Source organism: Gymnogyps californianus, chromosome 1 (genome assembly GCF_018139145.2).
Source record: "Gymnogyps californianus isolate 813 chromosome 1, ASM1813914v2, whole genome shotgun sequence".
Classification (NCBI taxonomy): domain Eukaryota; kingdom Metazoa; phylum Chordata; class Aves; order Accipitriformes; family Cathartidae; genus Gymnogyps; species Gymnogyps californianus.
In genome coordinates this window covers 97,878,846-98,005,026 of record NC_059471.1, presented here as the reverse complement: position 1 = coordinate 98,005,026, position 126,181 = coordinate 97,878,846, and the positions used below count along the sequence as shown (strand labels likewise).

The window sequence follows — 126,181 nt, the reverse complement described above, 5'->3', positions numbered from 1 at the left end:
CGGGGACAAGCCGTCAGAGGCACTCCCCCTAATGATCACTGACTGCTCTTGCTCTATGTATTGTTTCAGAGTCCTGAAGGAGGAAAAGGTCTGAAGGAGGAACAGTTCACTTTTCGTGGGAAACAGCCAAGAACTCTTTCTTTACAAAATTTAAACTGCTCTGAACCTAGAAGTGGCAGATAGCACAAATGTCTGTATGTCGGGATCACGTAGTTTGACCTAAATGAGGGAGGCATCATTTAAAGTTTTCTATACCTAGAAACTATCTTGTGAGGACAACTACAGCTTATACGGATGCATATAATTAATGACAAGAAGGATATATTTTGTAGTTTCTGGTCTTCCAGTTGCATTTGGGTGCGTTTCAATGTCAGATTAAAGTTAAGCTTTAAGCATGTTACTATTGAAAGAAGGGTTGCTATCATCCTTTTTTTCTTGTTCTTTTTCCTTTTCCGTCAAAGGACCAACACAATACCATAAATATTCTTAAGGTCCTGCTGATCTTGTATATAAATTTGATTTGGCAAAAGGCCAGAGAGGGTTAGTGGATGTGCTGATTATCTGCTGTGCTCTTACTGTTGGCTCAGCTGGCAGCTGCCGGCACTGACTGCCAGTCACCCTGGCAGGAGAGGGCAGCAGCTGCCATAGCTGCGAGCTGCCCTGGAGAAGCTCCCGGTTTGCAGTTTGAGCAGAAGCCCCATAGGGAGAGAGCGCTCCAGAGAAACCCGAAGCCGTTGCTGCCAGAGGTGCTTACAAACAGGGAAAAACAGTGACATAGTGAAGCAAAAGGCTGCTAGGCACAGGACCCCGTAAGGTGCCTCCTGCAGGAGAGGACAACCCTGGATGTCCTTTTATCCTGCTCTGCAGGTCCTCACTTTGAATTTAGTCAGAGAGCTCCTCTGTACGGAGGAACGGCCAAAAGGCACTTTTCAGGCCCACTACGCTCGTGGCTCTCTTTGGACTTTACCCTGTGTTAGGAGGAGGGAGACTTTTGGCAGTGCAGAGGTTTTGCAGGGAAAATGCTGCTGTGCCAGGCCTGGCCTCGGAAGCTTCTCCAGCACCGACTGAGCTTTGAAAACACACGTTGCACAATGAAGACTAGAAACGACAGTACTATTTGTTCACCTCCACATTGCAATCAGTGTCTTGCTTCAAAGGGGAGATAAAAACACAGCAGTGTGCACACATTACCTCTGATGTGGTACAGGTGGCGTGCTTCTTAATTCACGCTAGGTGCACTTTGGCGTTCCTGCCCTCTAGGAGCTCTATGCCCCTGTCCTACCATGCATCCTTCTTCCAGGGGCAATGCCTCTGTGAACCAGCTTGTCTCTACCCGGCCAGCGATATGGCTCTAGGTAGCTGCCTTTTCAAATTCTGCCATCGAAATGAATAGGAAGAGTGGAGGTAATTTGCCTGACTCGCAGGTTGGTTTCCTCACTTCACATACTGTTCAGTCACTACTGACAGACCTGGTTACTTTGTGAGGGCCAGTCCTTGGGCACTCAAGTCAGTTTGAGTTTTGCTCTGGGCTAAATTAGAGATGCAAATGACCATTTATTGCTTTTCGTAGAGCAGACCTGGGCAAGATTATGTCTTTTGACAGGAATTTAAAGAACAGAAATCTGTAGGGAAATATTTTGTTATCTCTTAGAAGATAGTAATTTACACCTTTCTCCTTATAAAAGCTAAACCCACAGTCTAGTGTACTGCATGGTCAGTATCAGATACTAGCAAAGTGTAAACTGGAGTGGTCAGGAAAAACTTACTGAAATCAGCTCTCTTCCTCCTGAAACCTAAATACAAACCAGGCTGATTACATCAGCCTTTTGGAGGAAAACTGTGGGATTAGGGAATTAAAATAGTATCTAAAGGGGAGTTCTTGTTTGGGAATATACATTTCAGGTCTTTTTATTATTCTGCAACATACACTATCAGACACACTTAAAGAATTCAAAATATTTTCTTAGATTATGGGAGTAAACAGTGGACAAAGTGGAATTTACTGTCACTAACTTCCATATATCTTTTTTTTTTCCTCCAATTCAGAATGAAGCCGGATTCTGTAATGTCAAAATGCTTTGCAAAATGGGAACTTCTCTCTGCACAGCTCTTTTTAAGCCCTTTACAGGCAAAATGCAAGCTGCTTAGTATGTTTGTATGCCACATAAAGACAGTCTCTTTTTGTGCTCATAACCAAGCCAGAAAAACAAGTAAATTACCTTTCTAGCCACTCGGTTTACAACTGCCTCCTCCAAGTACAATTAACACTGGGATATCCTGAAGGCGGGATGATTAGAAAAGAAAAGTTTATATGAAAGCCATTCTTGAAATACCAGTAATACTTTTTGCATCTAGGCTAAATATAACCTTTCAGTTCCCTCCTGCAAAATATCCAAGGGAAAGTGTTCTGCTGTATATATACGCTGCCTCCCATTTCTCTGACCTTACTGCTCATTTTGAAGTACAGAGTATATTCCTTTCTTCAGACATATGGGAAAATTGTCAAGTTTTTCTTTTACCTATGGGGTCTCCCTTTCCACTAAAGTGCAATAGGGACATACACAGGTCACTTCTGTTCCGTTTAGGAAATTGTTGCTAATGTCTTTTCTCAAGACTTTTACGACAGCGCTACTACTGCTACCAAGAAAGCAGTTGGCATTCATGAGATGATAAAAAAATATCTTATGGTCAGTATAAGAATAAAGCAGTGCTAGTATTACATTTTTCTCTACTTTTCTCTGAAAGTGGGTTTTGTTTCATTAAATAAACAAAACCCCAAACCTAAGCTTCCTTATTTAGGAGTAGCTTGTAATGACATAAAGCTAAAGCAGCCCGATCCTTTTGTCCATACCATCTGAAGTCCTAACCTGGTAACTCAGAATGAATTCAATAGAGAAGAATGAAATGATTGAGGTAGATGGGACTAACTTGCTGCCTCCTCTTTCCTGTCAGCTTGGATACCTTCATACTTCATCCTCTTACACATGACTTGCAAGGCAATTGCTTTAGTGTAAGTTCTCTGTTCTGGTCTGCTTTCTATTTTACCATGGTATTTGTAACTGTTCTGGTATTTGATTTCTATTAAAAAATGCCTCAGTCCTCCCTTCTCATACAACTACCCTCCAGTGATCAAGTCTGCAAGCATGGAGAAATGAAATCTCTCAGTAGTCTACCTGCCTATTTCAATCTGCTTACTCCTCACCAATTGTCTCCATAGCCATTTCTGGCACTTCCACTCAGCTCTCCAGGAAATTTAGGAAGAGTGGAAATAAGGGCAAAGTAACAAGAGAAACTCTCCCATTTCCTGCTGGAAGCAGAATTAAATTCTTCAAGATAAGTTCCTCAAAAGAGATGTTCTTCTTTTGTAATGAAAGATGGCCTATATATTGTTTTACAGATTCCATTTATAGTAATACAGCTTGGTTGTGGTTGGTTTTTTTTTTAATTCTGTGTTCTCAGTACATTCTTGTTCATTTTTCTACGAGCAGGTGGCTGAAGGTATGAGAGCTGATCTGGGTCTCTAACCAGGAAACCTCCATCCTAGCTACAGGGGCCACTGATCCCTGTAGCAACAGGTCACGTGGAGCAGCTCTGCCCAGGACTCCCTCCAGCAGATCCTACCCCAATAGACACCACCGTTGCTATAACCGCTTTTTTTACAGATCTTTCCTTAGACGGCACGAGGTGATTTAGCAGTCCCACTCTCCAACCCTCTGGAAAGCCTTTGGGAGAGTCAGAGTAGCATACTGTCAGCACCACTGACCTCATTTTTCTGAATGGAACCAGAGACCGAAAGGCAACTCACAGGGTTCAAATAAATGCCATTATTCCTAAATGTCTCCTGCAGCCATAGCAATATCTATCTTTATGTAGGAGGCCTGGAGGCAGTTTTACTGCCCCTCCCTCTCCATGTTCCATGTGCTATAGGTCATTTTCTTCGTAAGTAGCCTTTAGTATTCAGGTATCGTCCTGCTCTGGCTGGGGAAAAGGCTGTGCTGGCACAGCGGTCTTGTCCCCTGGTCTCTTTTCCTAAAGCTACTGACTAGTGATTCTCACTAGCTTTCTGGCAAGCTAAATGCGATGAAAGTACCGGTCTGGAAACTACTATGTAGTCATATTAGTGTGGCGCTGTGCTGGCATGAAAATTTCTCATCAACAGGCAGGACATACTGTGCTAATTCAGCTAGATAGCTTCCGGACCACAGCTGGCTTACCTCCAGCCCTTTCTGAGTACGGACACAGCAGGGCTGTACCTGTCTACTCCCATACATACAGGCATAGCCTTCCCAGCCTCTTTCTTTTTTGGCTTTTTTGGTTGGGGTTTTGTGTTTTTTTTTTTGATCTGCCAAAGCTCGATGGCAGGTTATACTTGGATTGCACTCAGTGTTGATGTGAATTGCTTATACAATATCCCAGCTGCTCTGGTGGGAAAACAAAGCCTGTAAAACTAATACAGGCAATTAAAAGCCGTGATTATATCAGTCCTGAGAATCCTGCTACTTGTGTGGAATAAAGTCTAAGAAAATATCGATTTTTATATAGTAAAATACTATTTAACAACCCATTATTATGTAAAGAAGTTATGAACTTTTTGGATCCCCTAAGATGAAGAGATCACTCAGTGGCTAAACAGATTAGCCTTTTCCATCTGTACAATTATGAATCATAAGATACACTTGTGCAATTTACTGGAAAGAAAATAAATACATTAATCAGCTAAAGGATGCAATAGTCTGCACTCAGACCTCTGTTCAGCCAGCATCACCTATTCAGCAAAGGAAAGACTGTGCTGACATCCACTGCCTTCAAAGTGTTTTGCTGCAACAGGACTTGAGGAGTTAAGAGCATTGCTCTTGTTCAGTGGAAGTGAAATTTAACTGTCAACCAGGAAATTAGATTATCTTTTCTGAGAGAAGCGCCAGCAGAAGCATACATAAGCATCTGTCAACTCGTACATCTTTACGTCTGTTTGGTTTTGCAGACAAGAACACGCCTTTTTCTATTTCCTCTAGTATGAACATTGCCAGAGGCTTAGAAAGCCAAGCTGCTGCCGCACTTGCTACCCAATACAACTATTTACTGGACCGTATCCTTCATTTGTATTTCCTTCTAGAAAGGAACCGGCAAAACGTCCTTTCTAATTTTTTCTGTGATGCTCTAGATTACGTATGTTATTTTAAAAAAATTTTTTTCTGTGTTCTGTCTTTTAACCATTTCCTCCTGGCTGTAGACCTCCTTTTATCTCCGATGGACCTCTGGCCCTCCTTTGATACTCGACACCAGCAGGCTGTTGTGCAACCAGCAGCACACGCTTGCGCTGCTCCTTCTCTCTGCGTTCTTACTTATTTGATGGCTTCTGGCAACTGTAGCTGCTGGTGACCGGCACTGGCACAGCAGAGAGAGCAGCTGTGCCAAGTATGGCAGCCAGCAGGTTTCAGTCATGTTAGAGGAATGGATTACGAGGGACCTTTATTTTAATGGGAGACACAGTTTCTACTTTAAGTAGGAAAAATACCAGGGGTTTCCGTGGCTGTTTGGCTCGTGCTTTTTGCAAGTTGCTTGTAACTGAGGATAGAAAGATACTCAAGCAAGGTTAAATTCTTTAAGGAACTGTAAAAAAGGCCAAGCCAACGTCAAGGATCCCACATGATGATGATAGTTGTTGTGATAATTTGGGATGGCTAATCATGTATATGAACAAATGCACTGTGATGGGTCTGACCTTTTCTGCTGTAAAGAGACAAATCTTCACTCTCACGTGTGTGTGTGCCAGTCAGAATAGACGGTGCCTGGGTGCTTTCCCATGCTGGTGCAAAAGTGCAGCCATATGATTCATGCAAATCACTGTTCTTGGAGGAGCATTTCCTGACTAGTTTTGTCTCTGCTAAATGGTTGTCACAGCAGAAACGACAAACATCAACACAAGATAGATGCTCTGTTCTGGTATCTGATGTTAGCATGGGCTTTTCCACCCCAGAGAACAAATGCCCTCTCCGTAAGACAATATGCCTGCTCAGAAGAATAAAGAGGCTTGAAGTATTTCCTTCTCCAGTTCATGCACCATCATACAGGGGACAGTAAACGTGGAGAGCTAAAGCAGCTCTGGGACATGCCTGGTTATGCTCCACCTCCAAGCGTTAAGAGCCTGCTAAACTTAGTCCTACTGCCCAGGGCATCAGCCATTTCAGCTGAGCTGGTGAGGGTTTGGGGCAGATAATTTTTCTTTTGGACGAAAGAGGGACATGGGACCATATTGTCAAAAAGCAACTACGCACTGTCCTTTCCCCGAGACACTGGGTGAAACCGTGGTTTGTCTTATACTGCAGGATGGTTCTGTGAAAACTGTGCTCATGCGCAGCCTTTTGATGCTGAGCAGCGGCTTTTGCTTTTATCTGTGAACCAAAATCATCTCCTTAGAAGGTAAGGTTGATAATCAAGAGCAGTGCATTAGCTTTTCGAGCAGGAACTTTGTAGCAGTCGGGGCGATGATGTGAAGACTTTTTTTTTTAACCTCTGATTCACTACTTATCAATCTCAGCTAGAAGGATGCGAGCCTGAGCAGGAATCAACATCTGCCAGTGACAAGCTTAAAAGCAGCAGACTGTGCAACACCCATCTGCATTTGCAATGGTCCGGGGGCAACTCTGAGACCCTGGTTCTGCAAACATTACTGTACAGGAGAAGGGCTTGTTTATTGACTGGGAGAAAGCGAAGGGAAGACACCACCGGGATCATGGAGCAAAGCTGAGCACGTGTCTTAAGTGTTTGAAATGTGGGGCCTAAGTAATATCAGACTGGGAGTCAAAGTGTTTCTTTTACTGGTATTACCAGCATAGGCAGCGCAAGATGAGAGGGAAGAAACAAATAAAACTGAGCATTTTAGCGAGTGCCTGAAGTGGGTTGCTTGTGCCAGGCAGGTGATACTCTACAAGGGACAAACGGTTATGCAGATAAATTAAAACCTGCACAAGGTAACTGTTAGCAGCTATTCAGTTTCGGATGATGTAAACATCATAGGGTTATCTGCACTGGTGAGGTGGTCATGATAAAGAAATACACCTGCAGCTGGAAGTATGCATTTATATAAATAACTGAGCTTTGAAATATATATGGTTGCTGAAAATGAAAACGCATGGCAGGATCAGGAAACCAGAAGGCAAATAAATATATTATGTCTTTTTTAAAGAAGCACCAGCGAATTTTTCCGTCAGTTTTCTGATGACCTGCTGCGTGATTTCTTAACTTTTGCGGTTTGGCACCGGAAATACCTGCGTGTCTTTCAGGTAGGCAACCGACAGCGCTGCAGTGAAGCACCCGTGCACACCCACCCGGGCCGGGGCCGGCGGCCTGCCTGGGGATGGCACTGGCGATGCCGGGCAACGCAGAGGGCGTCGGGCCGCCTGCGGGCCGCCACTCTGGAGCGCCTGGAGTGGGAGAGGCCACCGGGGCGACAGGTGGGTCGGCGGGGACGGCAGGCAGCACCGCCTCAAGGAGCGGCTTTTCTCTCCCCGGCGGGCTGAGGCCCCGCCGAGGAGCCGCCGCCGCCGCCTCCTCAGCCCCGCGGCGGCGAGGGCCGGGGACCCGCGGCCGGCGCGGGAGGCCGGGCCGGGGGCAGCGGTTCTCCTCGCAGGCTTCGCCGACCGCTACAGAGGCGGCCCGGAGCCTCCGCCGGGCGCGCTGCCGGCACGGACCGGCCCACGGCGCGACTCCTACCAGCCGCCGCGGCCCGGCCCGCCCCGGCGGGGGCGGCCGGCTGCCCGCCGAGCCCAGCCGTGCCGTGGGGAGTCCAGCCGTGGCGCGGCCCGCCCCGCCACCGCGGGGCGCCCTCCTCCGCCGCGGCACAGCACGGCGCGGCGGGGAGGGGCCCAGGCAGAGCGGTCCCGCCGCGCAGCTCCCGCGGCCGGCCGGCGATCCGCAGCCGCGCCTGGCCGCTCGGCTCGGCGCAGGCCAGGCAGGAAGAAGGAAGCTACCGGCGGCGGGTAGGCTTGGCGGGCGGGGGGCAGCCGTGCACCTGCCGTGCCCGCGGCGGGGGCGGAGTGGGGGCGTCGCCGCCGCTTCCCGCCTGTGCGGCGGCGGCGGCCCCTTCCCCCGCGGGGCTGCTCGGGAGCGGTGGCGGCGGTGGCCGGGCGGGGGGTGCCCCGGGCGCGGCGCCTCCGGCTCTCCGCCGGTAGGCGTTGGGAAGGCGGCTGCAGTGCTGCCGGGGCTCAGGCGTTCACCTTCCCGACCACCACCGCCCCCGGCTCTCCGTTTTCTTTCCTTCACCTTTTGTCTTGCTTTCCGCCTTCGATTTCTTCACGGGTTCGGGTTGCTCTGAGACCCCCCCCCTTCCTCCGCCCCACCCGGTGGGGTCAGGCCCCGCACCCGGGGGGGGATTGTTTTGGGGGGGGGGCGCCCCTAGGTTTTGTTGGTAGCGGCGGGAGTAGCCGTAGGCTTGTGCCCCTCAGGGTGCGCGGCTGCAGGCGGGAGCCCGCTGAGCAGTTGTAACCCAGAGGCAGAGACCGGCCCTCGGCTGGCATTGAGCTGCCTGAAACCTCGCCGTGGGGTGCGAGCGGGGGCGCCTGGAGGCCGCAGCACCTCGTACCGCTGGGGAAGGCCCGCCAAGGGAGAGGCATGTGCTTGCCACCTTCCCCTCGCCCGGCTCCCGGCCTGGCCCCGCAGGACCGCAGGGTGAAGGTGTGCTGTCCTTGGCCTGGGCTCGGCGTTTAGGGAGGCTGGGTCATCTCGTGTTGCGGTAGCTCCCAGGGCGGTGCAGTTGGTAATGCAGCGTCCCGGGACGCGGGCGTGGATTCGCCGTATATTCGCAAGGACTCTGGTTCCCTGTTGTTAAGCCAGGATTAACTGTTTTCCGCTTTCTGTATTAAATGGAAGGAATATGGCCATTTAGGGTCCAAAGCTGATGGATTTGGCAGTTTATGGCCCACGTGCAGAGCTGCTGGGTATTAAGCACAATATGCATTTGATCTGCACGTGTCTAAAGGCCTTTTGAGTCCTTAAGGACACCTTGATGAAGACTTGCATTACCCACTGTCTCTGCGTACACAGAATGTCTGTGCATACACAGTCCGCACTCCAGGGGAGCTGTGCATAACAGGGCAGGGGCTGGGCAGGAGCTTCACTCTTGTCTCTCCAGCGCGCAGCACAGCTGAGCCAAGGTTTGCAGTATCTACAGTGGTAGAGGCCAGTCGCGAATGACTGTATTTTCCTGAAACAGGGAGGGAGCTATGTTTCAGCCAGTGCAGCGGGAAGCCTGAAGAAGCAATACAAAATTTGGAAGGTAAATATGGATTCAAAGTAAGTACCAGAATATTGCTTTATACGTTGCAGTACAACAAGGAGGAAGCAAAAGTATTTGTTTTCACTGTCAGGTAAAATAGTTGCTGAAAATGAAAAAACATAAAACTGGTTCAAGTGGTTGAATTGGAGTTTGTCGTTGGGCTTCATTAGTAAAACGGAAATATAAAGGACGTATTGGTAAACTTCCATTTATGTGTTGTAGCTTGTTAATGTCATTTCTGAAGAATAGCTTGGTTTTAAAATCTGGTTTAATCTACAGCAGGATGTGATCTTTATAACCTGTTATCACAAGTTTTATTGCCACAAGTTTCTTTGCTTTTGTAGAGGAAGTTTTATTTGTTTGTTAAAAGAACATGAATGTCAGAGGAACTTACGGATATATGGGGAGAGAGATAAGTTGTCGACGAGTAAATGAGAACTCAGGTCTCTCTGCCTGCAGCAGATAAAATGAAATCAGCGCTGTCAAACAGAGTTAGGGTGCAGTTCTCTAAACGCTGCTGATAGTCCAGTTGTCTTTGCTAGGGCCTTGTGACTCTGGATTCATGGCAAGGATACACTGTTAGGAGGTGGTGTGAGTATGTGTCCTGGTTTCGGTTGGGACAGAGTTAACTCTCTTAGTAGCTGGTACAGTGCTGTGTTTTGGATTTAGTGTGAGAATAATGTTGATAACACGCTGATGTTTTAGTTGTTGCTAAGTAGCGCTTATCTTAAGTTAAGGACTTTTCAGTTTCCCGTGCTCTGCCAGCAAGCAGGTGTGCAAGAAGCTGGGAGGGAGCAGAGCCGGGGCAGCTGACCTGAACTAGCCAAAGGCATATTCCATACCATAGGACGTCATGCCCAGTATATAAACAGGGGGGAGTTGGCCGGGAGGCGCGGATCGCTGCTTGGGCATCAGTCAGTGGGTGGTGAGCAATTGCATTGTGCATCACTGTTTCCCCCCCCCTCCTTTTTTTGTTATATTCCTTTTCATTACTATTATTATTGTATTTCATTATTACCATTGTTAGTATTATATTTTACTTTAGCTGTTAAACTGTTCTTATCTCAATCCACGAGTTTTACTTTTTTTTCCTTTCTTTTCCTCCTCCTCACCCCACTGGGAGGGGGGAGCGGCTGCGTGGTGCTTAGTTGCTGACTGGGGTTAAACCATGACAGTATGATCTTTGCAGCAGGTGCACAGATGTGAAACCTTGTGTGACCACTTAGCATTGAAACTTTTTGTAAGATGCGTGAAGTCTTTCTGCTTATGCTAAAGCTGTTAAATAGTAACCTGTTAAACAATTATTTTTCTATGACGACAATTGCCTTGTCCCATTATATTTTAAGGGTTTTATATTTTAAAGAGGTTTACGACCTCAGATTTTTGTTCTTTGCTGGCCTCTTCAGTTTTTTCCCAGTAGATATTTCTGTCACCTCACTTAGTGTGGTCAGTTAAATAATAGTTTCGGTGTTTGGGATAACTGAGAGAGAGGAGAAATGGGGTTTGGGATCACCCTGAAATAGATCTGTTACTGCTGGGAGAAAAATTCACTCCTACTCTGGGCTGCTTGTGCCCGCCTCTTTTTCTTCTTACCTTTCTTCTCCCACTGGAGCTGTCCACAGCTCATTGCAACCAAACACGAAATTACTGACAAGCAGTTGGTTTGAAATTAGAGTTCAGCTGACCTAACTAGCTAGCTGTGGCTGTAAGGGGCAGTCCCACCTTTAGTCCCTGCCTTTATGCTGCTTCGGATTCATACTGCATAGCAGTTCTGTGGCCACAGAATGAGTTAATATTCTCTATTGGATCAGCTGTTTTTCAGGGCAGGTTTTCTAATGGAGCAGCCACCTGAACCATTGCTGTATGACTACACAGCGGGAGGCAGGGACCTGTAGCTGGGGGTGGGAGAGGGGAGGAGGGTGTAGGGTTGCACTTTCCCTAACCTCTGCAACCTCGGAGAGGAAGTAGGTAACTCATGTTGGGTGGGAATGATTATGGGGTTTGCTGATTAATTGCACAACCAGTTATCTGATTCGGGGCTGGGGGAAGGAGGTGGAACATGCCAAGCAAGATTAGCAAGTCAGTTCCCTTTGTGGGGGAGGGAGGTGTCAAGCTGAACCAGGACACTGTGGAAAAAATAAAGGTGTGACAAGAATGTGTTAGCATAAAGGAGCAGACCCTTGATCTTTTGGTGGGATACTCTGTTATGTGAAGAGGTGGCAGTTTTCCTCCGTTCCTGGGGAAAAAGCCTATATGGATAGTGAAGCTTTCAAGTTGCCAGTTTTGACACAGCAGATACTGTTTGGTGTTGTCATTCAGCTGGCTGAGGAGGAGTAGTTTTGACTTCTGTAGTAAGATGGGGCAATAAAGATGAGAGGAGAGAGGCTCACACCTTTGCCTGCCCTGTGGCAGCCTCTAAAATTCCTGGGTTAAGACAAACCCTTGGTCTTGGCAGGTGTGTTTTCTTCAAAGGAGATTTTGCTTTAGCTCGCCTCCTGTTGTTTACCAGGAGAGCTAGTCCTGTAGCCTACCAGCTTCCCGTCAGGAGCACGGCAGTGGCTGGTGCTGGCGTTAAGCCCATTAGCTGGGTTACCGGGAGGGTAGGGGCTATGTTGTGGACCCTGGTGTGTTATTTGGCATCCTGCTGGGGTGGCTCGATGTTAGCACACAGGGAGGCTCAGTTTGCATGCATGAGTTGCAGTCACACCTTTTGCCTACAGTGCCTTTTGTCACCTTACTCAACAGCTGGCTCAGACTTGCTGTGAAATAACAGTGCAGGTAGTTCCTGTTGCAGTAGCTGTAATAAAGGGTGCTGTGCATCTTCTTCTGTTGACTGGCTTCGGCCCAAATTTGAACAAACAGGAGGGACTCTACAAGATTTTAAACCAAACTGAATTGATGCTGCCACAGTCTCACTCTTCCCTGCATGTCACGTACGCACGTGAGCCTTTCTCCCTTGTGCTGGGTGAGCTGGTGTAGGGAGCTCAAGTGGTGAAAGAACTTTTTTTTTTTCCCCTCCCCTTTTCCAAGTTTTCTGATGATGTGGTGCTTTGTGCAGCACTGATACTGGGACAGGGAAATCAGGCTCGAAGAGGGAGTGCTGGTCAGGTCTTGCTGGCAGCATTGTTCAGAAGCACCCACTCTCAAGCTCTAGGAGTCTCTACTTTGGGCTGAAAACACTACAGTCATTTTTGAACATATTTCAACCTCATGAATGTTTCTGATGTGTTAAAATAGATCTTTGTAAGGTGGGGAATTGCCTATTTGTGGTCTTTCTGGGACAAAAACAGAGTGTTTTGATGTCAGCTGGCTTTGGATGATGTTCTAAGTGCATCTTTCCCTTGTGTCCCCACTGCTTTATACTATGCTGACTTCTTAAAATACATGATAAAATTCAGAAAAGGCTGCAATTTATATTGGCTTAAAATTCTCCATTACATTTTTGATGTCTAGAAGGTTAGTTATGGTAATTACTTGTCTCTGAAATAGATAATTGCTGATTCAAATGTTATGATTAGAAAATATTACAATAACTTGATAAGAATATTTACTTATCAGCTTCTCTTATTTGAAGATCAGCAATTAACAAAGGCAGAGTGAAGAATTTGCCACATCGTGACTGAAGGTACAAGAGAAAAAACCTACAGGGAGATCAACTCAGCAGCGTATCTTCCACGTTTGTTAACAGCCTACCATCGCACGGCTTTGAGAGAATCTTTGTTACGCATTCTGAAGAACAGATAACGTTGTCACAAGTACATAATCGTGTTGCCTAGAATTTGATACCAGCTGTAGAGTAGATGGCTCAGCTTCCTCCTGGAATTCGCTTCATCACTTCATTTTCACGAGATCAGTGGTAAGTCTTGAAGTATCGTGGTGATCTTTGTTTTGAACAATGTGAGTTTGTATCTGGGGAAGATGATACTGTTGCCTTGCTCTACTTTTCCTTTTTCATTGCTTAATGTATACAGCAAGAAAATAGTCAGTTGTATAATAAATAAATATTGCTGATATTTTAAAAGTGAGATACTTTGTTGGGGGAACCCAGAGAGACCCTTACTAGTCAAGTGTGCTAGAGAATAAATCCTTTTGTCCTTTTCTTTGCAAGGTATGTATTTGAAGGGATAAATTTCAGATTTTTATTTTCAAACTCTTAGGTGGGAGGGGTGCTCAAAGTTAGCTTTCTTTTCTTAACCAGAAGTGTATTTTCTCCCCCATAATTTGACATGTAATACAGCCTTGTAGAATTACATTTTTAGTTCTTGCTACTGTAATATTAAAAAACAACAACAACAACAACAAACCCTAAAACAAAACAAAAAAATCTTTGCTTTAGGAAAACTAATCCTGGAAGTTGGATGGCATCAGTTCTTGTGCTTTCTGAGATAGAATAATGAGTCAATTGTGTGTGAATAACAAAAAAATAACAAATGAAAGACTAAGGACTTCCCATTTGAGCAATTTTATCACATGCTTTCTCTAGTAGAGCAGCAAGGACAAAGTAATTTCGGTTTTATCACTTGTGAGGATGTTTTCAGTTATGGGGGTGAATAACTCAACTTGTGGGATAACTCACACTTTTTTCTAATGTCTCTGTGAATATGCCAGAACTATAAAACAAGACCCTTGTTATGTAAAAGTTTGAGGCAGAAAATGATTGAAAAAGGTTAATTAAAAATTAGGAACCATAGTAGGCTGTGTGATATCGGATCTTTGTATGTATATATGTACTTTTATTTACAGATGTTAATTTTAAGATCAAGGCTAGAAGGAGCCAGTAGGTACACTCTAATCTCTGTGTATTGTTAAAAGCACAAATCCACGAAACGCTCTTCTCCTTAAACAACTGAAACATGCTGCAGGTAGAGAATAGAATAGATGAGATTGTTATCTTTGTTTAAGGCTTGCAGTGACGGGGAGTTTGAGATGCCCTTTTAGTTCAGATGAACTGCAGAGAAAAACCCAAGGATGCCAGTGAGGTGCAAGGGAAAATTCCTTCCCAATCCCAAAGCTGGTTAATTATGTTCATGTGCTCTAGCTGACAGTACACACAGTCAGTGTCAGCCCCCTGTCCATCTCTAGAAATGGCTGATGTCTGTTGTTACAGAGGAAGGCAACAGTAAAGCAAAATCCTAAAAGCTGTAAGGAAAGAAAGAAGTAATAACCCACAGTAGCCAAACTGACAATTCACAGAGCCATCATTCATGTCCTAATCGTACCAGAAAACCGGATGAGACAGTGAAATGTGAAATCTGATTATCAGTATGTCTAATGTTGAACTGCCTTTTAATAGCCCCCAAAGGACGGTTATAAACAAGGCGGATCAGCTCTGTGGACTCCAGAGCACTGCCATGTTGTCCTGCCCATACTTGTGTGCTACCAAGCTCCCTCCCAAAGCCAGATCAGAGCAGATGTTGTAAAGCAGCGTAACTGCTAGGGTGGTTCTTCAGGCTGTTAGAGAACATGAAAAAAGTTGTCTTCCAGTATTCCAAGATTACCAATGACTTGTGTAATTTTTTTATGTAACTTTGTGCTAAAAGTAAATGGGAATAAAATAATTTTCAAATACTTTTTTTTTTTATATTGTAGGTATAGAGCCTTCATTTTCTCTCTCACTTTCTTGTTGTATGCCAGCTTCCATTTATCACGGAAACCTATTAGTATAGTTAAGGTAAGTAAGGTTGTGTCCTTGTTTAAACATCCTTCTACTCCTGTCAAACACGGAAGTAGTCGTCTTTTTCAGTATTTCCTTTTGTGAAAGGCAGTGTTAAAGTTTAACTTGGAACGGTTTAAAAGATGAAAAGCTGATAAAGCTAGCACAGAGTGACATGTACTTGATAAACTTTAGTGAGACCACACCTAGAGTATTGCGTATACATCCAATCTTTGAGCTTAAGACTTGAAACAGCTATACCTACGCTTAATTCATGTGAATGAATCTAATTATAGGTAAATACTATTTATTATTTTACATATATTATTAATATGTTATTTTTATTAATTATATTTCTATTAATTATTATAATAAATTATTATATATTATTATTTTACATATATATATAATATAACTATAGCATATGGTTTCTAACCACATAATTACTCCTTCATGTAATGGTGGCTTCACCCAGCAAAATACCAAGCAATTAATACTGGCTAACAATTTTACTGATTTTAGTGGGTTTGACACAGGTTTATCTAGAGCTACTTTTGTTAAATTTGTTGCTGTATGGGGTTTAACAGTCACAAGTGAATTTTCCATTTTCAAATTTCCTTTCTGTATCAGGGAGAGCTGCATAAGCATTGCGCTGCTTCTCATGAAGTTGAACTCAACTCCTACAAAGAATATGCTGCCCAGATTCAGCCTGTCAAAAAGCCATCTAATGTATCTCAGTGCGGTTGGGAGCCATTTGGTAAGGGTTGTCTTTTTGGGTTTGTTTTTTTCTTTCATGATAATGAGCTGATATTCATAAATAGATTATTTGCTTCTTGCTATCTCTTCTTCATGTGTGGAGGGATTCAGGAGATGTGTATGGGAGGGGTGTTTTGTTTTCCATGTTCTCATTGATTTTTCCAAAGAAAGTTAAGTTGTGACTTACCTTATGAAGTCTTTCCTATTTAAAGTCACTTGAACAACTGATGTTATTTTACCTGTTATAGCTATGAGATGATTTCAGTAGATCAGTTTTCAGTCAGAAAATGGGATTTGTCTTTAGAATGTCTATTAAGGAAAAAAAGGGTGAAGAATAAAATAAATCATTATAATTTTCTGCTGTTTTAATTCAAGGTCCAGCAATCATTTAAATGAAATTACTTGGTGTTTATCTAAATTGGAACTTTTCAGAGTCCTTGTCTGCCAGAAAGAATGTTTTTCTCCCCATTTTAATGGAGAAAAATGGGAGACTTTATTGCAGAATAGAGTTGACAACTTACTGAATAGCTTATGAACCTGGCCTTTCACTTAAATAGAAAAAATATTTGCCTACTTACAATTAAATTCAAATTTAATTGTATTTGAATTTAATAGAGATTTTGAATCATTCCTTGACACTTTTATCACTACCAAGAACATCAGTGAAGTAGAATAGTCCATTCTGTCAATGTGCCAGTCCACTCCAGTCTATCTAGCCATCCATTCTAATTATTCTTTAATTAGCAATTAAAAAAAAAAAAAGTCCTGCTCTGTTCAAAGATAATTAAAGATCTGAGCTCTGGGTTTTCTGTGGACAAAATTCTGTGTATTAACTGCCTGCTGCAAGGTAATCGGTCTACTGAAATTATTTAGTCCCACAGGTTTCCAAATGCATTGGGATGCAGTCAAACTTGGTTGCTGTTTCTTCTCCCTGGACCAAGGGGAGACTGAGTTTGCTTGTCTAAAACACTAGTTATATTTCTTAATGGAGACTTCTGAGGTCCAGTGTCCTCCTTTTTCCACAAACACACAGGTTACTGCAAAGCTACCCCTTTGAGATGGCACTCTGGACTTGTTCTTTCAGTTCTGTTCTTCAGGCAATGTAGCTGGCAAGCTGGGAGTAACACTGAAAGAAGGAATACTTTAGTAACTGTGACTTTATTCTCAAAGTCAATGGGAATTGTGGCTCCTTACAAATACACAAACTGTCTTTCTTGGTATGAGCTTAGGTCTCTTGAGACTAGACTTGGTGTTTCTATCTGGGTGGAGTCCCTCCTGCTCCCTCCATCCTGCCTGCAGGTCCCATTTAGTTGTGATTACGGTCATTTGCTGTACAGAGCAGAACCTGTTTTTTTTTTTTAAACACGACTTCTATCTCTGTGCCTTATGAGTAGTTGGAAAATGAAATGCAAAAGGCTTTAACCATTTAAAAAATATATATTAAGCTGATTCCTGAAAAGCCTATATGATGATGGATTTTTTTTTTTTTTAGCCATTTTGACTGTTACGACCTCACACATTTGCAACACATCTTCCACTTTTAACTTTATTAAAAGTTCGTTAAAGTCTGGGTTTTCTTTTGTCTAAGGACCTATAAGAAAAGGGCACCTTGTTAATAACTGATGTTTTTTCTCTTCCATAATGCTGTCTTTAATAAGGTGGAATTAAGAATGGGCCTGCCAATATTTTCCTAATATATTACAGGCAAAAGGGTCAGTTGTAGAGGGGGGTTTTTTGGTTAAATAAAATGTTCTGCAAAATGCGTGGTTAAGTCTAAAAGTGCCTATTGAAAATTAAATGTCAGTGCATGTTCACTAACATTTTTCTTGTAATATGTAAAAATGGTGGGGAATTTATTGATAAGTTTAAACTGATAATTTGCTTTGAAAATTATTCTTAGATAAGAACAACTACAAACAGTTACTGGGAGCACTGGATTACTCGTTTCTGTGTGCATATGCAATTGGAATGTATTTAAGGTAAACCTCACTCTTGGAAACCTGCTTTATCGCTTACTGTTAATTTATGAGGCTGTACTACTTCTGAGATATTGTCCTTTCCTACTGTAAAGTTTCTGGTGAAGAGAGCGAGAACTTGGTTGCTGAGGAAAAAAAACCCACATCATCCTGAGTCCCCAGTGGTATCATACCTGTTGGTATATAGAAAGTTTCTTACCTGCACCCATCCTGACCTGCATTGTGCAGGAATGCTTTCCAGCTTGCAATCTAGCCTGTTGTTCCTTCATATGGAATATGAAGGAATATATGCTGGAATATATGTCCTCAAACTTCATCAGTGTCCAACTTGCACATGTAGACTAAACTGATTGTCCTGACTTTCTCTATACTTAAAGAACCGAAGCAGACACCTCCTAAAAAATAATACCGAACCCATCTTAAAATGTGCAATATTAGCTGCTGTTTGGAGATGCTTCTTTTTATTGACTAGAACTAGAACCTTCATAACTAGAATCATTAGCGAGGGAGACAAGTCTCACTTTAAATGGCTGGAGACATGTCCCACCTTACGGGTCATTTGGAAAATGTAGGTAAATGACTTCCAGTGTGCTCCAGGTGAGTATCTCCCTGAAAGATGGTTGTGCAGATGTCAGCACTTGGCAGTTAGTGAACACGAAATGTTTGTTGGTTTTTTCTGTCAAGTGCTAAAAATTGCCCATTTGCTGCTGTGAAGGAGAACAGTGGTTACCAGTAAAGTTTCTCCTCAACCAGAATTAAACAACACAAAATATTCTTTATTTGTGAAGGCTTGGGGTATGATCTCATTTTTAATTATTGCCTTTCTTTTTATTTCCTTCTACATTCCAAGTGGAATAATAGGAGAACGGCTACCTATCCGGTACTATCTGACGGTCGGGATGCTTGCCAGCGGACTCTTCACTGCAATGTTTGGATTGGGTTATTTCTATAATATACATAATCTGTGGTTTTACATAATGGCCCAGGTAGGCACGATATTATTTAGATACTCTGAGTTTCCACGGTGCTGTTTAATGTTGTATTGGGTTTTTTTCAGTTGGAAACAGTGATTAGTGGTTGGATGGGAGGCTGTAAATGCCGGCATACGTTGTCGTTGATGACAGGCAGAAATGATAGAGTGGATAGCCCCAGGTTTTATTTTTGAAAAAATGGGGTTTTTTTTAGTGGAAGAAATCTTTGAAAACAAATGAAGTGTTTCAGTCTGTGTCAAATCAGTGATCAAATATTTGCAAGCTTAAATGTGGGCGAGTTTTAAAACAAATGTATTTACTTTTGTCAGTCTGCCAAGACCTGAGTGACGCATCCTGGCTTTCTCTGCAGGAAAATTACATTTATACTGCTAATGATGAACAGTCTCCCACATTGGTGTGGCTGAGAACAGACAGCTTCTGTAACGAGATTCATTGTATGGGATTTTTCAGGGCACTTGTAGATCTAATCAGGTGTCACAAGAATATTTACCATTGACCTAAAATGGAATTTAGGTCAGGACGAGGATATGGTTAGCACTTCTGAGTCATTTTGGACGGGTCTGCACCTTGCACTGCTGCTTTCTTTGTGTTATTGCAGTAGCACTTTCACCGCTGGCACGTTTGCATGGCATTGCGCAACATGGCATGCAGCGAGACTAACTTGGGTACTGCAAGCTTTTATAACCATTTCACCAAGTCATCCGTTTAACCATGTCACTGCCCCAGCGCTCGTGGCTTATGTGGTTTCCAAGAGAGGAGCTGGCTCCTTTAGGGTTCAGCTAACTGTCTCTACCAATGCTGCACTGCGTGATGTGGTCCGTGAATCCTGTAATACCAAGGGTGGTCTTGCAGCACCAGCCTAATTGGTTTTTGTCGGGTAGAGAGAGGTTGTTTCGTTGCATGTTCAAATGCTTATTGCGTAAGTGAATTATTGTATTGTGATCTTTGTGTTAATGTGTAATTCTAGATAAGGAGCTTTTTAGGAGTTGAGATAAGTTAGGGTTATGATCTGTGCAATATGGAGGCCGAAATAGCTTTTACTTCAGCCTGAATATTGTAAGTTAAGTTTCTCCTCTCAGTTTATTTACAGGTATCTGTTAAGCATTTTAAACTTAATGTTCGAAGTTATCCAGTCTCCCCTAAAGTTTCCTTTTTTTCCGCTTTGTTTGATTGCAAACATGCTTTGCCGTATATTCAAATTGAGATAAGTATTATGTCGCTGTTTGAGTGTGGGGAATTCGTTTCTCTGTTCAGTTCAGTGCAATGCGATTTTTCGTAAGCATGTAATTGAATTACAGTATTTTGTGTTTCAAATCATAAAATAATTGGAGAGATGTAGGTAGAGGGAAGAATCTCCGCAAAACATTGTAACTTGTTTATTCTTGGAAAAGAATGGTTTCAAACCCCCCCCCCCCCCCCGCCCAAATTTCTAAATTCAAAGCATTTGTGTAGGCTTCCTTTTCCCAATGCAGCACTCGGCAGGAATTGTGTAGGAACCTGACTTATTATAGGGTATATTTATTTATTATTATTTTTATATACTTTCAGATAGCTAATGGGTTGGTGCAAACTACTGGCTGGCCGAGTGTCGTTACATGTATTGGCAACTGGTTTGGAAAAGGAAGGTAAATAATACGTAATCTGAAGTTTTGGAAGTACAAATCAATACATTCTGGGCTATAATATTATAGTCAATTTAAATATCTTTCTTTTGCTTCAGTGTTTTTTTGGGATGAACCAAGCAGTTAGGTAGATCTTTGAGAGGAGTTTCCTTTGTTACGCTGATTCATTTGTATATCGGTTTGAAATATTCTCTCTCGTGTCAAAACAGTGTTCTGTGGTAGCTCTTTAGTCTGATGTTTAATTTCTCAGATGAAATATTTCAGAATTGAATTAAGAAGAATTCTTGCAAATATTAACAGTATAAAACCACTTTTAAAAAAGGCTATTGTTATGCCATTTTAATGTGGAATTTCCCGTGTTTTCATTTGTGTTTCAAAGCAGTTGTCAGGGTGTAACTCTAAAAGTATCTTTTTGTCTGTTTGTCTTTTTTTCTAACACACTTACAGAAACTTGAAAATTTAATTAAAAAAAGAAAATACATATGGCAACTGATTTAACCCTTCTTTTTGTCACTTTCTTCAAATCATATTTTTTTTTCCCCTTAATCCTGCATAGAGATCACTCATAATGTTTATTTTGTCATACCATACAGGAGTTTTCCATAACTTTTGCAAGAGCTGCATGCTAAATCCATTGGCTTTGATAATGATTGATGCATGTAGCATATAGTAATGCTACTGTAGTGCCATCCATTGTAGATACATACCGTTGAATGAACATTATTGTCAATCGGTTCAAGAAAAGGACATATGAAAATTAAGTATATGCTTTCTATATAAAATCACGGGATAGTTAAGAAGATGTAGGCTCAAACTAGTTTTCCATAGTCCCTGCAGCCTTTTTGGTGAATGTAACAAAATGCAGAGAATGATAACCAATCATTCATACCAGTCATACAATACTGGACAAAATTGGTGAGTCTATGCAAAACAAATATGTTTATTCAGATTTTGCTTTGTGCAAAAGCAACAGCCTTTACTTTTAGGAGGCTGCATAGTGGACTGGTGGATAGGGCTCTGGTTTGAATGCCAGTGATCTGGTTCTTGTTTTCATTTTGCTACAAATTCTGTGAAACATGAGCAGACCTCTTAGATCTTGTCTTCAGCCAAAGGAAAAGATTTGGTTTAGTTCAAATTAGGTTGTTCCAGGTAAACTCCTGCTGAGGGCAAGGCAGTTTTCCCATGACTTACAAGGGAAAAAAACCCAAACTGCTAACTGTCATGACTTCAGTAGGATTTTTGTGGTTTACATTAGCTAATCTGGAGCTATCCTACAGCAGCTCTAATCTGGGATTTCCAGGCAGACAGCAGTTTGACGTGTCTGTTAGCCAACCTTGCGCAGGTGTTATCTTCTACTAGTGCCTAGCAAGTCCGGAATGTGATCAGAAAATACTGAATTTGCTCTACCTATCCTGTACAGATTGTTTTCTTCTGCATGATAAGTCTAACATATCCTGAAAGCATCAGATTGTCAGTGCAATGTGTTTGCAGGAGGACTTTCATTCCCAGAAGCATCAGACTTAGCGTGCACATGCTACACAACATCTGCATGCTTGTTTTTATCAAAGAAACTCTATCCAGAAATATGCAAGCCCTAGTGGTGCCTTTAAATGCCATTAAATGCAGGATGAGTTCTGTCATGCACAGAGAAGTATTTAGAACACTTCTATTAATATTTAGGTGCCTTGAAATTGACAGATGAAAGACTGTAGCATAAAGAAGTGGTCAGTTAAAGAACAGTAAGATTGCAAATATTTCACTAACACCACAGATGAACAGACTTTTTTGATACACTTTTCTCAAGATAGTAATGCTTATTATTGGAATAATAAGAAACGTTTGTGGGTTTTTTTTAAATGCAGGAGAGGTTTGATCATGGGAATCTGGAATTCACACACTTCAGTGGGAAATATCTTGGGATCCTTAATTGCTGCTTATTGGGTGTCTACGTGCTGGGGTCTCTCCTTCGTGATGCCTGGTGTTATCATTGCTGTGATGGGGATTGTTTGTTTCCTATTTCTGATTGAACGTAAGTGCTTTAATGGGATAGAACCATGGAGGGCTCATGATGGGTGAAGAACACCAGCTGTTTAAGCTAAATGACCCAGTGCAAAGTGTATTCCTAGAACACTAGATGGAGAAGAACCTGTGTATGTCTATAGAGTTTATACACTCAGACTCTGGCATACCTGAGAGAGTAACACTTCAGAATTCAGTCCACTGCCCTGTCATTAGTTCCCTGTCTTTATAAGTCATTCAAGTGCATCTTAGCAGAATGTCCCACCTGGCTGCAATGTATATTCTGTGCTACTGTTCAACCCATGCCATCCATATTCTGTGCTATGAAATACAGAAGTCAGCTGATAGAGCAAGTTTTGTCACTTTAAATTAGAAATTAAAAAGGAATGCCCTGTCTTGTCCCTATGTAGACTCAGAGATATTAGTGTGAATGCTTATTTTACTGTAACTGTCCTGTCTCAGGAAGTAAAAAGTTCTGCGGCTATAACTAGAATAGTGTAATGAGCTGGACTGCCAGAATAGCACTTAATGTGGTCATAGGATGGGAACGGTACCATGGAGCACCCTTTTCTTTTTCTCTAAAGCTACAGTTACACATTTCTACCAGGACTACTTCTGTGTTACCTGTACTGTTGGTTTATTGTCGGTAAATTACACTACTGGTAAATGTTTTAAGAGATATTCATTATGCTTGTTTTCACTATTAACTATGCATGGTATTGTATTTCAGATCCTAAAGATATAAGTTGCTCCTGCACACCATCCAGTGTAAGTGAATGCTTTTTCTATTTTGATTTTTGCCTCCTAATACCATGTTTATTATGATAGCTCTGGAAATCAGATAATCTGCCTGACCCTTTTGTGCTAGGCTGTTGTAACTGACTCTGTACTTGAGGGAGTGATTGGTCTTCTGTGCTTCACTGTAAACCAGTAGCTTACTTTCTATCAAAGCAACATGAATCAAGAGGTGGATGAGTTTGTTTTAACTAAAGTTTTGGAATAGATGGTCTTACTACAGTAAACCAAGAAAAAACTGTTCATCTTTTTTTTGAGTTTTTTTACTTTCCTCCAGTCTTCCTGGGCATCTTCAAAACATTTTGACCTACCTCCTACTGTTGCCTTCCTTGCTTAGGTATGGCATAATGAGATAGCTGCCAACCATATCCTGTGAAGGGTCTCACTGTTTGAGAAACCTGTATTAGGCATTGCAGAAAGAGCAAACAGCGCTTTTGCTGACATAGCATCAATGAACCATGCATCTATGGGCTTGGGGATGGAAGGTGCGATGTTCCCTTGGATAGAGGGAAGGACAATAGGAGCACATGGCTAGGGAAAAGAGGAAGCAAGGGATGGATATGAAGCTGAGGTGAAGAGCTTAGAGCAAACAGTCAGTCTGTGACAGTGAGTTTAGTCATGATATAGTAATGGCCTTTATTTAACCAAAACTGACGTTAATGAAGAGCTGTGAAAAGGAGAGAGAAATAATCTGTGCTTAGTGGTATGGGTCACATGACAAATCAATGCTTTAGTTTTTGTGGCATCACAGAATAATTTAGGTTGGAAGGGATGGGACCTCTGGACACTGTGTGGTCCTACCCTCTGCTCGTAGTAGGTCTAAATTTGACATAGGATCAAACTGCTTAGGGCTTGCCTGTTGAATTTTGAAATCCTCAAGAATGGAGATGCTGTTTATACATAGATGATTTTTTTTTTTTTTTTTAAATACACTGTGAGTTTTTAGAATGCATTGATCCCCTTTTACTGGCATCAAGGCGGTGGATCTTGCTTTTTGTATGAGAGTTTATACTTCAAGGGCTTAAATTTTGGCAAGGTAGTGAACTTCACTAAGCTGTAAATACACTATCACACACAAACTGTGGGACGCATACTGCCTGGTTCACAAGGGAAAATGCAACTCTCTTGACACAAGAGTCTGAAAATCCAGCATCAGAGATTGACAGCTGAAGGCATTGTTGAAGCAGGATTGAAGTGTGTGTGTGTGCAAATGTCTAAGCTTTCTTTGAGTTGCTGAACATTGCATGTATACTTCCTTGTGCCATTGTAGCAGCAAAACTCATACATTTTTTAATTGTTTCTAAAAGGAAAGCTTTCTTTTTAAGTATTAGTATAAGGTTGTTCAAACACTGTTTTAAAAGTAGGTTGGGAGTGGTTAAGCTCTGGTACCAAGTTGTTTGCGCAATGCTTTTGAAACAAAAGTTCATAAGACATTTTATGTACTCAAGTAATGTAGAAAGCCACGTCAATGGCTAAAAGATATGCCTTAGAAAGCTTTAGCTACTATGTGAGAAGTTGATTCCTTTCTTGCCTCATGCAGCTGTGACCCAAGAGGAGGGAGGCAATCTAAATAGAACGAGAGAAAAATAAAAAGCAAGGCAAGGGAACAAAAAAGAGAGCATTAGGAAGACCAGCTGTGTATAACTTCTTGTAACAGAATGTCATTTGTAGCCCAGTTTTGTTTAGGAGTGTGTTTGCAGGTTCATCTCTGTTTCATGTTCCATAGGACTCTGGTATGTGTTTATCTCTACTGTACCAAAACCTAAAGCAGCGTGTTGTTCCAGGCTCTTTCTCCTTTGGCTCCCAGGGACCTGTGGGCAATCAGGTCTCTGCTGCATTTTCAGCTAGTTCTTTGGAAGAATCGTATGGGGAGATTGACAAAGAAGGTTTTAAGGTTTCCCATGTGTGAAGGCAAATCAGGGCTGTTGGGGAAAGTGTTGGAGGGAGGGTCCCAAGGGAATCCCACGTACGTTTTCCAGTGCTAGGGGATTATACATGGAGATTGTGTGCACGTGTAAGTATATGTGAACTATACCTTTTAGTTGCAAGTCTTGCAGGTAGTTTTGTACAGGGATGATTGCTGGTTTTTTTACCACCCCCCCAATAGTTTCAGATAGATGGCTTTTTGCATTTTAAATGCTCTCTTCTTGAATAGTAACTGAAGGCAACTCTTCTAGTCTGTATTATCTCTTCTTTACCAGTTAATGGGTTTTTTCTCCTCGTATGAAGTACTCCTGATAAAGCTTCTGAATACTTTTAATGGTCTGTGGAACTCCTATTCTTAGTTTGTTACTGTGAGATAAGGTGTGCTCACAATGCACTCTGTATTTTTCATTTAATTCTCTTTCATTTCTTAAAGGTAACTTCTGTCAAGTATGAGAATATTTTAAGTGACTCTTAGAGACTCCTAACAAAAGGCGTTTTTTTCCTTAGGTTTTATGTAGTTCAGAAATGCTCCCATGAACATTTCAGCTGCTGTTTATAATATCTAGAGCATAATGTTTACAGAATTTGCTGTTAAGCTTTAAGGAAGTAAATGTTTGTTATTTGTTTCAAATACACTTTTACTGGAAAGTATAACTAAAGAGTTCTGCACAGGATGTTGCAAGGAGCTGGTATGGAAAAAATTGACATTCAGTATCTACTTGCTGTGATATTTTTAACAAAAATTTAGTACTTCAGGAGCTTTTTCCCCCTTCCATTCACCATCCTTTCCCCCAGTCCCAGAAAAGGGCTAGTGTTTGACCTAATCTTCTCTAGGGCACCAGCAAGGTCACTGCTCTAGGCACAGTCTCATTGTGTAGGGATGCATTTGACTTTCTGTTTCCCTGGAAACCTTGCTCTCCAGAGCAAAAGGCATCACTTCTTCCTTCCCTATTCCATATATTCACATCTGCAAATCTTGTAGGAAGTTTATAAAAGTGCTTCCCCACCTGCCTTGGACCCTTTTCAGATTAAGATTCGCCATTGTCTTGGGAAGCTGTATGCCATTTGAATTGCTCAAATACCTCTCTTCAGACCTGTGTGGTCTGCAAAGTACAATGGATTCTAAATCCTTAGTGAATAGGGCTCACAGCTTCTGTTTGCTGCGGGGAGGGTGGTTTTAGAAGTTAAGGAAATTAATAGGGTAAGAATAGAAGTTCAAGAAGATCTCCTACAAATGCAGATGTAGTAATGACAATGTCTGACTGTAAAGAAAACTGATTGCTAATTGAAGGAAGGATAATGTAGTAAAATAGACTGTGTTATCACTGGGAACAAAAAATTTCAGCTATGTTGTACAAGGGGTAGAATTTGCTAGCAGGCATAAAATGCTTTTTTGCTCAGTCATTTCAGTGACAACCTGAATAAGCTGTGTGCTTTTGCAAATAGTTAGAAATGTTTTTTCTAAGACATGAAACAAACATACACACTTGCTTTGCTCATAAGGCTGTAGGAGGTCACTTTGGACAGATGTCTTGGTTAGGTGCAGGCAGCTCTGCCGGCTCGTGCCAAAAGCCGAACCTCATTGTGGAAGAATGAGGCCGGTTAAATTTAAGTACAACTAAAATACACGCTCAACATGAGGGAAGGACTTAGGGTAGATTTATATTAGGATTTATAGATCAGATTCATCTCTGTGTGATATCACTATCTCGGATGAATTTGGCCTATTGTTTATTTGCAGCATGATCGTGAGTCCAATATTTCTACAGAGTTTGTAGTGGTGAGTAATCTGATTTCATTGAGCTGTCCAGAAGCACAGACGGAGAGGCAGGCATAGAGCCTTGAATGCGCGGTTCTTATTATTTATTCACTGATTTCTTGAGCTGTGCTTCACTTGCTTGTATTCAACTTGGCTCTGATTTATGAATCTGAAATTTGTTTCAAAACAAATATTTGCGTACAATGAAGTGCTTTTAAATGCTAGCATTGGAGGCTTAATCTATGACTTTCCGAAAGGCTATACATGTGACAAATGCAAGCGAGAAGTCAGTGTGCTTTATTAAGCATTGGTGCGCTTTCATAATGAAGGTTAAAGAGTAGATTTAATGGCATTTGTGAAATGTGATGATTTAGAACTGGTTTTATTGCTTCTCATCTTCTCTTCCTCTACCCCCCCCTCCATAGGTAAACATGTTAGTTGCAGCATGTTCATACAGACCTGTCTTTATGTTCTAGGAACTTTTTTGAACCTGACTTTGCATTTTCAGGAAACTCAGCTCTCAAACTGCTGTGGCAAAGTGCTTGTGCATTTAAAAGATACTAGGCTGCAATTTTTGTCTTCTGAAAAGGAGAAAGAAGTCTAAGTATTAAATGTGCAGCCTCTCAGTCTAGTCCTTTTCCCCAGACATTTCCTCCTTACCACAGTAAATCTTATTTTTGACAGTCAAATGAAAAAGTCTTTCATTTTTTCTCTGCTGAGCTGCTGAATTAAGATGTAGATGACTTGTCTCTAAATAATGGATTTTCTTCCCCACAGATTATTGTAAATTACTTTTTTGACAAGAGGCTAATTTTTTGTAAGATAAAATTTAAAAATCTGTTTTATCAGACCCTGGAGGTTTGAGTGTCACTTGTTTATTTTAGGGAATGCATGCCCAAGACTGCTTACACCTCAGCTCTGCATTGAGCAGCAGAAATACTTTAGTTTATCCTCAAAAGTTTTTCACCTTCTTAGAAGGATTTGGTTGATGAATGGCAGTTTGTCTAAAGAATACTGCAATACATATCCCTGTATTTTTGTTGGGGAAGAATTACCTAGTGATTCATTTTGAATTAAAATGTTCAGTGAGGATGGGCATTCTTTTTTTATTTATGGTGGTGGGTTTTGGGGGTTTTATTTCGGGCAGGGTTTGGGTTTTTTGTTTTATTTTGTTTTTTTAATGTGGCATCCAGAGTGTGATTAGACATTTAAACAAATATCTCATCCCTGGGGAATGCACAGTGCTTCTTGTGGTCTTAGCAATAGGTTGTCCCTACCTGACTGCAAACCTACTTTGAAGCTGTATATTTAATTTGGCGGACAAACCTTAATGTCCCTGGTAAATCTTTTTAGACCAAGAATCTCAGAATGATGTTTTCCAATGAATGCGATTTTGACGCTAACTGATACACTAATGCACTTGTTAATAAGTAAGTATAAAAAGCAGGTCCATCTGGGGCCTAAAATATAGTTTGTTGTCTCGATTTCTGTACTGAGCATGCTGGAGGTGCTCAGACTCTTCATTAACCCTCCTGCCCACAAAAGCACAGTCCATTTCTGGCTTAGAAGAATATAGTGAGCATAAGCTAAAGGGATAAACTTTTATCTTAAAGGGACAGGGAAATGAAGAAGCAAAGTTTTCCTGAAACAAATCAACTTCTGTAGTTGCTACTAGAATCATCTGCTTATGAGAAAAAACTAAGTTTGCAACATCAATGAAAGTTCAGTAGAGGAAAAAGCAGCTGAAGATGTTAAGAATGGCATGACTATGCTCTGAATTCAGTATGCTACTTCTAAATAAAACTGGTATGAAGTTAGCTTTTAAATAAATTTGTGATTGCATTTTACGTACCTTGCCATAGGTCTGCTAAGAACTTTAAAAACCCCCAATACACAGTCATTAAATTAAAGATGCTCCATTTGGGATTATGTTTATGTTACAATACACAAAGGCTTTTGTTGCAGAGAAATGATTAACAGTAATGTAATCCTTTAAAAAAACAAGCAACAGAAGTATGGGGTTGTTTTGTTTTGTTTTTTTCAGAGTTCTAAAACTTCCCTGAATGGTGCATCTCGATTCAGAGTCCAGATGCCAACCTTAAATGCTAAGGAAACCAGCAAAGCTCAGGTAAAATATAACATACTGTTGTAAAATAGTATAGAAGCTCACATGGAATACTTACAGTAGATTTACTGTAGGTAAAGATTGCTCTTCCTTTTATGATGCTGAAATCTACTTCCATCTTCATGCACAAATATAACTTCAAACGAGGGAACTAGGCATTATCTAACATAAATACTGCAAATTGAGCTGAGTAAGATAGCATGCTTACTCAGTTGGTCTTATCTTGTGATCTTCATGCAATTCCAGCAAAAGTAGTGCACTGCAAAATATTTTAAAGATAGCCCATTTGAAATCTTTTCTACTTATTGTGTTTGTCCCATTCTTGCAGTCTCACTTCACTCCCTCTTTAATGTAATAGATGTATGTACTTACACGATTATACATGTAGATGGAGAGTTCTAAATATGAGCAGAAATTTTGCATAAAACTTGTAACTGTAAGTACTGGTAATTCTCACTAGAAACTGAATTCTGGATTTGCCCATTTGTGAGCAAAAAGACATTTTATCTTGTGATGGACATTAACTGAAAATTTCCATTTGAAATTTTGTATTTGTATTCAGTACACTTGGCACTTCATATCCTGAGAGGATAACTTTTTTAACTTCTTTCAGACTTTTACAGGAAAATAGAAACTTCCTGTTCTTTTCATCCTTTGCCCATAGAGTAATAATCAGCATTCACAGGATGTAATAATCAGTGTTGATGAAAAGGTTTTGAAATTTTTGCTAAGGAAACACTTTACTCATAATTTTGATCAGTCCAGCTTAAACCCCCTCTGTACTGAGTTTATTCATGTTCATTTTGAGCTGCCCAAGAACAGTCTCCAGCCCAGAAACCATTTGGCAGTATTATTTCACAACCAGCTGGAAGATAAGGGGAGAATATGTAAGAATATTAGCTGGTGTCTTTAGACAAGTCACGAAGACAGAGCTAAAACATAGTCAGCAAATTAGTAGACAAAGATTTCTCTTCTAACTCTGCTAGTACCTGTACTGTCAGCCCGTGCAAAGAGTCTGCATAGCAAGTGAGCAAGGAAAACGTACCCCCTCTCACACTGACTGGCGCTCCCTTGTGAGCAGGACAGAGAGACAATACAGACAACAAAGCATGAGGACACTTGCTGGCAATCCTGTCAGTGTTCTTCCCGCACCCTCCACCCCCTGCCAGCTGGGTTATATGTTCGTAATATGGAGTCCTAACAAGGTTTAAAAAGAAATTAATAAAAAATTAAAAATCCTTGTTTGTCACTGTTTGGGACCTCCTGGTTTTCTGCCGGTGACAGAAGATAATATTTTTCCTGTCAAAGCAGAGTTGAACATCTTGCCTTTTTACAGTGGTTGTGTTACAGTTATGCTGAGCTGATGATCGCAGTCAGCTTTTGTGCCTGTACAAACAACAGATGTTTTGCATTTATGAGCTGGTCTCCTCCAAGCACAGTGGAATGGCAGCTTTTACTGATTTTTCATTGACCTCTTCAATTATTGTAAAAAGAAAGCAAATATTCAGGATATGCAGTGATTGAAAGCAGAATGTGTTTTGGCTGGGTGACCTGAATACCTCTGTGTGTTCATTACTGCTTATGTCAGGCTGGCCTCTTAAAAATTACACAAAATTGAGTGATAATGAATCCTTCCCCCGAGATCAAGAGTGTGCCATATGCCTAATCACACTCTGTGACAAGCTGGCAAGGCTGAACAATGTTATCTGTGCCAAGCACAAACTGCTGTTTTCATTTATCATTTAACTACTTGCAGCATAAAAATCCCATACTGTTGATAAAAGTTTCCAGCATGAGTTGCTAAATAAGTTATTTGGACTTTGGTCATTTCCGCTTCAATATTTAACCCACTCTTCTTAAATAGGCTTAGAGCTACCTGTCTGGGAAATGAGCAGCATTACCTCAGACGATCCTGGTTAAGACAATCCTGTGCAAATTGTGCAAGAGATACTCACTTAAAACACTATCTAGAAGTGTCTTCCATTGAATCCAGTGGAGAGCTTCACTGCTTAAGTCCTTCTTTTCTTTTTTTTCTTTCTTGTGCACGCTGTCTTTTTTCCTTTTTTTGTAAGTGTTAATAGCTGATGGTTTGAATTGCTACTGTTAAAATAGTTGAAGTTTTGAAGTTGCTCCAGTAATTCAGAAGATAAATACTTATGATGATGATGGAGTGACTCATATGCCATAACATAGGTTTACAGTGCCATGTCAGAGGTCCCTAGATGTTTTTCCTGTCTTCTAGTTAATGCTTCATCAGGGTGCAGGGTCTCCTGTAAATCCTACATCCTGTCTACCAATCCTGTACAAACATTTTGGATGCTGCATGGTAGCTTCTAAATTATGCCAAGTGTCTGGGCTCAGGTGCCCAGATAGTTCCCTAGTGTCTTCTCCTAAATCAAGTTCTTTAAAAACAGAGTTTATTAGAATCACTGAGTGTAAAATAGCAGAATTGAATTTTTCCAGCACTTGATTATTTTTTTTCTTTCTTCCTCCATCAGCTTACCAAATATTAATAAGAAAGTTTTCATCTTTGTAGTAACTACTGGAAATGGAATGGCCTGCCGTTTTATCCTTACTAACCTACAGCCAAATATATATTTGAGGCTTAATTCTTCACGAAGGCCTTATTCAAATGCACAAGAATTAGGAGAAAGAAGACAGTATGTAGGATATGTCCATAGCTAGTAAAAGTACACAGCTAGGTAAGCTTTTCAGCGAGCAGCTGAAAGCGAGGATAGCTACATCCCATCCTTTTTCTGAGTTGGAAAAGAAGTACTGAGGACTATTTATACCTGAAATTTCTTTTTCTATGTACAGCTGTAAGATGTAAAGTTCCAGCTCTATTCTGAGAGTTCACTTCAATGTGGTGGATGGATAAAAATAACAAGATACCCTCATGGCTAGACTGGGATGGCTTGTTCTTGTTGAGTGATAACTTGCTCCACAAGTATTCTTAGCAGCCAGTATTAGAAGAAAATCCTTCCTAGTGCTAGAAAAGAACTCGGAATTCACAACTTGGGTAATATTGGTAAACTCCAGGCTTTTATAATTTGTGGATTGCAATGCTAAAATGAAACAGATATGAAAAAATAAGTGATTGCTTAATATAAAGGACTTAGTGTCCGTAATTCAATTGGAAAGATGGCCTGTATTTAAATCGGTGAATAAGATGATGTTAGAGTCTGACAAATGGGCTTAATATTTGTACAGAAGGAAGATAATACATGCTTTTCTACAGAAATGTGTTGTAGTACTCAGTAGATATTGTCAGTTTTAATTAGACCACATTTATGTAGTGGGATAAAGAAAGACTGGAAATTGTTTTGTTCCATTAAACTGTACTCTAATACGTGTTTTTTGCAACTTGAAATTGTGCCACAATAGAACAGAAACTTGATTCCATAATGGAGTGTATGCACTCAGACATAAACAACCAGGCTTGTTTCAACTGATACTCTGTATATACTCTATACTCTCTATGTATACGCTGTATATCCAAATCAAGAGATTTTTAAAAGCTGTAACTTTCTGTGATAAAATAGATAAAATTTTTTTAAAAATATTTTGGAATTATTTGATTCCTTGCTATGTGTTTTGATGCACTGTTCCTTTGTTTTTCATATGGTGTTGCTGGGGAAAATTGCAGGATCCAGAGACACAGCATTTGCTTATTGACAGTGAAAATTGCAGTGTGTCCCTAAACTCCAGCACTGTGGTCACTGGGGAAGGTAGACATGGGACATCAGCTATCAGCTTCCTTGGGGCCTTGCGAATACCTGTGAGTACATGTGCTATTCTTGCCTGTTCCTCTAAGAATTAAGTTTTGCCTCAGAATTCATATTTCCATGAAGGTCTAGATGGAGTGGTAGATGACATTAACTTTGCATCATAAACTTTGATTGGCAACTCTGGTGTATATAGGCTAAAGCAGATTCTGGTACACAAGCCAAGGTGTGCCCCTCTCAGAGGAGGAATGAAAATCGGTACAAGAGTACTCTCTTCCCTAGTAAGCAGGTAGCATAAGCTCATTGTTTGCATCTTAGAAACTACAAGCATCTAGGCTCCAGTACCTGTATAAACTGGTTTGGGGTTTTTTTTCACCTCATTGTAACTATTACTAGAGCAGCCTATAATGTAAAAGTTTACTGGTCTTAGTTAATGACGCATGGGTATTAAGGATGGAATAGCAGGCTGAGTTTGTAAGCACTTCTCTGCATCAGAACTTCCTTCCATGGCTTCCCTTTTACACTCCTTAACATTGTTTTTAAAAGCTTTAATTTTAAAATCTCTTGTATGGTTTATATTGAGAAGTTTCAGACAGCCCGAACATTCGGACTGCTGGTAAAGGAAGTTTCCTTTAGGTCAGGGACTATCATCCTTGATTGTCCTCTCACTTTAAAGCCTAGCAGCTTCAGTAGGTTGCACAAGTAGAATTACATGCAAATTGATTTGGACCAGGTGTAAAGGTAGGGGAGGAAATCTCCAGCACCACATCACTGTATTCCTGCATCTTCTCATCATCTCCGGTCTGGTCCTCTGTCTCAACTGTTTTTCCTGTGGCAAAGTGGAAGTAATGAGTAGAAAAATTGCTGTTGCTGCCACCTGGAATCTCTGTAACTCTGTGATGTTTTTCCTGCCTGTTGTTGGGAAGGGTCACAGCGGTATGTGAAGTAGAGCGAGCTGTGTATGTGTGTTGTCCATGCTGATAACTCCCATACTCCATACCAGGGATTTAAGAAATCCAGTTTCAAACAAAAATATATCAGATGGTGAGGGGAATGAAGATAGGTTAATTTGGCAGTTTGGTTGCAGCTCTGTGCAGTAAGTATACTTTTCATATACCCAGCAGGAAAAAGGATGGAACAAATTAGTATTTTAAATAGGCATATGCCCTGTCTGTAGTGTGCTCTTACCATATACTGATTTGAACTGTATCATACTGGTTAACTGGCTTTTTGTAAAGAGTTAAACAATAAGGGAGAAATCTTAGACCCATCTGAAGGAAGGATCTAAAAAACACAAAAATATGCCAGTTTCTCTGGAATACAGTCCAAATCTGCTATAATGCTATCTAAAAACTCTTTATGTGAGGAAAATAAATGATGCTGATGTCCCAAACAGTATCAAATCCTTCCTCTTCATTTTTGTGTTCTCTCTTTGGTCAATTCAGTACAATTAAGAGAAGAGAAAACATGTAAGTAAAATACCACAGTCTGCTCTGATTGTAAGCTTTGTGCTCTCAGGGGAAGAATGCTTCTTGGGAATTCTTGAGAGAAAAAGAAAAGCCTAAATGCTTCTTAGAAACCATTTTCATAATGGTCTTTGAAAGTAAATAGCAGCATCTGTCAAGATACTAACTTCCTATTTTCTTTATTCTCTCAGGGAGTCATAGAGTTCTCCCTTTGTCTTCTGTTTGCAAAGCTGGTGAGCTATACTTTCCTCTTCTGGCTTCCCCTCTATATCACAAATGTAGGTAAGTATCACAGTAAGGGGATACAGAATTATGACTGCAAAGTGTCTGGAAATAAGAGCTTGAAATAAATAAGAAAATAAACATTACTGCTTCTGAAATAAGCTATCTTTGCTCAGTAGCAGGAGAGTTTTAAGTCACCAACTAACCTATTTCTCAGTTTTATGAATTCAGTATTATGAGAGGGCATTTTCAAAACAAACAAAAAAAGAATTTGGCTTATCTTCAACAATTCCAAGCATCAATGCTGTGTCTTTGGCTCTTGCAAACCAATGAAAAAGGTTTACTTTCTAATAATGTTTTTACATGATTGAAGTGCCTTATTAAAACGTATACAAAAAATCTAAATGAGCTTCTTTATCTGTTCAGTACTGCTTTTTTGTTTTGTGCTGTAGAGTGCAGAGAAAGGAGTTCTCCCTAGCCAGAGAAATTCGTGTTCTTGTGAGCCATGATGTGACCTTTAAACCCCCAGCTAACAAAAAAGCTGTGCTGGACAAGTATGGCAGTAACAACCAGCAGAGAGAGACAGGTTGAACACCCTATGAAAACACATTAGAGCTGCAAATCCTATAGCTAAAGTCTGTTGTGTGTGGACTCCAAATAACCAGTGCTCCTGCAGGACTGGGTACCTTGAAAGCAGCGGGCTTTTAATAGAAAGGTTAATGATATTTACCACAGTACTGCCATCTGTGCTGTGGCAGATGTTGGTGAGGTTATGGTAGTGCCACTGACCCCACTGTTTTAGCACTTACTACTCTTTCAAATGTATTTCAGAGACTTTTAAAAAAAATACCAGAAGGGTTTAGAAATTCAGCTCCTTGTGAAACTTCACACTTAAGACAATAGGACTGGGTTGCCCAGCTTCCTGATGTACTTTTGGAAATCTGACCACGTAACATATCGGTAACTATATTAGACTAAATTAAGTACGCGCAAACAGTGAAGTTAAGGAAATCACTGTCTCTTCATAGTCCCTATAAACTGCACAGTGCATGTTGTGCCAAGCAGGGTTGCCAGATGTAATTGTAATGAATGTTACTGGTCATGTGATGGAGGCCTCTGGGATGAGGCTCTATAAGTGATCCAAATGTACACTAATCATGCTTTTAGAGCAAAGAGCCTCACGAGAATTTGTTAACTATTTATGAATCTGTCACTATTCACAAATGGGAATATTGTTAGTCCAGACTTTAACAATCAACAGCTCTATTGCTTGGACTGTATCTATAGTTAAAGTGGTAAAATGTCATGCCATGAGTGTAATTGCATTCAAAAGACTGTATCCCTGAATACCCAGTTATGCTACATTCTTACTTGTCATATACAATGACAGCTTATGGTATTCCTGTGAACAAACAATACTGCTGTAAGATGCCTTTATCCTAGCGTGACAAGACTGTGTTGAGATTTTTACGTTTTGTAGTCTGGAAATGAGACAAATGTTTTTCTTCTGTCACTAGAGCATCTTGATGCCAAAAGAGCTGGGGACCTTTCTACACTGTTTGATGTGGGTGGAATCTTCGGTAGGTTTTATATATTAATATTTCATCCTTAATCAGACCAGTTTAGGAAAAGCTGTGGTACACACAGCTTACATATATTATTAATCCTTGTGCGTTATGTCCACTGAAGAAGAGTGGCAGTAAAGGTGCTAAGTTGAGAGCTGGGTTGGTTGTTGAAAACCTAGCAAAATATCTTTAAATTGAACAACTCGCAGACCCAGTGATATTGTCCAGTACAGATTGTAAGAGCCAAATATTATGAAATCTTTTAGCTTCCTCAGCTCTGGCTCATGAGTCTTGGTCACTCCACCTATCAAAATATCTTCCTTCTGTCACTCTAACATAACAGAACTATCCCAGCTTGTACAGTTGTGTATTTTTTGTGGGCACAGAGGTGAATGGCCACAGGTCTTTTGTTTGGTTTTTTTTTTCTTCTTGATGCCTCATATAACTGTGTGTGATAAAATTGGGAGATTGTAATAATAATAAGGATGAGACTATTCGTTTGTAACTTGTGAGGTGACTACTGAATAATTAAATTTTTATGCCAGTGCAGACAGTATAGCTCACAATAAAACAAGCATCATCATCTTGATGCCTGGCTGATTTATGACGCGCACACCCATCCCCTTTCCACCTCCCCCGGTTCCCTTATGGAAGTAAGCCCTGTATCAGTCTATTGGAAAATGATGCTTATGATGGAGAAGTTTCACTGGATCAGAGCTATGTAGACCCTGGTAGTTCAAGAGGCAGGTGTCAAGGTGTGTTGCAGTTACTGTTCTAGTCTTGTGCTGGATGTGATTTTTGCCATTTCTCACTGTTTATTTCATCCCAGATAGCTAGAAGCCAGAGTCAGTAGTACCTTAGAGATGTGGGGGACTTCTTTCAGCAGCATCTTATTCCACTGTGAATACAAGCTTAACAATGTGCCAGTGCTGCTTGGACCTTTGGTATTTACATTTAAATTCAAGTGGGATGTGAGCACTTTGGAGATGGGCAGCTGGGAAGGGAGAGGCAGGCCCAGCAATATTTAGGAATCTGGAGAATCCAGAGAACTTCCTTTCCTTCTCCCTGTACCAAGTTCCCTTTATGTCATTTTGGCAGCTCCTTCCCTCAGGCCTTCCAGCCCCCTCCTGCCACACGCTCCAGTTAGTACTTCTGTGTACAGTCATTGGCAAACACAAGAAGTAGGGAAAACTAAAGAGCCTGGAGTGACTACTCAGAGAGAAAAGCAAATATTTCATTTGCCCCAAGATCTAGAGTAGCTCATTTCCCCTGGTTGCAGTGCGACATGGACAGAGCACTCAAGAGCCAAGTTTGCTGTTGCATGTGAGGAATTAAGAGACCAGTGAGTAGCTGGGCACAGCTGGATTCCAGAATGCCAGCAGTGGGACCGTGTGGCACCTGGCGAAAAGGCTTTTTGCATTCAAAAGCAGCAGAACAATGATTTCTAAATATTTCTTCCATCTCTATTCTGTCCCCACCCCTGTCATCTTGGATATTTGGTTGGAATAAACAATGAGGAGGAACAGCTGTCTGCTGCTGTTATCTTCCAAGTCAAAACTGGTTGGGTTAATAAGAATATTGCTAAGTGCAAATTATGTTGTCAGTCTCATGCTCTGTGCTGCTCTGTGTAACTGTACATTAAAAGTCGTATCGTATTGTTTTAATCTGGGTTGGGTTTCATTAAGTATAACTGATGTCTTTTGTGTAAAACATGCACAGTGTTTTCCTCACACACCTGTGTTTTCTTTCAGGTGGAATTTTGGCGGGCCTGATTTCAGACAGGCTTGAGAAGAGGGCATCAACCTGCGGAATGATGTTATTGCTTGCAGCACCCACAGTAAGTTTGCCCCTCTCTTACAGCTGTGGCTGAGACTTTGACAGCATTCGTCAGGAAATTCTGCAGACAGCATCTTCTAACTTGGATATAAAGAGTTCAGGCCAGGTTAAAAGCTGGCATGAAAAGTTGAGCATGTGAGCGAGTATAGACATTGGGGCTGCCTTTACTAAACAAGCAAACAAGTCTAATGTATTGCTTGTTACAGGATTATACGGAACGTTTCACTCTCTTGAAAAATTTGATGTTCAGTTCTTAGCCAGAATTTTAGCTGCTCAAAGGCTAAAATTTCTGTGCTATAACTGTTGGAAAACTGGCAGTTGGACATATGAGATGCATTTTTCTTTGATTCTTTTGTGAACTGTATTCTGTGCTGTGTTGAAGCTGGCAATTTGAGAGTTTAAAATTTGAGTGGTCTCATAACACAACCCTTTCTTCTGAAAGGACGTACTGGGGAATAGGAGCATACCCCTTATCTTCCTCCTGTGTCCAATCAAACAATCATTCTGCTGTGGTCTAAAAGGGGTTTAGTAAAACCTAGAACTAGCTTTCACATAAGACCAACTAAGATATTTTGTAGTTAACATGGGGAAAATGGAGAACCTACGATTAGTCCATATGTCGGTATTCGACATGCTTATTTTTTGTCTTTACAGTTGTACATGTTCTCTGCAGTCAGTAAAATGGGCCTTGAGGCTACTGTAGGTGAGTATTTTTAAATTATTTTCTGCCTGGCTTCCTGTGAACTTTTCATTTATCATCCTTCGATGCTCTTTCCTTTTTTTGTTTTGTTTTTTTTTTTTGGGGGGGGGGGGGGGTGTGTTTGGTTTTTTTAATCTTATATTTTCCCGGAGAGGAGGAAGTATGGAATCAAATTCCCTAGACTTTGTCTTGCATGCTTTTTACAGGGTAAGGAAGGGCGGGCTAGGAAATGAGTACAGGGTGGCATGAGGACAGTGATTTAGTTAATATCGTTAGTTGTCTTTGTGGAGCTTGTTGTGTCAGCACAGGCTTTATGATATTCCCTATGCCAAATGTCAGAGGTGTTTAAAGACTGCTTGTAGTACTTTGACAGCAATGTTTACTTGTATAGGCTGAATTCACTTGTGGCTATCTGTTACCTCAAAACAGAAGCTGAAACATAAGTGCTGACAGTAGTGTCTCACCTACCTAAAGGCCTTCTTAATTTTTAGGGCCCTCTGGTGCTTGGTGCTGTACAAGCAGAGAAGGGGCTTATGGGTGGATCCTGTGAGCATCCCCTGCTCTTAGGGTCAGTTTGGTCAGATTTTCCCCTTTCTCTGACCTACCAGGATCAATAAAGGCCCTGGGAAGTGCATTTTGACTCAGTCCCATCTCCTGTTATATTTGAGAATTCACGTCATGGAGTAAGCATTGAAGGGAGATAGGAATGTGTGTTGCTTTTCCTCCTTTCCCAATTCTGTACTGGGGTCAGGGGAGCCAAGGAAGGATTACACCATTTGAGAACCATAGGCTACGATGTCTTCTGTTGTTATGGTTAATGGTCTTTCAGGCAACTTACATATTCCATTTTTGTCAACTTGCGACAGTGATGCTGCTTATCAGTGGTGCCCTGGTGAATGGCCCTTATGCGCTCATCACCACTGCTGTCTCTGCCGACTTGGTGAGTTTGGCTTCCCCTCTGCTTCCAGTGTAGCAGCTTTGGCCTCCAGAGAGAGCCCTTTGACTTCTGCAGGGTCGTCAGTGAAGCAGCTGCATTGTCCCAAAGCAAAGGGATAAGGAGCTGGATAGGCAGTGCTGAACTCAGCCATTGAGATTGTTTTAGAATTCATGTATTAGTATGAATGAGTGTCATGCTTGTGAGATGCTTCTAAATTATTCTTGCCTACTAACAAGATAGACCAAATCTTGTAGATGACAGACCAATCATGTAGATGACATGAATGTGAAGGTTGCGTGCAAAGCTAGGTCTCTACAGGTGCCTTCTCCCCTTTTATACTTTGCATCTTTAAATGAGGGGAGGAGCTGTATCTGTGTGAGAGATGAGCTGGAGACTTAATTCCCATCAGTGCGGAAAGCTATACCTGGCAGATACCTTTACTTTTGTCCATGCTACCCTCTGCCCTTTCTTGTACAGTTACTCTGATTGCCAGCACTTCCAGCTGGATGAGGTCAGTCAAGTTGCAAATGCCATGTGAAAACATTGACCTTGGTACCTTTCGTTAGGTAGGCTTTGGAAGGTTGCTTTCAAAGATGTTGGTTCCTTAAGGCACCAAGCAAGAGGCAAAAGTCCTCTAACAACAAATGCTCTAAATGTAGGAAAAGGAGCAGGACAGAAATCTCCAAACTTCCTCTGGAGCCCTATCCTTGGCCTGGAGATCTTGGCAAGATGAAGGCGGCCACCATGCATTGCCTATTTTATCCTTAGCCTTGTTGAAGGGACTGCTTGCTAGAAAGTGGGGCCTGACATCGCAAGATCCCTACCTGGCCCTTGGAAAGAGGGTTGAAACTGCCAACCAATTCCTCAGATATCAACAATCAAACATCTGACACGAGCAAATGTAAATTGCTGATTACCTGACTGGATTCTCCTCAGTGTACTGGAGATAAAGGACTGTCTCTTATTAGCAGTTCTCTGAACTATTCAGTTTCTCTGTCTTTCTACTAAGTCACTTCCTATATCAGTTGTTTTGTTCTGAAGACCTGGCTTCTAAAATTGGGACTGAACAGCTTCTTTTGGCTCAAGAATTCTCTGAATTAGCATTTCAGTATATATGCATAATTCTGGTACTCTAGTATTCCTGTCACAGCAGTGATATTTTTGTGGTGGGTTTTTGGGGGGTGGGGGTGGGTGGGTGGTGTTTGGGTTTTTTTTGTTGTTGTTCTGCAGAGCTTTGCTGTATTAGCAGGGGAAAAGATGGCCATGGAAACAGCCTTGCAGCATAATGCAAAGCTGAAGTGCCATCCTTTATGCTTGAATCCACAGTGTGCAGAACGGAAAGCCACTGGGCTCCTGTCGTTTAAATAACGTGATTTAGTAAAGGAGAACACTGTAGGCAATAGGTTGATGGGGTAGAAGGCTTCTTTAAGCAGTGATAAAAGGTTCTGAGCTGGGATATTTGAGGCATCTTCACAATGTACATCTAATGCGGAGGGGTGTCAGCTAGATGATGTTGTAAGGACTTTTTTGGAGTTCAGCTCAGGATGAGTCTAAGCAGTCTTTGTCACTTTAGGGTACCCATAAAAGCCTGAAAGGGAATGCAAGAGCCTTGTCCACAGTGACAGCGATCATTGACGGAACAGGATCTGTAGGTAAGCCAGAGCGGTAAGGTAGCCTGCCTTAGCTGTGGTAGGTTAAAACAAAGGATCTTTGAGAAACTAGGCTCTCTCCAGTTCACATTTTGCCAGGACTCAGTACAGCTTTGGAAATGGGGAGTAGAGCAAACTTAGCCTTAAACCTCTCTAGTGGTCCCACACCTGAGGGAGGGAGGGAGGAAGGGAGAGGGTGGTAGACTGACATTGGGCACAGACAGCAAAAGTAGATGCCATTGGGCTGTTTCTGAGGTCAGGGATATTTTATTCATGCCCTCCGCACTGGTATGTGGAAGGGAAAATTGAGCAGGATTCAGCTTAATACTTGATGGGCATTTTGTTGAGCCAAAGGCAGACATTTCTCAAACTTCTAGTCTTCCAGCTTCCCCTGTGTTAGGTTTCCCATTGGCTTGCAGCTGCATCAGTAATGTTTTGCGCTTTCTGGGACCTTTTAATGCATAAGGTGTTACTGAGTTAACTAGGTAGAGAAATCGATATTCTAACTGAGAATAACTGTCTTTCAGCATGGTAAATCTTATGTTGCATCATTCTGACAATATCAATATTATATTTTAGGTGCGGCTTTGGGGCCTCTCTTAGCTGGTCTTATTTCCCCATCTGGTTGGAACAACGTGTTTTACATGCTCATGGTGGCAGATGCGTGTGCCTTGCTAGTAAGTCTAAAAATACTATTTAGTTGCCATGTATTTCCTTTGTGCTAAATTATCTTAAAATGCCAATTTTGCTTTTGCAATTTCAATACTCCGTCTTATAAGAAACTTCCAATTGTGTAGGAAATTTTCAATTAAAGAGCAAATTTGCTCATTTTGAAATTCTCATCTAATTTTAATCAAAAGTGCAGGTTAGTTCTGATACACTTCAATTCCTGAGCAAATACACATCTGTTAATTGCTGGCTGAGCAGATTACATCATGCATAATCGTAAGTAAACCTTCATATATAGACCTAGAAGATGCCTCAGATTCCACTCACAGAAGAATTACTTCTGTTTTCTTTAAAACCGGTTTAGCGAAGCAGTAACAAATGTTTTGCTACATTGCTATATCACCAAAATCACCACGATAATGAAGCTGCTGCAAGTTAATACATCACATTCTCCACAGTAACTGCTGTACTAGGTTAGGTGAAAAACTGGCATCCTAACTTTCGACAGGAACCAGGAGCAGATGTTTAGGGAAAAGGAGTGCAACACACACCTGGTGGCTTGGTACAAAGTGCATCCATTTTCTTTTTTTCTCCTGTCTGAGATCCTGTATGATTGATAGGAAGATCTGAAAAGGTTTTTTTCTTTTTCACTTCTGACTTGCTCTGCTTTGCTTTTAAAGACTGAAGAAGACACGAGATGAGGCAAGGTGGGTCGTGCTGTACCTTTTGAAGTCAGTCTTGCTGCACCCAGCTGCAGGTTAGCCTGTAGGTTACGTTTTTGTGTTTGCCACAGATTTCCCTGGCAGGCACCTGTACCAGCTTTGTTCTCCAGCAGAGCAGAATGCTGCTATGACTGCCTCAGAGATGTCCTGAAGTGTCACCTGCTTATCCTCTCCTTTTGAAGTCCTGGGTGGAAGTGCTCATGAAAGGGCAGGGTGACTGAAACATTGCAGAAATACGCCTTCCTCTGTACTGGCTGTGCCCAGACAAAGCCCCGTGCCTGCACCGTATTGCACTGAGCTCTGTGCTCTTGCAGAGGAGCTAATGCTGAGTGTGTCAGACCACTCCTTCCTGACACAAGAAAAGCAGAAAGTCTTGCTTTGAGTTACAATTGAGGCTTTTTTCTAGATTCAAGTTAAACCCAAAGTTTTAAAGTAAATTTTTCCACATTTAAGGTGTGAAATCTCTAGAAATTAAGTAAATAATTTAGGTAAGTTAATAGTTGAAGTATGTTGCCGCTGGTAGTCAGCAGCTCTGTAAATCCTGATTTGTGCTGTTTTCAGTATTAGGTATTCCATGCTGCAGAGTGAGGTTTGGGAGATTGTCGTAGTTTTCCGAAGTAGACTTAAAGCTCTACTTTTTGTCTTTTGTAGTTATTTATTAAAACCAAATGAAAAAATCCCACATTTGTTTGCAGCATCAGTTAAAATGCCTTTGTAAAGCTCTGTTTTTGAGAGGGTTGACTCTGTGCTGTGTTGTAATAAATCCTGTTTTTTGTAACTCTTGTTCTGCTTTTCCTGTTCTTTGCAGTACAGCATATAGATGCATGTGTTCAAATGTTATTTCTTCAAAGATATCTGGAGGGGCTTTAGCCTCTTACATGGTATTCAGTTCTGTCATTCTCGGCCACTCCCATACCTCTGAAATGTTAGGTTTAACTTCTTAAAACACCAATACTTATAATAGTGAAGAAACTTCCATTTGTAACAGTGAGACTCTGAGGATAAGGAAACCTGTAACAGTGAGGAACCCTGGAAGTTCTAGTTCTGTCTTTAATGTACATGGGAATCATCAAATTTTATTTGTAAAATCACTTTCCTGTGTACCATCTTAGTATACCTTTTAAAGTGCACTTGAAAGTCCTGGTCCTGTACAGGCAAGTAAACATGACTGACTTTACTTGTCTTGACTAATTATGTGATTAAAGCTTTTCACACACACAGAAATTTTGGAGCATAAAAGTATTTTAGTCGTTTTTCAGAATAGCAGCTATCTGCCATGTTTTCTTGAAGTCTTGGGTTCCCTCTGCTGGTTTTTTTACATGTCTACTGGTAAAGCAACTTCGGAAAGCCATTCTGGTTTTTACAAAGAAATTGATCTCTCGCTTGTGAAAACTAAATTACTTTCCTCTTGCCTAGTCATTGTGAAAACTCCTCTTCCAAACGTTGACTAAGCATCTGTAAATCTTTTAATTTTTTTTTTTTAACTGAGTGCAGCATCACAGGGTAACGTTTCAAATGAGGAACTCTTCGAATAACAGTGAACATTTTATCCTGAAACTTAGCTTATTTGTATATCTGTATAGATATTAACAGATACTGTTGACTGTTTTTACAGTTCTTACTCCGTCTTATTCAGAAGGAACTTCCATGTAATGCAGATCATACCCTGTAAGTGTTATGCATGGCTGTTGCTCCTTAATAAGTTTAAAAACTTGTTACTAAGCCTTTGCCCCATTACACCTAGATGTAGATTGAACGTGTTAAGGTTTCTGTATGTCCGTTTCTGTCTGTTTTAATTTTGCTTCAGAAGAGTAATCTCTGTTTGATGTTTTCAATTCATGAACGTTTTTCTTTAGAATATCTTATTTTGAAAAGTATCTGAAAATACATCTCTGTCACGGTCTCTTGGTTATGATTTGTTATTTTCCAAATATGTAATCTTCCTGAGTTTCATCATGCGGCATGCAGGTGGGGAATAAGAAGCTACTCGATTGCTTCTCTGTGTTCATTAATAGTTTCAAATGTAACTTTTTCCAAAAGGTCTCCTTAAAGGAAGGGGTGACTCTGAATTTACAGTGTTTTGAATTGAGGAAAAAAAAAAAAATATCCACTGAATCAATGGGGTTACACTTGCATACGCAAAATCTAAATTGAGCCCCGTGGATGTTGGTTTGGAGAAGTAAAATGGACAGAGAATAGAAAAACGCATGGCAAGGGATGGATCCTGCATTTTGAAGTTAGTGGCTGTTACGCCTCTGTCCTGGTTTCAGCTGGGACAGAGTTAATTTTCTTCTTAGTAGCTGGTACAGTGCTGTGTTTTGGATTTAGTGGGAGAATGATGCTGATAACACGCTGATGTTTTAGTTGTTGCTAAGTAGCGCTTATCTTAAGCCAAGGATTTTTCAGTCTCCCATGCTCTGCCAGCAAGCAGGTGTGCAAGAAGCTGGGAGGGAGCATAGCCAGGGCAGCTGACCTGAACTAGCCAAAGGGGTATTCCATACCATGGAACATCATGCCCAGTATATAAACAGGGGGGAGTTGGCCGGGAGGGGTGGCTCGCTGCTCAGGCATCGGTCAGTGGGTGGTGAGCAATTGCATTGTGCATCACTTGTCTTTTTTCTTAGGTTTTATTTCTCCTTTTTTTTATGTTCCTTTTCATTACTATTATTATATTATTGTTCTTAGTTAGTAGTATATTTTATTTTACTTTAGTTATTAAACTGTTCTTATCTCAACCCAAGAGTTTTACCTTCTTTCCCGATCCTCCTCCCCATCCCACTAGGAGCGGGGTGGGGGGGGAGTGAGGGAGCAGCTGCGTGGTGCTTGGCTGCTGGCTGGGGTTAAACCACAGCAGCCTTGCGCCTCAACGTTTCCTACCTGGTTGCTGTTCTTTCCCAGGTTTAAAGAACACTGAACTACGAGACCAGATTTGGAATAAGGACTGTGTCAGTAATCAGAGCTCTTCCCTGAAAAACAAACTTCATGGAATGCATTATTCTATATTTAAGAGATTCTATTTGGTGGAGAACTTTGCACGTTTACTGGAAGCAATGTGAGAAATGCAACTGGTAAATCCCTGAAGCTCTTGTTTTTGCACATGAATAAGTACCTCAGGATGGCAACTATTCATCAGATGAAGAGACAGGAACTGTGGAAAGGTTTTAGCAGCACGCCTCAACTGAGCCAAAGAGAAATACCAAGTGCCTTTTTATTTCTTTTGATAGAATGTTTTTAATTAAAATGCCGAACTGTGTATTTTCCAAAACCAAGTCAAAACTAGAGCAGAAGGAAGTTGAAATCATAACAGCCTAGCAGTGAAATGTCCCAGTGTCAGCGAGCAAAGTATGTATCCCTTATGTCATCTTGCGCACATCGAGGGCGTCACTTTATAGAGGACAATACCAGCTGGTTATTAAGATGCACTGCTATTAGTATCTTGAAGCTGCTCAGACAATAATAACCTCACCATATTATTAGTTTTTAACTACAGTACTATTTCTAATCCCAAGGACAACATCCAGCCTTTTGGTAGGTAATGAAATGGAATTTACTGTTGCGGTGTACTGCAGTTAGCAGTTTTCACAGACTCTCCGGATGGATGTTAGTCCTCAGTTAGGATTGTGCAAAAAGGAGTCCTAAGCAACAAAAAGTAGATTATGAGTCAGAATTTCCAGGGGAGGGGCTCTAATGATTTTCAGGGCATTATAAACTGGTTGTGCGAATGTCACTTAATTGTTATGCTGCTCCACTAGGCTGGGTTGAAATGAGAGGTTGTTCCTGCGGGGTGGCAGAGAACTGTGAGTTCTCTGTCGTACTTTAGCACTACAGGATTGAACAGATGAGCTGCTTTAGTGCTCACCAACAGAGTGATCTCTGTGGGGTACTCCCTGGTTTCAGTGCTGGTGTGTGCACGTGGACGTCTTTGTCAGATCAGAGCCTTAATAACCAGAAATCTCTTTCAAGTGGCTTGAATTTGGAGCCAAAATACCAGAAAAGAAAAATGACCTAGGTGGTAGGTTGTAAGAGAACATTTCAGTAACTAGTGTTACCCAGCAAGTAGACGGTTTAATGTCTTCAAAACATATCATTTCTTTGTACAGCTATCTCCTTTGCAAAACAGATGTTTCTGTGATTTTTTTTTTTAAAGATGTACAAAGTAAAAAAGAATTTTTTTTGTATGAGGTGTTTATACTTAGATCATGAAGGCTAGGTAATTTAAACTGTGTATTATTCTTAACTGTATTTATTAAAGCTCTAGGCATATGTCTTGTTCTGAACTATGCTCTACTGCATTGTTTCACAAATCTTAGTCTTTACACTTGATTAACAAAACAGCACGCTCTAAAATAGTCCTGCAAAACATGGAGAAATGTCTCATCAGCTGCTGGTGTTGTGTTCCATGTGCTGGTACAACACTTAATTGCCAGGGCTGTTTTGTAATTGTTCAGTCTTTGACAAGTTATTTTGCTGGTTTGATTCAGCACGTGCTTTATGCTTGACTTGAACAGTATAAGAATGTGTTCATTTTTAAATGTTTTGCTGAACAGAGATCCAGGGAAGACCTCAATCCCACAGAGACTTAAGGGAAGGTACCAAGTCCTTGCAAGGGAATGCTCTATGTGGGCCCTGACCCTGCAGTTACCTAGATGGATGGTTAACCTCACACATTTTGAGTAAACCTGTTGAGACCAGTGGGGATGCTCAACATGTGAATTCATAAATCCGTGCTGCATTTGAGCTTCAGGCTATAGTTAAATGCGACAGAATTCTGCAGCAATATTACTTGAAAGGACTTCCATCCCGGTGGCATGGCGCACCGCCCCTTGCTCGGCCAGGCTGACTGTGGGGGACTGCTAGCCAGAGCAGGGGACTGATCTAGTCTCTGATGGGGGGAAAAATTACATTGCAACCCCAAAACAGCTGTACTGGCACAACTTTAATGGCTGTGTGAGGAGGGAGGGAGGGAGGGAGGACTTCTTTAGCTGAAGATGCCAATCCCTTCCCCCAAAAAACGTGTGTAGAGCTAGATTCTAGTTTATCGAAACAATTTAAAGTCTGCTGTGCTCAGATTTTGAGGCTGTTCCCTGTGGGCTGAAGTCTTAGGTTAAAATGCTTTCAGTTGTATTTAACAGTTACAGGTTTTAAAGATATTTAACTGTGGTTTGGGTTTTACATGTTTTACTTGTTGGGGCTGCTGCTGTTATTTATTTATTTATTTGAATAGCTTTTGCACTGCAGTGACTCGGGTATGGGATGACGACAACGTTGGAGGTGCTGGGCTGAGTACTTCCTTCCATCGATTGCAGGCGGGCATTAGGACTCTTAGTGTGCCGATGTCTCCTTCCTTGCTAACGTGCAGCGTTTCAGTTCCTCCCAGCTACGAATTTGTTGGACAAAAAGATAAAGATTTGCTTTTCTTTCTTAACAACCCTAAAGGTCCCCCAAGTTGTGAATAAACTGTGTGTTTGGTTAGTATCGGGTGTCAATATCCATTAATCTGGAAATGAGCAAGACTGACAAAATTTTTTATGTAGAAATGTGAGTGACCAGTAGGTAGAGCCAAATTTAAATATAACTGCAGGGTTGGTTTGTTGTTTTTTCATGCTGGCTATTGTGAATTTTATCCATTTACCATCCTGTGTTGAATAAAAACAGATTCTACTTTAAAATGAGAAATGTTGATTCCTTCATCTTTTACATCTCCATGAAGAAGTGCTCCATCTATTGGATGGAAGGATAGGAGTGCTGTCCCAGCAGGGATGTCTGTTTCTTGTGAGAGTAATGAAAATGGTTCATTAGAAGAACAAATTAGAACCTTTTGTTTTGAAAACAGTGCCCTTCTGAACTCGAACATGTAATTTTTTTCATTTCGTGGGATTGTGGGTTGTACAACATCAGTATTTCCAATCAGCTGCATCAGACGGGTATATGCTGCTTACTTACTTTGGTCTAATAGGGAAGGAGGACACTCACCTGAGTCAGGGACGGAGTCCAGCTCCTACAGCATAGTTTTAAGGTGACTTTTTTTGTTGTCTGCTTTGCTTGCTCTTAAATTTATATGGAATTGAAATCGAAAAGCTTCATCTTTTCTCTCTAGCTCTAATGGTCTTGAACATTTATTGTCTTGATTCTGTTATGTTTGATGGGGTTTGTGTGCCTCTACCAGAGATACAATGTCCAAACGACAGATGCGCTGGGGAAAAACTGCTTGGAAAGGAAAACAATTTCTGGTTAGAAAAAGGTGTCTGAGGGCCTTGGACAGAATTTCTGGTCAAAATGTGCCCAAGGTGCCTCCCAGGAATAGGCAAATAATAGCTGGGGCATCTTATAAAAGAAGGGAGGCTCAGGTCCAAGTTTCTGTTCTGCCTGATTCGGAGCAGGAGCCTCCAGCGGAGTACTTGTACCCTCACGAGCACCCTGGCTGTTGCCGGACACGCTGCAGTGGAGGTTTGTCTCCGTTGTGTGTAGGAAGGGTTTATAGGGTGGGGAAAAGGTGAATAGGTAGCAGGGAAGGTGCTGTCTTGTTCACAGGTCGCTTTGAGACTTCTTTTGCCTGTAAGTTAAACTGCTAAGCTACTCCATGCACTGAGATACGCCTACTCCTATATGTCTTGCTAGTTAGGAAATTCCAGAAGGGATTCTGCCATCCGCTTCGGCAGGTTATTGCATGTGTTTCTGGCATAATATCCTCAGAATAACAATGGGAGTCCTCCATGGGTGTTTGTGCCAATGTGACACTGCCTCAGACTTTGGCTGACCTCATGTTTATGCTTGGGGATCTGGTTGGTTGCTGCTGGTAGGTTTCTCCAGTGACTGGTGTGTGAGGTTGTTGATATGAGAAGTGCTGCTCAAAATTAGGTAGGTGTAAGATGGTATAAATGAAATTAGAGGATGTTTAGAGCTGTTGGAGGCTACTAGTCCTCATATGGAATTAATTTGAGGAAGATTGTTTACAATCCCATCAAATAAGGCCCAGAATTGATAACGGTAGTGGTCTCTGGTCTGAATGAAATTTTATGGCCTGCATATTGCATAGGAGGTTAGATTAGATTATTTCATGATTTGTCCCAACCTCAGAGTTTATCTGATACGAAGTTCTGATTGCTGACCTTTCACCTTACAGCAAGTCTGTTTTGGTTTTGTTTTGCTCTCTGCTAAACTAGCCATGCAATGGTACAGACTCTTCCTCCTGCCCTCCCCTGTGGAGGGACTGTAGACAGTTTGCTGGGAGGTTTGCATCTGCGTGCTCTGGGGCTTTGGTAACCTTGAACTACATTTTCTGCCATGCTGAGTTAAAAATCTGACTGTCATCCTTAAAGCTGGGGAGGGGGAAGGGAGAGGATTTGACTGCTGGTATGCTTCAGCCTCGTGTCCAGTGACCTTAACATTGCGTTATGTGTCTCGCTGCCTCAGAGTTTAATAAATTTGATTGCTATAAAATGTTGGTTGTTCCCTTCTTTGTCTCCCTTCTTTTGGTTAGTTTCCAGTTTGAAATAAGGAGAGAATTAGTTAACATCACCAGCTGATGCTTGGGGTTTATTTTTATTTTTTCCTCTCTATTTCTCTCTTGGTGAAACTTTCGCAGCTCTGTAAACTGTGAATACAAGAGCCAAACTTTCTTGAGGCATATTTCAGGGAACCTGCTCATCTCCTGCATCAGGAGATTAGCTGTCAAAAATGTGTTGAAAGTCTCTTTTGATGCTGTACTTACCTAGAGGATTTTAAGGATGTTTTCTTCACCTTGTGATGATACTGGGGGTAGGGTTTCTCTCCCTCCTTCTCTTCTAAAAGCAGATGACAAATACTTAGCCACATTTCCACAATACTCCCTTTGGTCCAGTTCTTTGTTTAAGACAGAGGAGGACACTAAACTGACTTCACATGTACTGCCACATAAGAATAAACGTTGGAGCACTGTTAAAAGGCTGATGCACCAGGTAATGTGTCTCACTTAGATGGGATTGCAAAAACGTTTCCTTCCTGATGGTTGATTACAGTCTTCACTCCAGGCTTTTCCAGCCATTCAGAAATGGAAGACAATTAAGAACTCTTTTCATGAATGTTTTATGCTGTGACTTCACATCGTAAGGGACTGTCTGTCTGGTTGAGAGTTGATGTATGTATTCTGTGCCATACAATAAAGGTCTGTATACACATCCGTAAAATATCCTTGCTTGTGGCTGTTAAATAACTATCCAGATGTAAATAAATACAAGCTAGTCTTTTTTTTTTTTTTTTTTCCTTCCCCCCGAGGTATATCTGCATGTCAGTGAGGTTTAAAAAAAAAAAAAGGCAAAGGGAAGTAAAGCACCCGTTAGCATAAGTCAGCAGAAGGCTGCATTCAAGAGCTTGAACAGATTTAATCTAAAAAAGAGCAAGGGCCTTTGTGTATGAAAAATTGGCCACAGATTAAAAAAAGGAAATGCAAAGACAGAAAGATGGTTCAATTTTTGAAATGAAAGAGGAGGACGTCAAGTGATGATGCATAATGAAAATGCAGGGTGTAATTGGAGTGCTACAGAAATGTGAATGTGGGATGGGGTAATGGTAAAAATGCAAAGCAGGCAAAGCGCAAAAGACTGAGTTGACTGGAAAACTATGAGGAGAGGTGACAATCTTGTGTTGGGATTAAAAAATAAAAGGGAGGGGAAGAGCCACCTCACCCCAGAGGTACTGTGTGCTGAGCAACGTTTGCAGGCGGGAACGAGGGGGCTGCTCTCCCTGTCTGCCTCTGGGGGCCACGGGGCTTGGCCTTGGCAGAGCCTGGGACCCCCAAGGGACGTATCCCAAGGGGAGAGGGCTGCCGTGGCTGGATGTGGAGCTGGTCAGCTGCTGGGTCACTTCCCACATATTATTTAGGCATACGTAACCTGTAAGATACCTAGATGCTTTGGCCCAAACAACCTTCTGATTTTTCAACTGCCAGTAGGTTCGTTTGAAGTTTGGCATTTTTGCGCTCATATCTGTAATTCTTATTTATTTTTTTTCTCTCCAGGAACTAGTTGCTTGCTGTGCTGGTAAGAAATGCCTGTGAGGGTTGGGGTGATGTCGTGTGTCAGTGCTGCAGCAACCGAGGGCTTCTGCAGGTCCCTGTGGAGCTGTCGCAGGACTTGCATCCAGTAGCGTTCAGTGGATTTTTTTCACTTCTTGGCATCAGCGTGCTCCTTTGCTCGTGTGATGGCAGGTTGGACGCAGGGCTGGATGAGCAGCTAGTAGAAAACCTGAGTGGGGCTGAAATTTTGGATGTCCTTTGCAGGCAAGGTGCAGGCCTGTCTGTGTGGAGGCCACTTTGAATTACTTCCATCATCTTCAGGTTACCACAGTTACTTGAATCTGGGCTTGGGGCTAGAGGTAGTGCTTCAAAAATAAACGTCTTAGAACCTGAATTACTCTGATACTTGCATTTATTTACCATCATACTAATCGATTCTCCTGCTCTAATCACATTTACAGTAAGTTTTTAAAAGTACTACAGAAAAACTTGAAATAAAACTCATTTCTCATTTTTCCTCACCCCTAGAGGTCACTTTCTTGTATAAACCTGGCCCCGAGCTTATAAGGTTTCTCCCAATATCACAGGATGCGGATTTCATATTTGTTAGGAAATTGGCTTTTTGTGGCCTGCCATCTATGACTGAGTTAATTTTTTCTGTTTGTTTCACATCAAGATTCACAGAAGGCAGAACCTTGGTGAGGTGGTATTGGATAGATGAACTGTGGCAGAGCGGGGTGAGGTCAGTTGCTTAACCTTTCCCAACCGTGAGTGGTTTTGCAATTGTACTCACAGGCTGCAGTGAAGATGTAATCCCTTCAAGCCTTTACTCCTAGGAACTGATTGCCCTTTCGTTTGTGTAGCCCAGGAGCCGGCATTTGGATAATCCAAAAACTTTATTTGAGTCCTTGCCGTCTCGGGGACTGCAGTTTTTTTAGTTTATCTGATACCCAAATCCTTAACAGGTGGCCTGAATTTCTTAGGTTATTCAGAAACCAGCAGCAGCTTCTCACATTGAGGCCAGAACTCAAAGCAGCAGGCTGAGTTCATACGCTAAATCAAGAGGGATACAGATGCGTGTGTGTGTGCATATATATATACACACACACAGGAGTTGCAGCACGAATTGGGAACAAGCTGAAAGGGCTGGATTTCACTGCCCAATAGGCACGGGGAGTCTAGCTCAAAAGAGAAGCGACAAAATGATTGATAACTCCTGAATTCTCACCTCATTTTTATGATACAAAGGGTAGTCAGTATAGGCAGCCCATCATAGCTGAGTGACGTACAGGCAAAAGTTGTGGAAGGAGTGGGTTTCTTCTGAACCTTCTGCCAAACGTAGTGATGTTATTTGTGCTGCAGAGGATGGAGTAGTGTATTTGAGTCTGAGTCATCCAGTTTCACCGCAGGCCACGTGGGACTTCAGCTTAATAAGTACAGCCGGTTCTGAATCTATTCTTAAATTGCTCTGGTCATCTGGTAGGAAACAGCTGAACGTTGCGTCGTTCTGTGGCAGAGTCTGTAGGTTTGGTTTTGTACTGATAGGTGTAACTGCGGGATTCGATATAGCCATCCCTGTTAGAAGTCTTTATAAAGTTTCCTCCCCCTTTTCCTTTGGCTGCAACTTTCCAGTTACATGAAAGGAAGAAAGCACAGTAATAAAAGACTAGAAGAGATCACAAATGTATCAAAAGCACATTCTCGCTCCCAAATAGAAGAAAGAGCTGAAATGGCGTGCAGGGTCACCTGTGCTGGGGTGACCATCACCCCACCGAAGCGTGCATGTGTTCAGCTCGGTGCCAGCTCTTCACTTTCCTCTTGGTTGGGTTAGGGGTTTGGAAGTAAGAAAGTTTGCTCGCTTGCTTGGCACTGAGGGGAATCCGCTACCACAGCTGGTCTGTGTGTCTGCTTGCAAAACGGTGCGGTTGCTGAAACCGGAGAGAAATAACGAGAAACCTTCTGGTTTCCTTGCTCTGATTTTTACAGTGACAGTTCTCAAAATAGGGGTCACTAGCCCAGAAAGGCAGAACTGGGCTGACTAACAAATCCAGGGTGCAGGCAGGGAAGCCTGAGAATGTGCGTTTTAGGACTGATATCTGTATTAGAGCTACATTAGACAGATGAACTTCCCATATGCTTTGCTGTCAGGCAAATCATGAGACTGAACTTACCCCGGATTTCAGTAAATAATTTTTTGAGGAGGATGAAATCCCTCTCCAGCAAAGCACCTAGAAATGGTGAATGGATGAAATGCCCTGAACATCTGAAATAGAACTAACACATCTAGTTCTCAGAACAATTTTCACTGTCATTTGAAATGAGACCTCTTAGTAGAAAGGTTACAGATGATGTAAGTCATACGCTAACAGGGAAAACAAAGCTCCTGTATTTGCCTGCTTGAAATCCTCTAATAAAATAATGCATCTGTCGAAGCAGCATCTAATGTTATTTCTGTGTGTCATCAGAAAGGAAATGTTATTCCTAAGCGCGGACTGGTTCCTATACAGTTTTTTCATCCTTCTCAGACCCATAAAAGCAGTCAAAATGGATGATTAGCAGCTCTGGTACTTTCACCTCATGCATCCCTGTAAACATCAGGAACTGCATTCTGCATTGTTTTTGCTGTCTCTGTTTTTCAAGCACAGTTGAAATCGTTCATGTAAATGGGTTCTGCTGAGAACAACAACAACAAACAACCCTGTGATAAACTGTCTTGCTGGTCTTATATTTTAGGCAAAAAAATGGATCTAGTAAGCACTCGGGTGCTGCGTGACTTTCCAGCCAGTTTAGTATTTTGTGGCATAAGTCTATTTTCAAGCAAGTTTGTCCAAGAAATTACGTTGTGAATTACAGTTCGATTCACCCAGAATCAAATCCTGGATCGTTTTGGAGCATGCAGCCTTGCTGGGCTCTGCCCGTACAGGTATGCGGGCTGTCTGCGGCAGCTAATGCTCTATGGGGGGATGTGCTGGCTGGTCGAGGCTGGGCTGGGATGCCAAGGGCAGGATGCTTTCACAAAGTGATCCGCGGTGATGGAGTTTGTGTCTTGGGAGGACTCGGCCGAGCTTAAACCTCCTCACCTTTAGAATATGAAGCAGAGCCGGTTGTTGAAGCTGGCAGGCTCTCAAGTGATTGCGTCAAAAGAAACACGGAGCAGATGCACCCAGAGAGCAGCAGAGGCAGCACTGGGGAGAAATGGGACTCCAAAGGCGCGAGAAGAGCGTGCAGCTCCTCTCAGGTAGTGGTGGGATGTCTTAATCTTGTAGGAGGTTTGGATATCCTTGTGGAGGACTCCGTGGAAATTCCTACAAATAATATTCAGCAATGCAGAAACAGCTAGTAATGGTGATGTTTTGCATATTGAAATATGATGCTATACCACGCTAGCAATATTTAATTCATGGTAGCCACCACACATCTCAGGGGTGGGTGGGTGTTTGGGGGAGGGGGCATGTTTATAATGCATGCCATACCTTAAAGATTTATAGGGACTCACACAGACGTGTGTGCACACAGACATGCACACACGAACCAGGCACGCCTCTGAACAGCAGCTCTTCAGCAACAGGCGCAGTTCTTCAAATAAAACGCCAGTCTCGGTCGCTCACTCTGGGAACATGGTGTGATTGGGTTGGAGGAGGGGAGAGGGATCTGTAGAAGACAAATAGACCAAAAACACCATTTTATTAAGAGAAACAAAGCAATGTGTTGCCTTTGACCTCTCTAGCAAGCGCGAGGGTCAAGCACTCATACGGTCCAAAGCAAGAAGAGCTCGGCATCTCTGCAGGAATCCTGTTTTGTTGGTAAGCGATTCTGGCTCTGTGGCTCTTCTGCTGCTCATGGACACCGTTTTCTTGGGCAGAGGGACGGCGTGGAGCTGGTTGCACTGCGGGCAGGAGAGCCGGATGGCAAACGGCGGGGAGACTGCGCCCCTTGGACGAAATGGGGCAGGGGGAAGAGTGTGGAGCCCCTCCAGCCATGGCAGGTGAAGACACCAGGGCAGATAGTGGGGAGCAGAGCACTGGTCAGAGGAGATGATGATGGAAGAGCAGCAAGAGAAGCAAAAAAAAAAAAGAATAAAAGTGCAGGGAAAAGGTGTGGGGGTGGAGAGAAGAGCTGGGCACAACGTTGTGCCCTTTTTAGTGGAGGGCTGCTGGGTTTTTACTTTATTTCTGTGTGTTTACTTTATTTCTGTGTTCTTGATCTTCTGAGTTTCTTGTCCAAAAACTTGTTTGCTCCCTACAGGAAGGTTTTAGACAATGGCTAAGAGCCAACAGTGCATTTTCATCAAACACTTGGGCAGAGGGAGAGATCCAAGAAGGGGAAAACCTTCACATCCAGTGTCCAGGCTGTGTGGAAGAAGCTGAAGGTGGGAGGATAAGGGTTTTTAAAAAATATCCAGGTGAATCCCGTGAAATCCATTCAAAGAAGAAGGAAAAAGAAGGAAGAAAGAAGGAAGAGGAGGATGAAAGACTAGGAAGGAGACGTGGCTTCAGCTGTGTTGGAGTGTGACGGGAGAGGAAAGCCCCTCTGGCAGAAGCTTCCCACGAAAAGCCAGGAGCTGTCACGCCGGGAGCCCTGGTGATGGTTCCTGAGCTGCTCTCCTCAATTTTTAGGCTAAATACATGCTGTAGAGCTAGCCTGAATGTGGTGACATTGGGTCCTTCCCTGTGCAGGAGCTAGGAAGGGAAGCACTGGCTTGAGCTTGTTTTCTTTACTTCTTGCAATATCTTGGACTTGAATGTTCGAATCTCAAACCCAGTGTTACTGGTCTCAGGGTTCACTTGGGGCCACCTCTCAGAAAGGGAGGGTGCAGGAGGGGAGGGGAGGTACGGCCTGAGACCCAGCACGGTGGTGAAAACTTGGGCTGTGCAGGGCAAAATCCAACGGGGGATGGAGAAAGGGTAGTGAAAAATATTTACCAAAAAAAAAAAAATTCAGTTTTTGCATGAGGCACTCCCTCTCCCCATAAGCTACTTCCATTTCATTTTCTGTAATACTTCAGTGCTGCCCTTTCTCCTGACCGTGCCATTAATTTGTGGTATTTACTGTTTTCCTCGGGAAATGGAGTCTTATTATTGCATGAAAATCTCAGCTGAATTTTGTTCCTTTGTGAAAGTTTCTGGCTTTCAAAGTTGTAGAGGAAAGCTCACGTACGTGACCTGGATGAACAGTCAGGTTCAGAAGATAGGAGACAAGTAAAAAGAAAAAGCACAAATGTGTTATTTGAAAGCAGATGCTAACGATTTCTCATCCAATCTTTTGAGTTTCTTTGGTCGTGACCTATGGTTTTTAGAAATGGTGACAATGCTAATAGAGACGTGTGATGGGTGATTGTCTAGGTAACGCTCCCGGGGAAAAGCGTCACTGAACTCAACATAATTTTGAAAACTGCAAGAATAGTTAGAAGTTTCCCTGTTTCATGCAGCCTTCAGTATTCTGGTGGAGCAGATCAGGCACTTTCAGTGCTACCTGAGGCTTTTGTCATCCTTTTCACACAGTATCTGTGGCTCTGTTCTGGTCTCCCACCCTAAAAGATGAGACTCTTTAATCTCTTTGTTGAGGAAATGTGCTTCTGCCCATTAATGGAAACAGGACTGAATGATCTGTGCAAACAGAACAAATATGAGAAAATATGTACATTATAGAAAAATGTTATATATTTGAGATATTATCTAGCTATCTCTGAAGGTCTGTATTTTTAAAATCATGTTAAAATAGATGGTCTAATTTTTTATGTACTGCGAAGAAGTATGCAAAGTCCCTTTATGCTGACCCCCCAGGCATTCACGTGGCCAGCTCTGATTTTTATGGGACGCAGGTGTGATGCAGTTGAGGTACGATCTCCCACCCAGGGTCCGAACTTCGCCAATGCACCTAGCTTGCTGAAAAGCAGCCCCAAGTAGTGAAACATTTCGTAGCCATTCCTGCTGGTGTGATGGTGGGTCAGTGTTGTAAGGAGGGGGTGAGGGGCAGCGGGCAGACGAGGAGGCACGGGTGCAGCAATGACTGCCTCCTGCTCTGCCCATGTCAGGTCTCTAGCCCAGACACAAAAGTGCATGGACGACGACGCCCCCCAGGCCCCACATCTCGTGAACGTGTGGAATATGTTACGCCAGGCTGGCACCGGTATTAGCAATCTTCAGGTTGCCAAGACTTTAAGGTGTCTGAGGTCCGCTTGTCAGAAAGATGGAAATAGCTGATTTACAGTGAGTCACTGAACAGCTCTGAGCTGCTCAGATGGCAGCCTCCCAAAACAGGCATCTGAAGTAACTTCACTTTCCTGCACCACATAAAATGCCAGGCACTTTTCTTCAAGTTGAGCCACATATCGCTTCCCTCCCGTTTGGGAGCATGGGCCGCGGCCCCCGCTCAGGTTTTCCTGCCAAGAGCATGAGCCAACCTTGTCCAGCAGAGGGAATTGACTTTTCCACTTCTTGGCTATCATCCCTCTGAATGATCTAGCGGGTGACTCCAGACACAGTTTATTTCATTTATTTTTTTCTCATCAGCTCTTGAAAGTTCCAGTTGGGCCTGCTAATTTCTTCCATAACCTTATGAAAACACAGCTTTTATAGCTGGGCTTTCCCAGAAGCTCTATACCAGGGATCTGGCACACTGACTGCATGTGTCGTTAGCAGCTAGTTAGGGTCTGCCTGCGTATGTATGTATTGCATGCTTCACATCATTGTATACAGCAGTGCCTAGGGCAAGATTGCAAGGCACTTGAGTACCCTTGGCTCCATGTTGATACTTTAAATGAAGGCCTAGGAACAGATAGCTGGATTGCAGAGATGGGAGGGGAATGTGAAATGAAGGGAAGAGGCAGAAAATGGAAAGCAGAGAGGGAAAGGAGCCTGAAAATCAAGCAGAGAGGCTGTGACAGAAGAGTGCAGCCAAGTCTCTCTGTAGGCAGCTGGCAGCACACTGCGCTGTGGTATGGGGCATGGCGATGCCCAAGGTCCTGCTCGCTCCTGGCAGGGAGAAGGGGTCGCCTGGGGAGGTGATGCAAAGCACTCTTAGCAAAATCAGGACGTAGGGTTGTCTGTGCCACTGCGTTGCCACTGCGTTGCAGAGGGTCCCTGTGCCAAGGACCTGATGCTAGCACTGCAATGAAAAGAAACGCTTGTGGAGGCCGAGCTTCCTCCACACCCTGCAGGGAGCAGGGAAAGGCAATGGGTTTGCACCGCTGGGAGACCTTCAGGAAATCAGCTTGGGGAGCTGCCAGGTATTGCAAGTGCTTTAGAAAAAAAGAGTACTAAAAAAAATTGCTAATGTAGAGCTGGAGAAAGAAGTTTTTTTCCTCAGTAGACAAAAGAGGAAAGTCAAGAAATGCCAGATGCTGTAATGGACACATGCTTTCATAAAGTGGAAGGATCGCCCGTGGCTTGAGACTGCTCTTCTTCTCCAAGCCAGTACTGCACACATGGACAAGTATGTGTGACTTAAAAGGGTTTGCTATTTTTACTTTCCCAAGATTTGAGCCTATTAACTGGTATGTGTGAGTGTTGAGACACAAGCAAGAACTACTGGTACCAGAATTTTAACAACAATTGTAAACAGAATAAAGGCAGTATTATCGCCAAGGCGGCCAGCATTGTTGGATTAAAGAGCAAGGCTGGTTCCTGAGTGAGTAATACTACATTCTCCAGCCCACTGGGCTCTGTATCTGCACCCTGGTGCCTAGACCAGCCATGTCAGGAGATGCCGCAGCTCCCTTCCAGCCCACGTTCCTGGGGGTTTGCCATGGAAACCGGGATGCGGGCGATTACAGCTGCACCGCGTGGATTGGGGATGGGGCTGGGGTGAGCAACGGACACAGAAATGGGGCTGGAGCCAGGAGCGAGGTGGGGAGCTGCACTGCTGCATGGTGAACGGCCAAATGCAGGCTTTCAGGGCCTGTATAGACAAAAAAATGTCCCAGTATTAATAATCAGTCATTCTGTAATTAGCATTAAATATGATCATTTCCAGGACCAGTGGAAACCTGGTCCTGTGGAAACCTGGCAGTGTATAAAGGAAATGTGCAAAGAAGCAAGCTAATATTTCCGTATACAGCAAGCCATATGCTTTCCATAGGCTTATGGAAAGGAGTGAGAGCTGGACTGAAAAGGTCAGTCATGCTCCGCAACAGACGTGATGGAGGAGCTCACGTGGGCATAGCCATCGGTTTAGCTATTAACAGCGTAACCCCCATGGAAAGGTAATTCCTGTATAGACTCAGCCCTGACTCACGGGTTTGTGGGGGTGAAAAATGTAGAAGAAAGAGTGGCAAAACACCAAAGATGGTGAAAGGAAGGAGAGAAGACTGAGTGAGGTAGGGAGGGGAAGAGGAGCTGGGGGAGTGAAGGGGAAACCTTCCCAGCTCCGGGGGCAATCAGGCATTTCAGTAGGTTTGAGGGAAACGGCGTGGAGAGGTAAAGCAGTAAGATAAGGCCCTGTGAGAACGTGGAGACAGACAGACATGTGCAAGAGACCTACAGCTGAAGGAGGGGACCTGCAAGAGAAGGGATTAGTGGGCAGAGGAAGCAGCTGAGAGGCTTAGATATGGAGCAGGTAAGGAAAAAAGTTGATTTTGAAAAATTATTATTCTCTGCTTTTTCTTCTAGGCAAACTTTGTCCAAAATATATCACTGTCCTTAAAAGACTTGGCTTGAGTCATGCTGCAGCTGCCTATCATCTTTTCAGGCCAGGCTGCACCTTCCCAGTCCCAATGGCCCAGGAGGCATTTCCAAATACACCCTTAGACCCTCATCAGCCCCCTCCAAGGGCACCCAGATACTTTCTGTGCTTTGCCGGAGGTTTTCCCTCCCTGGCCTCAACCACAGGCACCTCCCTCTGCCCTTCAGGTGGGGCGAGCTATTTGGTGTCGAGTCCAGCCCCGCGCAGCCTTCCCGGGGGGCGCAGGGCAGGGGCAGGCACCGCAGGCAGGGCACCGAGAGGTCTCGCTCCATCACGGAGGAGAAGGAGAGCCAAAGTGCGGCAGAGAGTGAGGAAACAGGGTTCAGCGATGACTCGTGGAAATGCGTTTCTCTGAGGAAAAGGGAATGGGAGATCTTTTCGCTGAAAGGTTTAGCTTACCTGGCTTTTTTTCCCCATCTAAATCCCTTTGAAGATTACCGCGCTGCACTCCCCTAGTCTGGATGTGCAGCTGCTCACAGCAGGTTGCAAGGGGCACTTAATTTCTTGAGTGCTGCAGGAAGACTAGGTCTTAGAGAGGCTGGGGGTCATGGTCAGCAGTGGGTGCCACCATGTGAGCACAGCAACTTCAGGACTGGTGAAGCAAGCCCCGGAAACCCCGTCCCATGGCTGTAAATAGGTGACTGTGATTGATGGGGATGCTTCGGAGAAAGGACAGATTTTGGGAGACTGTTGCAAAAGGATGTTGCCACCTCAGGACGTGTCTGACAGGGGCCGCTCCTCAGAGGGGCCACACAGGCTGGCAGTCTATGGGAAAGGCGAGCGGAAGCAGCGGCAGTGCTGTCCCTGCCTTGTCCTTGACAGCTTGCTGCCTCGGTCCCTTCTGCGTAGTTGCAGCCGTGGGCAGGGGGGACAGAGTGGATGGGGATGGTGCCATGCCAGCCCTGCATGGAGAGTGGCTGGGGCAGCCCTCTTCATCCCTAAAGCCTTACACTCACCCTTTAAGCAGGTTTTGCAGCAGGGGGGGATCTCGACCCGTGTAAAGGCAGTGTGGAAGTTTTGTGCCTTGACAGCAGTGAGTCCAAGTGCAAACCGTGTGTGATCTGAATATCCTACAGTTACACCTTGGAAACCCTAATAAAGCTGCCTCTGAACCGTATACGTGGAGCAGACGCCGGGACCGGGAGACAGAGGCACCTTTTTTACTCCTTGGGAGCGCCCACTGGGGTAAGTGACATTTGGCTGGGGCACCGCCAGATCGCCGGGCCAAAGGCTCAAGCCCCGCAGCCCTCTGAAAGCCACCTCTACTTTTAAGGGTTGTGTGTTCAAAGTGGTGTGTGTTGGCCTCAGTAAACAACTTCGCAGAGAAGGCAAAGCAGAGCTGTGCAACACTTGATGTGCTGCCTGCGGTCTGGGGGATAATAACTTGGTGCTGCCCGTAGCTGGTCAAAACTCTTCTTTAAGGCAGACGATGGAGAAACATTGTCTGGCACTGTATTGCCAGGATTTGGCCCAGCTGATGAACTGTCGAAGGGTTCGATAAGATAGGATAATTCTTCCAAGTCGTTTTTGCCCCACGTTGCACAGCGTATAATGAAATAAGGAGATTCAGGAGGGTTAAACCAGCTAAAGGAAGGCAGCGATCTCACGGAGCTGCACATCCTCTTTGATGAATGCCATCTTTTCTCGCCTTTCAGGCATGGGCCTGAGCTGTGCCTTAGATTGCATCAGGCTTTTACGATAATTTCTGAGAGCTCAGCTTTTGTAGATTCACTTCTACATGAAAAGTTCTTGAAAAGTGCAGTAGTCAGCAATTTCACAACAAAGCAATTTTTCCACAAGTATTAATGTAATTAAGGGGATGTGTGGCATGTGTGCTGGAGCTTAAGAAACCCAATTTAAATACACAGGGACAATAGATATGACAAGGACGATGGAGAGGCAGGAACAGGATCATCACCTGAATTTTGGAGCCTGTCTTTTTGCTGGCTGGAGAAGCTGGTCGCTTTTTTAAATTGAAATCAAAAGGTGGATGCTCACTGCTGTGAGATTCTGATCATTAGATGTGTCATCAAATCCTGCAATGCACCAGTGACCTTGTCTGACCACTCTTGGAGCGGGTCATCACGGGGGGGGAGATCTCAGCCTCCTCCTCTACAAGACCAAATGCCCCATGTGCATCTCCCAGTGTGAGTGCTCTTGCTGCCTCTTTCTAAATGGCTGCATTTTTGTCGTCATGGCCGTCTTCCTCAGGTACCTGCTGCTTGTCAAGGTCAATCAAGTCACTCAGGAGTGAACCACGGTAAAACGGGGTTAAGGCAACGCTTAGCAGAGCAGGGTATGAAATGATCGGTCACAGAAGTCCTGACTGATGCACAGAAGCAGTGGGGTTGAGGTGGAAGGGCTGTTGCAGTGGGAGAGGCTGCGCCCACCTCAGAATAGCTGTGGGGATAGCCTACGGGATAGCCTAGGGGATTAGCCTACTGGATAGGCTATGGGATAGACTGTAAAATAGCCTAGAGGATAGCCTAAGGGGTAGCCTCCAGGACAGCTTACGGGATAGACTGTAACATAGCCTAGGGGATAGCTTACAGGATAGCCCACGGGATAGCCCTACAGTGGCAAGGGCTCTCTCCTGGAAGACTTCAAGTACCTGCTCCAAGCTGACAGAGGAAGGATGGGAAGCAAAGGCTTGCACCTCCCAAAAGTGTCACCTTGCTGCTGGCTCTGAGGGCGTTAAGAGTACCGCTGGCTTCAGTCCAAAAGGCCAGCTTGGCTCTGGCTCCCGGACTGGCTCTGGGACCCACTCAGCCCTGCCAGCTCTTACGAATCCCCTTCGCACAGCGAACGAGCCCTGCCTGCGTGTTGCAGGGGGCAGCCGAGGCTGCACATCATGCCGTAGCCCGCAGGGCCACGGTGGCCTCCTCTGCGGGTCAGTTGCGTCTCGCTCAAGTTGCAGCGAGGGCCTGGGGGTGGGCAGGGAAGGCAGCAGGGACCCCGCTGCCGCAAGCCCAACTCTCCCAGACTGCAGCACAGAAGAGGCAAGGAAATGTTTTTGCAGCTCCTCTGTCGGAAGCCTCAGAAAACACCGAGAACTAACGCGCACAGGACAAGCTGTTTCCAGCTGCTGTGCGTGCTTGCAGCCCATCAGACAGCCTCTCCCCTGTGAGGATGGAGGAGCCGCTGCCTCCAAAGCTCTCCCCTCCGTGACCGTCACCCGCCGCCGCTGCTGCTTCAGCTCCCCACAGGCGCAGGCACTGCAGCACAGCACAGACACGCAGCAGATGGCATTTGGCATCCGCTCAGAGAATCGGCCGTCAGATGCTTTGCTCCCTCCTGGTTTTCGGCTGCGCCTTCCCATGGGAGACGCCTTTGCCAGGATACTTCACGTTCCTTTAAATAACAAATTCCTTCGCGCCGGGGGTGGCACGGATGGCATTGGGCGAGAGCGTGGGCTTTATGCTTTCTTTGTGCTTCTGGAGCTTACAGGGGAAAAAAAGCTGCTGCTTTTTCTTCCCATCCTTGTAAGGGTAACGGGAGGGATGTGGAAATTAAGCTGCTGAGTTTGGGCTGAGACGGTCCGAGCTCCGGCTGCGGTGGGTGTGTGAAAGGACACTTCCAGTGCAGGGCACGGCTGGGAGCCTGTCACACTGCTTGCAGGGTGCGGGCAGCTCACCGGAACGGTCGCCACTAATTAGTAACTACGGTCCTAGTTCAGCATAAAAACGAATGACATCTCTCACCGCCCTGAAGAAGGAGGGTTTTTCCCCCCCCTCCCCGGCCCCCCCAGGGGGTAAGTGCCACTTGGTCTTGTGTGTAACAGGAGCTGGTCAGCCCCAGGGTCAGAGCAGCAGCTCTCAGCCCTAAAGCCAAGAGGGGTTGTTGCTATGGGAATGGAGAGGGCACTTGCAGACAGCATCTGGAGCCTGTGTCTTTCCCTGTCCGAGGCAGCTGGATTTGGAGGGAAGCAAAACTAAAAGGAGGTGGCAGAGAGAGACCATGCATGCATGTTAGAGGAGGGACCTTCCCAGAATGAGAGTACAGTGGGATACAGAAGAGCGGGGACACCAAACTGTCAGGCAGCGGTGGCTCGGCTTGGTAGGATAAACCTTATTTTCTGCTCTGTTTGACACTGGAAAAAAGTCCAGTGAAAGCCCAACTGTAGCAAGATGGGATCTGCCTCCTCAACTTACCGGCCCAGGTGTATTTATTTGGATATTGATGGAAGAATTCAAAAGGTACTTTTGCTGTTTTTCACAAAGTAGCGTCTCCGGACGCAGCAGCGGCTGTGGGCTGTGTTTGCTGCACGACCTATTTCTGTAATGCGAGTTAGACGCGTGTTTGCATTCAGCTCCGTGGCGGGCTTCAAATCTCTTTTTAAGGGGGAGGGGGGGGATATGCAGCGGCTTCTGCTTTGTACATGGATGTTTATTTAAAGGGGAAGGGGAGGCTGGGAGCAGGGGAGGGCTGGGTGCTTCCAGCTCTCACTGCCGGTGTGGGGATCCCTGGTTTAGCAGCCGTGCAGGCTTCCTCTCCTGGAGTAGCGTCGCGATGTGTTTACAAAGTTTTGCCTGCGAAGAGGTTTTCACCCAAGCAGTGGGAGCCGGAAAGCACGGCGTGCCGAGTTATTTGGAGGTTGCTGGCCAGGGGGTTGTAGTGATGGGCATTTTCCTACCGCCAAGCTGAACGGCAGGCAGGTGCCCGGCTGCTGTGCAATGGGGTGTGCCGCTGCATCGCCGGGGGGCTGCGGGGTCCCCGCCACCTTTGCCAAGTTGTTCGTAAATGATGATAAACGTTAATTAAAACTTTCACTTCCATTACCCTGCCTTGTGTGCTTAACCACGGTTGACAGCACAGGGAAGACTGCGGGAGAAATACATTCTGGCTAAAAGGGAGAGCTCGCACACTGTTGAGCTGACAGCCCACCGCTTTTAAACAGAAACAATGCCACCGCGTTTTTGCAAGTCTTTTTTTTTCTTCTTTTTGTCAGCAATTCTTTGGCCACAAACCAAGTGCCTTTTTTGTAATACAGAGCCGCTGCGAGGCTCAAGAGCAAGTAAACTCTGACTTGCAAAATTCAAATCTCTCTCTGTTGTCTTCCTGCTCTAAATTTTCATTTCACCCAGCCTCGCCTTTATTTGTCCTTTAAAAAGAAACAGCAAAGATACCCTTTCCCTTCCCTCCCCTTTGCTGTATGAGTGACCGCAGAAACGAGGTAAAGGGAGAGCTGATACAGTCCCGTCCCACCGCACACATCTCCGATGCCTACGGTCCCCTCTGCCACTGCCCTGGAGACCCACCGTGACCGCCAAAGCCGTGCCCTCAGGAACAAGACCTCGGAGAATCCAAATCTGCACCAGGTTCCCCAGAGCAGGCTGCTCCTCTTCATCCATCTCAGGGCTTAGACATGATGGTGGTCCCTCTGCCGCCACGGGCTCCTCCGTACCGGCGGGCAGGAGCGTGCCGGCTCTGCTGAGCTGAGGGCGCCGCTTCTCTTTTGCCGGAGCTTAATGAGTTGGTTGCCTGACGGCCCCTAGAAGCAAGGCTTGTACGGAGCTCCCCGGCACCTTTACATTTCAGTACGAAAATGTTTTGGCATTTTGAAAGGGTGGCGAGTGTTTCCATAGATGTTGGTAAAGCACATTGTCTGTCATCTATGCTGGTTTTTAAAAAAAAAAAAAAAGCATTTCTCAGAACCAGTCTCTAGAGAGTACTTTTGACACTAAAATCGCAGAAGAGGCACAATCACATGAGCAAGCAAATGCAAACTCAGGCGGTATCAAGGGGTTTTTTGCTCGATAAACGTTATCTGTTTCTTTTGTCAGATGTGAAATTCCATCTGTGCAATGTTTGGAAGGATTCCTGCAGTACAAATGCTGTGTAAACGGGGTTCACCCAGGGGTAAGCAGGGCATATCTCAGATTCTCATGCCTCCTCAGTAACAACATCATTAGAAAGAAAAAAAAAACCGAAGCCAACCCTTAATCTTCCAAGGAATGCAGTATTGGAGGCTTCTAAAGGGAACTCATTAAATCAATGCTGAGCTACTCGTCAACCCAGTAATGAGGTATGAGCTTCATTATAACAGCACTTGTTGAGTTTGAAAGGGCTCAGCTCCAACTTGCAACTGGCTTGCTGGATATCACAGAGTCGTGCAATAGAACTGGGCATCCTACGCTAGTGCTAGTTGTGATGGCAATTATTCGCAGGTAATTTTGTGTTTCCACGGCCTGATCCTGAATTTCTACTGGTGCAGCCACAGGGCGTGCTACTGACTTCGGGAGAAGTTGTTTTGCCTCGGCACTGGGGTAAATGAAGGGACAAACCAGGCTCAGAGCACCACATGCCGCCTCCCCCGGGAACCTGCACGTTGCAGATGAGCACTGGAAAGTGCTCCGCAACAGGAGCGTGGAATTAAGCTAAGTAGGTTTGTGTGTCGGCAGGTCCGGAGGGGCACAGTGAGGAGGGCAAAGGGATGCGGCGACTGAAGGCGAGTTTGCTGGCTGTGAAACCCTTCTCATTAGTCGTTGAAATAAAGGAGGCATCGTCAGCAGGGGTTGAACGCAGGACCGCGCCCGAGGCCAGCACGTCCCAGAGGAAGGGCTGAGGTCCATACCTGCAAGGCCAGTGCCATGCACACCCAGGAGTCTAGTAGCCTCTGTGGGAGGGCGGTGGGAGGCTGGGAGCAGAGGGGAGCCCAGCCCAGTGCTGCCGTGCATCACTCCTACATCACACTGGGGTAGCCTAGCCCTCGCCTCCGTAACTTCCTCGGCTCCTGCCCTTTGCCCTCGTCCCCATCCTGCCCACACCCACAAAGGCTCCTGGTCCTTTGTCACAGTTTGATAAACTGACCTTTCAGAGGCATGGGCAGGCACAAAATGATCTTCAACAAAGCTGACCGCAAGGACGGGCTCTCCTCCAGCGGGCAGGGTTGACTGAGCCTCTCCCCATCCTGGGGCAGCAAGGGCTCTGCTTTGGGAGGGACGTGAGATGACCCACCCCAGCCCAGCAGACACCAACCATGGAACCCCCACAGGCACCTGAGCTGAAGACCCCCAAATGGCTTTTGTGTCCACCAGGGGAAGGCTTCGGGCTGCTGGTAGCTGTGTCCTGGCCAAGGGGCAGGGGATGGGGGACTCCCATGGGGCGGCCACCTGCCGAGCTGGTGGAGGTAGAGCCGAACGCAAAGCAGGAGGTGGAGGGGACAGCCGTGCCAGGGCTGTGGGAGAGGGAAGATCAAAGGCTTCACGGCATTACAGCCGCACGCTGAACCGGGGCTCTGTGCAAACTGGCTTCAAAGAGGTCACTTGTTCTTGGAGCTGATTGAAAAATGAAATTACAGCGTAACGCGCTTCCTATCCGGTGCCTGCGTAAAGGGGATGCACACCTGGGGGAAACAAGCGCTGCTCGGTTTATTTATTTTTAAAGAATCCTCTCACCCAGAGACACGCAGCAGTTTGTTACCTGTCTGCCTGGACACACACCTCCCTCTGTGCTTCACACGCGTGCCCGTGGCTTAGCTCCCCCCTGAAACACGTCTGTGTCCCACCCCGCCACAGCCTGGTCTGCTGCCAGGCAAAGGAGAAGACGGCGGGACGGGGGCAAGCCGTGGCCGTGTTTCATATAGGATAAAGGGATCTTGCAGTACCACCGTGGACGGGATTTCTCCTTGTTCCTGGAGTGCCACTAGATGGGGTCAAGCACCCAAACCCCCAAACCTGCCAGGGTAGAACTGAGGTTTGCTCTGCCAAACTTAGCCAGATCTGGAGTCTTACTTTCCTTCATAACTCTATTAACCCTTTGGCTGCATTTTTAAGAAAAATTCCAGTTGAGTCTGTTTCGAATTAAAAATCCACCAGCAAGAAAATGTTCCCCAGCTCATGCCCAATTTTTTTCCGTGAAGAAGCTACTGGGGAACATTTTCTTTTGACCTTTGAGATTTAAATGGTAGCAGAGCCGAACCAGCCAGTGGCCTTATTCCCAGGTGGGTGGCTTCATGGCTCTCGTTTTCAAATGTCACAGGGTAGTGGCTTTGCTTACAGAGTTGTAAGGAGTTCCTCTGAGAAAAATGCTTAATTCGAGAGGATTTCTGTTTCCACTGTCTTAATCAACATCATATTTGTAACAAGGATGGAAAGTCAGAGGGGTACAGAGCCTGAACTAACTGGAAAAAGGAAAATGACCGCTGCCTTTGTCAAGGATTCTATGAAATCAGTCAGGCTGGTATTTTCTTCCTCTTCAGAAAGCAAGTAAAGAATTTTGGAGTCATTTTGCTGGTTTACTGAGTCATTCTGGATGCCAAACAGAGAAATTACCTTCTTTTTTTTTCTCAAGGGAATGTATTGAGTCCGGCCTTTCTGGGTGTCCACTGTACTGACCTGTGGAGCGGGACACTGAGCCATGCACAGCCATTGTTCCTCTTGGCCCGAGGTCCACAATGAACAGAACGGTGCTAAGACTGCGTTTTGGTGCTGTGGTTATTGCATTGAAATGTCAGCACATAGGAATCGTTTCTGTCATGTAAGATTTTCATTTTAATTAGAGCAACAGCAACTGTGGTACAAATGCCTAGAGTCTTGCAAACCCAACAGATTTTTCCAAAGCTCACCATGCTATTTTTAACGCGCCAAACTGGATTCAGATTAAAAACAAAACACAGCAGAAAAATAATGGCGTGATGATCAGTTCAAGGCGATTAAATATTTTTGCATCCCGGTGACTCTCTCAGCACAGCAGGGCAAGCGTGCTCTGGGGTGCCCATGGACCCCATCCCCTGTCTGTTTGGACTGAGGATTTAGGGCAACACCCTTTAGCTGCTGACCGTCAGAGGGGTGCGCAGAGGGGGCGTTCATGGGCACTTGGGACATGGACACCTCTGGGGGCCACTCTGCCTGGCCGGTGTTTGTAGGTTCTTCCCATGCATGGTCAAGCCGATGCCAAAACCTGCTTTAGCATGGTGAGGTATAAGTACGTTTTTGTGGGATCAAGGCCATTTTCTTAGTGCTGGCAGATCTCTGTGGGTGAGGGAGGGTGCAAGGTAGCACAGCCTGAGTCTGGCCAGTGGTCTTGGCTAACCTTGGCTCTCTGATTGTAGCTGGCCCCAGTGAATTCAAGGGGGCTGCTAGACGTTCTTGTTGTAAAGCAGCAAGAAATGAACAGCTGGTTCCTAAAACTCCATCACATTACAGCACATAAACATTTTAAAGAGTAAAAATGGCTTAAACCCATGCTTTTAAAAAAGTGAAAGAAAATGTCATACTTGAGGCCTCTCTCTCTCCTACTCCTGCTTCTCTTTCCTCCCCAGCGAGGGCTCCTCAGAGCATTTAGGGGCCCAAACCATAATCCCAGCACAGGTCTGTAATTCCAGCGTAGCTCCATAATTCTTCTGTACCCATCACCCAGAAAGGCTTGTTTATTGTTGTTTATCTTTCTGAAGTCACATGCAGACTATTATAGTTATTACAGTTTATGCTCACGTTAGCCAAGACAAAGTGTAAGTTTAACACTTTTCTGCTAGCGTTACCTACAGATTTGGACAAGCCAACCGTAGCAACTTATGCTATTCATATACAACTCTTCTGGCTTAGTACAAACAAGACAAAACCATTTTGTTTCTAGCACCTTTCTAGTGAACTTACTTCTACAGCTGCAAATTGGCCTTTCACTGGCCTCTCACCATACCTGCTTTTCCTTACTCTGTTAACTAACATTACCCTTCTAACAGTCCTATATTATCAAGCATGTTGTAATGTCAGACGCTAATTGTGTGAGTAGTTTTGAAACAAGCAGGCTAGCTTCACTGACATTTAGTGAGGACATTTGGTGCTAACGCATCCTTATTATCCAGTTTACAAAACATTTCAAGCCTAATGCATTAATGTGCTGCAGGGTTAATTGCACTTGGTACTCCATTAGCAGCAAATGTGTGCCCTTTTTATATTAAGAAAAGCCAGAGTACAGACATTTGTGTTATTTGTCAAAGGTTGAAATATTTTTGTCTGCTGCAGAAAATAAGAAACTTTCAGCTCAGCCTCTCACAATCATCAGCCTTGCTGGTTCCTGGTTATATTATGCCATGAATCATTAGTACTGAAAGACTGAATATTAGCAATATGTCCCTTAGTATAGTCAGTAGGTTGCACGAGGCTCTCTTTAATGTAACCTCGCTTCTTCTATGAGTCCCAATGACTCTAAAAAGTAATGAGATCCTTTCTTGGTCATAGTGAAAGAGCCAACCTCTGCCATGCTGTCCCTCTCAATGGACGTCCAAGATTGCCCTGGGGGTCACACGTATGAGTGTATCGTAGACGTTTTCTCTTTCCTGAAAAGAGAAAAACCTCTTTTCCCATAACTGTCTGTTCAGGGATGTTATAGGCATGGGAATTGCGACTTACCATATAGCCACGTGCCTCGGCATCCTGATACGTCAGCTCTGTCTGGCAGCTCCTGTTTCTTCTTTTAGGGTAATGTATATAACTAGGAAACTAGCGGGATTCACCCCATTTAACCATTAACTGTAGCCAGCTAAAAGTTAGTGATGACTGCTCCAAGCTAGTCACACATGCTCCCCTGTAGTCACTGGGCAGGCAGGTGGTATCTCCAGAGGATGATTCATCCCATCTTAAACTGGGTTTCAGAGACGTGTGGGCTGATTTACCCTTTGGAAGTTGTCCTCTTTCTCTGCTGGCAAGAGAGGGAGTCTAGCAGAGCGACATGCATGAGATGCCGAATTTGTAGATGGTTAAAGTTACATCAGACAAATCCCACCCGTACATTTCACTTAGGTGTCGTGTTGAAATGAACGTTGTCAAGCCACGTCACTGCCTGAAGGTAAGTGTGAATCAGCAGGACTGCAGAGCTCCGGCTGTTGGAAGTAAAACATCTACCACGCTCCTCATCCTCTAACAGAAGTGGTGTTTGAAGAGTTTGGGGGAGCTTTCATTTTTGTTCGGACTCTTGGCTGAGGGCTCTCATGTTTTCTTCCCCACACGTGCACATGCACACCCGCACTTATTTTCTGTTCTTCTCTTAGAGGAGCTCCTACTGCATCAAACAGATGGCAAATCTGGCATACTATTTTTAATAACGCCTAACATTTGAAGCTCAGATAAATGGAGTGGTTTTCCAAATATCAACTGTTAATTGGTGCAAGAAATAAAAAATAGACAGATAGTTTGGATATAGTTGGGCTCATGCTATGCTTGTATCTGAATTCAAAGAATGAGAAACCTGGAAGATGTTTAAATATGGGATTTTAAGTAAGGCTCCTGTTGGATATTGGGAACTATGACTGATAGGTCATTTATCGCTATTTTTTGAGGAAGACCTACTTGCTTACACATTTAGAAATATGAACTCCTTCTAGTCATTTCTACAGAATGGTATCTAAAAGTTCTGGATCCTGCTTCATTTTGATATGGACAACATAAGACCACTGGAGAGACAGGGAAAATCACAATGAGAAATTTCACATCAGCCTTCTGCCTTAACAATTCAGAAATCCTCCGTGAAAGCTGCTCTTACAGAAGCAGCAACAATTTTCACAGTCCATACAAGATACATAACTGAGTTTTACCAGACTCTTTTCTGACACACTCTCCTCCAGCCTCATTAGTGAAAGATTATCATTTTAGATTGTTTCAACTCCACAATTTCAGCCCTCACTCTGAACATTGCTCACTGAGCTGAATGAAAGACATCGCCAAGCACTAAAAGTCTTGAACACAGCAGGTTGAGACCAGCAAAAGGAAGTAGGACTCGAAACTGAGGGTACACTGGCTTTGAAAATATTTCTGCATTATTCATTTAGGAATTTTACTAGGGTAAAAAAAAAACAAATGCGAGTTAAATTCTTGGAAGAAAACCCAATTACCAACAGCAGATCAGAACAGGATAACATTCTGGACAGAGTTTGCAGTTTACAGAGAGGATTAGCTGTTCTGAGGATCAAATATAGAACAGAAATTGGATTTGGAAGCTGTGTTTTTACCCATCCTATCTAAAAGCAAAATGTAATATGATTAGTTGTAAACTGGTAGGTTGCAGAGTATGTGCACAATGGTCCCTTAGTAATATCTCCATCACTGTCCGTAATATTGAACTGTTCCTTTGAGAGGGAAAGCCAGCCGGATTACCAGGGCTCTCAATCCCTACTCTTTCTGAGAGGGGTTTTAAAATCCTTGTCCTAGACCAGAGGTGGATACTATGGATTAAGAGACAATGGCCCCTTATTTCAGAGGAAGATGTTTCAAAAAATGCAGAACTGTCTCCAGGAAAGAAACCAGTCCCACAGAAGTGAGCTCTGGGCCAGGAACCAGGCATCCCCATTGAGTCACGCTGTCCTACTTCGCAGTCACTGCATGCTTCATCAAAATATTATTTCCACTCCAAAAAGCCTCAGTTATTATTCATTCTGCTTTTCCCTCCTTTGCTTCACATTACTTTCCAAGGCAGACAGACAGTATTCCCCACTTAAATCAAATGGCTGCTTCTTGGTCTTGATGGAGACTTATTGAAGCAATCAAGCTAAGCATCCAGAGAAGACTAGTTTTCCTGTCATTTTTTTCTACGCATGGTAGAAGTTTTGCTAACAGTAACAAGGACAGAAATATGAAATAATGTTAACTCTCAAATGGGGGAAATGAATTGTTTGCAGATGCTGCATCACTTTTGAGGAATACATTCTTTTGCTCCTGGCACAAATCCAAGGGAAATGCAATTAACAGGGTTTATATGTGGCTGATTTTCTTCATGGCATTTAGTCATCAACCTGCAAGCTGAAGCAGAGGCCTCTGTTTCCCTTTCCCATGCGGTGTATCACTACTATGACCCTGCTTACACATGATTTTGGCTCTGCCTTTGCTTTCAGAAATGACACTGGCAACTGAGTGTCTTGTGTTGACCCGTCTTGCAGGCGACTCTTCTACCACCAGGCAATATTGGAGTCCCTGTGTCCACTCTTTCTTGTAAGAGGTGTGTCAGGAGCTGCATCCCTGGCTTCTTTGGGCTGTGCTGACCTGAGTGACCATGCACTTTTTTGGGGAAACCTGTCTGTGCCCTATACACACGTAATCTTAGCCCACTACCACAGCTGTAGAAACTGCTATGGTCTCCTGTCTTTGGCCTCTGTTATGCTCCATAGCAAGGTCTCAGTCCTGTCCTAAGCAGTGATATCTTCCAGCGCCAGGCATTAATGCAGGGAGTGAGGTGCTGTGAGACATGTCACAGCAGTGGCTTGCCACCCAGGCATAGGAACAGGGACCCAAGCAAGACGATGACTGTGGGTCGGAGGCAGCTGAGACAGGTTTGAAGGAAGATGAAGTCCCTCAGTGCTGACTGTGGGTCTGGATGAGACCCACAAACAGTGCCAGAAAAGTATCATCATGGAGACCCAGCTGAACAGCAATGGCTTCAGGACATCTGCCCAAGCAAGGACATCTTCACAGGACTGGGCAAGATGCTCACTTTGCAGCTAATGCCAACAGGGCTGTCTATCCTCAAAGCTGCAGGTCAACCATCTTCCCTGGTCACGGGAGAAACCATGTGTCTCAGATGGCTGAAGTATGGCTGCAAGCCAAGTGTCACTATATTGCCTTCATGTTGCTAATGTCCCCGCAATGATAATGGACTTTGGGCAAATAGGATTCCTATACTGTGCTGGAGCCATCAATAGTACACAGTACTGTCCTCCCGTCTCTCCAAAATACATTCCAATTGTATTCCATCAGCACAACTGACATTGGCTTTATTGGGAACATAAACCTGCAGACAATAACAGGAACAATTGCATATTGCTGGGAAACGTCTGAGGCTGGCTGCTTTGTTTTAGAACAGAAGGAAGTTGGTCAGAAAAGCTCAGTAGGTTGCAATAGAAGAAAACTTTAGTAGCATATGCTCTTTGATTAAAAAAAAACGAACAGCTGAGGACAACCATCCTGAGATGAGTATCAAAGTGCGGTGGGTGATTCACAAATCCACTTTTGGCAAACTTAAGTAAAAATGCCAAGTATGGAAAGCTAAAAAGCATGTATGGAGATAGCTCATGATCTAGTATCTACAGTCTTTGTTTTGCTTCCCAGTCTTTCACTATTACATGGAGTAAAAGGAAGCATTAAAATTCATCCTCAATGCATGGAAAGCTCCTGCTGCTTTCTATGAGTCAGGCCGGCTTTCTTACCTTTAATGTTTTTTAAATTTTTTTTTTAATCTTTTCCTCTCTTATCTGTCCTGGTCAATAATAATTGATTTCCAGAATAAGAAACCTCAATACCTGAAATAGCACTCCTGGCACATCACAAGCCTTTACCCTCTGTTCAGCCGCAATTAACATCATCTGCTCAGTTACTGCATGTACCAGTTGTATCCTCCAATACTCTGTCAGCCAATGCTAGCAGCTATCACTCTGGTAGGATGCTGTGTTCTGCTAGGAGCGGGGTTTCAGTCCTATCTGAACTCGACTGGCTATGTTTTATTGCTTTGATTGCTACTGTATTTTAATAATCAAGGGTCAATCACTGGGCAAAATTGGCTTTTAAAACACCCAGGCATTAATCCCACCCATTTCCCTGGTAGGAGTTACTACCTACCTCAGTAATCAAGTGCCCTGATGTTTTATAAAGTAAAGATATTGCCTGGTGTAATCTCATCCGGGTCGGAAAACAGGGAAGGTGGGTGTGCGTGCACGTGTGGGTCACAGCCACCTCTTGAGGTGACCAATATCGTTCTGTTCTCTACCACAAAACCCCTGACGCTTCACTCAAGAGTAAGAGGGCTCCTCACCACCAGTGAAAACTGAGGTCTGAAGCCTTGCTGCAGCATCAGCTTGAGTGTCGGCGCGTCACACCCCAGGCACAACAGGACTCAACCAGGCTGGCCAGATCTTGAAGTGTTGTCCCGACTCTCTTCATACTTCAGGCTTGTGATGTCCCGAGCTGTGATCAGGCATTAGCAGCTCCTCGCTGGCAGAGCGTCCTGTGGGCTCTCCCATGGCTTCCCCATTGCCAGCGGCAGAGGTCTGCGTCGGCACCACGCGACATTTCCCCTGGTGTCTGAAAGGCACCTCAGAAAAGGCACACGGGAACTGTATTACTGCAATGCTATGACAATTTAGGAATTAAAGCACTCGAAGGCCAAGGCTGCCGGAGTGAGGCTGCAGGCTTAATTAACTCCTGGCACCTACACCTTTCGGAATAATCTTTAATTAGATGATGACATGTTATTTTTCCAGCATGGTCCTCGCCTCACTGAACACATGGGGCCTGCTCGATCCGGAGAGGGCGGCAGCAGCCCCCGCTGCCTGCAGCCCCTGCTGCCCGCAGCCCCCGCTGCCCGCAGCCCCTGCCTCCTCCTGGCAGCACGAGGCAAGGCAGTGAAAACAAACCTTTGGAAGGCCATCCCAGGTGACATGCTCCTCATTTTCTGGGTCACCGGCCTCGAGGCTGATCTGTGGGCATGCACACCCTCCGTGCCTGCGACGGATGGCAATAGAAACTGTGCCTGAGAATATGGGATGCTACGGGTGGTTGTGGGGGATGGAAAATAGCGTTTCCAGCAAGGCACTCACAGGGGGAGGAGACTTTCGACCTTGATCTCCCTGTGCCTCAGACCTCATCTGTGAAATATCCCTTTCTTGCTCTTCCTGAGTTTTGCCATTAGGTCTCCACAAGTCCCTTTGAGCTGCTGCATCCTGAACCCAGAGGCTCTGTGGCGATTTCTTCTTGGGGGGTGCAAGGGAGGTGAGCTCCAGCGCTGGCCAGGGAAGCTGCCCCTCTCCACACCACCACCTCCCCCAGCTCCCCACAGCAAGCTGGCCCCTGCAGCTTGCGGCCGCCCTGTTAACACCGGCAGCCCCCAGACAAATCAGCCCCGCCACTCGCTGTTGTTCCTGGCTTTGAGAAGATAAGCCGGACCTGACTGCAATGAGGCATTTTATTTCCACAGCAGATTCAAAGCCTCCACCATAGTCAATCAGAGGCACACAGAGAGGCTTTCTGTCCCCCACCTTGGCTGCAGAAGAGCTTCTCAACCAGGGAGCACCATCACCCACGTGTCCTGACGGACGCAGGAGTCTTGGGGAAAAACATGGCATGGGATCGTGGCATTGAAGGCTGTATCACAACGGGATCAAGGGGATGTTGCACTCCTAGATGCGCTGCTTGAACAGTCTTCTCCGCATAGTGGCTGCCTGGCTTGTGTGGAAGGGCAGGGGGACGAAGAGGTGTTTGGGGGCATGGGCAGGTAACGGTGGCAAATTTTGTAATTCAAGGTCTGAGCTCTGACCTAACAGCAGGAACAATACAGCCTGATAGTTGGCAGGAAATTGGGCACAAACCGGGGGGGAAAAACCCTCTGTTCATTTTAAGGCTAGCTTAAGCTGGTGTAGTCCAAAAAGCAGTGCCCTTTTATACCATCCAAGGACCTCCACAAATCTGGGCTGTTTTCTTCCTAAATCTGGCCTCTTACATCCTTAAATTTGCAGTTGTTATCAGCCTGCAGCAATACTGCATTACAAGAAACCTTTAGCTCTCAGTTCACATACATTATTGCTCTACTTCTGAACAGCACGATTAGGTCTCCAGAGCTTGCTTGCTTTATCGAAAAAGACACAGGTATTAAACAGGAGTAGAGAAATATTCTAGCTCACAAGTCAAATCAGATAATTGAAATGGTAGGATGAGCCTTAAAATTAGCCCAGTCCACACCTGAATAGAGTTCATATCTCACTAGGAACTAACTGTCCTTTCTCTTCTTTGTCTTCATTTTTTTTCCCCTGCTGCTGTTCGGTTTGGAAGGTGCTCTTTAGTAAATACTGCAACTCCAAAGATATTATGGACCTCTTCTGCATTGCAACAGGGTTACCAAGGTAGGTCTCTTTTAATTTGTGACATTCATTTCACTTTTGTTCCTTTACTTCTGGGGACAATTTAAAGACAGGCCCCAAATGATTCATTTACCTGCTATTCAGGCTCCTCTCTCGTTCCAGTCTACTGGAAGAAGAAATTGGGGCAATCCAGAGAGCACCAACTGGAAAAGTGCACAAAGCTCTGGCAGGCGTTGAGCCACCTCAGTGCTGGCTGTGCCTGAGGAACAAAGTGGAATAGAGTAGAACAGAAGAGGTATAGTCTAAAAAACTAAAAGCAAGGGCAGAAGCCCAGCCCTGAGTGCACACGGGTTGTGTGCGCGCCTACCAGTTATATCTCAGCACTACATTTTTGCCCATATCAAGTGAAACGCAACCATATGTTTAGAACCTGTTTTTTAGGGAAAAATTTGGGGCCAATGAGAAGCATTGCCACAAGGTGATAAGCTTGCTATTTAGATACAGTACAATCTAATCCCAGGTATGGGATAGTCAAATACAAAGTACCCCAGAAGAACCATTTTATAGAACATAAATATCCCCAAATCCATTGCCCAGGCCAAGTATTTCCTAATTTATGTTGTCATGCAAAGTCCATGCATCTCTCCTGCTGTAATTTCCTGTAGGGTTTGTTTCTCTCACCTTCAACCTAGAGAGCGGCATCCAACTTAAATCTCTGTGTTGAGAGGGATCCAGGATCAGGTGTAGGCGTGTGTCAGGGCGGGAGAGGCCGGTGCGTGGTGGAGGGTGGCATGGTGTAGCACCCAGCCACTTCTGTCCAGGGTGGTGGTGCAGGGCGAGGGAAGCCCCTTAGTCACATCTAGAAGGGGGCATCTGCTGTCTGCATACGGACCTTGAGCAGTGCAGGCCAGATGCACGGCAGCATGCAATAAGCCACAGTCTTTACCTTTGTACATACAGGTTTACAATACAGAAAAAGCACAGGAAAAATTAAGCCTATCCTTTAATCATGGGTTTATTGCATGACTCCAACTCTGGAGATTGAAAGATAGAATTGTCTATATTGACTCAGAATTTGCATAAACTGATGGACAGAATTAACGCCCTTTGCTGTTTATCCTGGCTATTTCCTCTCATTTGACATTAGAGAGGTTAATAACTCTCATTTACCTATGATGTCAAATACTTCCACTTCATCACCCAGGAAACTTTCTTTAGCAGTTTTAGTGATTCATGATCAGGGTGTTCACTGCATATTTGTCATTTTATTTTCATCAGAAGACTTCCAAAGAACTGTGCATTTCAACCAGGCTCCTGGAGCCAAAGTAAACCTCCAAGGTTTACATCTGAGCCTATGAGATCACACCTAGCACAGTATTAAAAAAAAGGCCCCATATTCAGCAAGACATTTGTTTTGTTTGTTTTGGTAAAAGAGTAACTAAATAATTTCAAGACATTCAGAGCACCAGTAGTCACTTGTATAGTGTGAGTCAATACATAGCTGCCAAGTCAATGTATCACAAAACATAGCTTTTTAATAGAAATTATTAGTTGATGAGTCAACAGAATACATGAGTTAGCAGGGATCAAAGTCTGCTCTGAGACCAAAGATGATCATACTTAACATTTTGCCAGAAACATCTCTGGTAATTGAAACGGGTCAGGCATCAAGCCTACCCTGTCCTGTGCTTTGACCCTTTCTGCACCAAGGTAAAATGGGTCCGAGACAATGCCAGGCCAGGCCAGGAGTGCTGCAGGAGAGAAGACGGCTATGCACCGTATGCAGCAGCACAGAACTTCAGCCAGCATTTCTAGGTCAAATAAACCTCTTTGAAACATGCTTTTCAGGAACACAACCATCTCCCTTTTGACGGCAGACAATTGTATGGTATCCATTGATCCGACAATGCCTGCAAACTCAGAGAGGTAAGCCTTGCTGCAACCTGCTCTTCAAAAATATGGTCAAGCCCAAGGGAAGGGGTGGTGGTTGCCCGCAGATGCCTTTTGTGTGCAGCGGGAGGTGAGCAGCTCCCTGGAGAGAGAGAGATGACAGTAAGAATTGCATGCTGGCTTATAACACTAATGCCTGCTGGTTTTGAAGATTTTTACTTGTTATTAAAGTAGGAGTAATTGTCTGAGGAAAAAATACCGCTTTTAAGAATTTAATGTAAAACATGTGTTCCCATCCCACCCTGCTCACTGTCAAGGATCCCAGCATCTTTGTTCCCCAACTCCATTATTGCTCTGCTAGGACACAACCATGACATTACTTGCAAAGTGAAGTCAAAGTCTTTGATGAGTTTAGGTCTCTTCCATGCTGGCTTTGGCCCTTCCCACCTCCAAATCCCCTTCTCTTTTTCTCCTTGGCTTCCTGTTGCTTGTTCAGCCTGGCACTTTTAGTTTCACTCTGACTGCTCGCAGTTATTCCTTCTGCTGTTATTTACTTCATTGCGTATTTCATCATTATTTATCACTGACATTACTCTCACTGACACCATGTGGTGGAGCCCCAGCTGTTGGGAGGGATCTACTGCACAGGACAGTGCGCGAACACAGAGCAAAAAGATGATCCCCACCGCTGGAGCTCCCTTCTGACCTACAAAATTTCCTCACCATCTCACTCCACAAGCTATCAAGGCTTGCCAAAGAGGAGGCATTTTTACCATGTTTGTTGCGTGACTGTACAGCACAAAAAAGATCTCTCTGTCTCTAGTTCAGTAGTAAATCGGAGGGTCGTGTGTTCATAAAAAGTGCCCATTGCACTTTTAAAAGGACAGGTTTTAAGAGAGTTTAGAACATATGCAGATACTTCTTCCTACTTCTCAGGGAATATGGATGTGAAATACAAACTGCTTTCTGAGTGTTGCTAACATCAACCTTCTCTGACTTTTCCAGGTCTCCATACAAAGTGATACCTGTTGCCACTGGGCAGCTCTCAGGTAAAAAGACCCTTTTGAACTGAATTTACTAAAGCTGAATTTGCAAACATTTGCCTGTGGAAATTACATGGCTGTGATGCCAGAAAGAAAGATGATGCTGCTGTGGCTGTAGCTATGGCAGAATAAGAAGTGTCTGATCACAGTCTTCTGGAGGAAAGCTAAAAAAAATGTCCCCAAGTTTCAAAGTATTTGAGGGTGAGGTGGAATGGCTGGGGTCCAAGGGACTTCCACAGTGCTTAGCTCTGGTCTGACTCAGCACCACTGATCTCCTGGGGAAAGTCTTACATGGAGCAGTGTTTCTTTTCAGGCAACGCAGGCAGTGTTTGAAAGCCTGTCCTGCAGTGTTTTGTTAAACTTGTTTGTCTCCCAGCAAGGCTCTGCTGAAAGCTGAGCACAACATTTGAACTCCATGTTATTTCCAAATGGCTGAGGAGAGAGCATAATTTCTGCTGTGGGCATGGTAGCTCTAAGTGTAAGAAATACTTAAATACACCTGACAAGATGAAAGAGCACATCTGGAACACATTCCCCAGCGCACAGCACTGTTGTACTCCACAGGCAGGACTGAAATGGCACTTCTACCATTTCTCTCTGCCTGCCAGTGTCATGCTCGGGCCAGTAGCTCTCAGACACAGGAGCAGAGCATTTGCTTGGGGCAATTCCTGTAGAGCATCTGGCTCACGGTCTCTCTCATCTGTGGAACTGCAGTATCTCCTGTCACTCACTCCGAGGCAGCCTGAGCAAGAGCCCTAGCCTGTACAATGTGGAACTATAGGGAGAGGCTGGCTGCTGAGGCAGGGGCTGCAGGAGGATAGGAGACATCAGCTGGGGACACAGTTTGGAGCAGTAAAATGGGAAGATAAGAGAGACAAGGGGCAAGAGGTTAAGATTATCTTGGAAACGTAGAGTGCACAGAAAGGACAGGAGGGAGCCAGAAAGTCTAGGGCTGGAAAGAGTAGCACACATGAATGGGTGAGGCTCTTGGGATAGGGACAAAGCAGTTTTGCCGGTCCCGCCTCGTCTTCTTGCTAACGCTAATTGCAGGTCCCACCTCTTCTTGCTTAGGCTCCTGTATTAGGCAAGAAAACATACTGTCTCACAGCACTGTCTTTTTTTAGATGGGGAGGTGCAGGGAACCGAAGCCACTCTCTGAGGGACCCGCGTCCCCTGTGGCAGAAACATCTGTAGGAAAAGGGCACAGCAAGGCAGCGTAGCAGGATGTGCGGGGGGAATGGAGAGGCAACAGCGAGGAGCTTGTGCATGTAGGGAGTAAAGGTGAACGGACAGCAAAAAGAACAAAGAAGCTGGGAAACAGGGAAGAACTTTATCACAGTAAGATTTGTTACAAGCCATAAGCAGGTCCCATGTCAGTGATTGCTGCTCTTGCCAGAAGGAGGTAGTCAAAGCTGAGGGACGCATGTGACTGCTAAGGGAAAAGAAGCTGTCTCCTAAACTATTTCCTTATTGTAACAAACTCTGCTGGAATAGCATAATTCTTCTGGTCCAGGAGTACAGTATTTGCAGTATTAGATCAGAAAAGGTCGGGTCTTAACTGGAGCATGTGTCACTGTGTACCAGCTGGCGTGGGTAACCAATAGCCATTTGCCCCAAGACAGAGAAAGACCAGCGAATGGGGCACGTGAGGCTCCGCCAGGGAATGCCACTGTGTTATACCAGCTGGGAAGCTGATCGAAGGGCTTTCTAGAAAATCTACCTTTTTTTTTTCCCCTAACATGAAGCTAACCGTATATTTTTATAAGACCATGTATGACTTTTCACACTCTCCCAGGGCCCTCATTTTTCACCCCGGCTGACAGCACATGGCTCTGCTTTGTGCAGAGTGCAGCTCACTGTGTCAGCAAGGTCTCTCTTCCCTCCCTGCATTCTATATTTTATAAAAGGATTTCCAAAGATCTAAGCTGAAAAGGGCAAGAAAAATTCTGGCGGTAGGTTGCCAAAGCATAGGACAGAGTCTGCTATGGAAAGAGGAGGAAAGTTGAACTGAGTGTGATGGAACTAATGTTCCTTGGTATCTGTTTCTCTTTCACATGAGTTGTCATTAATCTTAAGCATTCCTGACATTTTGCTGAGAGTAGGAAGAATAAACAGAGTGGGAAATTGTTCCTCTTCATTAAAAGAAAAAAAACAGCTCTGTTCTAGTCTTCACTTCTTAAACAACTCTGCCTGCGTGATTCTGCTTCCCAAAGCAACTCATCCAAATACATGCCAAAAAAGGGGTCACCCCAATTTTCACAGCAGTGGGAGGTAATGCACCTCTTTTCAGCAGTCTCCCAGGCAGCTGGAAAAGAATGACGCATGCTTCAGCGCAACAAAGACTGTAAAAGGTGGGACTGGAAAATACGATCCTTTGGGAGGAAAATATAAGCAGTGGCTTTTATCCAGCAGAGGAGATATCCACCGGAGTCCTGCTAAGAAACCATTCTTCATTTCCTGGCCATAGTCATGGGAGACGGTTGGAATTAAAAAAATTATTATTCCAGTGAGCGTCCGTTGGATGCAGCGGCGATCGCCGTATCACCACGGGGTCAGCTGTCTGCAAGGCAAAGGCGGGGGCCCAGCTGGCCGGCTCTGAGCCCGTGGGGCCGTTGCATCACGTGCTGTCCCTCCTCCCGTGGCCCTGGACCAGAGGGTGTGCGGCTATCTGAGCAGAGCATCAAACCACTGGTGCCAAACTCTTCCTTCTCTCTGGGGTGTTTAAACTCCCAAGCCCATCGAACGGGCATCTTCTCCCTCCCGACAGCAGAAAGGCTCTGGTCTGGGTCCTCGTGGTGGAACACGCTCAGAACTCACAAAGCGACGTCTGTGTTGTGGCTGTAATTAGCAGGGTTCAGGCACTCTGCAATATTGCTGGAGATGCCAATTAAATGAACAAATCCTACGAGCAGCACACTCTTGAGAAATAAAATTGAAGTCTGTTACGTTTCTGATAGTGCAGAGAAAGGAGCTATTGTGGAGCTCAAGTGAGCCTGACCCACCGCAGTCCTAAATGAGGGGGAAACATGTGCAGGGGCTTTCCTACCGCTCCAAAGTTAGGGCAGCAAAGCACACAGGCGGCTGAACGAGCCCTTAAAGATCTCACCAGGAATGTGACCTGAAAGAGCATAAGATGTGCTGAGCTTAGCCCCAGTTCTCTTTGCACCTCTGTCTTCAGCTTGTTCTGGTGCGTCCTTCAACACAAGTATTCCCTCATCCCTGGGGAAACAGGTGAGGAAACCCAAAGAGAGCAGTGCCCGATCGGGATGGAGGCCAGCACGTGGAGAGAGCTCACCACTCCTTGCTCAGCAGCCTCAGCGCCAGGGAACCTCGCCAGCACGCATCAGAGCTGCCTGGCCAGGCTGAGGCTGTAAGCAGCGTCTTAACCTCTCACTTCTCTTGCCTTTCAGTTATTTGCCTTTTCAGCTCAGAAGCTATCTAGCGCTTGCACGGAGGAAAGCCCAGGGTCCCTCCCCAGGGATATTGGCTTGCAGCGGGAGAGCTAGCTCAACCAAGACCTGTGTAGCTGCCTGCTAGAAGGCGCACATCTGAATCGGTGCTAGCCCTGCCTTGCCCACCGCTGAGCCCACCAATGACTGCACCAGAGATCCGCGGGGATTGCTTTTTCCCCCTGAATGATTAAATACACAAGATCTTATGCAGATTGCTATTGGTAAAGCGACAGAAGCTTGTCACTGTGTCTAAATGTTCTTATTCTGGGATCTCTCTCTTCTCCTTTTGGAGGCATATTCACACTTGCAGCTCAGGCAAAAGTGAAGAGGCAGAGACTGTGAGAGAAAAATCCCCCTCCTGCCTGCTGCTCCTTACGTGCATCCCACGTGGATGCGTGCATCGGGATGGGGCCAACTGCTTCAGGATTACTCACCTGAGTGGGGACTTGCATGCGACAGCCCAAATTAACCTGAGCTGTCAAGCGAATTTGGCGCTCGATGTGATGTGATTCACGAACGTGGGCTTGGGCTTGAAGCACACCTCTTCCTGAGGCTTTTGTCCACCTGGCTGTTTGTTTTTTTAAATTGCTCTGACTGCCCAAATCCAAACAAACCACAGAAAGCGAAATACAGACAGGCACCCGAGCCAGAGGCACAAGCACATGTGAGAAAGAGACTGTGTGGCAGGAATTCACCAGCCTGACGCTGGCAGGGAAAGGCAGACGCCCACGTCCTCCCAGCCTTTCTTGGCCACAGCAGAAAAGACAGGGGGAAACCAGCCTGCCCCCACAACCCCACACACGCCCTGCGTGCACCCTGTTGAGGCTGGCAGGATGGCGAGGGGAGCCAGGGAGGGCGGGAGGATGGAGGTGGCTCCCCGGCCATGATCCCAGCGGGTAAGACAGGAGAGGAAGAGCCACCGCCAAGCAGGGCAGTGTGAAGCAGAGGGTGCATGCCAGTGGGTTATAAGCCATCTGTGTCAGTGTACGCATAACCTGAGCTGCCCCAGTGTGTACCTAGTCCTTGTCTGGCAGGGAAGGCGCACGCTCGCTGCCAGCCCTCCCATCCGGCCGCAACGGGAGTCGCAGGAAAAAGTGCTGCTGCCATATTCCCCCACACCTGCTTTCTGCCCAGACCTGCTGGAGACAGGGCTGCCGGGAGGGAGGGCAAAATGGCTCCTTGCTCTGTGATGCCCCGGCCAAGCTCCCTGCTGAGCTTGGCAGGGGACAGCGGGTGAGGAGCCAAAGTCCCTGTGCCCGCAGCAAGCACGGGAATGAGCTGTGGGAAGCCCGGGGAGGCCTGAGCTGGCCTGTCTCCTCCCTGGCATTACACTATTGCAGCATCTTCCGGAGGGGGTTTTTCTAATTTTCATTTGTCGGCTCTAAAATGCCCTGCGTATCGTGCAAAAATCTGACTTGCTGAACACCTGCATTTGCAAACGTTGCACATTCACGGTGCCAGCGGGGGGTGAGCTGAGAAGAGGGTTGCTGTTGGCTTTTGGGTTGCTGCAGGCAGGAGCTGGCAACTCTCAGCAAGGTGCACAGATTGCAGCTGCCCATGCTATGTGTAGTAGGATTCCCTTTTTGCAGAGGGAATCGCAGCAAAACAAATGAAACAACTGAGGGAAAAGGTAGCTGCGTGCACCATGGTATAAATGGCCCTGCCCAGAGGTATAAAAAAAAAGAAGACAGAGGGTAATGAAGGGAGTAAAAGGACACCTAGCCTTCCTGTTTTACAAAGGAATGGACAAGCGAGACTAAGTGACGTTGGCGCGATGTCTCGTTTTCTTCAGAATCAGGTTAGCAGAGGTCTCCCCCTCGGAAAGGAACAGGGCAAAGAAATGGATCTTTGTCTCTTTAAGATGAGATGAACTGCCACTCTTAGTCATATATCTTTACTGCACCCTAGGGTTATAAAAACATACATCTTCATTTTGAAAGTCTTTTATTACATCCATAAACATCAGATTGCAGCTGACTGTTCCCTGGATGAGAATGTCCTAGTACTCCAGATGAGTTTTCACAGGGGGAGGGAGTGAAAGTAAGAATTTTTTTTTTTTTTTTTTTTTTTACTGGAACGGTGTTTATAGGGAACTTGTCAGTCTCTGGCACGCTACAGCCACTGTCAGAGAGCTGAGCAGCATTGAAGAGAGAGGACACAGGTTTCTCTGCTTATTTTCACTGTTGGACTCGGGTACCATCCCAGGTGCTGCATACGGTAAGCTTTCTTCCTGTCTTAAATAGGACGCAGGATTTGCTTTGTTTCAGCGCTTGGGTTTTCAAATCGGTTTTGTGAGAAAACTGAAAAATGGGTCTCTGTGAAAAGAACTAATCTCTTCATTTGCTCTGCTAGCCACTCCGCTGGGAGTCGGATCACAGCAAAAAAAAAAAAAAGAAGGAATTAGATCTGAGACTTTCAGAGCACAGAATACTTGCTCCAGTTTAGAGACACAGGGGTAACAGCCAAATTGTTTTGACCAGCAAAGTGAATGCTCTTGACAAGTATTTCTGACATCTCTAATACCTGAGGAATTGCAAATCATTTCAACAGGTATAAGAGCTATTATTTAGAAATACAGTGTAAATGCTGGGCTGTATTTCTGTCTGATGTGTTTTGCCTGGGTGATTGCACTCGTGAGGCATCATGCTCCCTCAGGCAAGTGCAAGAAGTAGCTTCAGAAATGCCATCGGGGTATTTCTATGTAGGGTATAAATGGGTGGTCTGTAATCCGCAGAATGTATATGAGAGCATGCAATGTTTCTGCTCCTTGAGCATGAGAAACCAAGAGTACGTCCACATTGCAGGCGTGAGAACGACTGCAGCACAGTGCAGTTTAAATTAGCTGGTGGGGGAAAGTGGGAGCAATCTCGTAACAGCAGCTCACAGCTCAGCAAAGGTGATTTATGCTTCCCCTGTCTGTGTGAATACAGTGTGGACAGACTGAAAGATGGGAAAACATTGCTATCGTACTTCTTCTTCCTTCCTGAAGTGTACTGTCCCTCGAAATCTAGGGTCTTGTTTTAAGGACTCGTTTGCTTTTCCCTGCGTTAGTGATTGCAATCCTGTGAAAGTCTCGGGAAGGGGCTGTGGCTTCACCAGGCTGACTTTCCCGAGCCGGCTTAAGCACCCGAGCACTGGAGTTGGCAGCGGGAGGCGGGGAACTACTGGTGTGAGCGCTCCCTGTGTGGCCGCTGCTGCAGCAGCTCCGGCAGTGACGGGATCCCGATGGGATCCCCGCCGCGGCTCTGTCCAAGTTATGTTCTCAAGGGAAAAGGGGTTGGGAAATTCGTGCCCTGCTGTGTCCATCCCACAAAACAGGAAGGGCGGACCTCATTCTGCAAGGACAGTCACTTTGGCATCTCACGTTTGCCTGAAGTTTATGCATAGCAGTATGATCCTTATGAATTTGCACCAAAAAATTGGTCTCCAGGATGATGTCCCAGTGCAAATCTGAAAGGCAAGCTGGGTTTTCTTGTGTTCATAAGCTGTTGTGTTTGTGGGCACTCTGGCACAGTGTGCTGATGGTGTAGAGGCAGTCCTTGTGAGCCAGACCTTTCAAAAGCGGACGGCGATTCTGGGTGTCCCACCCAAGAAATGCGAAAGGGGTCTTCTTTCCAGAGAGTGCTGCCTTAAAACAAGCCACGTCTCAGAGACCCAGCACCCCCCCAAAAAACTTCTGAGAAACCTTGACTGTAATCTGCAGGCAGAGGAAGGCAGGTGAGACGAGGAGTCATTCCCAAACGCTGTCACTGTTCAAAGGACCAGAACGACTTTTTTGCTAAATGCCTCACCGTCAGAGCTGGAAGTCTGGGGACGCCACTTTGCAGGGGGGTTGAGGGTATCTTCTTTCCTCTGTCGTTTTCTGTTATGTCTCCCTCCTATTTTTTTCAGAGAAAGAAGAATTGTTCCAGAATTTATTGGGACAGATTGCTGAGCAGTTCTCGAGGTAAGAAGCTGAACATCATTATTAATTTAAAATGTTATTTCTTTTATCAGCCTGAAGTGAAATTTTCACAGGATGCAGAGGGGCATTTAAGATCTCTTTCAAATCCCACTCTTCCTGCCAAATTTAGGCCTGGTACGCACGTTGTTTCCTGCTGACAGCAAAACGGTAGCTTAAACCAAAAGCTATTTTGGTGATTATCTTTGATCTAAAAAGGAGATCAAGTAGTAAATATAAATGTTCTTATTGTGCTCCTGCCCTCTTAGGAATCAAAAGCAATGCTTCTTTGTTGAGCAATCAAATAATCTGATTTGTTTCATTTTTCCCTTTATCACCCACACATGTCTCTCCTCCGAGAGGATTTCTCAACATCTGTATAGCTGCTTATTTTATTCCAGCTGGTTTCAATAAGACAGATCAATCCCACCACAACTCAGCAAATGACCAGCATAACTCAAAAGGAGGAGGGCTTCAGAGTGTGCAGACACCAAGATGCTGCTGTTAGGTGAAGCATTATCAATTTAACTTTGCTACCCTGGGGGGTACAATAACAAGTCACTGCCGAGAGAGGGGGTGATGAAGTGTTGCAGAGCTACAGTTACATTCCCAGGGTCATAACAAAATCATTTGTTGTTAATTTTTCTGAAAATTAAACCCGGGTGTATTTTATGTCCAAATTTTAGCATTTCCATGGAAAATTTTCTTTTCCTTACGGCAACTGCGGTTGGACAGATCAATCCTCTGAAAAATATAGACATTTCTAGCAAAAGTCCTTTGTACCTAGGGTAGGTACGGCACTAAATGTACAACATTAATACATGAGGGTTTTCTTTTCAGGGTTTTTAAAATCAATGAGCTGAAAACGGAAGTAGCTAATCACTTGGCAATGCTGGAGAAAAAGGTTGAATGTGAGTGTCCCTTTTTTCATATCGCAGTGGGAACCGATGCTTCAGAACCCCCCCGCCTCGCTGCCCTCGTTGTACCCCCCTCCATCCCGCTCCTGACAGCCCCTCCGCTTTCTCCAATCGCTCATAATTTGGCCAGCCCTGAGCCCGAAAGGCCCCAGGCCAGCCCGGGGTGAGGCGTGGGGAAGGTGGGAGCCCGTGGTGGCACCCACCGGCGGGACGAGGCCAGGGAGGGACGTCTGGTGTTGCGGCCATCCGGAGCGCCTCCCGGCCTCCCCTTTGAGGGGCCGTCGAACCCTCCGCCGAGCTTTGGGCCTGGGGCCACGTCCTCCTGCTACCATGTCCCCACGGCAGAGGGTCTCCACCGTCCACCTCACTGTCCCCCACCTCCAAGCCCCCCGGCCTGCCTTCCGACGCCCACTCCCACCCCATGCCCCAGCCCCAGCCCCCCATCACCTCCCCTGCACCCAGCGGTGACCCCCCCCATGCCTCTGCACAGGCACTCCCTGCAAAACACTGCCCCCTTAACGCACCTGGGGCCCGGCGCTCGCTGCTGCGTTTTGTAATTAATTACAGGAGGGTAATGCAGCTGCCTTCCTTCTGCTTTAAGTCGGATACTTGCACAGGTCAAACAGGTTGCCTTGCAGAGACACTTTCTCCTTTCAGAAATGGATTTACTGCGTATTAAGCGATTAGGTCGGTCCTCACCGCTCACCGAGGCCCAGCGCCAGCACTGAGGCCTGACCGTACTTCCGCTCGCTGTCATGTCGCACGCCTCCCTCTCCCGGGAAAGGGCCCGAAACGGGGCAAGGCTTTTCCCCGCAGCACGTGTGCGTGCTACACGTGCATGCTAGACATGGAGCACAAATACAACGCGAATGCCAAAGCGTCCATAAACAGGCAGCGTAGCCTGTGCTGCAATGCAGCCGGCGGGTACGTCTCGTCGTCTCGCGAGGCAGTGATTTCTGGGCTGCAAACATGCGGGTTCACCCCTCGCTGGCCATATTGCCTGGCAGACTACTAGGCAGCATCAATTTCCTCGCTTGTTCAGTGTGTCAACAGTAACACAACCGTATTCAGTTACTGTGCAACAACCGAGTTAAGTTCAAACTTAACTGTGGCGAAAGAGCTCCTTTTCTGTTTTTTGGGGTTTTTTTTCCCCCCATGCAGCATCTGACTTGTTGTTTTTCAGTATATTATGCAGAACACAGGTCCCAGAAAGACAGGGAAGGGGTACGAATAAGGCACTGTCACCCAGCATCGTTTTGACACCAAAGGCCACATCCTCGCTCATATGCGGCATTTAAGTCAGGAGCAGGCAGAGTCCTCCCCGGCACTACAGCTGCAGAAACCACTTTCTCACTAGGGCTGGCTGGAAGAAAAAAGTTTCTGGTTCATGGAAGAAGTTGTTTTCTTGAAATTTCCCCTGACCAGAAGCTACCTTGACCCTGCAGCTGCTCGGTGAGACTGATGCCTTTGTCAACAGGGAGAGGAAAAAATGTCCTTATTCAAAGAGCAGCTGCAGGGGAACCTCTCCCTGAGGCCACCCCAGCCGCAGGCTCCCGGTGTGGTGGGAGCCCTCCGGCAACGTCCATGGAGGGGGCAACCTGCGGTGTCCCTACCCCCAGCACAGACCTCTGCAAGGAGCCCAGGTAGCAATTCCTCCCTGTCTGCTTGGCTGCCGTTTTTCCCAAGGCTCCGCTGATTTATTCTTTTGTCCAAAAGAAAAAAAAGAATGGGGAAAAAAAAAAAGAAAAATTAGCTCAGTCACTCGGCGTTTTCTGTGAAACTTCTGACCAACTCCAGTCCTCAGGGCTAAGCGCCATGGACTACAGCAAATAAGGCAAGCATTCCTGTGGGTCTTCCTATCCTCTTGGCAGCCCAGGCGAGCAACTATCCCAGCCAGCTAGGGGCTGCTTTCGGCCACTGGCTCCCCTGATGACCCCCTGGGATCCCTGGCTTCACCCTGCACACACGCTGCCTTTCAGCACTGGCAGCCCGCGGCAGTGGAGGGAGATAACAAAGATTTGCATGCCGCTGCCAGCGGGGAAGAGTTGTGCGCTTGCACTCTCCAGCACTTTATTGCTGGTTTCGGGAAGGCAGCCTACCCAGAGCTGCCATGCCATGCAGGTGAACTGAATTCACTGGTCCCCAGACGAGGCTTCTGTCTGTAAGTGGGTCTCACCGCTGATGGAAATAGCAGCAGATGTAGCAATCTGCTGCCATTCTGCCTGAGCGCTCGCGAACCCATCTCCAGCAGCCTCAGCCTGTGGGAAGGAGCTCCCTGGGCTGCCTGTCTACAAGTGCACCCATCTGCTCGAAATTGGACTTCTAGAATTTGCAACAGAGCCAAATCTGCAACATTTTGAAATAATCCCAGGCTTTCATGTTTAAGAAGCAAAACTGAGAGAGAAAGGGAGTGTCCAACCTCCCTACTCGAGCTGGGCTCCCAGAGGTTGCTTTAAGAGCTGTGTTTCAGTGCTGGATTCAGCCCAAGGATTTCTTTAGACAGCAGAGGGTCTTTTCAGAAGGTATTTCTTGCTGCAGAATAATATAATGGGCCCTTAATCAGTGCACATGACAAGGCCATTTATCATTTGTGAGCCAAATGTGAAAAGAATTGTGCTTTTGTTTTGCCTTTTCTCCTACCACCTTCGGAGATCCCTTTCCACCACTTTCACATGTGATCTCCAGGATTTCTTCCCCAGAGGGGATGTGTGTGTGGGGATAAGTGCTCATGACAGCGCTACATCTGCACCTCACATAAAATGTTCTCAGCTTCCTTCCTGTTGCTGTCTAGAGACCGCATCACAGAGATGTGTTTTCAAGGAGCCAAATCTTTTAACTGATTTTTAAATCCCATCTAAAGCTTGTGACTTCTCCTTGGAAAATGCGTCCACGCAGGGCAAGCACTGGGAATGCTTTGTCCCACAGCTTGACTTACTCTGCTCCAGTGTTTGCACAGCAGCCCACACACGAATAAGGAAGCTGGCAAAAACCCTTTACAATTTGTAAGCATCTCACATCTACCTTAAGAAAATAATTATGTAAATTCTTTGCTCCCCTGGAGAGGTTTTGGAAGAAAACTAAAGAGATGCAATACAAAAAAATGCTCAGGGCTGCCATTTTGCACTGTAACTCCTCTTCTCTCTGCAGTTGCCTGCCCCACTACCCTGTTGGTCTGATAATTCTGCTTTGCTCCCACTGCTTCAAATAGGCACCAGCCACCATTTAGACAGCTTGGCAAATGGGCTACTCAGGATATTCTCCCGGATGAATGCACCCGGGTGGTACAGAGCAGCACCAGGCCTGCAGGTCAGCTGCAGCTGATCATCGGCAGTTGAACAGAGTACCCAAAAAAGTGCAGCCAGATATCCAGAATGAAGATATTGAATAAGCAGGACAGCTTCTTGCCTGTATTATCACATTGTGATCACCCAAAGAAATTGCTTGTAACAATGCTAGACAAAAAACCAGTAATCTGGAAATGGGATTTTTAAGTGGAGGGTATCCCTGGAATGAAGCATAAATCAAAACCGTTTCCCTTTCCTCTCCTAATATGTGGTGTTCTGGACTTGGTTCATACACCTCTCTGTTTTTCCCCTTTCCCAGTTCCAACAGCAATCTTTGTTGTTACTAGCATAAAGAAAACAAAACTGAGGTCTCTGCTTATCTACAGAGTTGTGCCCTTCCAAGGTAGTTTTTTATCACTTACATGCTACACTCCAGATAAGTGTGATTTTGACTATTATTTTCTAAGAAAATGACTGAATACTGATTGTATGATTGCACATTCCCTTGAGTTCCCTGAACCACAGCTTGTCCATGCAAACAATGAGTTCAGTAAACAAATGAGCTGTGAAATGATTGCATATGAATGACATGTACTTAATAAATGGTGCTGTATTATGTCCTTGAGCGTGCTGATAGTTCAACAAGAGGGAAAGAAAAGGGAGAACATTCTCATACTTGCACTGCATTAGGTTCTCACGGCTATGTGGAATGAAGTGCATTGCTGCATAAACAGGCAATCAAACTTTTTGCCTTGTGGCTCTCATAATTACATACAGAAGGGAAATATAGGATTTTTTGTGCTGCATGCAGAAATAACCTTTGATTACAAAATTGATCGGCAAAAAGAAGTGACAGATCTTCAATACTTAAAAAAAAAAAGAAATAAATCATTAGAGCAAAACTTTTCAACATTTCTCTCTCTCCTGCATTCTCACTTTGGTTTTTCTGTATCTAGCAATGCCTCTCAGAGCTCCTTAATGCTCTGTGTGAACTTTCAAATTAAAACCTTTTATCTTAATGGGAATTCTAATCCTACTGGGACGTGTTTGCCTAGCTGCGCTTATCATCCCATCACGGGAGGGTTTTTTTTGCTCAGGATTTCCTTTGATTCGTGTTCTACAGCAGAGAAGTGAAGGCACCAGAACAGCTGACTGCTGCTAACAATCGTGGAAAAGCTGAGACGTTATAGCCATTCTGTGAATTAAAATACTGTAGCTATTATCTAAAATTGGCAGCAGAGAATTCCTATGGGTTTTCAAGATATATCGCTTTGGCAGCACCTGCATATGTGAGAACCAGGGCAGACTTGTAAGAGCTTGCTGGCTCACTGGAGAACCCCACTGTTAAAGCCCTTTGAAATTTTGCACAATTGTGAAACTAGATCCTTCGACTTTCGCCATGGTAACACCCCTGTTGTTTTCCTTTGTTGACAGTGGAAGGCCTGAAAGTAGTGGAGATCGAGAAATGCAAGAGTGACATTAAAAAGATGAGGGAGGAAATGGCAGCAAGAAGCAGCAGGTAAGTTCTGCTTTGGACCTAACTAAAGAAATAATCATCTGGTTTCAAACCCTAATGCAGCGTTTCCACAGAATTGAGTTACCTTCTGAGCTTAGAAGTAAAGAAGCAAGGAAACAAATAACCATTAAGGACAGCGGCTTTAATTTAACATTTGAAGATCTATAGCCATTCATCAGTTAAAATAGCTCGGGCCACGGGAATAGAGAAAAAGGTCTTGCAACAGAGAGTTATTTTTGACCATACAGAATGGGAATTCTTCATCCAGATTTAATGGGAAAAGAACTTCTGCATAGTGCGGCGTTTGGTTGGGAACAAGTTAAAGCTCGAATCAGCTCCAATATATTCTGGGAAAATATCAAATAAATATGTAGCAGCTCTTCTAATTATGATCTCATGCTATTATAAAACATCCATTTCAAATTCAACAAGAAATTGGGAATTTACTTTCTAATTCAAGAGCTCACTGTGATTGTGAAGCTTGGTTTCGCTGTAATTAAAACAACAGCAGAAAAAAATTGCATTTTGTACGGTACGCGGTCTTGGCTGGAAAGTCTGCCCCCTGTGTCACTGAAATACCCCATTAGGACAAACAAATCATCACTGTGAGATTATGAATACTTCTGGGAAGGTTGCTGAAGAGGATATACCACGTTGCTCAAAGTGTGGGTGGAGGGGATTTTTCTTAGCAAATGTAAGTATGCTATATTGACAGCCTCTCTCTTTTTCTTCGTTTGGGGACAAATTCTCTGACCTTTAATCAAACCTATTTCCTATTGAGGGCAATGGGAGATTTGCTAAAGGAATTAAGTTTTATAATAACCTGCTTTTATAAATTTTGCTATCCAGATATGTCAGGAGGCACAGTGTTAATACATTCCTATTAAGTCTAAGGCCAAATTCAGCTGTCATACTAGCATAAATGCAGAGTAACATTATTAACCTCAGATCTGCTCCAGATTTATACCAGTAGGATGGATTGCAGTTTGCCCTGTGACTTGCATCGTTTCTTGTTCAGGTGTGTGAGGAAATCTCGTTAGAAAAATCAGAGCTCAGATTGTCAGCAAACGCAAAAACATGTACGCTGATTTGTGCTGGGTGCAATGTGAATAACATGTGTGCCCGTGCATGTGTCTTTACTTTTCCTCAACTGTTGTAGGGAGCTGGGAGGGCTGCATTTACGAGCATAGTGACACACGGGCAGATAGGGAATTAAAACCAAAAAAAAGAAGTTATGGCAACTTCACATTCGCTTAGTTGCCGCCACACACATCAGGAAGTACGAGACTGTCCCAGCAGCAGCCATGACTCATTCCTGTCCCAGATCTTGTCACCCTACAATCTATATTTTGTAGTATAAACAGCAATCTGTTAAGAAGAAAAACAGGAGTGGGGAGTGCTACGTCTGCCCAGTGCAGCCGGCTCCAGCTGAGGTGTAGTCTTCACCGAGGGCTTGTAGTGAGATATGACAGCTGCCAAAAGACAAGAGACCAGCATGGAGAGTGACGCTGGAAAGCTGTGGTAAAAATGGGTGTGGTGCTCAGCAGCAGGTAGTGCTGGGCACAGACACCCAAGCTAGCTTGCTCTGAGCTCACACTGCACAGCTGCTTTCGCTGAAGCAGGAGCCTAACTTGCTCTGCTCAGCATCACTTTGTGCCGTATCGATGTGGCAGCTACCTGTCACAGCTCTTCTTGGTTGCCTTGAGCTGGGTCTTCCTCCCCTCGGCTGCACAAAAGCTCCTCCTCCTCGCACAATATTCTGCCCATGATTATCTGTACCCTAAGGGCTTGCGTCTCAGAGGAGCAGCTAGATGTGGCTAGGTTCAGTGCATAACTAGGGGTGGCTATGAGTCACCTCTTCTTGCTATGAGACTGAGGAGAGGATGCTCCTTGGTAGCTGGCCATTAAGAGGGACCCCATCGGGAGCTGCTGAGGAAATGAGCTGTGGTTCCGTATTCCCAAGCGACCACGGCTCCGCAGGAGCCATGTCACTAGCCCGCGGTGACCCCAACCTAGGGGTGCTTCACCCCAGAGCAGCTGAGCAAGCTCTCTCCCATTGGCGTGAGATAAGTGCATTCTGTGGGGGGAAGAGAGGCATCCCAGGGCAAGTGGAAATGGTTTTGCTCCTGTTTAGACTTGTCATCCCTTATGCAATGTCATTTGCTAGATAATGCGTTACAATTGCAATTAGGGATCACATCAAAATTTTATTAATGTACATAAGTATATGTGAGTGCGTATATTCCTTTAATCCTGTGTACAGCTGTATTCTTGTATGTTTACATATCCTTACATTTGCTGTTACATTACCAAATGACAAAGGATGAACAGCTAGGTTTATAAAAGTCATCACACAGTGAATTGTGCATCTCTCCTATTCAGAAGAGCAAAGCAGCCCCACTTGCACCCCCTCAAATTGCTTTTTTTGCTAGTCTGCTTTTTGCACTCACTACTGGCAGATGCTAATAACATTATAATGTCATTTAAAATCATGATCATTTGCAGATACAGTTTTACATTTGTAAAGGTCTGATGCATCCTGGCTCTGGTGTGTTCCCCAGTGTGGCAGGATGAAGGCTTCGATGTCTTACTACAGCTGGGAATTAGAGATAGCTGGCTGACCCTCAGCTAACCCTGGCAGCCAGCTCAAATTAGGGCAAGGAATGCCCCAATCATCTCACTATTTTTATCCTACTAATACCCCTCACAGTGGAGTTTTGAGGAAAAAGCTTTAGAAACTATTAAGACAGCTTCTCACCAACCGAGAATCTCCTTAAACAGGGCAGGAAAAGGCAGCTGGTTGAAGCCAGCTGACCACCATAAACTGTAAGATGACATAACTTTTGCAGGATTCAGACAATGCATCAGAAATGATAGCAGACATCAATGTTAAGAGGCGAAAAGAAAAGAGACCTGGACCAATTCCCAACAGAGAAGAGAAGCACTAAAAAGAGATTCAATACACGATATGCGAAATAATTTTAAAAGGGACAAATAAAGTTAATGGAATGTTTTGGTTGGCTTCTTTTGGGGGATTTCTTTTAGCTTCATTTGCCAGGCAGCTTGAAAAATGAGAAAGGATAATCTAAATGTTAGGACTACAGGGATAAATGCAAAATGCAAGCAGATCAACCTCACATGAGTGTTATTGAAGTCCATGCGACCAACTACCTGGGAAACACATGTTGAGTTAAAGTATCACGATTGCCATGGGTGATACCACAGCGCTCTTAGTTTTATTGTGCCCCCCGTGGCTGTAAGGCAAGAAACTGCTCTCGCACTGCAGTGCAGCAACCTAGATGTTCTGCAAAGGCTGTAAGGCTGGTGTGCACCTCCCCCTGTCATGGTCCTCTGCTCAGATGGGAGAGCATCAGATTGGCTCTTCCGCATGCAGAGGAAGGAAGAGTAGATAACTGGCAGTGGGTGCTGGTGTTAATAACCAGGCAAGTGTTAATTACCTGCAATTGCTGGCAGTGGCTCCCTTCCTCCAGGACCGGGGAGCCAAGCAGACTGTGTCTGCCGAGCCTGTGCCTCACTGCTCTCGTCGCGCCTGGAGGGCAGCAGGCAAGATGGTCATGCCATCAAAATGGACAGTCTTACCCAAGCTTTTACGAGGCCTGGAGCTGGGCTGCAATAAGCCATGGGCTCAGTGTGTGCCTACACTAGTGAATAAGCACAGGCGTGCCAGTGTCCATACTCAGAGTGGCCCCCGGCAGGGCTCTGCCGTCCCTGGACAACTATGCCTGCCATGGATAGCAAGCTGCTCGCTGAAAGGAAAGTTACTTGGTTTAAACAGAAGTGGTTGGGTATCCCTGGATATGTGCCTGAAGACAGATGCTCCTCACTTGAATTCAAATAGACAGAGAAGGGGCGACGGGAGTGTTGCACAAGGGGAGAAAATCCTAAAGAGGATCCCACTTCTAAAGCATTTGAGCAACACCATGTTAGAAAGGGAGATGTTGGGGAGTGGGGTAATTCTCTGAGCGATGCCTACTGAGAGACCAGAGTACTTCTGGCATTTTTCGAGGCACTGTGGTTCTGTTCCCACAAAGTTAAGAGCTGAATATTTCATTTCAGGACTAACTGTCCCTGCAAGTACAGCTTTTTGGATGAAAACAAGAGGCCGACTCCCCGGCGGGATGTACCATCCTACCCAAAGGTATCACGCAATGCTTGCTTTTCCCAGAATCCTACCACGCGCTTGCCATCCTGACAAGTGCTGGTTTACAATGCATGACTCCCTAGCCATCTACCTCCTAGTTATTCTAAACCCACAGCTTGATCCAAAATCCCTGGAAGCCAATGGAAAAAGCTGTTGTTGCCTGCGGTGATTTAAAGTTGGATCCTCAGTAGTCTTTAATACTTGAAAGGTCATTAGTGTTTGAAATGTTAATGAACATTTTGCATTCATCAACATTTAACGCTCTTTTGTCTAGTTATATTTGTTTATTCTTCATGCTCGTAGCAAACAATCAAAAATAGCCTATAATATTGTACTCTAATTGAAAATAGTGCTGCTGCCTGTTTTCTCCTAATGGATTATTTTTTAATTTAAAAAGTAATTTATGGGGATGCTTCACCTAGGGAAACAAAGAGAAAATGCGACATTGGATTCTCTCCAGAATGATTCATTGTCCTTGTGAAAATGAGTTACTGTATTTGCTAGAGAAAACAGTAATGCTTGAAGAAAAATGTCTACTGGGCAAGTACAAGTACAAATTCACAGTGATGAATGAGGCTGAAACCATGAAGCACACAGGATCTTTGGTCCTAGCACCGGCAGTCTTTGCCCACAGGAATTATTCAAAGCTACCAGGTTATGTCTGCACAATGCCCAGCTCACACCTTGACAAAACACCAGCTCACACATGTGCAAATCATAGTTAACATGGGCACTTGCCTGCACACATCAAAGCTGGCTGAGCCGCTCTCAAGTTCACATGGTCCCATGTGATGCAGGTGTATGATATGGACATGCATCCTTGCATATTTGTCTTCAGGGCCTTACAGAGTTACAAATTATAAGTTCTGCTGTTTATTCTGCTCTGCCTAGCGGAAGTAACCTCTAGGTCTCTGAAGCAGACATCATGAGACTTACATTTCTTTTAATTAACTTGTGCCCAAGAGGCTTGTGCTCCTGACACTAACACACGTTTTCGCAAAATGTATCAGTTCTAAAAATTATTTTTCCCTTGATAAGTATATATGTCAGATCAATCTTTGATCTACTGCTATGATATTAGGATCTTGAATTAACAAGTGCAATGAAGAGTTGTACTAACTGACTGCAGAGTAACCTGGTAGTCTGTGTTGTCCCTAGACCAAAGCTCACAGGAGTTTTGGTTTCAGAAGTTTGGGTTCTGTTTGACAGATTTGCAAAATCTGTTATCAGTTGTCAAATGTTGGATTTGTCCAATGTCAGTGAGTCTAGGAAGTGATGAGTCCACTGAAAGAAGATGTTATTACAACACTCTTATCAAATAACAAATCTGTACTGATAATTCACAGATTTCTTGCAGAATGTCATATTAAATTTACATTATATAGGCAAATGCAAAAATCATTGCCCCCTCAAGAAGGAAAAGTAATCTTCAGTGTTATTCTTCCTTGGATTAAGTATCAACAATTTGATGGCTCAAAAAATTTCATTCACCTGCTCAGTACAGTAAGCCCAAAATAATTAGAGACAGCCATGGTAAATGAGCCAATTAAAGCTGCAAGGGTTTTTTGTCCCAGAAAGACTCTGATCAATAGAGTCTCAAAAATATGATTCAGTAGAGTCCAGATCTCCCCTGATCTTTTAACCCTCCACATTCCTTTTTTTTTTATTTTGTATACAAATTGTAACTGGCCGATGAGCTTGATTTTGTTCTAAGCTTCTGAGCGTAATGATAAAAAAATCACTTGAATCTTGCAGACTGACAACCAATTTGAAAATGTGGGTGTTCTTGAAAAAATACTCAAAATGAGAGCATAAATCATCTGAAAGTAAACATATCATGCCTACCAGCTAATTTAACACTATAAGCATAGAGACTTCACACCACCCAGCCATGACTGGCTGCACTGAACGTCGCTGATGCTCTGCAGGCAGCAGAACCAGTGCAGCCAGGGATGGATCTGTGCCCTGCGCCCCTTACATCCCCTTGCTGGATCTACGAGCAACCCTGTCCATAACACCTCCTCTCTCCTCCCTTTTCTCCCAAACCCTCCACCTCCCTGCTCCATAAGGATCCCCACCGATCAGTGGCCTGCCAGCTGGTGCCGTGACAGGCAGCGAGCTGCCTGGGGGCTTGCTGTCCACCAGGCGTGGGCATCCTGGCATGACCACGAGTGGCCGGTGGGGATGGAGAGGAGGGTTGGGCAGGCAGAGGGAGAGATCAGTTGCTCTGTCCTTGGGAAATACAGCTAAACCCCGTGTGAATGGGACCCCAGGAGTCCCAGGGACATGCCGACGGCAGGTCCCACACTGGGGCAGGGGACCCTCACTTACACCGACTGCCTTTTTGTCTGCAGTACATGCTGTCCCAGGAGACCATAGAAGCGCTTCGGAAACCAACCTTTGACGTCTGGCTTTGGGAGCCCAACGAGGTAAGGATGCCATGTTAGCTGGGTATAGCACTCTTTCTGAGAGCCAACAAGGCCAGAAGAGCCCTTTGAGATGGTCTGCAGGGCTTTTCCCCTTTTCTGCCCCTTAATCTCTCTATTTTTTTAATTTTCATATCACACCAGAATACAGTACTTTTTCCTGACAGATGCCAGATAGATTGTGCTGATTATCATAACCTGATCCCTCTTTATTTTTTCTTTAATATCTTCCTAGTAATGTCCCACTATCATTACTGCCACATGAGTTCCCTTGTGCCATTTTATTTGAACAAATCGATCCCTAGCAAAGTTTATGTTTAAGCACATCATCAATAACTCTGCCCAAATCAATGAAGCTGCATACTGCTGTGTGAAGCCAGGTAGAGGTGCATGCATTGATTCATACCCTTTTAGAAAAGGGTTTTTCTGTGATGCTTTCTGAAGAGGTTGCAAAGCTGCGTGCATGGCCTATTAGTATTTTCTTATTGTTTCATTTTCTTATTTTTCTTATTGCTATTAGTATTATTCGTTGTTCATCACTTGTATTGCAGAAGGTTCTGGAAGGCCCATGTGTAAACCTCTGCAGAAACATGAAGGAGAAGGATGTTTCTGTAATGGCCAGCTTATAATGTAAAACTAGATTCAGCAAATACAAGCAAATCTCACCTAGGAAAAATGTAAGGGAGGGCAGGACTAAACTAGGTTTTAGTGTTGGGTTTTTCCCAAGGGAAGGATTGGGTAGTTCTAGCAGCACCCCCAGCAGCAATCACCTTAATTACCTTCTCAATCAGATGTTGTGCATACAAGAGTCATTCTGGCTCAGCACCTGTAAATCAACATGACAAGGAAAAATACCCCGTACCGCACCCACAGGAACAGCATACGCCCTTCAGGATATTTCATCTGGCTGGTAGAATAACAGAAGGACTCCATGGTGGCTTTAGGTCCATCTCCCATTCACGCAAGCTGGCAGAGCTTCCCTTGTGCGGTCCGTGCCAAGCTGAGGCTGGTGTCTGCAGTTACCGCTCCCTCTCCAGCCCCTTTTCTCTGTACCATGGCCATACAACTGCTCAGGCAAAATGGCTCGCCCCCAGCTTTTGAATGCCTGTCAGAACTTTACAGCAAGAGAGAATTACGACCTGCCAGGTGGACCATAACACTGCTGGCTCATTGTTGTTCTGACTATTAAGAAAGAATAGAGACAAAAACCATTATCCATGGATTCTTGTGTGCTGAGGCATAGTATTTTAACACAGTAACTCATTCAGAGTACTAGGAAACCCTATATGGTGGCATGAACAAGGCTAACGAGGGTGCGGAGATTAGACATGCCCTGCGAGGAGGAGTGCTGCTCAGAAATAAGATACTGCACAAACTCTGGTGAGCCGAGCACCATATGGGTTTATCTCACCTTTTCAGCTCTGGTTTATGTTTACAGAGAATATTTCAATTCTGTCAATGCTTGTTTAGCAATGAGTATTTGCCCACGTGCTCAATGTGGGGCAGGCAGGTTATAAACCAGTCTTCTGTAAGCAAATTAATAATGTTGTGCTCTGCAGCATCTCAGTAAAGAGAGCTATGCAGCAAGCTTGCATTCTCTTTCTCAAATGCCCACTCACTTTCAAGCCTTAGAAGAGTCCAATATTCAAGCTTTTGCTGTTGACCAAGAAAGCTAAAAATGAAAACTGAGATTCTCACGTGTCCAGGGCAGGGGCTTTGGGACTCAGAGTCACCCTGCCACTCACCCAAAGCTCTCTTGGCAACAGCTGGAGGGAGATAGGCATTTCCGAGGGTAATTCAGCCCTTCTAGATCAAGTTTATTGTCTCAAAAAGTCTTTTCTGAAACTATTGCAAAACATATATTCTACCTCAGGGACTAGGAACAAGTCAAGGTGGTCTACAGCAAAATGCTGGCCATGTGATCTGAGCACAGTTCAGCTCATGACATTGTCCCTCAAGTCTTGCAGGAAAGTCTCTTTTTTCCTGTTCGGATGACTCAAAACGAGCCCGCTTGTTACTGCATGAACTGTGTATATTCCCTGGATAAATATAAAGTTTCATTACATGAAATCATTTTTGTGGAGAGTTTTTAAGAGCCTAAATAACAGAAACCTAACTAAAAATGTCTCCAAGGCCATATTTGTGACATTACCCTCATCATGTTAAAAACTCCTGGATCAGTCTACAGTCTAAGAACTGTATCTGCTAATGTAATGGCTACATTTCATCCCCTGCAGATTTTGCCTTCAGAAATGGGAATGCAAGTACATAAACTCCTGAACTCCTGGAAGTCTGCTCATTTCTGACTGGTGGCAGCTGTGTAGTGCCCAGACACATCAGATTATCCATACCTTTCTTTTGCAATATTTTCAAACCCAGAAGATTAACCAGGAGCGGCAGTGCTGAACTATCTGCATCCCCCTTCCTATCGCAGAGTAGATGTTGTCCTAAAAGAGGAGCCTGCCTTTGCATTTCAGCTATTGGATTCATAGTTACAGTTTATGGGAGTGGATGGTCACAAACCTGCTGCAATTTTGTGTTATAACGGGAGATCTTTTGTTAAACAAGAAATCCGAGTTAAGGTAGCGGATTTAGGAACTCGCAAAAAGTCATGAAGAAAGAAGATATTGACACATATCTAGAATAAATGTTTCTTTAAGGATCTCCTATTATCTGCTGTCATGTTCTATACAGCTAGGGCCTGATCCATTTCTGTACAGCTAGGGCCTCTGGAGTCAGTGGAAAAACTCCCACTGATTTCATTGAGCTTTAGAACATATCCCAGCTGAATTAGAAAAATGGCAATACTTTTTTGTGAGAAGGGTTTGCTATGATACGCATGAATCACAATTACAAAAGAGAGCTGGTGTGATTCAAAGCCCTGCACAAAACCTATGAAGTCAACAGCAATCTGTCTACTTCAAAAAGCTTTCAGAACCTCTCTGTCTCCCCTCTTGCACTCTCTTTAATAATGCAATCTTTGAACATCTTTCTTTCATCTTAACAAGAGGGCTCTGCAATTATTCGATGCTTGCAAGGAGAAAATTCACTCTGCAATGTATCGTAAAGTAAAGTGATATTTACCAAGCCAATAACCTATCTGTTCCTGGCTGCAGATGCTCAGTTGTTTGGAACATATGTACCATGATCTTGGGTTGGTAAAAGACTTCAACATCAATCCTATCACGTTAAAGAGGTGGTTGGTAAGTATTTAAAATTCCTGATATTTGCAATTTTTCAAATTAAAAAATCAATAAACAAAACATTTAGTCATGGAATTAACTTGACTCACGTAAGTAATCCACTGAAAGCAGTCAGTCTATACAAATTCTTAAAATGTAAGTACTTCAGCAAATTGTTGCATTCTTGTGGTAACAGATGACTTTTTTTAAACTGTTTTCCATTTGTTTGCTGAGCTTTCTATTACTGAAAGCAGTTCATTTCTGGTGAATGCTCTTGGTACCTATTGTAAATGGAGACAAGACGAATGTCTTCAGAGATGGCCAAAAAAAGCCAGTATGTGCAATAATCATTAGATGTCCTAAATCACAGGGAGTAAAAGAGCAAGGCAGAAAGGAAAAGGAATTGCTGAGAAGTTAAATAACTTTCTTTGCCTTGGTCTTTAATGTTGAGAATGTTGCAGAGATGCAAGACATGATAAAGATGAGATCATACCAAAACTAAGATATCTAAAGAAGAAACAATTAAAAATCAATAAGTTATCAGGTCCAAGGGAGAGCATATGAAAGAATTTGCTAAAAAGCTGGAGAATACATTGGCTTTCTCAGAAAACCCCATCATGTTCCTAGAGGACCATAGAACAGTAAATATTTTACCCATTGTTTAAAAAGGATCTAGGGATACCCTGAAGAATTATGGTTAGTAAAACTTACATCTCTACCTGACAAATTGATTGAAACAATAATTAAAAACATCATGATGTGAAGTTCATTATACAGATGTTTCTTATGATTCTTGTAGTGAAGAATTATATCTCACTAATCTCTTCTAATTACCTTAAGAGTATGGACAGAATAGAAGGAACTGTTTTACATGATTGATGTAGAGTCCCAGAGAGGCCTGAAAAAATTCCACAAATTCAGAAGGTGGTGGCTAGAAAACACAAAGTGAAACACTGAATTCATCATATCGCGAAGTACAGCTAGAGCAAAAAGCACCTGGGCACCAGCGTACACAGGGCAGTGACTGTCACTGCTTGGTGTGCTGCTGCTGGCTGAAGCTAACAAGGCATTAGGCTGATCACAGACTGGAATAAGGGATAAAATGGACCAATGTTACCATGTCTCCATAGAAGGCATAAGGCTTACCTGGAATTTATGCCTAGGACTGCTTAAGTCTTTTTAGAAAAATGGTATGACTACATTACAGGAGATATAAAAAATGATTGAGACCTAGGAAATCTCTCCCCAAAGAAGGCAGATGAAAAGCTCAGTATTGTTGAGCTTAGAAAGCAGCTGAACAGAAGGGGTGGGATGAAACCCAATACAATCAAGGCTAGCACAGAGCAGATAAAACAGAAAATTTCCTCCTCCTGTCTCACAGCCTGAAAACATGGGAAACAAGGTGATATGTCAACTCACATCAACATGCCACCCACACGCATTACTGCAGGCAGCTTCCTGTTAGCTTGTATCTCCAAGTAATTTGTTACCACTAGCATTTAAGACAGCCTCATTCTGAACAACGAGGGGAGTTTATTATGTATTTTCTACAAAGGTAAGACAGGGTGAGATTTCCTTTCTTAAACACTAGCTTCGCAGAAAGAAAGATGATTAAAAAAAGCCCCAAGGACCCTGCTTCAAACTATGATACTTCCACAGGCACAGTATGGGCAGCAGTTTGAATTTAAGTGGGTGAGAAAAAGCCACCTCATGCATATGCTTGTTTTCTTGCTCCCACATCCACTGGCTACAGAAATGTTCCAGAAAGGGGAGGAAAGGATGACTAATACAACCTAGTCACTCTAGCCCTTCAGTGCTCTGAGTCAGGAGTCCCCTGGGATGCTCTGAGCTCCACTGCTGGATGTATACATTACATCCATGCAGTGTTGTAATGGGCCTGGGCATGACCACAGTGTCCATGTGGAGGCTGTGAGATACTGCCCACCACCTGTGAGCCTGGCCATATTGTGCCATTAGTTATTCATTTTAAAATAGTGTGATATATCTCTAAAGTCCTTGCTGCAGAATAATCTGAACAGTTTTTGCAATGAAGCCCCCAAATATTGAATAAGCATTGAAAACCCATAGTTCTCTTGACCTCATCCAGAGCTTTGAGGCTCCCTAGAAGTCAGGTCCCAGGTTGAAGGGTTTGATCCTGATGGGGCTTCAGGACTCTTGAAGAAAATTCACTATTTAGCTAGAGAAGGGGACACGAATTCCGTCCATGTCCTTAATTCAGGCTTAGTAACTGAAGCACGTGCATAAGGGCTCTCTAGGGTCCAGGCTACAGAGGATTCAGCAGAAGAGGTCGAGCAGTGCTGCTGATGCTTGGCTGTTCTGTGCAGGACAGGATACCAAAGGCTATCCAGCGCATTGGAAGAATGACTGTGGCATGTGTTAACCCAGCTGTGCCAGCTTCACTCAGCTAGCCTGGCTGACAGTAGCGAGGACACATGGAAAGATGGGCTTTAGCTTGCATTTGTAATGAGGACACATAGCCAGGATCTGTAGAAAGTTAAAACACACAAAAATCAGTCCCATGTGCCCATATGGCTAAATCTCTCCCATGCTGCCTAGTGTAGGAAATCCACACAGGTATGCTAGTGCATGTGCATTCACATCTTCACTTTGCCAAGCAACATGTCCCAGTGTGCCACCTCTGAGCATTTGCAAATGAAATAACAGCTACATCTCAGCCTTGAAGATTTCAAAGCTGCAGTTTGCATTCAGTGAGAGGGGGGAATGAGGATGTGCTTTGAGTTCTTTACACACCCCAAAGTCACCGTTTAACCACCACACGGTTTGAAATACAAATTCAGGATGAGGGCACAGAGTCCTATCTCGAGACTGACGTGCACTTGCAGCTGTGCTGGGATGTTTACCCATTGCTAGCTGATATGAGAGAGAGATGCTATGAGCTTTGCCTGCTGACAAATTCTTGAAAGGCAGTAATCTCTCACCGCCCCCCCCAGGTAGGCAGAGAGTGTCAAAGAGCCTTGTGCTGTCACTGTGCTAGCAGAAAATAATACTGGGCTCCATAGGACTCCTGTAGGGATATACAGTGCTTCCAGGGAGGCTGGGAAGCGTATGTAATCATGTTTTTACAAAGAAAGGCTCTCCTGTCTCTGACAGCTTCATTCCCTCTCTCTGCAGCTGTGTATTCATGACAATTACAGAAACAACCCCTTTCACAATTTCCGGCACTGCTTCTGCGTGACCCAGATGATGTACAGCATGATCTCGCTCTGCAGCCTCCAGGTATGCCCCCCACCTCAATAGCATCACTCCATTTCCATCGTGGGGCACATGTTCGTCCACTGAGCACCACGATACCTGTGCCACTTTTCTTGGCAAACAGGCCACCAGCTTGCTGGCAAGTGATGAGCTTTGCAGTAGCTGCACTTGTTCAGTCCCTGGGGAGAGGAGGAGAGGTGTTGCATTTCCACCTCTGGCTGCCCACTCAGCCATCCCATCCCAGACTCCAAGCAGCTACACAGCTCTCTGAGGCTGCTGGGAAGCTACCTTCACCTCCTGGATATCCCCAATTTGTACACTCAAGCTCTTTTGACACTCTGATAGCATGAAACATCTGTGAATCAGATCCAAAAGCCTACTGAATTATGGTCTGTGGATATGGTCTTCATCTGTGACACAAAATGTTCCCACAAGAGGTTTTCTCCAAATGTGTGCTTGCACCTGGGTGAGCTACTGCAAATAATGCCTTGCATGTACTGTATGCAAGATTCACATTCAAGCTGTACTTTATTCAAAACTATACGCATGATTTATTTTTATTGACTGGATAACCTGTGTTTACATATTAATTTCATTTCTGTACAAGCCAGATTTTATTCAGTTAAAAAAACCCTTTCTTCTCCATAGTTAAACATTTCATTTACTGGCCTAAGTCTATTTTCTTGGCAATAAGAGATGAAGAAAAACTTGCTTTAATGGAAGTTCATTGTATTCAGAAGCTGTGGGAATGCAACACACTTAATTTTTCTCGCTCTTTTCATAACTTTAGTTAATGCAGAATGCAATGGCAACTAAGCTATCTTCCAGCCCTCCCTTAACTAACCAGGATGCTCAAACGACTTGTAAGAGACTGTACTAATATCTCAGTGCTTTTATGTGATCTCTGCAGTAATAGCAAATTTCAAGCAAATTGCCTCCTCTGAGCTGCTGTTATTTAATGCAACAAAGGCAAATCTGAGTCATTTTTACTGGAAGGGAAGGCAGAATTCTCTTTCTTGACTGAAGTAAATTGATCTATGGAAAAATACTTCATTTTGCTCAGATTTGCATTTGTCTAAAAAGTAAATGTGGGCGGGTTTTTTACTTCTTTTCATTTATGGGGATAGGGGAAGTAGAAATCGTAATACTACATTAATGTTTTGTATTTTACAGGAGAAATTTTCCCAAATTGACATCTTGATTCTCATGACTGCAGCAGTATGCCATGACTTGGACCATCCGGGTTATAACAATACGTAAGTCTGTCTCCTGCTTTCTCTTCCCTTAAAATTTATTGGGAAGGTAATACCAGCTGGCATTTTTGGTAGATCAGGTTTTCCTTCTCACAGCTTGAGCTGGCCATGACCTTCTGCCAAGGCCCTGCTGTTCACTCACATGTGGGCCAAGGCAGAGCTTCACGCAGAAAATTCAGGTCAGGGTTGGGGTTGCCAGCTGTCCTTGGCTCTGTAAGGAAAATGTTCTTTCAGATTTCTATTCCAACACTTTCCCCCACTCCTGAGAAAGCAAGGTAAAATGTTTTACAGCTGAGAAAGAGGGCATAAATGATTATAGCTCCATTGACTGAAATGGAATAATTATACTAAGATGCAAAGGGTGATTTAATTTACACATTATTTCATAATTATAAATCATGAAGTACATATTATTCTATTTATTATCATGTGAGGAAATTAGAATTGTTGACCCATGGACACTCTTGTGTGCATGTATGTGCATGTGAAAAAGAGAGAGAGAATCTAATTTATTTGTAGCCATTCACTAAATAAGGGCAGAACCCAATTCTGACAGGGATCAGTGAGAATCTCTCCGTTGACATTAGTGGGGGTTGAATGAAGCCCAGACAGTTCCTTCTGTGTTTGTTCTATGTCATTTTAAGCTACAGAAACTTGGTAAAATTTAAAAAAAAAACCCTAGAGGGGAATAGTGCCTGAGATGATATTAAAGTAATATCTATCTTCTCTAAAAATCTGATTTAGTATTAACAATCAAAAACCAAACTGCAGCTAATTGAATAAGTATTGAAAAGAATGTAAATAAAAGTAAGCAGCATGGTTTAGAGCAGCTGGTGTGTGTCTGCAGGAGTTCTCATTGTTTTTCTTCACATCAGCTATCAGATAAATGCACGAACTGAGCTTGCGGTACGCTACAATGACATCTCCCCACTGGAGAACCACCACTGTGCTGTGGCTTTCCAGATCATTTCCCAGCCAGAATACAACATTTTCTCCAATGTCGACCAGGACCAATTCAAACAGATAAGACAGGTATGAATGCTGTTCCCATCTGTGTCGTACAAACTGTTCCTGAAGATGTAAGCACGCACAGACTTCCCTGCTGTACAATGTGAGTGAATCATTCTCCCTAGAGGGTAGGACTGAAAAAGCCCCTCACACTGGAAGGATCCAAGAGGGATTCTTGGAAAATTTCCACAGCAGCACTCCCTGGAATGTCTTGCTGAGAAATAATGAGTACATCCTGACTATTAGAGCCTATGACATTTTGGGGGTAGATATTTATATTATTGAAGGAGCCAATTAGCTCTGACTGGGAAAGGATTAAGCTCTCATGACAGAAGTTTATGCTTTAAGAGAACATTGTATTAATTTTAAGAGGGGCTTCAAAATGGGAAAAGATTTACAACAGCAGAGCACTTGTACTGTGGGAAGAGGCTCTGGTGGACTGGGAGTCATCACAGTTATCTCTGAGACAGTAAACAATGCTACAATTCCCATTAGAGCACTAAGGGCCAAAATTTGGTCTTAGTTTCCACGTTACACCTTCCTTACACACCAAATGAAAAAGCAGACCAATGTCAGGGCTTAGATACTGGTCTGGCTGGAGTTACTGATTCTGCCAGTGCATGGGAAGCAGGCATGGGCCCAAAATGGATAGATCTGTATGAAACCCCGCAACTTTAAATTAACCACAAGTTTTCCCATCTTAAACTCTGCCTAGCAGGAGGATACAGAGCTCCTAACACATTGGCTGCATCTGGGTATTTCAAAGCCCTTAATCCAAGGAGGATGAGCACAGAGGACATCCACATCTACCGATCTTTGTCTCTTCCTAGGGCTACTAAGAGTCAGCAGCAAAACCTGGAGTGCTTTCCAAGGAGCCAAAAGTGGATCTTGGCAAACAGAGTGTGATTTTTAACATCCTGTTGTACAGTTTGTTTTTCCCAAATTAGTCAATCATCAGAAAGGAAAAACCTCAATGCCTCTGGAATATCACGCTAGTGTTAGAGATCAATCCAACCATGATCTTCATACACCATGAACTCTTTGTAACCCTCTTCCAGTTTGCTTGGTAGTTTCAAGTCAGAAACTTCCCCTTTCAGTATTAACAATGTTATGCATCTGAGGCTTTTTGTGTGTAAGAAAGACCCTACTTTGCTCTGCAATAGTAGACTTTGTAAAGAATGTTGAGTTAATATGTGAACATTTTTTCTTTTCTAGGGGATAATTACGTTAATCCTGGCTACAGACATGGCGAGACATGCAGAAATACTGGACTCTTTCAAGGAAAAAATGGAAAATTTTGATTACTCAAATGAAGAGCACATGACCTGTGTAAGGAGGTTTTGTGGATTATTATTTTTCTGTGCATAGTGTGAAAGCTTGTAGATTAACATTTGTTTGTTTAAAAACCAAGATTCAATATACATTATCAAAAAAGAATCCTTCTTACATCCTCTGCCCCACCAAAAAGAATTACAATTTGGAAGTGCTCTACTTAAAATAGATTACTCCAGCTTTAGAAATCCTGGAATCTCATCAAGAAAAAAAATATATTTACTCTGTCAGGTCACAAATTCTTATTGTGCATTACTGTGGGGCAAAAAGTATCCACAAAAGTACAAACTCTAGTCTCCTCTACTTCCCAATCCAGTTGTCTTTGACGTCCAGGGAAGTCTTTCCCCAGCTGCCCTTGAGTGCTCCACAAACAACTTCATGGTCATTTGTGGCTGAATCTCTTCATGCAGCAGATAAGCGCATATCCCACTGTGACACATCCCAGTGCTACAGACAGGGAAACCAAGGCAGAGAGGCGATAAGTCATTTACATAGGGTAACTGAGAGAGTGAAAAGGAATCCAGATCATTTAAGACCTCTGATTTAATCCTAAAACTGTCCTTTCTGTTTGAAAACATTGCCTCCCACTGCATTGTAAAGACACGAGTTCTAGATAGGGGAAAAAGGGCTGGCATTAAGACTGTAGTATTAAAGTATTATCCTCTTTCAGCTGAAGATGGTACTGATAAAATGCTGTGATATCTCCAACGAAGTCCGCCCGATGGAAGTAGCGGAGCCCTGGGTAGATTGCTTACTAGAGGAATATTTTATGCAGGTAAGAATGAGGGAGAGATGCAATTGCACAAATTGCTGCTCTTCCTGAATCCCACCTCAGCTACAGGTGCTCCGCTGTCTAACAGCCCAGTCTAGCTCTAGGATGGAAAAGCTTCTTTTACATACAGTTGGAGAAGGATGTCAGCAAGAGAAGCTGTTCAGAAAGCAAGGGAATGCAATCGACTGCAATTTGCAGATGAAAGACAATAGCAACCTAGAAATCCTAATGCTAGCAGACTGAAGCTTGTTCTCTGTAAAGCGGCTGCGTTGCAAGTTTGTTTGACATATAAATGATTTTTGAGCCAAAAGGGCAAGAGCAGTGGCAAGAGAAAGTTGTCAGGTAAATTATATCAAATACCACAGGGGAACTAGTTTAGATAATTTTCACTGCATGTGAACATTCCCCTAAAGAGAAAGCAGAAGACTTGTTGAGGTGTGCAAAGTCAGACTTTAAGCTCCACAAACCATTGCTCCTCACCAGATTCCTGGCTGAACAGTTTCTGATTGCTTAAAAAAGGATCCCTGGAAGACCAGCCCTCAGCTGCCTCTGGCACACGGGCTCCTGAGCAGTGTGTACGTGCTGCAGCAGTGGGATCTCAACTGACACACAGCTGCAGAGCTTTCTTGTGTGTTTTGTCTATACTTTGATGGGGTGCATGGCAAGGAGGGCTTCTCACAAGAGACAGACATCTCAGATGATGTGTCAGAAACACTTCTAGCTCACTGCGTCTCCAGCTTTTTACTCAGAATTACAGTATCTGTGTACCTTACTGTTTTGGCCATCCAGCAAAGGCACTATGTGCCGGAAGACCCAATAATTGAGAGAGAAAGTCTGCTACAGGATATCTCTTTTGCACGCACAGTCTGTGACCTCCTTGCACATGAACCCACATAGAAACAGTGAGTTATGTGGTCAAGTAGGTAGCTTGGTAAACTCTTTGCAGTCAATGGAACTATTCTCCATTGACCTGGCTAGCCAGAACTAGTTTTAACCATTAGTAAAGAAGGAGATGTAATTTCTGGTTGAATACCCAAAAATAATCACTCTCTGGAGAATGATGAGGAAATCAAAGATCTATTCCTTCTCTTCCAGAGCAGCAAGAACCATTATCACCTTTCTGAATGCTCAGAAATATTTTACCTCACAAGTCCCATGGGTTTGCAAAGGGAATCAGGTGGCCTCATTGCCCTGTAAGCCTGGAGGTGAACACTTTCATGCCAGTGCTGTGCACAACTAACTGAACAGAGTTCTCTTCATTCACATGCTTGCTCTCAACAAAGCAGGATACATTGGCCCGAGGGAAGGATATTGCTATTCTGTGCTATCTTCAGACACCACTGAGATCTGTATCTGAAGGCTACTGCTCTTTAGTAGTGATCTGCTTGGTACATCACTCTCCTCACAGGCTACTAGCCAAGATTAGTATTTGTTAACTCTAGATTTGTTCCAGAGCGACCGAGAAAAATCTGAGGGGCTTCCAGTGGCACCGTTCATGGACCGCGACAAAGTGACCAAGCCGACAGCACAGATCGGCTTCCTGAAGTTCGTTCTCATCCCCATGTTCGAAACAGTAACAAAGGTAAGTGACCCAAGGCCAGAAGCAGAAGTGGGAGCGTGCAGAGCTTCAGCATTTGCTTCGACAGGTGTTTAGTCAGCCAGGGAAATGGGGATGTACAGTTCACACCCTGCCTTTCACCCCATTTCTAGCATGTACAAGTTAATGAATACAAAAGGAAATGTTGATATTGACTCTCTTGTTTTCACCAGCTATTCCCAGAAGTGGAGGAGGTGATGCTCCAGCCCCTTTGGGAATCCAGGGACCACTATGAGGAATTAAAACAGATAGATGATGCTATGAAAGAGGTAAGCTCTAAATATCTCTTTGATAAAGCAAACATTATGATTAAGTCAAACATTATAATTTAATAGCAGCTTAATTCCAAAATAGTAGGAATGCTTATCCTTATATCATCATTATCATGAGAAACACATTCATTATACCTGGCTGGAGAGAGGCATGTACCACAAGCAGTAAGTGTGCACAAGAGCATGCCCTTGCAGAGTCCACCAGGCACCACACAAGTACGGCCGTGGGAAGGGAGCTGCTTGCAAGAGAGTGACCTCAAGACAAAACCCAGAGATAACTGCCTGAGGGGAGCGCGTTAGCAAACGCCTCTTCCTGGAGGGAGCTGCCTTCCCCTGGGAAGGAGTTAGCCTGGGCTAGATTGCAGCAAAATGTCCCGGGGTTGGGCAGTTCAAGGCACTGCACCACCAATGCATAAGTCTATTTTCTGGGAAGAAACTTCCACTCATTTGTCTGTCATCAAGGATGTGCTTGAAATTTTATGAGGAATTACTCTCTCATACACAGCACCCAGTAGGATTAAACACAGAACCAATGAAGCCGTTTTATGGCCCAGGCTGAGTGGGGGCCTCCATTTACAGACTGTCTCTCATTTTGACATGTAAGGCTTAGGGGAGGTAGGATACACAGGTAACCACATTTGCTGTCTCTGACCATGTCTGCATTGCCTCAGGAGCCTGGCATGGCAGAGAGCGAGGCCAGGCCCTGGCAGCAGGTGCCCTGTGCCCGCAGTGCAGCAGCCGGCGTGCTGGCCCGGCTCCTGCAGCGCCCTGCAGCCTGTGACACTGGGCCTGCACGCCTTCCTTGCACACCTCTTCGAGTGCTTCTGTTCCCTGCTGAGGCAGACGACAAAACCTGCCCAAATGGCATCACAGTGTAGGGGTTTTCTGACATGAACAAATTTATCATGTAGACAGGATACTATCAGTCACTCTGTCATTAAAATAAATTGGGAAGTGCCCTGGAGCACTAGTTGTGCTGATACTGTTTTATATGTGGGAAATGAAGGTTCATTCACGTGATCATCCTTGGCTGGATGAGTGGAATAGTAGCTTTCTGGTGTAGCTCCCACCTCCTCCCAAGTGCTTTGGAGGAAAAGCCCCTCAGCAGCACAAATACTAAGGCTGGTTAAACAAAGAGCACATGCTTTGAGGGCACTAAGTTATAAAGGAGAAGAAAGTCTTTCAGGCATTCTTCAGTTGAGAGAGGAGCATTTCTCAAAGGAGGGAAGAAGAACTCAAATATGACTGCCAGACTTTCTGAGTCCTATTCATCTTTCAAGTTGAGCCAAGATTTTACTTCTGGTTTACAGAAGCTGTCAAAACAGAAATTTTATACAAACTGATGGAGCTTTAATTATGGTGTACTGGCACAAGAGGTCTTAGGAAAATAGGAGCTGCCTGAATCCAGACATATCCTGAAACAAGAGGGGTTAGTTAATAATCTGAGAGCCTAGCACGGCAGATGATGAGAAAGACTGAGTTCTGTTTACTCAGGACATACATCTAGAGCTGTTTGGATGAAATGGTGCCTGTGATATACCAAGCTGCTGCCTATTATTTCCCGAGAAATGTTGCACATGCCTTGTGGAGAGATGAGTGTTCGACTCACAGCAGCAGTGGAAAGCGGCACTGCATGAGTCAGGGGTATTAATCCTGCTTTGCTCTTCATTTCAGTTGCAGAAAAAGAAAAGTGAAAGTTTGACCACCGCCAGTACCGAAAAGTGAGACGAAAAAGTCTTTGAGCAAAACATAAGCCCAAAGGTTATCCTGTTCTTGAGAAATGCTGTATTTGCCAAACAGATGTGGTGGCTACATCAAAATCCAGCTGGGACCATGTACTCGGAGAGGTGGCAGGCACGAATGCCCTGCCTGCCTGTCTGCCTGTCTGGGCGCCTTGTCTACAGCCTGCAGCCTGCTCGCACAGGCGCTGCCGCCGTCGGGCACCAAGGGCTCCCCTCACTCGGGCATGCCCATCGCAGCCCCTCCGGCAGGACCTCCCCTGCGGACTTGCACAGGTTGCAGCACGGCTCAAATCTCCAGCAGATTTGCCTTTTTGGTGACCACACTGACCGCAGTCTGTAGAGACAAAGCGGAGTTTAGCTAAGGAGCCTTTTCTGGAAAATGATCCACTGGCATCCAAAAACAAGAAAAAGTTGTTTTAGTCAAGATACTATATGTATGTGTACAGCAGTATGCTAATTACAGCATAGCTTAACAGATGCTTATATTCTGACAGGGGTCCTGGCATATATTTTTGTTTGCCTAGTAGGCCCTAATGACACATTTCTCTGTATTATTCTCTGAATTTTATAGTGTTCACAGTACATTCAGAAGCCCAGCATAATGGATGCAAATTTTTTTTTTTTTTCTACACTAGAAGAAATCAGAAGAAACCTTAGTGAGTTTGCAGGTTCGCTTTGTGGCGTCACACAGCTAGGCGTCACTGGAACCTTCAGCACGAGCAAAGAAGGGAGCACAAAGCTGAAAACACTGTGCAAGCATATTTTTATCCTTGTGGATGCAAAAAGCAACAACAAGAAAAACCTTCAAAGATGTACAGATTTTTTTTTTTAACTTTTAAACTGATCCGCTAAATAATATATTCTTCTACAGAAATGGGTGTTGTACTTGTTTTCTTTTGCATATGCGTTCACGTGAGAACTGTCTCTGTTCCTAAAGACAAATGCTTTCATAATGAATACAAGGTAAGGGGCCGTAAAGGAGAGGGGAGGGTCAGTTCTCCTTAAGAGGAGAAGCTTTGGAAACATTTTTTGTGGTATACTTGCATCATGAGCGCAACACCGAACAAGCTTCACTTCCATTGATGACTTTGTAAAGGTTGTGAGCCAAGCTCTGCCTGGAGTTGCAGTTGTGCAAACAGACAGCGGGCAATACTGTGATCAGCTCCTGTGCACCACCTCGCCAAAGGGAAGGCCAGAAGAAATCCCCCTTCCTCGTGCCCACGAGAGGCGAGCCACAGCCACGCTGCTCACCTGCTCCTGGTTCCTCCCACTGGGCAAAGGTCGCCCTCCGTGGGGGTTTCAGCAGACAGGATCAGTTCCTGTCATGGCATGGCTGCTGAGACCAGTGATTCGCATGCACCCTGGCTTGCTGGCATCCCCCCCACTGGCAGCTGTAGGCATGCAGCCAGCAAAGCATCATGCATGTTGCCCCGGTCCTCCTTGGCTCAGTTCCCGAGGCTGCCCCATCAACTTTGCTAGGTGTGTTAGCAGTAAGGGTAACACTAGTGCTATGCCTCTGTAAAGTCCAAAGCCGCATGCGTTGTCTTAGCTTGTTTTTCAAAACGAGATGAGCAGGTGGGGACAAATCTTTCTCCCCATGACCCAGGAAACACCTTAGGAAGCTCAGCCTCTCTGGCAGGTGCCTAGTACCAAGCTCACCACGGAACAACAAACCTTGCCTCCTGCTCTGGAAATTCAGATTTATTCTCCTGTTTTTTCTGCACATTAATTCTGAGCTTAACTCTTGTTTCTCCCCCAGTGCCATTTCCCATGTTTGGTCTCTTTCTTTTGCACAAAACTTCAGCTATTCTCCAGTCTCTCAGGGAGATCAATATTACCTTGAAACATTCATCCCTCTACCCTATTCCTGCTTGCACATTTCCAGAGACCCTGGTAGTTCTCTCTGCTCGTGCCTCTTTCTGCCTGGGCTGCCTTCTCCTTTAAACAGCTTTTTGTGTGTGTGGTTTTGGGCTTTCTCCTGCAAACTGGAAAAGGGTCTGATCCTTGGATTTGAACAGTCCTGGGGGACCCCAAGGGAGATGGGAAGATCCAAGCACAGGGTCAGCTCCAAGCTACACAGACATCTTCATGAATGGATGAACTAAACCCTAGTTTTGATTAACCTCAAACTTTTGATGCTTGGAAGTTGGATCTGAATTATGTGGTTTGGGCCTTTTTTCTGTACTAAATCTTATAATCCAAAGTACATTGTGACCCAGATTGTTCTGCTGTGGAATTCTTCACTTCTTTTTCACAAGTACATCAAATTTAGCATCTCCATTCAAGAGGATTTCCGTCACAAATCAGCTCCCAAAGCAGATGTGCTGTGCAGGAGCTATAAACAATTGCTTAGTATATGCCAAGTCCTGTATTGAGCTAGTTACTTTAGATGAGAAAACCTGCTGTAGGAACTTGACTGCACCCTCCTCCCACTAAAACTGTTTAAGAGTTAGATCCTGGTAGGAAGTTTTGTTTCAGTTGGAAGGATTTTCTCTAACCGTAAACCCTAATCCAACAAGTATTTATGCATGCGCTTAACTCCCACAAGCCTAGTCATGGACCCTGGCGTACAGTAGCTAATTGTATAGTGCAGGCTCCTTAGCTTTCTCTAATTGAAGTGCACAGGAGTTTGAGAATGGATGGCCCTTGGTGCTTGTTTTGGCACCATTATTTTTAAGAGCAACCTGAAAACTGTTTACTGGAGAGAGATGATCAGAAGACGTTGGTAAAATCCCGCTGACTTTATTGGAGCTGCATCAGAAACGTGGAGAAGGGAATGCAGCCCTTCCTCAGGGCTGCACTAGTGACTGTCATGATGCTGTAACGTGCTGTGCGGCTTATTGAAAGAACAGGCAACATCCAGGCTGCTATTCATAGAGAGCTGTAAAAAAGAACACATGCAATCACAACCAGCTATTGGTATAAATGGGAATACCACAGCATTTTTTAATCTCATTTGCCTTTGTAATATTGGATTTCTAAAAGACAATCCTCCCAACATATGTTTAACCAAGGGGAATGCAAGGCATTCTCTCATAATTCTAGTTTTTTGTACTTTTTCCATAATAGTTGACACCGTGATTCATATGCAAATTAAGGGATTTGAGAATCTTGGCAATCAGCCCATTAAAATGTCACACATTTTCAGGGTGACATTTTAAAACTACACTTACCATGAAAATGAGTATTTCTGAGGCAGCCAGACAGATGTCTCAAGTGTGATTTAATCTTTTCTCTCCCTAATCCAATGAGTAAGAGTGAATATTATATCTTAGTGTTGTTGTTTCAGCTTACAGTAGGTGCCTTACAAAGAACTTTATATGATCTGTTGCATGCGTCTTTTCAGCATCATGACAGTGCCACATGCAACCCAGCCTTACATTGCTATTCCTGTACTTGTGATCCAAGTTTATAACTATTCCATGCTGTTTAGCTTGGAAAACTAATGATGAGCCCTAGGATTTTACTTCTTATTTTTTTAAAACAATGAGATCCCACAGCCCTATACTCACTTCGTTTTTTAGTATGGCTTTCATAATCGGATGAAACTAAGGCTATCATGTAACTGCATGTCTTGGGAAGGAAACAGCTTTTTAAAAATGTGAATACCCCCACAGCAGCCAATTTGCAATGAAAATTTAGTGTGTGTTAAACACACGGGTTATGTAATGCCAAAGAAGTATCTGTACATGGAAATTGTTAATCTCAGTGCTGCTTCTGAGCAGCAATAATAACAGCATCTGTTCCATATGGGAGCAAAGCAGAGTGCTGGTGTGGAGTATGAGCCCATCAGGAAAAGCACTGTCAAGCAGTATTCAATTTTCCTGATTAAACAGTGGGCTTTTACTGCAGACTGCCCCTTCTCTCTGGAAACATCTGAAGAACAAGTCTTACCTTTGTGCCGGGTTTGTAGTATTAAGAGCATACACACTGCTTTTTATTCTCCTGTCATATTGTTCTCTTTTGTTGTGAAGGTTTCTGTGAGAGAGCAGACACAGTGGGGCAAATCACCTACCCTACTAATGCAAAATCTCCCCATATTTACATCTTTCCCGTACTATCATCTCCTTGATTTCCCTGTGGCAAGGCAGGGTATAAAACACAGCAACATGCCTGTTAGTGAAAAGGAGCACTCAGCCCCAGCCCTGCAGGAAGGATGTATGTGAAAGGACAGCCTGATGTAGGGCCATCCAACTGCTGCTCTGACTCCCAACATAAAAAAAAAATTACTTTCCAAGAGTTTGCTCTGGAATCAGGCATATCCCAGCCCCAGGCTGTGGTCCAGAGGACACCAGACAGGTCCTGCCCTCATGAGCCACCTCTCTGTATGCACAACCCTCTGCCATGCAGCACCCTTGCGATTAAGGTTGTTCAGCGCCAGCAAAGTGAAGCAAAGACCTTCTGAAGCGTGTTTAAAACAGCTTGGATGCTGCTGTTCTAAGCAACATGGCAGTGCAGCGGGCGATCTCTCCTTTCTCTCAGCTCTCCAGGGGAGTCCCTAGGCAGAGGTAAAGCTTGTACTCTGAAAAACTGGTGCATTGGAGTCCTGGTCTGTGGGTGGGTGCTATGATAGCACAAGAGACCAGTAAGTCTTAATAATAAACCTAGATCTGCCACTGGCTTCAAATACCCTCTAGAGTGAGTCACCAAGCCAGGGTTTCCCTCTGCTTTCAGAGACACCCACCTCTGTAAAGCACCTTGTGGTATTCGGATATAAAATGCTCCTCACTGCAAGAACCAACAGTTACCATTTTCAGAAAATACGACTTCATAGAAACTTCTGGCCAAAAAACTTATTAGATGTCCTCCTAAATGAAGAAGCTGTAACCAATAAGTCAAACATCTCTTTCTTCGTGATCATGTTGTAGTGGATCTGGCTCTTTGCTAGAGAGAAGTCATACTTCTCACTATCATCTCACACACACACAAAAAGCTTTCTGACTATTTTGGCATGTAATCAGGAATTACAGGTGTACTCAGGCACAGGCACACATGCAAAATGGCTATCTGTAGACATTTTTGTAATACCGCTCTTGGCTCTGTTGCAAGACATAGAACCAGAAGGGTTTGGAAAGTGTAAACTAGCCTTGTCACAGCCAATGTTTGCTATAATGTCTCTGAGGAAAAATCTCTGTTTTCCAAACTGCGTGGAAGCACACTTACTGCCTGGCTGACAGACCCGGCAGATCCTCTGCCCTAAAGGAAGCTCCAAGGTGACAGGGACTTGGAGCAGCTCTGTTTCTTTCTAGATGAAAAGAGCTTGCTCTCAGCCCGCTGATGGTGTTCTGGGCTCAGGACAGCTGGGACATGCTCCAGGCTGAAATATGCAACAAGAAAATCAACACAAAAACGGATAAATCCTCCTCAAATCTGTGTACTCAAGCCATGCCTTCTAGCATGCCCAGTTAATAGTTCCCCGGGTTAACCCTGGGAAGCCAGCTTGTCCCACAGCACTCGTGCTACTGGAGAGCTGCCAGGCTTTGCAGCCACCCCATAGCACACAAGGATGCTCTAAAGCACCCATAACTAATGGGCTTGTGTATGGACAACTAAGCTATAAACCATTAGATACGCATGCATCTCAGTGGAAAGGCAGATCCAGACCTGTCCCTGGCTTGCCCTAAAACAGGAGAACATGCTGAGTCAGAAGGAGAGGCAGCCAGGCCACCACATGCTATGGGGACATAGCATCCCCTTATAATTTTTCAGCCTCAGATATTATGGGCTTTTTTCAGGCTTTCCCGGAGAGGTTTAGTGTTTGGGTATGCACGGCTTGCTCCTGGCATGGTGTCTCCAGCTGCTCGTGTGCTGCCTGACCCCTCCTGCTCCCCACATCTGAGAGGTGAAAATGTTCCCCCACAAAGGACTTTTGGAGATGGACGCGTTGGGCTCTGAGCGCCGTGGCCCTTGTGCCCTCAGCGGCCAGCACTGCAAGGACTTCAACGTAAATGCAACTGACGGGCAAAGTGAAAGCCACACGAATGGGACGTTGGCTCTGAGGCCGTTCTGCTCCTTCCACCTTCGTAGCAGGGAAGCTGGTTGAGGTTGCTTTTTGAAGGGGAGCTTCTTTTTTGGGCTGGATGGGTTTTTTTCATGTGCTTTTCCATCTGGCCCTGCAGCGCTTGGTCTGCTTTTCAAATCAACGTGCTGGAAACATAGAGGCCATGTTTGCCTACTGCTGCAGTCAATGCCTGGGGATCGGCCAGGCTTTCTGTCACACAAAGGCCGCCTTGTCAGGCCTTCGCATTTGGGGCCATGTAAAATGGCACCGGAGGCTGAAATCCCCTCTTGTAGGTTAATTATAAACGTAGCCTACAAGCGAGTCGGTGGCTCTGGAAAGAGCATGGTGAGGCAGACCCGGTGCCCACGCTGTGCAGGGCGGCTCAGCAGCAGCCCAGACAGCGCGGGGGCGGTGGCAGCACAGCTCTCACCACAGGCACCGAACCCCCCGGGGGCACCTCAGGGAGCAGGCTGCCGGCCATGGTGGAGGCCCTGAGCCGCCACCGGCATCAAGGCACCCCAGCAGCCCCCACAGGAGGAAGCGGTGGGGAAAGAGGGAGCAGAGCACCTCTAGGCCGCCATGGAAGTTTCTTGGCTGCCGGCCCCAGCCTTCCCCCTCAGCCACGTCTGCCCCGGCAGCCCCCCGGCTTCGTAAATGAAGGGGAGGAGGGGAGCGGTGGGGAAAAGCCTCTGACAGCCTCACAGCTTCGGGAATAAAAGTTACAGGAATAACAGATTTTCCAGCTTGATGAGCAAATTCCTCCGTCCCCCTCCCCCTCCAAATTTCTGCACTAACTTGAAAGCTTGAAATTTCATTTTCTTTCTAAAAAATTCTCAGCTAAATTAAATGAACATTCAGAGCAATGCTGGTGTGTTGCTTCATTTTTGAGCTATTATTTCCCTTCCAAAAAATGTTATTAATTGTAGGCGAAATTGTCCTTGCAACGAACCAACCCACAACGTCCTTATTAGAAATGTTTTCCGTCACGTTTCCTTGCCCTGCTTTGACACAACCTGCCCAATTTGATTTCAACCCTCAGGCAACGCCAAGGCTGTGGCTGGGATCCCTCCTCTGCCGCCCTCGGGGCTTGCGGAGGATGGCGGGGGGCAGAGGACGGAGGTCAGGACGAGGGAACTGTGTGGGCAGCGGGTAAAAGCGCCTTGCACCCGAGAGGAGGCCAGCACACCCCAGAAAGCAGGGAAGAGCCTGGGACAGGCACTGGTGGGCCCAAACCCCACTCGGACCGGGAGTTCGGTGCCTCCTTCCCCACTGGCACCCACCCCCCCACTGCTTCCCAGCGACGTCCAGGGCGCTGGGACTCGCACGGTGCAGCCAGGGCTGGCCGGCAGGGTTCGGCTGCAGGGAGATAGCTGCTTATCTCAGGGAAGAGCTGAATAATGTGTTCCTAAAGGTTATAGGATAACAAGTCTAAAACACCGTGTACTTCAGAAAGTTCACCAGGGCGATGTGCGTGTCATAAATGACAATTTCATTTCTTCCAGGCTGTATTTTTTTTTCCCCTCACTCAAGACTTTGATCCTCCTTGTCATGCTGGCTACCATGTGCGCTGCCAAGGGCAGATCTCCAGCTACAGTGACACGTCCTAGCTCCTTTGCTTGCAGAGGACACGCCACTCATTTTAGGGAAGGTGAGCCAAGGCTGTGTCACCCAGGGGCACCGGAGGCTGGCCACGCTCTGCTGGAGAAGGGTGGCAAGTTTCGTCTCCATCTAGAAGGCAGCTTGCGTCCAGGGAGATCCTGGTTTGTAGGACTTCAGTGGACAAAAAGTACAGGAATCTCCCCTTTATTTATAGTGTTTCATTTTGTCCTACCAGCTGTTTCATTTATTCATCCTGTACGGTGATTTATTCATTGACCTGTGCTTCACATTGCCATTTCCACCCATGCAGAAAGCATCAGCTGCTGCCCGATCTCTGCACGGTGCTAAGCACCTTCATGAGAGACTGGGCTATGACAGGTCATCCTGCTTCATCTGCTGGCAAGTACATTTAAAAAGCAGCAAAAATGCATTCCTATGCATACATGTTATTTTATTTATGTATTTATGTAACTGTTTTGACTAAGGGGAAAATTGTGAACAGACAGAGAGTGGCACCCACAGTTTTGAAGTGCACTGAATTATAGGCATTCATATAGCTTCATTTAGGTGTTGTACAGAATTGAGGCTCAACATGTGTGTTTTGCATGAAAATACATAAAACTAAATTGAAAAGGTTACAAGCTGATTAATATAAAAAGTTTGCACCAATTAGTATGGTAGAGCCCTTTCTTTCAAACATCAACTATGCAGACTAACTCAGGAGGCTTACTTTTTTCAAAACTGAGATTAAATCCATTATTTCCAGTGTAATAACCTTATAACACCTTTGAATTTATCTCTAGGACAAAGGTCTTTTCTCATCCCAGTTGTTAAAATTTAACTAGGGAGACAATAATCATCTTGAAAGACACATTGCACACGGAGGGGGATTCGGTGGCGTGACTTATAAGAGGAACTGAAAGTTTGCAGAGTAAGAATGGTGTTTGCAGACTGTAAAAGAGAATAACAACCCCGGGACATTCTTTCAAAAAAGAAGTGAATCCTGCGCTGCACAGGAGGATTTGCTCTCCATACAGTGGGGTCAAAATCAAAGCCTGTTTGCCAGATAGAGTTTGCCTGATTTTTTTAAATTTCTTTTTTAAGCTCTGTTTTGTTTAGAGCTCAGTAAAAAGTTAGTTTCACCACCGTAAGTTGTATCAGAATTCACCCTCCGAACGTGCATTTACACAGTGCAGTGTTCCTGAAGCTGCGGGCAGGTGCCTCCAACTAGTTGTCTGGAAAATCAGCTTCTCTGTAAACAAGCCAGATAATCAAGAGCAGATAAAAGTGCCTGGATTAGCCCCGGGTATGTGTGCACATGCTGCCCTTACTCTACTATCCCAACGGTTGCTGTATTTTTACCGCCAGGTGACTGGCAGCATAGCTACAGATGCTCTGTGCTGTGAGGCTCCCTGTTCCTTCCTTGCCCAGAGGAGGAGGAGGAGGAGGAGTCACAGTAGGCATTAGAGCAGCCAAACCCTTTTACCATTTCCCTCAGTGCACAGCAGGAGCATTTTGGTCTGCAAGAAGGGGAGCTCGTCCTCCAATCTGCACTCTCAGCAAGGCCAGCCCCCTTAAGGCACCACAGCTGCACAGCTCACCTTTTTTTGGGTGGTAGACACGGCAATGACCAAGGCACGATACCGCTAGGGATGGCAGCATGGCTGTGACCTTGCTGTCAACACTAACACGTAGGGAAGCTGGCAGCTGCCAGGGCAGGGTTAGCCCCTGCAGCAGGGATGCAGCTATAGCAAAAGGAAGAGCAAACCTGGCACCCCCAAAATCCCCATCTCACGGCCCCAGCTTCACCCCCAGCCTTCCGAGAGGGGGAAGGGGTACCAGGTTTGAGGCTGCACACATCTGCTCTGCCAGTGCTGCTAAGACCAGGGGGTATCAGCCGCAGGAAGGGCAGTGGAGTCCCTCCTGAGGACCTCCTGTTGCATGGGGTCCATGCAACACGCATCTCCCACGGCAGTGGAGGTAAGAGCTGGCACTGCAAAGCCAGAGGGAGACAGGACATCGGCACCCCTTACCTGGGCTTTGCGTGTAAAGGATAAAACTGAGGACTGTGCTGGCTCTAAGGAACAAAGTGCCGGACACTAGTGCCAAGTAACCAACGCAGAAAGTAAGAAGCACTGGTCACCTGGACACAAGAGTTAAACTCCTTCATGCTGTTGGTGTGTTTTTCAAGTTGCAATACAGCATTTAACAAAGTAGGTTTAGCGGTTAGATTTGCATACAAATTTGCATACCAGCCTCATTAGACAAAATTCCAATTAAGCATTCAGTGCATGCAAGAATGGCAGATGCACAGGCCTAACAGGTGTACTGTTTTATGCTACATGATGGCTGTAGTGTTTACATCAGACATGATTACACCCTCTTCTGCCCAAATACGGGTTCATTAGCTTGCATCAGCTCCATCCATTTCCCACATTGTCCAAATCTGAAGCCTTTTATCTTCTCCAGTTTCTCATTTTTTCAGAATTATATTATTATCTACTCTACTCCATTAAGAACACCTTTTTAGCCCATCTAAATGTATTCTCATGTATGTAAAAGCAGCATAATAACAAGGAAACACATAGGAGCCTGACATTTCTTTTCATGCTGGTACTTACTGTTCAAAATGTCCTAGAAGAATATTTATGATGTCTGTCTTTTCGGAGGTGAAAGGGACTAACCATTTGAAAGGACTCCATCTTTGGAAGCGTGCTGCACCAAGCAGGCCATTTCATTATCCTTTCGCAAAGTGCATTGAAATCCCTTGGATGACACCCACATCAGTCTCCTCGCTCCCAACTGCACAACCATTGTGTTAAAGAACTGCCAAGGGAGGTTCAGAGAAGAAAATTATGCAGATTTTTTACATTTTCTGATCCTTAAGGAGTTAGCAGGGTGGGGAGGAGAATAGCCAGTATTCTCTGTGATTACATGGTGCTGGCAATAAACAACTTTTGTAACTATCATATGTCTGTAAAAGCCCCTTATCACTTCAAACATCTCTGACAGGAATATGATTCCATAAGTAATGCGCATCAGCCACCCGTAGGCTCCAGCTCTGAGTGGTCCCACAGGTGCAGCTCCCCAGAAAGACAAGCAAGCTGCATGGCCACTAAAACCACAACAGTTAAAGATGTAGACAATGCTTACCCTCTCAACGCTGAGAACACCATGAATTTTTCCCAGTGTTTTCTTCCTCTAGACCAAGTTGAGATTAACCAGTTGGCAATTTCACAGTAATCATAGATCCTAGTGAGGGTCTCCGATGCGAATCATCCCAAATGGGTTTGGCTCAGTTGCAACCCTGATCTCAAATTTTAGACTGTATCTGTCAAATCTAAATGCTGCTTCCTTGGTCTAGCTCTAATAAGGACACTTCTACAGTGGTTATCCACACGGGTACATAAAACAGCCACATTTCACTGGAAGCCTCTCAGTTTAAAATTCATCCAGCTTTCTCCAGGGACAACCATGTTCTGCCAGGAAACAGACATCTGTAAGGATAAAATGGAAACGGGTGTCTCCCCTTCCTAGGAGAAGTTAGAGTAGATGTCATTAATTCTCTTTTTACTTCTAATCCCACATATTACTTTCTGCTGGAAGAAGACTTCATACCATGGTAGCCCCGAATTGCTGGGCAGTCTGCAAATGTAAAGAGAAGCATGGTTTCTACCTCAAGGACAGCCTAATCCAAAATGGGACATAAATTAATCCAAATGGTGCTATACACGCCCTAGGATGAGTGAGCAGATGACGGCAGCACTCTGATGATGCTGAATGTTCTGCAGGGACAGCAGACTCCTCCCGCCCTCATTCCTCATGTAGGTCCTACTCATTAACCTCTCTGTGAACACAGCGCATCTTTGGTCACCAAGAGATCTGAGAGAGAAGTCGGGAAAGTCATAGAGATGCAGAACCCAATCAGTAAAACACTAATTACATTTCTCCAAAATGAAGTTGCCAGTGCAAAGTCATTTGCATTTTTTCAGCTGAAATTTCTTGCTTGGCTTGTGGCAGTGATAGTCACAGCATGTTTCTTCTGCTGTAGTTCAGGAAAGATTTGCTGGTTGCACCAATCCAACCCATGGCAGAGCATGCAGGGGCTGATGCAGCTCCTTTACACCTGGACAGAAGCCTGCTAGATAGCTCTGTACAGAGGTGATCCGTTCGCTTCTCAGAGGAGCTCAGCTGAAAGCTCGGATCCAGAAAGACTTTCCCTTCCTCCCCTAGATCTTGCTGGGCCTTGTGTTACTCCTGCATGTTCAGCTTATCTGTTGATTTTAAACCAGGGTAATTTAGGTATGGTTTCCTCCTGAAGTACATAACTTTATTGTAAGTGGATGAGCTGAGTGGGGAACACTGTGCCCAGCTCAGCTAAGTGCAAAGAGCCCATCAAACTCACAGGGACAAAGCAAAGCAGGCTGGGGCAAAACCCAGGCTGCCTTTACCCTCCCCAGGAAAGACTTTTCCTGTAAATGGGGGTGCACTTGACTAACCACAGGCATGTGAGCTGGAAATCAGTGACTACTACTGCCCAGGGAGGAGGGCAGAAATGTCATCGCAGGGTCACGCTCACATGCTTTTCCCCCTCCTGGGTGAGTAAGGGCTCACTGAAGTACCACCCGCTGCAGGGGCGGTGCAGCTGTGTCTCTTCCCATAGGAGCTGGCTTTCTCCTGCCAGGGCTAAAAACAAGCGGTCAGTGCTCACGAGGACTAA

At 44.5% G+C, this 126,181-nt stretch overlaps 2 protein-coding genes across 5 annotated transcripts; both read left to right on the top strand.

The window, feature by feature from the left end:
- Window positions 1-7,944: 7,944 nt before the first annotated feature.
- On the top strand, window positions 7,945-47,330 carry SLC37A1 (solute carrier family 37 member 1). Of its 2 annotated transcripts, XM_050897963.1 has the most exons (21): window positions 7,945-7,979; window positions 9,212-9,274; window positions 12,849-13,130; window positions 14,864-14,945; window positions 15,558-15,684; window positions 17,584-17,662; window positions 18,510-18,645; window positions 20,200-20,276; window positions 22,136-22,302; window positions 23,023-23,060; window positions 28,817-28,900; window positions 32,544-32,675; window positions 34,280-34,370; window positions 35,828-35,890; window positions 37,627-37,712; window positions 38,366-38,414; window positions 39,278-39,351; window positions 40,922-41,000; window positions 41,577-41,674; window positions 44,004-44,056; window positions 45,287-47,330. In XM_050897963.1, exons 3-21 carry the CDS (start codon window positions 13,075-13,077, stop codon window positions 45,300-45,302), a joined length of 1,587 nt encoding a protein of 528 aa, XP_050753920.1. In that variant the 5' UTR covers window positions 7,945-7,979; window positions 9,212-9,274; window positions 12,849-13,074; the 3' UTR covers window positions 45,303-47,330. The 2 variants fall into 2 exon arrangements, with proteins under 2 accessions (XP_050753920.1, XP_050753928.1); XM_050897971.1 differs by lacking the exons at window positions 44,004-44,056; window positions 45,287-47,330 and adding an exon at window positions 42,460-42,596.
- A 16,859-nt stretch (window positions 47,331-64,189) lies between these two features.
- PDE9A (phosphodiesterase 9A) lies at window positions 64,190-114,459 on the top strand. 3 transcript variants are annotated; one of them, XM_050896968.1, is made up of 18 exons: window positions 64,190-64,258; window positions 76,811-76,881; window positions 78,688-78,765; window positions 79,735-79,778; window positions 87,116-87,170; window positions 88,005-88,075; window positions 92,800-92,884; window positions 96,959-97,040; window positions 99,398-99,472; window positions 102,586-102,672; window positions 105,805-105,909; window positions 107,059-107,141; window positions 108,014-108,170; window positions 109,362-109,475; window positions 110,149-110,253; window positions 111,704-111,832; window positions 112,021-112,116; window positions 113,794-114,459. In XM_050896968.1, exons 1-18 carry the CDS (start codon window positions 64,190-64,192, stop codon window positions 113,842-113,844), a joined length of 1,557 nt encoding a protein of 518 aa, XP_050752925.1. In that variant the 3' UTR covers window positions 113,845-114,459. The 3 variants fall into 3 exon arrangements, with proteins under 3 accessions (XP_050752925.1, XP_050752932.1, XP_050752940.1); XM_050896975.1 differs by lacking the exon at window positions 78,688-78,765; XM_050896983.1 differs by lacking the exons at window positions 76,811-76,881; window positions 78,688-78,765; window positions 87,116-87,170.
- The last annotated feature ends 11,722 nt before the right edge of the window (window positions 114,460-126,181 follow it).

Bases quoted from the DNA above. Each gene is read 5' to 3' on its own strand.
- SLC37A1 (XM_050897963.1), top strand. From the start codon at position 13,075: ATGGCTCAGCTTCCTCCTGGAATTCGCTTCATCACTTCATTTTCACGA. The intron at 13,131-14,863 runs GTAAGTCTTGAA...TTTATATTGTAG, and splicing joins TCATTTTCACGAGATCAGTG to GTATAGAGCCTTCATTTTCT. The intron at 35,891-37,626 runs GTAGGTTTTATA...GTTTTCTTTCAG, and splicing joins TGATGTGGGTGGAATCTTCG to GTGGAATTTTGGCGGGCCTG.
- PDE9A (XM_050896968.1), top strand. From the start codon at position 64,190: ATGGGATCTGCCTCCTCAACTTACCGGCCCAGGTGTATTTATTTGGAT. The intron at 105,910-107,058 runs GTATGCCCCCCA...TGTATTTTACAG, and splicing joins TCTCGCTCTGCAGCCTCCAG to GAGAAATTTTCCCAAATTGA. The intron at 107,142-108,013 runs GTAAGTCTGTCT...TCTTCACATCAG, and splicing joins CATCCGGGTTATAACAATAC to CTATCAGATAAATGCACGAA.